General features: G+C 41.1%; 1 protein-coding gene across 1 annotated transcript; it reads left to right on the forward strand.

The window, feature by feature from the left end:
* Positions 1-17,509: 17,509 nt before the first annotated feature.
* ST8SIA4 (ST8 alpha-N-acetyl-neuraminide alpha-2,8-sialyltransferase 4) lies at positions 17,510-104,100 on the forward strand. Its single transcript, XM_030565818.1, has 5 exons — positions 17,510-17,959; positions 24,552-24,683; positions 39,986-40,243; positions 67,729-68,022; positions 99,121-104,100. The coding sequence occupies exons 1-5, from the start codon at positions 17,778-17,780 to the stop codon at positions 99,401-99,403; spliced, it is 1,149 nt and encodes a 382-aa protein (XP_030421678.1). The 5' UTR covers positions 17,510-17,777; the 3' UTR covers positions 99,404-104,100.
* The last annotated feature ends 40,079 nt before the right edge of the window (positions 104,101-144,179 follow it).

Consider the following 144,179-nt stretch of genomic DNA (forward strand, 5'->3'; position numbering starts at 1 on the left):
CTTACTTAACTATAATTTTAGGAACAAATAAACTAATACATAATATTTACAATAAAACGATAGGGTCCTGGTCCATGACTAGGTCTCCTAGGTGCTACATTAATCCAAATACAGCCCTCCTGCACTCTGCCTCAATGGTGTCCCCTTTAGGAGTATCTGCTAGGTCAGACAGCAGTGAGCTTTTTTCCTGATGAAATCGCAACAGAATGTCCATGACTCTACATGAGTGCCTTCCTGATCTTAAACTGTCAGGGTTAGGTTCAAATTCTTCAGATGGGAGTTTTGAAAAATCCGGCACATCCCTAAGTAAGTTGTTCCAACAGCTAATGACCCTCACTATTAAATATTTGGTTCTTATTTCTGTTCTGAATTCATCAAGCTTCAAGTTCCTGCTATTGAATTTTCTTACACCTTTATCTACTAAAGAACCCTGTACTGTTACTGTAGGCACTCAGATAGGTGTGCACATCTTCTTCAGGTCACAGGAGGTGCATGCATGCCTTTGGATTTGCAACTAGAAAGAAATGAATGTCACAGGTACGGTTGTCAAATAGGTAATATTTAAAAAACAGGCACTCCAACAGGAGTGCTGGAACCTCCCTTGCCCTTCCTCTTCCTCCCTCCCACCCCCCGGCTCTGCCCCATCCACTGTAACGATGCTGGTTCTGGTGGGACCTAACTGAGAGTACCAATCCAGGACAAACTGCTTAAAGCAGAACAGTTACAGCCCAAGGCTGGGGTTTCTATGCACACCAAGGCAAACTGAACCAGCCAAACAGAGAAGACTTTGGTTTTACCTCACTGGCAAACCATAAGTCACACAAACAATTCCCTTAGACACTCCCGTTTTCTAGTATCACCACCAGTGCCACTCATTATGGGGACAAATGGTTATGAAAACCAATACTCCAATAAAAGAAAAGAGGTTCTCTCGATCCCAAAGGACCAAGCCCCCAATCCAGGTCAATATACAAATCAGATCTTACCCACAAATCATGCTGTTGCCAATCCTTTAGCATCTAAAGGTTTATTCATAAAAGGAAAAGGATATAGATGAGAACTAGAACTGGTTAAATGGAATCGATTACATACAGTAATGGCAACGTTCTTGGTTCAGGCTTGTAGCAATGTTAGAGTAAACTGCAGGTTTAAATCAAATCTCTGGAGTACATCCACAGCTGGGATGGGTCATCAGTCCTTAGTATAGAGCTTCCATTTGCACCAAAATCCCTGCAGAGGTATGAAGCAGGATTGAAGACCAGATGGAGATGGGCCATCAGCCTTTTATAGTCTGATGGGTCTGTTCTTTTCCAGGTGTAAGAACACCTCCTTGTTCTTACTGTGGAAAATTACAGCAAAATGGAGTCTGGAGTCAGATGGGCAAGTCCTTGCATACTTTGCTGAGTCACAAGGTGTATCTGCCTTCTTTCAATGGATCAGTTGTATAGCTGATGGTCCTTAATGAGCCATCAAGCATGCTAGGAAGCAGGCTAGGCAGAGCTCACACCAGCTTGTCTGGGGTATCACCCAGAAGCAAAGCATAAGTTTGAAATACAGACAGTATAGAGTCAATATTCATAACTTCAACTTCAAAAATGATACTCATATATAAACAGCATAATCATAACCTCTCCATAAACCCCTTACACGACAACCTTTATACAATTTTTGCTGCAAATATGTACCAGTGGCCTATACAGTTACAGATTGTCAATAATGTCACACATTCCTCTTCTTTCCCCCCACCCCCGGCAATTGCTCACTGCTTTTGCCCTCCCAACTCCCTGCCTGGGTCAAGGGGGACTCTCCCATGGAGCCAGGCTGGGAGCTGCAGCTGTCCAGTGCAAGTAGGAGGCACCCCCAAAGGAATAGGGGTGGTGAAGGTGATGACCCAGTGCCTCCCCTCCTTGCAGTAACCGGACTTTAGGTGTCCAGTCAGTAGATCTGATGAGATACCGTCAGGTCCCCTTTTTGGGCAGACTCTGGTTGAAAACTTGGCACCTCGCCACCCTAGTCACAGGGCTGATGGAATGGCCCCATATGCAGTCTGTGGATGTGGGGACCTACAGTATGTGCATCCTACAGGGCAAACTCCTCAGAGGTAGATGGAATGTCCATGTACACAGTCCCAGAATACAGGATATTCTAGTACTTCAAGGAATGGTGTAACTCTACCTCTCCTCACATGATCTTGCATGAACTGTGTATGCAAAGTTACACAAGTGTGGGCAGAGCAGTGCAGTCCATTATCGTGTCCATATCTGGGTTTGTCCAGTATCAGATGGGGGTTTTGTCTAACTACCAGATGGGGGACAAACATTACAAAAGTAGGACTGTCCAATTTAAAACTGACCGAGTGGCCTGCCTATTGGTAGGCCACAGGTGGCCTCAGTAGTCTTAGGCAAGCTTTCAAAACAAAATATAGCCATTCTCCCTCATACACAAAGACCTAACTGACCCCTGTATGTTATGATCACCTCGCTATGCAGAGGGCCAACCTGAGGATTTGGAGAAGTGTTAGTAAGATTATTTGGGATGCATCCAGGACCGGTGCCAGGGTTTCTTGAGCCCTAGATGCACGGCCATTTTGCCGCCCCCCGCGCTGGTCCCGCGGCTCCGGTGGAGCTGCCGCAGTCATTCCTGCAGAGGGTCCATTGGTCCATGGCTCCGGTGGAGCTGCCGCAGTCGTGCCTGCGGGATGTCCACCGGAGCCGCTGCGCCAGCGGACCGTCCGGAGGCATGCCTGTGGCAGGTCAACTGGAGCCGCCTGCCACCCCCCCAGCAAAATGCCACCCTCCAATAATCCTGGCACCCTAGGCAATTGCTTAGGCTGCCTAAATGGTAGTGCTGGCGCTGGATGCTTCCCAAATTTTACTAATTCACTTATAAAAAGTGGAGGAAAATGTTTACTTCCTACTTCCCCAGGTGCAGATATGGAGGTCAGCTGCTTGTGCTGGGGCCTGTGTGTGGCATTTCAAGGAAAATTATCATGGATAATCTGGGCACGTGGAAGCCACTATGTCTGCAGCCTCTGGAGTCTTTTGTGTGGCATCCAGCCAAAATCTGGCTTGACACATGGCTCTCTACAAACAGCAACTGTTTAAGTTTCACAGACCTCTTGCTGTGTGGCAGGCAAGTATTAACTCCATTTTATAGCTTAGGGAACAAAAAGGTCAAATGTCTTGACCCAAACTTCAGAAGGAGTTAGTTTCAGAGAGAGGATTAGAGTATGGGAGTCCTTGTTTCCATTCTCATAATCTAGTCCCTGCTGCTGTTCTGTTTCAGGAGTGTTCCCTCTACACTGGCCCTAATGGGTTTAATGTAGGCCAGGTGGGCCAATTAACCTACTGGGCTGCAAGCTGGGGGATATTTAGACTGAGAAAATCCCTAATTAAGGGAAGCTAACCTGTACAGGAACAGGCAGGGTTTCTATAAAACCAGGAAGCTAGTAGCAGAAAGAGGGCTGCAGTCACTCTCACTGAGAGAAGTGAGTGAGAAAGAAATGTAGAGCCAAGCAAAAGGGTTTGGCTAGAAGGGTGGAGAATGCAAGCCTGGGATAGGCAAGATAGGGAGTAGTCCAGGGGAGTGGCAGAAAGGTTTATGATTGCCTGGACCTTTGCTACTGAAGATAAGGCCCTGGAGCAGATGCCCCAGAGTACAGGGTGGGCCTGAATTCACCTACTGGCCATTGTGTGGCTCAGTCCTGGCAGTGTACTTGAAGGCTGTCTGGGACCACGTGAGGGAGTGGCCCAGCCAGGGCAGTGGATTTAAAGACTGTTTAGGAAGCAAGGAAGACATTGATATTACTCTGGAAGGAGAGGACTCTTGTGGCTTGGCCAGAGGACAAAGCCACAAAGATGAGGCACTGCAACTCCTGAGGAGCAAGAGAGGGTGTGCAGAGTGAGATGACAGGCCAAGGAACTGCAGGAAGAGAGCATCAGGTTCAAAGAGCTAATCCCAGAGTGACCAGAAGCAGGCACTGCTGAGTAGTGAGTAGCTGACCCCATTAATCTCCTTGTGTCCAAAGGTGTATCAGCTGTCCCACAGATATGCTTGCTGACTCTGCTGCAAGGCCTCTGGTTGGGAGTGATCTTGTGGTGTCCTAACGCTGTTAGACAACTAGGTGATGCTGCTCCCCATAGTTGCAAACTAACTTTGGTCCCCACCAAATCTGAGATCTGATGCCACAGTTTTCATGGATCTCAAAGGCTAGCCCTGAGCACTTCTAGCATAGGCCTGGCCTAAGGAACTCCTTACCACTACTTAATCCAACTTCACACTAGGATGAGTGATCATGAAGAATTTCCCCCACCCCTCCCCAACTGAGTGAGATGAGCTATATTGGCAAAAGTGTAATTTTGCTAGTAGAGCTGGGTCTAAGGTAGATACTCTTGCTGGCACATCTATGTTGGTCAGCACTGTGATTGCTGACCAACATAGCTATGTGCCAAGAGTGTTTAATGTAGTTCTGGCCATATAAGGACACATCTGGATCAGGGAAACTTGCTCTAATCCAGAGGCTCCCAAATTCTTTATTTCTGTGTGTGTGGGGGGGCTCCCTTCAGAGATCTCATGTCCCTTGCATACTTGCCCCCTTCTAAGAAACAGTATTTCTGTGGCAGCCCAACCCAGCCAGGCCATTCAGCTGCTACTGACCTGCAAGTATCCTCTTACTCGGATGTACTCCAGACAGGCAGCCCCAGCAGGACACACATTGCACCCATTCTCCCCAGAATCACTGACAGGCCACAGGCTTCTCTGACCCTGACACAATCCCTAGCATGCATGCACAAGAGCATGGGAGGAACCACCAGTGTGGGGCCATGTGCATCAATCTCTGTAGAGGTTAGTGAGCTGGAATGAGGTGCCCCCCACCTCCTCTACAGAGAGGCCATTTCCTCTCATCCTTCCTATCTCCTTGTTCTTCCAGCCTGGCAGCGGTGGCTGGAACAAGTGACTTGGTGACTAGTGAAAGGAATTGTTATTTTATCGATAATAGTTTGAAGAAACAAGAGAATTCTTAACCACTCAGGTCCTTCTGTCCTCCTGGAATCTCATTGCTCTTCCCCCTGGGAAGTGCACCCCACAGTTTGAATATCAATGCTTTAGTGTTACTATACTGAGTTACACTGGTGCAGACTCCTAAAATAAATGCATTGCAACACCAGAGCAAGCTCTGTCTTAGGCTTGGTCTACACTACACTTTTAAACCGATTTTAGCAGCGTTAAACCGATTTAACGCTGTACCCGTCCACACTACGAGGCCCTTTATATCGATATAAAGGGCTCTTTAAACCGATTTCTGTACTCCTCCCCGACGAGAGGAGTAGCGCTAAAATCGGTATTACCATATCGGATTAGAGTTAGTGTGGCCGCAAATCGACGGTATTGGCCTCCAGGCGGTATCCCACAGTGCGCCACTGTGACCGCTCTGGACAGCAATCTCAGCTCGGATAAAGTGGCCAGGTAAACAGGAAAAGCCCCACGAAAGTTTGATTTTCATTTCCTGTTTGCCTAGCATGGAGCTCTGATCAGCACGGGTGGCAATGCAGTCCCAAATCCAAAAAGAACTCCAGTATGGACCGTACAGGAAATACTGGATCTGATCGCTGTATGGGGAAACAAATCTGTTCTATCAAAGCTCCGTTACAGAAGAAGAAATGCCAAAGCGTTTGAAAAAAAAATCTCCAGGCTACACAGTGCTGCATGACAAGCATAACGGGAAGCCAGAGACTCAAATGGACTCTCATGGAGGGAGGGAGCAGGTACTGAGGACTCCAGCTATCCCACAGTCCCCAGCAGTCTCCAAAAAGTATTTGCATTCTTGGCTGAACTCCCAATGCCTGTAGGTTCAAACACTTTGCCCGGCGTGGTTCAGGGAATAGATCATCAATTTACTCCCCCCCCTCACATGAAAGAAAAGGGAAAGAAATTATTTCTTGACTTCTTTCAATGTCACCCTAGGTCTACAGAATGCTGCTGGTAGACACGATGCTGCAGCAGTGAAGAGCAGTATCCACTCCTCTCTGCTGCCCGGTGGCAGATGGTGCAGTAGGACTGGTAACTGTCCTTATTATCAACCCGTGAGTGCTCCTGGCTGGCTACAGGTGAGGCTGGCCGGGGGCGCCTGGGTGAAAATAGGAATGATTTTCGGTCATTCCCAGTAGATGGTACAGGACAGCTGGTAACCATCCTCCTCATAGCAACTGGGGGCTGAGCTCCATCAGCCCCCTCCCTTTCCTGTGTAAAGAAAAGATTCTGTACTGCCTGGACTATCATAGCAGCGGCATGCTGGGCTCCTCTCCCCCGCATCACTTAATGTCCTGCCTGGACTGTCATAGCACATAGAGGCTGCCTCCCCCTCATTTTATCTCACTAACAAGTCATTGTTTCTTATTCTTGCATTCTTTATAACTTCATGACACAAATGGGGGGGACACTGCCATGGTAGCCCAGGAAGGTTGGGGGAGGAGGGAAGCGACGGGTGGGATTGTTGCAGGGGCACCCCCTGTGAATGGTATGTAGCTCATCATTTCTGCGGGATCTGACACGGAGCAGCTGTGCTCTCTGATACACTGGTTCTCAAGTACACTTACCCCATATTCTAGGCAGGACTGACTATTTTTAGAAACTATAAAGGGGGGATTGACTCGGGGAGTCATTCCCAGTTTTGCCTTTGCGCCCCCGGCCGATCTCAGCCAGGGGCACCCATGATAGCAGCAGACAACACAGAAGGACAGATAACCATCATCTCATTGCCAATTTACACCGGCAGCAGACGGTACAGAATGACTGATAACCATCTCTGCTATCATGCAAAAGCAAATGAATGCTGCTGTGTAGTGCTGGAGTATCGTCTCTGTCCTCGGCATCCAGTACACATACGGTGACTGTAAAAAAAAAAAAAAAAAAGCTGAACAGGCTCCATGGTTGCCGTGCTATGGCGTCTGTCAGGGCAATCCAGGGAAAAAGGGTGCAAAATGATTGTCTGCCATTGCTTTCCCGGAGGAAGGAATGACTGACGACATTTACCCAGAACCACCCGCGACAATGATTTTTGCCCCATCAGCCACTGGGCTCTCAACCCAGAATTCTAAGGGGCGAGGGAGACTGCGGGAACTATGGGATAGCTATGGAATAGCTACCCACAGTGCAACGCTCCGGAAATCGACGCTAGCCTCGGACCATGGACGCACACCACCGAATTAATGTGCTTAGTGTGGCCGCATGCACTCGACTTTATACAATCTGTTTTATAAAACCAGTTTATGTAAAATCGGAATAATCCCGTAGTGTAGACGTACCCTTATATTTCTACAGTGCAGCTACCACTTGACACAGGTGCTGAAACTGAGTGCTGCTGCACCCCATGGCTTGAAGTGGTTTCCATCATATACAGGGTTTACAGTTTTGGTTTAATGGCTCCTAGCACCCCCCCCACTATAAACATTTTAAAGCACCCCTGTAGCATGGGGGTGTCTGCGCTAGTATAGTTACGCCAGTGCAAAAGAAACACACAAGCAAAACACACTGGAATTTGACATCAACATTATGATTTACTACAGCATTTCTGGGTGATTGACGGGAGATTTCCACTACACAAGAAATTGCTGAGAAAGATTTGGTAATCCATGCAAGTTTATTACAATTCTGTGTTGATCCTGTGGCTGTTCTGTTAGGCTGTCACACATAAGTCATGGTAATTTAAGCACACAAAAAGAGGGGAAATACATGCTTTTTATGAATCTGAAAAGTAAAATTTAGCATGACCCACCCATACTTTATTCCATATGGTGGAATAAATATGATAAGAAGTTTATTAAAACTGCTTTAACCCTACTGCATATAGCAAAGCCATTCCTCTACACTGCTAATGTGCAATGTTTTGCTATTTGAAATGCTAGTAATTTTAAAAATACAGGTTTATGCTTCTGCTACAAGAATAAAAAGATTGCATATCAAAGAGCTCCTCTAGCATAAACATGTTGAAGGACAAGATTTAATGGAAAAAAACCACAGGGAGGTGTTAAAATTTGGGGTTAAGTGATGTTTTGTTCAGAGTATTAGTGTTTCCTGAACATCAACACTAAACAACTTAAAGTTAACACTGTTATTGTTTATCTTTACTTGAAAGCAGCAAAGAATCCTGTGGCACCTTATAGACTAACAGACGTTTAGCATGAGCTTTCGTGGGTGAATACCCACTTCGTCAGATGCATGTAGTGGAAATTTCCAGGGGCAGGTATATATATGCAAGCAAGCTAGAGATAATGAGGTTAGTTCAATCAGGGAGGATGATGCCCTGTTCTTGCAGTTGAGGTGTGAAAACCAAGGGAGGAGAAACTGGTTTTGTAGTTGGCAAGCCATTCACAGTCTTTGTTTAATCCTGAGCTGATGGTGTCAAATTTGCAGATGAACTGAAGCTCAGCAGTTTCTCTTTGAAGTCTGGTCCTGAAGTTTTTTTGCGGCAAGATGGTCACCTTAAGGTCTGCTGTAGTGTGACCAGGGAAGTTGAAGTGTTCTCCTACAGGTTTTTGTATATTGCCATTCCTAATATCTGATTTGTGTCCATTTATCCTTTTCCATAGAGACTGTCCAGTTTGGCCGATGTACATAGCGGAGGGGCATTGCTGGCATATGATGGCATATATTACATTGGTGGACGTGAATGAACTGGTGATGGTGTGGCTGATCTGCTTAGGTCCTGTGATGGTATCGCTGGTGTAGATATGTGGGCAGAGTTGGCATTGAGGTTTGTTGCATGGATTGGTTCCTGAGCTAGAGTTACTATGGTGCAGTGTGCAGTTACTGGTGAGACTATGTTTCAGGTTGGCAGGTTGTCTGTGGGCGAGGACTGGCCTGCCACCCAAGGCCTGTGGAAGTGTGGGATCATTGTTCAGGATGGGTTGTAGATCCCTGATGCGTTGGAGGGGTTTTAGCTGGGGACTGTATGTGATGGCCACTGGAGTCCTGTTGGTTTCTTTCTTGGTAAAGAAATTTCCACTACATGCATCTGATGAAGTGGGTATTCACCCACGAAAGCTCATGCTCCAAAATGTCTGTTAGTCTGTAAAGTGCCACAGGATTCTTTGCTGCTTTTACAGATCCAGACTAACACGGCTACCCTCTGATACTTTACTTGAAGTTATCAAAGGAAATGATACATATTGAATCATGCCTTTGTGGAAAAAATATCTAACCATGAGAAGTGCTTAAACTGCTCAAAGGATTAATCATTCATTATCTAAGATTTTTGTTACACAACAAAAATAGAATGGCTTGTAGTAGCAAATGTGGCGTGCAAAACTAAATCAATTCTAAAGTGTTGAGCATATATGAATACCTCCCTCCTCAAGAACAGACATCTACCAAACTCTTCCTTGCAGTAAATTTAGTTAGAAATACAGAGCTATAGCATTTTATTTTTTTAAGGTAGAACTACATGAATTTAAATGGAGATTCTTTTTTAAAAAGTGACTGTATGATAAAGCTCAGAGAACTACATTTTTACTTTGACTGCAGTGGATTTATATTAGTTTAAATGAGAGAAGAATTTGGCCACAAAAGTGTTTTTTTGTTTGTTTGTGTTTGGGCACAGATGCATAGAATGAAATGTATTTAGTGGGAAAAGACTTAATATGGTTTAACAATTGCAAATATTTCCAGTCGCTAAATTTATTCAGTACAAAGTTCAGGCTCTCTCATGAAGTCTGATGTTGGAACTAACTAGCACACAAAAATGTGAACGGCTTAAATGCATGATTTGTAGTATTCACAATTTTTTGCTTCTCCAATACCCCTCTATGAAAAATTTTCCTGTTAGCTGCCATGAAATACGATTTTCTGAGCATGTTTCTGGATTAGTTTGACTAAACTATTTAATTCATATTATAAACTATATTTGATATGAATTCTTTTTATGTAAATATCAGTTTTTATTAAAAAAACCAAGCCATATAATTTCAAGGCATAATTTAGATAGCTTGTTAGTGCTGTGAAGTACAGTTGATGGCCCATTAAAGAAAGGTAATTAAAAGAATTAGTGAAGTACTAGATAAGAATTTCAAAATTCTTTATACAGTAAACTCATTTTGTGTTGTAATAAACTGTCATTAGAAATAAAATGCACCACCTGGCTCAATTAACTATATGCCTCTGCTTATTACTTGACTACATCTGAGAGCTAGAATACAATCCTATACGAGAAGGGGAAACATGGGCAGAGCATCCAGACAGAGGATCTCCCCTCATACTCCCAGTGGGCCTGAGGTAGGGACTCAGAGGTAAGTTCTGAACAGACTGGCACAGAGGTGCTTTGGATAATGGACTGTGTCAAGTTGAGGAGGGGCCAATAGATCACATTTGAACTATTCTAGTGGCCAAGAAACCCCTGCATAGTGCACACAGATGGGTTGCAGTGTCCTAGCCTGGAATAGCAACCACAAAAAGGGGCCAAGGGGACAAATAGTGCATTCCTTATGCAACGAGAACACCCAATGAGGTAACCGGAAGAAAAGGAAAATTGACGGTAAGGAAAATAAATCAGAAGCTAGGAATTGTAGAATATTTGATATGGAAAGCAAAAGGCCACGAGAAATCTATGGCCAGCAGAGTTCAGGACAATAGGGAGTTTAATATTAAACAAGGAAACCTAACAATAGTATTTGTCTGTTACTAGATGGTGGTAATGCAGAAAAAGCTGAAGTGTTCAAGAAATATTTCTGTTCTGTATCTGGGGAGAACATTTTCCATTTTTCTATTATCTCTGGAGGATATTAAACAGAAGCTACTAACATCAGATATTTTTAGATCAGCAGGTCCAGATAACTTTCATCCAAGTGTTTTAAAAAGAGCTGGCTCAGGAGCTTGCTGGACATTAATGTTGTTGACTTTTTTCCAGTAAGTCTTGAAACACTGGGAAAGTTCCAGAAGGCTGGAAGAAAACTAATGCCCCAATTTTTAAAAAGGGGTAAATAGGATGACCTGGGTAACTTAGACCTCTCAACCTGACATCAAACCTGGGCAAGATAGTGGAGTGGCTGATATGGGACTTTTTAATAAAAAATTAATGTAAATCTATATGGGTTTATGGAAAATAGATCTTCCGTAACTTGATTTCTTTTCTTAAAGACATTACAAGTTTGGCTGATAAAGAAATAGTGCTGACATAACATACTTTTGTATGGTGTTTTGACATGGTATCACACAACATTTTGATTAAAGAAAAATAGAACAACATAATTAATATGGCACCCATTAAATGGATTACTAACTGCTAAGCCTGAAAATGTAATAGTAAAGAAGTAATAATCAAGTGTTACCCCTGTTAGGGTACTGCAAGTTCTAGGCCCTATGCTAGTTAACATTTCTTATCAAGGACCTGGAACAGAACAAAACAATCATTGATAGTTTGCAGATGACCTACACATTTGTAGAGTAGGGTTGTCAACTCTCCTGGTTTTGCCTGTGTCAAATTAGGCCTTATTTTTCAGAAGCTACTGAAGCCAAATGAGGAGATCTTAGGCTCTAAAAGTCTGGCAGCACTAAGGCAGGATTCCTGTTTACTCTGCCCCCGCTGCTGCTCCCAGAAGTGTCCTGGAAGTGTCCAGCACATCCTTGCGGCCTTTGGGGTGGGGGGATAGGGGTTCTCCAAATGCTACTCCTGCCCTGTTGGCTATGTCTACATTACGCAGCTTTTAGTGAGAAAGCTGTCTCATTACAGTATTGCTGCTAAAAGTTGTGCCGTGTAGCTGCTGTTTGTCTGCTCTCCTGTGAACGAAAAATCCCACGGCAAGCGGTGTTAGCGTCGTCGGCAGGCGAGTGGTACTGCCTACAAAGAGCTGTTCACACCGGCACTTGTCATTGGCAAAACTTTTCTTTTGGGTGGAGTTAACACCTCTAACAGACAAAAGTTTTGTTGTTCAGTTGCCATTGTAGACATAGCCTTAACCCCACTGCACCACCACCCAGAAGCTGCCTGAGGTAAGCATCTCCCAGCCAGAGCATGCACCCCTCACCCCCTATTGCACCCCAGCCCTGAGCCCCCTCCTATAACCTCCCTCCCAGAGCCCACACCCCAACCCCCGACCCCAGACTTGAGCCTCCGCCTGCACCCAAACTCGCTCCCAGAGCTTGCACCCCGCACCCATTCCTGCACCCTAACCCCTTGCCCTAGCGCCATGGAACTGAGTGAGGGTGGGGGAGCGCAAGTGACAGAAGGAGAGGAGATGGAGTGAGTGGGGCAGGACCTTGGCCTCGGAGAAGGGGCAGGGCAAAGTGTTTGGGTTTGTGTGATTAGACAGTTGGCAACCCTATTCTGGAGACGTAAATAAGGAAGAGGACAGGTCACTAACTCAGTGATCTGGATTGCCTGTGCACAATTTACAAGCAAACTGTGTATTTTAATACAGCTAAATGGAGAACAAAGAACGTAGACCCCTCTTACAGCATGGGGCATAGGCGCTGACTTCCTCACTTTCCCCTGGCTCAACACCCCCTTGCCCCTGGCTCTGCCCCTACTCCACCCCTTCCATGAAGCCCTGCCCCCATTCCAACTCCTTCCCCAAAGTCCCTGCCCCAACTCCACCCCCTCCCTGCCCCTATTCCAACTCCTTCCCAAAATCTCCCCCTCTCCCTTGAATGTGCCACATTCCCACTTCTCCCCCTGCCTCCCAGCACACTGCCAAAGAGCTGTTTGGCAGTGGCCGGGTGGGAAATGGTGGGAGGTGGGCGGAGGAGCAGGGACACAGTGTGCATGGGGGGGTGAGGAGGAGGAGATGGGACGGGGGGTGAGGGGAGTTTGGCTGCCAGTGGGTGCAAGGCATCCACTAATTTTTCCCCATGGGTGCTCCAGCCCTAGAGCACCCATGGAGTTGGCACCTAAGGCATGGGGGACTCTGTCCAGGAAACCAATGATTCTGAAAATGACATGGAGGTGATTGGTGCATAACATGAGCTGCCACTGTGGTGCTGAGGCTAACAATGCTAATGCAATCCTGTGACACATAAACCAGGGACTATTCAGTAGGGGTAAATGTTATTTAACTCCATATTTGGCACTGGTGTGACTGCTGCTGGGATACTTTCTCCAGTTCTGGTGCCCCAATTCAAGAAGTAGAAACATAAAGGAGGATAAATTGGCAAAGGTTCAGAGAAGAGCCAAGAGAATGATTAAAATATTAGAAGTCTGCCTTATAGTGACAGAGTAAGCTCTTTGAATCTATTAAACTTAACAAAGGAGGAGAGGGTGACTTGATTACAGTCAATATGTATCTACATGGGAAACAAATATTTTAATGGGCTCTTCAGTCTAGCAGAGAGGGTATAACACGCTTCAGTAGCTGAAAGTTGAAGCTAGATAAATTCAGGCTGGAAATAAGGTGTAAATTTTTAATTTCACATTGAAACGTGACAAGTCTGAGAAATGGAATTTGAACCAGCAGTCTGGTCAGTATTAGCAACAATTACATTGCCCCAAGGAAGACCTAATTGGTCAGGAGTGTATCCAATTATTAGGCCAGAGGAAGTCAATGAGCTAATTATCCCATCACAGGCCAGTGTTTAAAAAGAGGAGGGGGAAGGGGGAGAGAGAGAAGGTAAGCGAGAGCCTGGCCAGGGGAGTTGCCTGAGTCTAGTCACCCTCAAACCACTGCCTCACACATACAGTGCAAAGGGGTGGATGCATTGATATGTATTGGGGGAGAGAGTGAAACATTGTAAATAAAGGACACGCCAGTGTTTACAAGCAAGAAGGTCTCAGAGTGGTCTGTGTTCATGGGAGAGGCAGGAATATAGGAATTACACCCTTATCGCAAAATAATTTACTACCATTTGTGGTGGATTCCATCACTGACAACTTTTAAAGTAACATTTAATGTTATTCTAAATTATAGAATAATTATCTAGGAATTATTTTGTGGATGTTTATAACCATGTTATACACAGACTAGATGATCACAGTGGTTCTGACCTTGGAATCTATGAACACTTTATTTTAAGGTTGTAAATTTCTTGGAGCAGGAACCATGTGTTTCTCCATGTTTTGTATAACATGAAACTCACTATTACTCTGTAATATTACATGAGTTTTCAACCTTTTTCTTTCTGAGCCCCCACCCCTCCTATAAAAACTCAATGGCCCACCTGTGCCACAGCAGCTGTTTTTCTGCATATAAAAGGCAGGGTCAGTATTAGGGGTAGCAAGAAGGGCAATTGCCAGGGCCCCAAACCACATGGGGCCCTGTGAAGCTAAGTTTCTCAAGCTTCACCCATGGGTGGCAGGGCCTGGAACCCTAGCCTTCAGCCCCATGAGGTGCGGCTTCAGCTTTCTGCCCTGGGCCACAGCAAGTCTAATGCTGGCCCTGCTTGGCAGACCCCTGAAACCTGCTCGGGGCCCCTGGATCCTTGGTTGAGAACCGCAGTAATATTAGACTGCATATTGCCATCACTAAATTGCAGTTCAGAGCACTTAATTCAAAATCTGAGTATGTTCATGAAAAAATGAATATATTGTACATCCTGCCTGCCATTATGGTATACATTTTGACATGTACAAATTATATACACATATAACCAGAAATAGAAAATATCACCTATGTACAACATAGCTAACATGGCAAGTGGAACTGTAACTTTTGCATTTTCTTGTGATCTTAGCTATGCCACTTTAATATTATGTCCGTATAGATTTTTGTATTTCAAATATAATTTTTTTAAAAAAAGAGAAACTGCCTGCTCTTAATGGTAACATTTAAATGGTCCCAAGTAGCCTCTGAAGATCTCATCTCAAAGAGATAAAGTGGTTTCCTACCTCTGATACTTCTATTTATCTGGAGACCATTGTCTGAGTCTGGGTTATCAGAGCAAAGGTACGCCAGTTTTCTTTGCTGTTTGATTCAGTTCTCATTAATGTCACTAGTACAACTTCTGTTGACTTCAGTGGGTGCTGGTTCTGGACTGGGCCCATTCTCTGAATAACTATTAGCATTTGTAGGTTATTGTAGAATGTACCAAATCTTAGAAACCATGCAACAAGAGGGGCTTCAGTCACTCATGCAAATGTGTGGGAGAAGGTTCTGCTGCAGTGGGGGACACCTCAGATTCTCATGAAGGAACTTAGGAATGAAAATTGTAAAGCTGAGTTGAGGGTTGGAGAAGAGCAAATTAACATTTTAAAAGGTGTGATCTAGGGAATTACGGACCAACAAGCCTTACATCTGTACTTGGTCAATTGGTTGAAATGAAAAAACAAAAACAAAAACAAAAAACCTGCAAGATTGTGATGTGATAGGGTCTAATATGGTTTCTGCTAAGGAAAATTGTCACTAATCTCTGAAGTCTTTGAATGTATCAGAGTAATGGTTAAAAAATAACTGCTTGATGTAGGGTTTGTTTGTTTTTTCCCCCTCTCTCAAAGGGCTTTCAACAAGATTCCTCACAAAAGAAACTAAGCAGTTGTGGATGAGAGTCAAAGGTTTTATCAAGCGTAGGAATAAACAGTCAATTTGTATCATAGCTAAAAGTTAACAATGGGGTGCCTCAATATTCTGCACTATATTTGGAAAAGGGGGATGACTAGGGATGTAATAATTTGCAGATGCCAAAGATAAATAATTGTGTGCCAATTCAGAAACAACTGTGAGAAACTTTGAGGGAACCTAAACAATGTAGATGAATGGGAAATTTGACAAATGAAGAACATTGTTGATTAAATGCAAAGTAATGCACAGTAAAGGAGGAAAAATAAATTACTCCATATACATTATAGGCTTGTAAACCTCATGGATCATCAAGTTCAGGCCCCTGAATATAAATCTATTAAGCTCCATCTTAAACCTAGTTAGGTTGTTTGACCCCATAATTCCTAGGGGGAGGCTGTTTGCAGAACCTCACTCTACTGATCGTTTGAAATCTTCTTTTAAGTTCCAGCATAAATGTATTCACAGCCAGTTTATACCCATTTGTTCTTGTGCCAACATTAAGCTAAAAGACAAACAGCTATTCTGCTTGCCTGGGGTTGACGCCTCCCTCCCCACCCCCATGTATTTACCCAGTCAAACTCCAGGGATTCCACATGGCGTTGACATGTCAACTCTATTGGAAGAGAGCATAGCAGGGCCATAGGAGAGTAAATACAGCCCCAAGTGAGCCAGGTTTTGACTGTCAAGCTTTACAATTTTCTACTACCTATGTCTTTTTGTTTGGTCTCCCTCTGCTTCCCGAGTTTTGTTTCGTATTAAAGGGCCACTATTCATTTAATACCAATTGTCCCTGCAGTAGTCTGATAGTAACAGCCTATTGAGTGCCAAGCCAGCTAACAAGTATATACAATAATATTGAGCAGAGTTAGGATTTAACTATACCTTGCTAATATCTTAGCAACTGCTGTCCAGAGACTTATGCATATACTTAACTTTATGCATGCCAGTAGTCCTACTGACTGAAGGGACTACACATATGCATAAATCTTTGCAGGATCAGGGGATATGCACAGTCAGTTAATGTTGTTTTTATCCTCTAAACCAGGAGTCAGCAACCTTTCAGAAGTGGTGTGCCAAGTCTTCATTTATTCACTCTAATTAAAGGTTTCGCATGCCAGTCATACATTTTAACATGTTTAGAAGGTCTCTTTCTATAAGTCTATAATATATAACTAAACTATTGTTGTATGTAAAGTAAATAAGGTTTTTAAAATGTTTAAGAAGCTTCATTTAAAATTAAACTAAATTGCAGAGCCCCCAGGACTGGTGGCCAGGCCCCAGGCAGTGTGAGTGCCACTGAAAATCAGTTCACATGCCACCTTTGGCACAGGTGTCATGGGTTGCCTACCCCTGCTCTAAAACAACTGCAGCCTGCCAAGGTGCAAACGTGGGAGCAATTTGTGCTATCATCCCTCCCATCCCCTTTAAAAGAATCTCTTTAAAATAAAATGTATTTTCTTACTGTCCCAGTGCTGCAGGGTGGTTGAAGAGATTTTACTGAAAATTCCCTCTTCTTACCCCCCACAATCTTCAAGTCATACCATCCAGTGCCTGCTTGGGGACATTGGGTGTATTGGGGAGGGGGCAGTATTACAAAAGAAATTGTTTTGCAACCTTGTTCCAGCCGTAATAAACACATTTTTACCCACATCGAAGAAATTGCTAACTTACTGCAGAGTGGATGACTTAATTCATGCCGGGTTGTTAGTGCCAAGCGCTAGTATGACACGGAATTTGAGAGCAGCGCACTGACTCTAGCGGTACATGCACAATACGCAGCCGTCCCCTTGGGGCTGATGCCTCCAGTCTCAAACGAAAGAGGATCCCTGAGAAGTTTTCTACGGGGCGCGCCTTTCAGCGCGGGGAGATGCTACCGCCCCATCCCCACCTCTAGCGCCAGAAGCAGCATTAAAGAAGCTCGGGGCGCCGGGAAAGGCTTTTAAAGTTGGGGAGGCAGCCATCTCCGCCCCCTGGGCGCTTATTGGCTGGGCTGTGCTCATCATTTCCTTGCCAGGGAAAGGGCGGGGCCAGCGACGTAGAGGAGCCTGGCGCTGGTTGCTGCAGCCTATGCCTGTTCCGTACACTGGGAAGAAACGTGAGAGTGGCAGCTGAGCCAGAGAGAACCGCGGCGCGTCGGTGCGCACACAGGCTCCGGGCAGCGCCAGGGGAGAGGAGAAGGACTTATTCCCCCAGCCGAGGAGCAGCAGCCGCTGCCTCTGATTTCTGCTCATAACAGCAGTATCTCTGCCCTCTCTTTTTTTTTTATTTTTGCAAATTTGCGTAGAGTCTTTGTGTTTTATGTGTGTTTGGTTTTTTTTTTTGCACGCCCCTGCCAAACAAAGAGAAGGGGGGGCTCTGGGAGAAGACATGCGTTCCATCAGAAAGAGGTGGACTATCTGCACGATAAGTATCCTCCTGATCTTTTATAAGACAAAAGAAATAGCAAGAACTGAGGAGCACCAGGAAACGCAACTCACGGGGTAAATGCAAAGCCTTGACTTGTAAAGATTTGACAAAGGAAAGGTAGCATGTGAAATTTAAATGATCCAGGGTCTTTCTTACTGTCCTTCTCTCCTCCGCCCCACCCCATTTCCTTGGTTTTATGTTCTAGCATATTTCAACTTTGCGTTTATAAGCGTGTGGTATTGCTTTCATGTTCAGATGACAAAAGCAACCAGCGCTGCAGAATAGTCTCGTAATAAAGAGTTTGTCTTTACTTTTTCTCTTTAAATTTAAAATCAAAGTGTGATCTGAGGGTTGTTAAATACCCCTCGCCCCACAAATGGTTGTTTTTTGCGCGCAGAAAGAGGCTGAAGGAAGCCGGTTACTTTTAAATAGAAGAGGGTTCATCAGTGTCGTGTAGATTTGAAACGGGTGGCACGTTAGATTTGTTGTTTTTGTGATCTAGGCAATAACACATTTTTCTAAGAAGGTTAGAGGGGGGGGAAAAAAGCTTTTTACTGAGGACTTGGGACACCTTTCTGGTGCTTACGCTGGCCATAATAATAAAATCAAGTTCCGTTCGTTTCCTGGCTTGAGTAACGAGCTGTTTCTTTCTGCCTTTGTTGCTTTGAAGTTTGTATAGCAAATTGTCGTAACTTTGGTGATGGCTGTTGTTGCTGGTAGCCTGTTCCTCGGGGATCCGAGAATAGATTATAAAATCCCCTTCACTCTTCAGATGTTTCTTTTTTGCAAACCTTTTATTTCACAACCCACCGCCTGTTTCCTTCTTCTCCCGATCTGTGATTAAGACAAAAGACAAAAGCTGCTTGCTGTCTTCCTCTTGATTTATTGTCTTTGGTCACTCCATTTTTTTTTAAACTTGAAACTAACGTGAAGAAGCTGGTTTCTTAGCCAAGTCTTTGTTTCCGTCCACCAGAGATGATTGTCGAATTTTTATTCTTTCATGATTTCTTTTTAAAGATAGCCAAGGACTGCAGAAATGCGATAACGCAGCGGAATTTAATTCTTGGTTTTTATTTATGTCACCAGAAGCGTAAAATCGATTTTTTTGGAAGCATTCACGGCGGGTTTTTATTCATGAATGTTTGCACACGCCCAGCGCTCATTGGTTTGGAGGCGCAATATAAATGCAAAACAGTGTTACTTATTGTGAGGGTGCATTGGGAGTAGGGGGAGAGGAAGAATAGGAGATCCCCAGTGAATCATTAACAGGAAAGAGAGAGCTCCCTAAAGGGCTCGTGGCAAACCAGTGCCCCCGTACGCGTGCCCTCTACGAAGGTGCCATGTGTGAACGCGGTGGGGCTGTGGAGGTATTACCCAGAAAGGGCATGGCTCCGTATGTGTATTTCTATTCATGCATACAATATGGTTCCGTTACCCATGTGCGGCTGGCGTGGCTGGGAAGCAGGATGTGTGCATGTGCGCGCCCCGGAGGATGGAGGGCCAGCCGGTGGCTGGTGTACGTCCTTCTGTTCCTCCTTGCAAGTCTGCCAGTGCCTCGGAGAGGTTTGATCCAGCCGCTGACGGGCACAGCTGTGCTAGTGTGAAGGAGGCGAGTGCATCGCTTCCCCAAGCTCCTTTCTATGCTGGAGGGAGGCGAGTGCATCGACCCTTCCCCACCCTCATCTCTAGCATCCTGTTTCCAAGTTCCTTGACAGGTAGCTATGCTGGAAGGAAGCCAGTGCATCGCTTCCCCCTTCACCCCGACCAGGGTTCCTGACAAGCAGCTGTGCTGCTGGAAGGAGGGGTGGACATTGCACCGCTGGAGCGCTTCCCCTGCTCCCCCTATGCCTGGTTGCAGGGACCATGACAAGCAGCTGTGCTCAGCTGGCAGAAAGGTTGCTGCCGGCGGACTGGAGCAGATGCAGCAGCAGAGCAGCAGCTCCGGGCAGGCTTTGTGGTTGCCTCGTACGTAGCGTGTCGGAAAATTTGCATTGCGAGTGTTTCGCTGCAAGTCGACAGGAAAGCGCTGCCTGTCTCTTTCAACCGCTGAGCTGAGCTTAAGCCTCAAAAAGAGGCAAAAGAACGGAGCCTTTGTTAGCGCAGGCAGGTTGCCCCGGTCATCGAAAGGAGCAGGCACAGTTCAGATAGCAGGGCTCCTCCTCCTTCATTAACTCCACTAATTACAGAGCTGGGGGGCCAGGCAGATTGTTCCACTCCTGCCAGGCTGCAATGAGCTTGTTTCTTTCTTTCCCTGCTTTTTTTCATTCTTATTTCCCCCGAGCACAGAGTTAAGCCTGGGAGCCCCTTTGTATTTCATATGATTAATAATGTATTGTTTGGATCCCCTTTTATAAAGGGACAACTGACTGGGCTATATAACCTTTTCTGTCTTGCTGCAATTTGGTATATTAAAATCTAAGGTTTAGTATAGTTTCTTTACAAAAGTAGATATTATAGATACTCACTTCACTCTCAACTCCTTTTCCCATTTACACAGGATCGGGGTGCCCACAATTCCTCCCCACTCCTTTTGGACCATATCTTGGAGTTCGTTTCTCTTCAAACTTCTTTTGATGTCTTTGTATGTATTTGTATATATATAAAGTTAAAGGTTTAGGTGTGTTCCCAAGAAGACATTTAAAACTAGCTAGCCTTCTTTCTCACTAGCTTATTAAAGATAAACATGTCTCCTAATAAATATATATGTTTTTATATAAATATAAACATGTATCCTAATATACGTGGTTTTGGGGGCACATATAACTGAAAGTATTTAAAATCAGTTAGAAAGTAGTCCCTAACTGTTGTAATAATACATAAAACCGGTGTCTCAGAGTCCATGATTTTTAGTGTCTAGCAAAGTTATGAATTTAAGCTTCTAGGTTTGTCTTTTTGAAGATGATGTGTTGGTGTGTAGGTTTCTTTTGGGGATCAAGAACTGTTTTCACCCACATAGTTCTTATGGCATTTGATTCCCTGCATGAGGTATACCAACATCTTATGATAGGCATATGTAGGTCCTGTGGAACTCTGAAAAGTGTGTTGTTGGGATGTTGATAATCATGGCAATGGAGATCTGTGTTCCGGTTTTGCATCTGTTGTTCTGGCAGGATCTGGTGCTGCTTTGAATTGGTGTCCTGGTTTGTGGGAAGCTTGCTTCTGATGATTTTGGTGAGGTTGGGGGTTTGTTGGAAGTCCAGAAAACAGGGGTTATGAAAGATTTCTTTCCGGAATCATATTAGGCCATATTTTACCCAAGATTGATTGTTTGGTCCATTGATATAAATGGATATTGTATATCTCCAGAGAGTTTATATCTCCAAAGTCAAGAGAGTCAGCAGCAAGGTTGATGCTTTCAGTCCTAAATTGCTCTTTGTCTTCTGGTAGATTTCCCACTAACATCAGTTGTAGTTCCACACAAATCTGGAGGGTAGAATGCGACCCAAATTGTTTGTTATACTTGTCAGATGATTTACGCAAAGAAAAATTTCAGGGTGTTTTGTGACACGTTTAGCTTTGTGTAAATGTAGCTTTTTCTTTTGTGTATTTATGATATATAGGGGGTAAAGAAAAGGGATAAGGAGAGCATTTTTATGAGTAAGCAAATTTCTACTGCATTTGGAGTAGAGCTTTAATGCAGAACATTGGGACTTTCAGCTCCTGAAAACATGTTTTTTTTAAAGTTGTTTTATTGCATCATATTTGTAGTTTGTTGTAGCTGTAGAGTACATCTTGAAGACTCAAGTCAACCACATTTCAAATGGTGGAGTACTTTTTAGGTACAAGTTACTTAATTGCTAATTCTGTCATGTATGCCACCCTGTGAAAGTGCTTAATGGATTTCTCTTAGCTCAGCATAAACCAGAATCCTTTCCAATGTATTGTTATACAGTATACTTTCCTTGATTTATTTTGTTAATTTTCCTTTAGACGCATGTACTGTATCGTGTTGTAGGACAAATATATGCAGTAAATATATTCCCTGCTATTGTAAAGAAACTTTACTGCCTGTGGAGTCACAAGGAAGTGGTTAAATGAATTCTGATTGAGATCTTTCCCATAGAACATATGCAGATAACTTTCATTGACACTAATGGGATTATTCCAGGTGGACTTTTACAACATCCTCCTATCCACTTCAAGTTAAAATAAATCGAATAATTTGCACAAAGGTGCCAGACCTATAAAATTACTGAGTTGGCTTTTCAGTAGATGACATCTTACCTCTGAATTAGTACTACATCAGTGCCTCAGCATGATAGCAGTGGGGCACAGGGTTGCTAGTAGTGTCTTTTTGATGAGTTGTGAAACAGTGTTTGGCCACTTATTGGCTTTTTAGTGACTATGATTTTTTGAAATGCTACCCAGATCTTAGTTTAGGTAATTACATTAGCCTAACTAAAATTCTAATGCAGTTTAAATTCTGTTGGATTCATCACTGTAGACTAATCTGTTTTGTAATGTTTGTATACTGCCAAATATTATTTTTTTGTAGTGCTTAGGAGCCCTTTCCAGCCAGGATCACATTTGTTCTAGGTGCAGTGTAAACACGAAGACAGACTTGGACCCAAAGAGCTTACTGTCTAACAGCTGGCGTGTTCCATTTACTTGCTTTGAGATGTGTTGATGAAAAGGTCTATACTGGAGCCAAGTATTAATTTTATTATTTATGTATTATTTCAGAGGTGACTGTGTTTCCTTAATAGGCAAAGCGATTCCTATATGTAGTTGGTAAAGTCATTTGAAATGTTACTGGATGAAAGGCACTCTAACTCTAAAATATTATTATCCAGTAAGGATTAAAGCAGTGATTCTCAACTATTTGGAACTCGGGAACCATTTGTAAATCTTGATGGCCTGTCATGACCCAGCAAATAAATTTAGCACAACAATTAATCTGGTTTACTAACTATTTCTTACTCACTATATATAATATACACATTAATGTAATAAATATGACATATGTACACCAGGTGTACCATAGCAGCTGCTCCTGTCCTGTGGGGCTGGCTGTGTTTTGCTTCCTGCTCTGGGTTTTGTGGTCTCTGGAGTTTCAGTGCCACTCATGTTTGGCCCAGCCTTCCTGATTGGAGGGGTTGGGGGCATTTGGAAAGGGGTAATTTCTGTGAGTGGGATTGTGAAGTGGCATGTGGGGTCGCAGTGCCAATCAAATTTGGCTGAGTTGGCCCGTTGTCATCATGATGGAGGAGAGGTTAGGCCAGTCAAGAGTGGTGCTGCGATCCCATGCACCAGGACCAAATCTTCCCCCACCAGGCCTTGACACAACCTTTTGATACATTCTGGTGACCCAATTTTGGGTCATGACCCATAGGTTGAGAAACTCTGGCTCAGTGGTCCCCAATGTTTTTTGTCTGGCGGGCACCAGACAACGAGCCATAGAGGACCATGGCAGCGGATGAGCATCCGCCGAAATGCTGCCAAGTGGCATCATCCAGAGGTGTCGCCACCAAAATGCCACTGAATTTTGGCGGCATTTCAGCAGCAATGCCTCTGGATGACGCTGCTTGTCGGCAGCAAGCAGCATCATCCAGAGCCGTCACCGCTGAAATGCTGCCGAATTTTGGTGGATGCTCGTCCACCAGCCAGTACGCGGGCACATTTAGATGGCCCTGGCAGGCGCCATGGCACCCATGGGCATCGCATTGGGGATCCCGTCTCTGGATTAAAGAACCTCAAGTTTGAACTCAGGGCTCCAAATTTTGTCTCGTATCTCTGTGCTGGGGTCAATAGGATTACCTACAAGAGAGAGAAATTTGATTGTTGTTCTTGCTATTTTTATTTCTAACTTCTTAGGTGTCCTATTAGATTTGTGCGATTCTTTGGCCCTCAAGCTTCCCACACACCAATTCAATAATTACAATTATTATTGTCTGGTTTTTAATTATAATACCTCTGTACATGTTCATGATCATCAGCCACCACTTCCTCTAGTGCACAAGGTTTTTCCACCTAAAAAATGTCCACCTCTGACTCTGCTTAATATGTAACTATAATAGATTATTCTTTGACACTATATGGCTGTGTGAAACGTGTGTGTGCAAAAGTTCCTAAAAATCAAGCTTAAGTCACTGTGGGCATATTCTCCCCCTTGTTCCAAACTTGTACAGAAATTCCATGAGCATATCAAGGAAGAATATGCTCCAGTAGCTTGAAACTCCACATGTGGGGGACTTGTAGTATCATTGAGACAAAAGAATTGATGTGCCCAGCACATGCATAATAACTGAGAAATTGGGTGGGTACGTGGGGTTGTTTGAAAGCTAAAACATAATGCATAGCTTAATAGTTGATGGGACTATGTGATGTATCAGGAGTACAGGTTCTGGCCCACATCTGGTCAGTTTGGGCCCACATTCACAATAAAAGCTTCCTCTGTATTTAAGATATATGATTTTAAATAACTTAATGTAATTAAAGAGTTTGTATATTTTTCAGATTAAGCATTTCCTTGTATCTAAAATACCATTTTGTTAGGTGGAATTTATTTTCTTAAACATGTCAAATGAGTGGAGATGGGGGAGAAATTCTTGCTGCTTTGCCTCATGGATATAAATAAACCCCTACTAGTGTTTTGTGATGTGTAGAAAAAGCATCCCAGCAGCCCCAACCTTACCTTAATGATGTCTTTTCCGTATTGCATTTCAGAGATGTTGAGTTGAGTTTGAGTAGATCAATGCTCAATAGCTCTGATAAAACAATTCAAAAGAATGGCGCTTCAATCTTTCATCGTTCTGTAGAAGGCTGGAAAATCAATTCTTCTTTGGTACTGGAGATAAGGTGAGTGCCCTGAATAACACACAGTTAATTTCATATTACTATAGCCTATAATTCTCTAGGTCTAGCGAACTTATCTAGAACTCTTGATTTACAGTTTAAAGGTGGTTGTTGCTTAACAAAATACTGTGCTAGTTCTATTTAATGTTGCACGGTGAATGACCTGAAAGCCTGAAAAGAAGTAATACTTCCATCCTCATGTGTAAGAATGAATAAATGGGAGCTTTAAAGAACAATGATTGTGCTTTGTGAGGGAGTAAATAGTAGTAATAGGGACACTTTGTGCAGTTTCCTTTTTTCCGTTAAGTTACTTGAGGCCAGAATGTGCCTGACTGTGCAGTAAGAGGAAGCCACAACCTCTCACTCTAGATGGTTACAGCAAGGCTTCCTGGACCTTGGGCCCCAGCATGGGGGATAAAGAATGGGAGAGCACAGGGCTGTGGATATGGTACTTCCTCCCCCTGTCAAGCAAGCAGGGATCAGAAAGGGTAGGGAATGTGTGGGGCCTTGGCTAGCAGAATTGAACCAGTAGGGGTGGTAGAATAAGCTATATCCAGTGAAGGACTGTGGGAAATTGCCTCTTTCTGTGTTGGGGCAGCAGGGCAGTCTATGTACTGGCCCATATTTGGGGCACTGAGAAAAAAATCAATCTAGTCCTTTAAAGTGGGGCATCTGTGCCCTTCCTGTGTAACCATTTCCTTTTTTTAAGAGGCAAATCCTGAAGTCTTTAATCAGGTAAAACTTCTTATTTATGCAGGAGTAGTTTGCCTGAATAAACGTTTAGTAAGGACTGGTATATTGGGCCCAGTTATTTTATGTCTTGAATTCTAAAGCAAAGGGAAGATATTAATAGCTCAATGATGATTAGCATGTGCAAAGTTTTGTGGTAAAAGGAATCTGTGGGATACTTATGACTATGGAGATTTCGAAAAGCTTATTCTGTGAGTGACCTCAGTGCCTCACCGTCATAACAGTTACTGAACAGTGATTGTGATGACTTGCATTTCAGTGATTTCATTGCTTTTTAAGGAAATAATAATTCTAAATTTTAAATTAAACATATGATTCTTAGATTGGGCTACATCACATTAATTATATTGATTTCTGAAGAATTCCCAGTTATCACTCTGAGGTTTGACAGGTTCTTGTCCCAAGATCAGGCCTTGTATTAAAGTTACTATTTAGTTTGGAACCTCAATGTGCACAGTTACAACATTCATACTTCAGGAAATATTTGTAATTGTGACCTTGCTAAATGTATTCATAAAGCACTCTAACCCAGCAAGGCAGATAAAGATAGTACAGACTGTACATCTGAACATCCATGTACTCGCACTATCCCTTGCAGAACAACCCAAAATGTTTGCCATTATCTTGCTCATCACCATCTTCCTCATCACCAGTGGCCATCATCTTGGCACCTCCCAAGGGCTACATCTCTGCCTTCCCGATCACATAGGCTGGGATACAATTCTTATGTTACGCTGATGCCACTATCTCTAGTGCATATTCATTCGGGGTTTTTCCCCTCTTTCTTATTTGTATTTCCTCACTCTACTAATTTTGAGGTGCCCTTCTCATATAGGTTAGTATATGAATGATCTCAACTTACTATCATATACCTCAATTCATTGCCTGTGACGCTCTTGTGGTCAGACATCCGCAGATGTTCCCATCCTAAAATATCGAAAGCTGGTGTTAGCTCAAGTTCCCGTGGTTGGCTGGTGGTGTTATGGACAAACTTCACCCTTAAAAACACTCTATTCTGGGTTCCCCAAAACTTAAGGTTGACTTGTTAGGCCATTTATCTGCACCTAAGTTCATAGGCCTCAAGCCTTATGCTAATTGCTGAAGCCAGTGTCTTAGAGGATACAGACCTGTAGGTTCCTTGCATTACTGCTGAAAAAAATAAATGCTAAAGCTAGTTCTACCGGCTGCAGTGATCAGTAGATGAACTCTAAAGTGAGACCTTTTACCTTCTACAGATACTTGGTCCCATTCTTCTTTCAGTTACACCAGTGTAAATTTGGAGTAAGTCCAGTGATTTTACTTACTCCAATTTTATGTTGGTGTGACTGAGAGCAGAAGTAGCACCACATGTGCTTTCTCAATTTAGTCAGTATGTTTTCTTTACTAGTACTAAGTTGTACCTTGATGTGTGAGTGGTCCCACTGAACTCTAGTGGGGTAATGGGCAGAATAAAGTACTGCTTAGAAATAAGGGTGGCAAAATCTGTCTCTTAAGCTACTTTTTGCTTCTCTTAGTACTCTGAAGCCTATATGACTCATGCATAGTTGTTAATAGCTAAATTTTGCTCTAATTTACACCTAGTGTAAATCAATGTAATTCCTGTATCAATGGGATTATTTCAGATTTACATGGATGTAATTGATAGAACAATTTGAAGTGGGGGTGGTGAGTGAGCTCAAAAGAACACCTCTTGACTTTCAAATCCTAGGTTGTTGGTCTGGCAATTTAGCAAAATCATTGTTTTACTTGCAAACTGAGCATATTCGTTATGGAAGTAATTGAGAACATAATTATGAAACCCAGTAATACCCCTTTTTAGTCACTTTCCAAAATGTAACCATTTAAAACAAATCTATCTGGTTGTGCAGGGCAAACCATTAAGTGTGACCTTCAGTGCTGTAGTAAGTATTTGGCTTACAGGTTACAGAAGGAAACACAGCATGTCATACAGTTGACAAACTTAATTTTCCCCAGTTTCAAGAAAGCAAAATATAACATTAAGACAAGGAGAACAAATGTTGAAGAGAATGTCAGGTAAATACTCCAAAGTCTGTTTCTAGAGAGAGATCTCACACACTGTCTTCACACTTTTCAGAAGATCTTTGGTAGGTTAAAGAAAACCATTGTAGAAACAATTGAGACAATGCAGATAAAGCAGAAACAAAAATAACATATTACTAAGAACTTTTTAAAATACTTTGGGCTTGTCTTCACTGTGGAGCTAAATCGATGCAGCAGCAGCATTGACTTAGTGGGTTTGGTGAAAATGTGCTAAATCGATGGGGGAGCGTTCTCCCATCAGTTTATATACTTTGCGTTCCTGAGAAGAATAAGGTAGGTCAGTGGGAGAGTGTCTCTCATCAACACAGCATGGTGTAGATGCTGCAGTAAGTGAATCCAGCTATGTTGACTTCAGTTATGTTGTTTATGTAACTGGAGTAGTGTAGCTTAGATCAGTTTACTGTGGTAGTGTAGACCAGGCCTTTGTTATAGTAAGTTTTTAAAAATTACACAATGGCTTATTAAAATGATGATGTAGGCTATAGTGTCATCCCAGGAACACATGTGAAGAAGAGCACATGCTTTCTCTTAGTATAAGTAGGAAATATTCTACTACACCAGTGTGAAGACTTTCAATAGCTGCTGAACACTAAATGGCTCCTGTCTTTTTGAGCCGTAGTGGTAATGAGCATGAGCATCAAGTTGTGGAAGTAGAGGATCCAACAGAAGCTTTTAGCTGAATATGACTTAGGGCTGTATCTTGCCCTAGTCGTCAGTGCTAGGGGGATCAGGGATGCTGGCAGATGCATCTCCTTTCCGGGAATCCTTACTGCCAGGGTACAAGCTAGTCAACAATGGTGGACAAAGGTTGGGAACAACTTCTGCAGAGCTGACCATTGCTATATCTGGTCCCCTTTCTGACACTCTAAACACTAAGAAGAAATCTTACTCTTCTGCTTTCGCAACAGGCTCTCTGTGCAACCTGTCCGCCCCATGCATACCAGTAAATAGGATCTGTCCCTTAATATTTTGTATACTGTTGGAGTCATAGGGACTAATTTCAGAATGTCTCTAGCAAACTCCTAGAGTGTTTTCACTGCTAAAGTAATTATTTAGCTTTCCAAAGTACATTAAAAGCACTATGTAGATCATGAAGATGATTCATGCTCCTATTATTGCAACTGTTAGTGTGAATAAAATGTTTGTACTTGTGGTGTGAGGTATGCCATAGCAAATAACAGAGAAACACACAATAATAAAAAAAAAAAAGCTAGTACCTATTAAATAATGTATAAAAAGTTGTCAGTTCTTTGCAATGGAGAGATAATTTGTGAAACCCTTAATGTACAGTGTACGGGCATTTTATAAAACCCATGATGGCAGCCACTGCTGTGTATTACATCAGCTTGACACCCACCATAAAAAGTTCAAAATATGAAAAATTACTGAGTGGGATTTGCTTTTTATAAGGAAAGCATGTTTCATTGTGTGCCTGGACCTAACCACTAGGCAGTTGAAAGTCTGATTCATTTTGTACCATGTCTTGAGCACTCTCCATTACCATTTTTGACTTGCTCGAGTAAATGACAGCTTTCCACTATCCACAGAAGTCCTAACTTTTTTTTTTATTATGTATATTGAATCAGATTCTTGGTGTCAGATCCACACTGGTGGGAGGGTGAGTAGCTGCTAAGCTGTTCCATGATCAAGACTCTATGGGGAGGTTTATGTCTGAGTTCCTGACATATATCAACTGGCCCTTGTGGATCCTTAGCCCCTGTCTCTTAACCTGGGAATTAGCAGAAGCTAATATGGTAGCCTGTGAGAACATGCCTAGGGGGAGGCGGGGGAGCGCAGGTGTGGAAGGAGGCATAATTAGTTAGTAACTGGAGGTTGCAGCAAATGTGCTGCCTTCCCAGTTGTGACTGTGTGGTGTTTAGATGTTGCTTGTAATTATTAGAACTGAGAGCACTGGCTGTTGGAAGTCTGAAAGGACAGGAAACAGGAAGGAGGGGAGAGGAGTTGGGGAGGCAGAGTAAGTTACAGAGGGTGCAACAGCAGCTTGGTAAAGCGGTTTCTACTTTAAAAATAAAGTTCTGTTGAAGTTTGTTAGTACCTTGCCTGGTTGATATGACAATTTGGCGAAGAGGATGGATCTTCTGCCTCTGAACCCACCTGCACCCTTTCTGCAAAGCCCAGGTGAGCCTCCAATTGCTTTTACTGTCTGGATCCATATGTTTGAGACTTATCTGCTTGCAATCAGTGCTACAGAGATTTCTGAAGCAAGAAAGCGTGCTCTGCTAATCCACTGCCTTGGAGCAGAAGGACAGCGTATACTTTACACTTTTTCCCTTGCAGATGATAAATGTGAGACTGCATTAAAGAACTTCTTTGTGCCAAAAGTGAATGTAGTAGCTAATCACTACAGATTTCACCAACGTGAGCAGAAACGGAGGAGACTATAATGCAGTATATTGCTTCCCAGAGGAGTCTGATTGTAACTTGTGACTTTGGGAATATGGCAGATGAGATGATTAGGGTTCATTGAGAAAACAACCATGCTTCATGTAAGAGAACGCTTACTTCTAGAACCACAACTTACAGTAGAAAAAGCAATAACCATTGCTGCTCAGATTGAGTCAGCTACAGCTGAAGCCAAAATAATGAGCAAGGATACAGGAGGCACAATCCAGGCTGTGACTCCTTTGCAGAAAAGTTTACTATTGCTGCAGACAAGCTATAGCAGGAGGAAAACTAATGAAAAGCCACTGAATCAGAAAATTCACAATACAATAAAAGCATCCTTTTGCTGTGGATCCCCACAACACCTTGCAAGCTACACAGGATGTCCAGCAAAAATAGCTCAGTGCAATCATTGCAAAAAGATTGGGCATTTTGCTAAAGTATGTCGCAGTAGCCAGTTCAATCAACAAGTGCATGCAGTACAATACCAGATGTTACTGTGCTGCGCGTGGACAAAACCACTACTGCACATATTCCAGGAGAGAAGAGAATGCACTGCAATGTTTCCGCCATACCCTCAGGCACATCACTCTCTATTCAGCTAATGTTGGACACTAGCTCAGCAGTATCTATACTACCTGAGTCCATCTATTTGCATTACTTTAAAGATGTGCCTCTTACTGAACCCAAACTTTATTTGGTGTGCTGTTTGAAAACATGGCTGTCTGCCAGCAATAGTTACTTTTGGTGATTGCTGTGTAACTGCAGAGTTCAACATTGTCCACAAAGGCACTCCTGTCCTTAGCAGAGATTTATTAGCTGCTTTAAATCTCAGGGTGGTTAATGGACGAATTGATCTTCCTCAGCAAAGCACTCTTGCAGTACACACACCAGTTTCAGCTGTGACCCAACACCAGGTCGAGGAGAAACTTGGCTGTGCTTATGGGTTTCTGCATAATGTGATGCCTGTAAGGCAGAAATTACGGCACTTACCATTTTCAGTCAGGGAAGCTGTTTCAAAGGAACTTAGAAAACTTGTTCAAAAGGACATTATTGAAGAGTAACTCCTTGGAATAGGTTTCACGTATAGTAGTGATGCAGAAGAAGGGTGGAGGCATTTGCCTTTGTGTGGACTTAAGGGAGCCAAATAAAGCTATTGTGATTGACAGCCATCTTCTTCCTCACTTAAAAGAAGTATTTGCAGAGCTCTGTGGAGCAAAGATGTTTTCTACTCTTGATTTGCAGAGCACATACCACTAGGTTATGTTGCATGAAGATAGCAGAGACCTCACGGCATTTATTACACATGAGGGACTATTTTGTTTTAAACATGTTCCATACGGTCTCGCATCAGCCCCAAGTGCCTTCCAAAAAAGTCATTGATTCTGAAGAATCGGTGTAGAGTTCAGTGCTATTTGGATGATATTATCGTGTTTGGAAATACTACTGAGGAGCATGACAGTAACCTGCAGTCTGTACTAAAGTACATCAGCAAAGCAGGCCTCAAGCTCAATAGGTCCAAATGCAAATTTAGACAAACTGTATTCTCCTTTCTGGGGCATACAATTTCACAAGCTGGACTAAAACCTGATCCAGATCATATCCTGGCAATTTCAAATCCTCCTCCTCCAACAGATTTGCAAACCTTACGTTCCTTCTTGGGTATTACCTCCTGATATGCAAAATTCATTCCCAATTATGCTTCTGTCATTGAACAGTTATGAGAATTACTACAGAGAAGTTCAACCTTAGTGTGGACAGTGGATGCACAAGCTAGTTTCGAAACGGTGAAAGACTTGATTGTATATAGTCAAGTACTTGCACTATTTAGACCTGCATTGCCATAATTGTAACTACTGGTGCTTCTGATTATGGACTTGGGGCTGTCCTCGCACAACTTCGTGAAGATAGCACAAAGAGGATTGCTGCTTTTGCTCCAGGGACACTAAGTAATGCTGAGAGAATATTCTACAGTCCAAAAAAAGAAGCACTTGCTTGTGTCTAGGCTACTGAACAGTGGGGAAATTACCTGTTAGGCCGCACGCTAAAGTTGCACACAAACCACAGCCCTTTGACAATGTTGCTCACCATGAAAGGACTGGGAAGAGCAGGATATCGTATTGCTAGATGGTCTGCAAGACTATGAACTGGAATGTAACCCTGGAAACAAATGTGGTAGCTGACTCTTTCTCACCTGCCTTTGCCTTCACCAGATGGTCCACCAGAGGATGAGGATAGTAGTTGCGCTTGTAACTGCAGTAAGAGTGCTTGTAATAAGAAAACCATTTCAAGATGCTTGTTCAGCATGTCCAATTCAACAAAAACTATGGGAATTTCTGACAAAGATGGCCCAGTAACCCTAAAAACCTTGAACCGGTTTTGCTGCCTTTTTTTTAGAGTTTGGGATGAACTTTCTTTGCTCGATGGCTGTGTGCTATGAGGTACACACTGGCTACTTGTGCCTGAATTACAGTTAAAACTCACAGCTGGCACACGATACTCATCAAGGAATTGTCAGAACCAAACAACGACTACGGGATCTATATTGGTGGCCGGGGATGGACTCTCAAACTGAAGCATTCATAAAATCCTGTGTCGCTTGCCAAATGCATGATAAGACAGCAGTGACATGTACCCCTCAATTACAGCCTGTTCCTCTTCCTAAATCTGCATGGGGGAAAGAGTGGCGATTGTCATTGTAGGACCCTTTGATACTGCTTCAACTGACTGTCGTTATGCCATCACTTTAATAGACTATTTCAGTAGATGGCCTGAGGTAGCGTTTACATCGCAAACATCTTCTGCTACAGTAATTAAGTTCCTCTCTTCAGTTTTTAGCAGGGAAGATTACCATTATCTGAAACCTGTTCTTTGTGGTTGTCAATTTACTCCCCTGGAGTTTGAAACTTTTCTAGCAGAGAGGAACATCTTACACAGAAGGTCATCCCTATATTACCCTCAAGCCAATGGGGAAATCGAACAGTTTAACAGAAGTTTGAAAGAGTTTGCAAATGGCTAAACTGGAAGGGCAATTGTGGATACGCTTCACTACTGATATCTTGCAGGCATACTGAGCTACACGACATGCCACAACACAAAGATCACCTGCAGAATTACTGCATGGGAAATAGATGAATACTGAACTGAACATTGCTGGATTGTTAAAGGCGTGACCTGAGCCCCAACCGAGGATGATGTGAGGAAAAACAGTTGAACAGAACCAAGCAAAGTATAAGGCTTTCAGAGACAAGCAGCGGGTGCTAAGGAACCAAAGTTTGAGGGTGGTTCCTTCATTAAATACAAAAGCCTGGAATTTTACGCAAAGGGGATCATAAATTCACAGCTCCTCTTAAAATCATAGGTGTAATGTCCCTTCTTCTCTATTGACTTTCTGATGGGTGGGTAAGGAATACTTCTTATCTTGCACCTGCCTATGCACCAAGAGGAAATTATGCCAATGCCCAGTCTGCACTGGATGACTTCACCGTAGTATCAACACAGCAAGACATTGCATTGGAACCTGGGCTTGAGAGACGGTCTCTCAGACCCAGACGACCACCTGTCTGGACTAGAGAATGTTATGTAGTAGCTACAGTGTTTTGAGTGTAATATTTCTGCCAATAGTATAGTGATTTGTTTCCTATTTGTTCCTGTGGTTAGAACAATAATGTTTATTTTAGTTGAGAGAGTTTGAGAGGCGGGATTGTGGTGTTTAGCTGTTTAGATTATTGGAACTGGGAGCACTGGCTGTTGGGAGCCTGAAAGGACAGGAAACAGGAAGGAGGAGTTGAGGAGGCAGGGTGAGAGTTAGAGGATGCAGCAGCAGCTTGGTAAAGAGGTTTCCACTTTAAAAATAAAGTCCTGTTGATGTTTGTTAATACCTTGCCTGGTTGATTTGACATCTTAGATACAACCTCCTAGATGTTCAGAGTCCCACTCAGTGTGTGTGACCACCTTCTTCTTTCACCTCCCTTAAACTGTTGGGGGGGTTGAATCCACTGAGGGAAAGCAAGGAGAAAGTTACCCAAGTGTCTGGTGTGCTGTGTCAAGGAGCAATGAACGGAGTTTCCTGTTAAGTAAGAAGAGTGGAAGCCTGCAAAGTGCCCAGCTAGGATTTTAGTACAGGAAACGTCAGTAGCTGTTTTTTGTAAACGATCCTGCATCGATACTCACAACTAAAATGATTGCCCTCACCTTTGTCTTCATTCGTTTGTGAAGTCCATCAATTAGAGTATAAGTTCCTCAGAGGAGGGACCTATTTTGTATGTGCCTTCTGTGGTGGTGCGCCTAGCACACAGATGGGCACAGTTTAAAAAAAGAATGAATTGGATTGGATAAACTTGGCTTGCAGCAAAGCATATGAACCAAGCACAACAAATTACATGTGCCAAATGTACTGAATGATTCTGTAGCATCTTTCTAAAGGAGCAGTTAGTAATGTGTGAGACTTGCTAGTTGCTTTTATATATTTTGACATTTTGTTTATTCTATACAAAAATATGTACAAGGACCAAAATAGAACTAAAAAGCCCAAAGTTGGGCTCAAGTGAAAACACGTGCAAGATTTGCTATTTTTGTATTCTAATTAGAGAAATTAGTTTTAGCTACTGTCAAAATGATCCGTGTGATATTTAAAAATCAGACTTTGTTTACAGAGATGCTTTAAGGCAATTAAAAACACATGCAGATATTCTTAAGTGACCATTTGCCTTTAAGTAATCAGCAGCAGTTCCTTGGAGAAGTTAAACATGAATCTCTCTCTCTTTTTTTTTTAATAGCATGCAGAAAGCTCATTGCAATTACTAAATATATATACTCAAAAATGTACAGTATGTAAAACAATTGTTAGAAGTGCTAAGTTTCTTAGTGATCACTATGCATAGTAAGAGCATGAAAAGAAATACAGAAAAATAAAAATTGGTTAATCAAATTAAAGTATGCATTTTTCACTTTTTTCAAAAATATTAAAAATCAAATACTCTCTCATTTATCCAAATGGCCCAAGGGACGAAGGTGATGCTAGCCCACTGGGGGCCGTAAGCAGAAATGGTTTTGGCCCCTACCCCAGCACAAACTTAAAAAAGCAAATGGGGGCTCCCTTGAGCTGATCAGGACCCTAAGCAATTGCTTATTGCTGCTTATTCCTGGAGCCGACTCTGCTGGGCAATATCCAAAACTTTCAGATGACTAGGCATTTAGATAAATGGAAGTGTTGTTAACTAATTTAAGACTGCATGGGGGGCACTGTGTGGATTTGGATAAATAGTATTTTCAGATAACTGGAAGTATATTATACTACTTTCTGTTCGGATGCGCAGCTGAAGGCAAGCCCAGTTGTTCCCTGTGAAACAATAATGTTTTTGTTTCTCCCTCTTAATATAAACATTAAAAAAAATCTGTATTAACATAAGGCCACAGTCTGCTTTCAGAGACATGTGTAATTCCTATAGACTTCATTAGGAGTCAGTGGGGGAGGAGGGGGAGGGAAAATTTTGCACCAAAATGTTTATCTAAATCTGTATTCAGCCAGATAAAGAAATTGAGTTAATAATACCTTTTCAGGGAAAGCACCATTTAATTGACAACAAATCATTTTAACTAAATCTTCCATAACTAATTTTGAAATTAAGAACTTCCTCTGCATTCCGGATGGTGTATGCTTAATGAATGGTAAGAATTAGGCTAATGTCTTTGCCAGGGCAGGACCTCTCAATGTAGTTCCAACAACTCTAACACTACAGTGTTTCTGGGGTACTGGCTTCCTAGATATTTATGGTGCTCTTCGGCAAGTTCACCTCATGAGTTGTTTCTGCTAGAGACAACTGGAACATAAACCCTGATCCTTTCTGGAAACTAGGACTTCCAGTGCTAGCTGGCTTAGGTATGTGAATCTTCGTGGGAGATAGGTGAAAGCAGGATATATGGTCTCTGTGGATCTTTCTGGGACATTTGAAGTTGGGAGATTGTTCAAGAAAATGGACCAATCATTAGTGGGCTGCAAATTAATCCAAAGCCTTTAAGTTAAAGTCTACCCACCCAACTCTTCTTCAGTCTACACAATTCTCAGACAGAAATTGGAGAAGTTACCGTTGTTTATGGTACTATGGCATAGTACAAATATTGCATTTTGAGCTTTGTAACGATAAACTACATCTTAAGAGAAAAATGCCAGTTTATTAAAAGGAGTCTATAGTCTATCTCCCAGAAAGCTATAAATAAGTGTCATCGCTAATAATTGTATATTGCTTATTAAATAATCTGCAGTTATGCCCACAGTTTTGATAGAAACTGAAATCAGAAGCTCATATTAAGAGTGAACTCTCCAACAAATAATCATGTCAGCAACAGAGCTATCTTGTAAACTTCTCCTGTAAACAAATCTGTAAATTCTGAATGATCTCTTATTCAAATTATTTCATACATACGTATGAAAGACTTACATTAATTTTAACGGGAGCTGGATCAGGACCTTCATGCATTTAAAAATTAGATAACTAGTGAGTTTATGCTGTGAATTACCCACATTCAGATTAATAAATACACGTCACAGTTCAAGCCAGGGCTCTTTCTATCTAATTTATTTCGTGTTAATTGAGGATAGAAAGTTAGATTCATAGATTCTAGGGTCAGAAAGGACCAATGTGATCCTCTAGTCAGACCCCCTGCACAAAGCAGGCCACAGAACCCTACCCATCCACTTCTATAACAAACCCCTAACCTATGTCTGAGTTATTGAAGTCTTCAAATTGGTGGTTTGAAGACCTCAAGCTGCAGAGAATCCACCAGCAAGTGACCCATGCCCCACGCTGCGGGGGAAGGTGAAAAACCTCCAGGGCCTCTGGAGGAAAATTCCCTCCTGACCCCAAATATGGCAATCAGCTAAACCCTGAGCATGTGGGCAAGTTATTCCCCACTTGGATGCCTTAACATTTAAAAAGACACAGTAAAACAATACATGGGAAATCCTGTTTATGTGCAAATGTAGCTGCACTTTTGCTGACACATAATAGCCAGGTGCCTCTTAGATATTGAAAGTGTATATCGGGTATTGAAAAGTGAATCTTCCTAATCATCCCTCTTCCCTTATGATTCTTATTTCACTCAGGTCCCCGAGAGTTCTTTTGACATTTTCACCTATTCATTGAGGCTGTCCATTGTAGCCACTGTCCTTCTAGATGTAGTCACCATCTCCTTTAAAAAGCCCCAACTCTGAAGGCTGCATTCCTATGTAATGAATATTTTTATGAGGATTTTAATTCAATCTGCTCAAATGTTTTTCTTCGTTCATTCTTTTTCTAGTCATTTACATCTCTATTGCAGGTGCCCACAAAAGTAGGCACATCAAACCCACAGGACTTTTAAGTCTATTAAACTTATGGGCTGAAGAAAGTCTTTATCTTGCTTTACAAAAAACAAAACAAAAATCACTTGCCTTGCCATTTACATCATTTACCAAAAGCTTAAGGCATTTAAGGTTTTAATATCTCCCATTCTGCTTCATTAATCTCGGTCCCTCATACATGCTACATCATCAGATGTCCTTGCTCTGATGCTACTTCATACATTCACAAGAGCCCTAAAATATAATTTAAAGGTTTTCTCTTTATTTTAGTTAGGTTTAAGATACGTGAGATAACATTAGAAAAAAAATCTTACTGTGTTTCACTTTCCCTTAGGCTTTTAAGGTAAATTCCAGGGTTGCAAATGTCTTGTAACCAGTTTCATTATCAGACATTCTCTTGTATCTTGAGGCAGTGACAGGGTAGCTGACTGGCCTACATGATGATGATGTGTTTTTTGTCCCTTCACCTCTGGAGGTTATTTCCCCCCTTTCATTTCCAAGTAGGTACTTCTAAATAGCTTGTACAGCAGTTAAAACAGCAGGAGGGTTTTCCTGGTAAGTATTGATTCTGTTCTAAGGATTAGAAATGCAGAGTCCTCAAAGTGACTGTAAGAAAATGTTATTTTTTACTCTCAACAAAATGCTTGTTGTGCATCCAGAGTCTTATCTGCTGACTTGAATGGTAACAATGTCTCTTACAGCTTTTTTTTCTCCTGTTAGAATTGCAGAGCCAATGCTGAGGTAGGACACCTTTTTAGGGAAAGCACCATTTAATAACAAATCTGCTTTAACTAAATCTCCTTCCATAACCAATTTTAAAATTTAAGAGCCCTCTTCTGCCTTCCAGATGGCATATACATAATGAGCAGTCTCCAATAAGCTTTAGTAAGAGTTAAGCTAATGTTTTTGCCAGGTCAGGCCCTCTTGGTGTAGTTCTAACCCTGCTTCTCTGTTCCATTGAGCACCTGCTTAACTTTAGACATGTACTGTAGTCCCATTAACAAATGTAAGTACATAGCTGAGTAGAGATGGGCTTAAACATTTGCTTAAATGCTTTGCTGATTTGGGACTTGTAGCTGGTGGTATTTATACAATTGGGCTCTGACAGAGTGGACCAGAACTTTTCCAACTTCTTCATTATCAAGGAAATTGTTTACTCAGGCCCAGTCTACATGTACAGTAGCACTAGTGATTTTAAAAACTGACCTAGCGAAAATGGTACAGCTTTGGCTGTGGACAGTCTTAGATTGGTTTAAACCTGGCTTTTTGCCTTGCAGAGGTGCAAGCTCATAGATTCATAGAGTTTAAGGTCAGAAGGGACCATTATGATCATCTAGTCTGACCTCCTGCACAATGCAGGCCACAGAATCTCACCCAACCACTCCTGTATCAAACCCCTAAGCTATTGTGAAGGCCAAGATTATAACAGGGTTCAAAAAAGAACTAGATAAGTTCATGGAGGAAAGGTACATCAATGGCTATTAGCCAAGATGGACAGGGATGGTGTCCCTAGCTTCTGTTTGCCAGAAGCTGGAAATGGGCAACAGGGGATGAAACACTTGATGATTACCTGTTCTGTTCATTCCCTCTGGACACCTGGCATTGGCCACTGTCAGAAGACAGGATACTGGCCTAGATGGACCTTTGATCTGACCCAGTATGGCCGTTCTTATGTTCTTGTAACCCTTTTTTGTGTAATGAGGGGCTCTACAAACCCCACACCACAGCCTTTATTTTTCCAGATTTAAATCTTTGAGTGTCCGCACAAGGGTACTCTTAACTTGGTTTAATAGTGACTTATTTTGGTTCATCTTAAACCTGTTCCCAACTGACTTAAGGTCAACCAAAATAAGCTAATATTAAACCAAAATAAATGTGTACATTAGGGTTTGCACCAATACAACTGAACTTGTTTAATGAAACCACTGCAAGTTTGTGCAGAAGAGGCTTAAATTGAATTTAAACTGATTTTAAGTTACAAAACTGCAATTTCTCTGTGTAGACAGGTGCTAAGTTCTAATGAGTTATACATGTGCAAGCACGCTGAATAATAATACCAACTTGGTGCTTAAAACTGATGGAAATGGTGATGAGGAACTCTGTAAAGCTCTTAAGTGCTGTTCCAACGTGATAATGAATCTGTTTAAAAAAAAAAAAAAAAAAAAAGACTGTGACGAAGCCAGACTTATCTCCTGCTGATTTCCATGACAGAGATGCTCAGTTTAGAGGTTAAAGGGTTTTATCTAGCTGCTAGCTCTGACAACTCGACCAAGGCTGTGAGACCATGCTAATTCATTCCTTGATTTTTGACACACAAGGCTACATTGAAATCCTTGCAAATATTTTTTGATTTACCGGTTGTTAATGAAATAGAATGATGCATTTTATTCCGGAGTCTGTGCATTAACCCACATGCCAGATAGTTTTCTAAAATACTACTCGGAACCAGTTACCGCGCATGTGCACTGTCCAACTTTTAAAACTTGAATCTATAGTCACTTAATTCTTTAACATCTAGTGATTAGACTGTCTTTGAGTAATTGTCACATGACTTTTTTTTAATCAAGACCATAAGGGTTTTTAATGGAGCTCTAACATAACTTTATAGCACCTGAAACGTCATAGTCTGATACTGTGGGAATGAAAATCTGAAACCTCACACTTTTTTATGTTATGTTTTATACCATATTACTAGAAGATGAGCTGATTGTGAGGAATGAATACTGTCTGCCTGTTTCTTTCAAAATAGGAAGAATATTCTTCGATTTTTGGATGCTGAAAGAGATGTCTCAGTGGTCAAAAGCAGCTTCAAGCCAGGAGACGTAATTCACTATGTGCTAGACAGACGTCGCACCCTGAACATTTCTCAGGATTTGCACAGCCTCCTTCCTGAAGTTTCGCCAATGAAGAACCGTCGGTTTAAAACATGTGCAGTTGTGGGCAATTCTGGCATCCTCCTGGACAGTGAATGTGGAAAGGAGATTGACAACCATGACTTTGTAATAAGGTGAGCTTTCATCTGCTGCTGGGGATTATAACCTGCTATCTTTCACTTTTGGGGTTGGGAGAGGGAACAGGCAGAAATGCTTTAACCTGAGAGATCAATTTCAGGGATTATAATTATTTGGAATTACTGACTAATTTATCTGAAGTGATATTTTCACTGTGATATGCCTAAATTTAAATACATTTTTGGAATGAGAGGTGTGCATATTTGGAGGTAGAAGACAGATTCCAATTACTCATTGCCTGTGTTTGTTCATTTGTGTTATTCCAGTTAAATGCATTACTCTGATAGAAAAGTTGTTCGTGTGAATGGAAAATTTTTCTTTTTCCAAAATCTCTCTTCCTGTCTCTTGGCTAGTAGACATGGCCTAGCAGTAAATTACTGAATTACTTTATATACGGGGGGGGATGTCAAAATTTCATTGTGAGGCATTGAAATTTAGTCAGATGGCTTCTGGTATCATAATTGAAAGCCACACACCTCACTCACTTCATATTGCTCTGAAAATATATCCCCACAGCTGGTACAAAAAAATTTTTTTTTAGTGTAGACACTCAAACATGCTCAGCCTCAACAAAATTTTCTCTTCACGGATCAGTGGTAAATTAAGAGCAGTTACTGCCTCCATTTGACAAGCTGTCATTATATGAACATACACAGATAAATTTAGGCAAAGTCTCCATTGGTATGGAATAAGGAGGGTGAAATGGTGATGGTAGAAGATTACTATATATGTAGGGTTAGCTCACATCACTGCTTCTGTTCCTGTTTTTCCTTTTTCTATTTTATACAAAGCTGGTGGTCAAAAACTTGAAAAGGACGGGGTTTTTGAAAGGAAAAATTATAGTTCTTTTCTTTTCATAATGTTAAGGCTGGGATTTTCAAAAGCTTTCAGTGGAGGATGGACATCTAACTCCCTTAGGCAGCTTTGAAATAAATTCATCACCTTTTTCCTAGTAGTAACAATTGCAGGAATTATTGTGTAATATTTTCTTCAAAGGCACGATTTTAGGCTTGAATAGAGAAATACAGCAAGCTTTTTAACAGGACTTAAGAAAACCTCGTTAGTATATTGGGCAATGTGAAATACATTTCATCATTATGCACTTCATCTCAGCTAGTTATCTCATTTTATAATCACTTGTATTAATTTGCGAAAAGAGCACTTTTCCAAAGATGCTAATAAAAATGGATATGAATTCTTTGGACTCTTATGGGAAAATGCTGTATGTCATTTAGGGTTGCCAGAGACATGAGATGCTCCTGCACCTTGCTAACTGAAAGGCCTGACTTCTGTTTTTGATAGTGACGCTGCAGAAAGCTGGGAGGATAGAGACAAGAAAATTATCAAGAGTTGGAAGCGATATTACAATGTCTGTCTTCACACTCCACCTTTCATCTCTCTGTTCTGTCCTACAACGCGTGACCCAAACACTACACACACAGATATAGGAGCTATATTTTATTTTGGAGTTTTTCCAGTGACTGGCCAGAGACTGCCCTTTCCTTTTCCATGCATGTTCGACTTATACTGAGAACGCTTTGATTCTGCCAAGTTAGAACTCCTGCTTATAGCTGAGAGAGTTCATTATAAACAGTCCATTGCCTAACTGCATTTAGCCTGTAGCTCTTTTCTTGACATTATGCCCTCTTGCAGGTTTAATGTGTTTGACTTGACAAGCTGCATAATGATGCAGATACCATACTTTCTGCAGGAAGTTCTTCTATGTGAAGGTAAACTCATGATTGCTGAATCCAGGCCTTTTTGAGGGACAAAGTACCTAAGCACGTACAGTATTTAACTTTATCGTGTGCTTAATTCCTGTAGATGTCAAAGAACTCCTTGCTAAGACCACCTATGCCTATCCTCAAAACACGTCTTAGCTAGTAGTGAAACCGGAGGATGAGACCTAATATGCATTTTGAACTAACTAAGAATTTGAGCTCTGTGGAATAAAGGAAAGTAGGTTTGCAAAGGTTTAATCTACAGAAATTAGCCTGTGAATGAAAGGAAAATGATAAAGCTCAGTATAAACATCAGGAAGCAAAACCTGCAATTTATATTGGAGGCACATGCGTTACTTCAATGCAATCCCATTGCATCAGAGGGACTGCCATAATAATCAGTATCCTTAGTACTCCAGAATAGAGTCAGATTAGCCAAGAGTGAATCCTTCATATGAACAAGAGGCAAGGAAATGGGTGTGACACTTTGGAGTATATATGGTACAGAGATTTTTTTCACTGATCAGACCTTAAAACTCTTCAGAAGTGCACAGAATGTGTATGGCTAAACTGCATTCAGAGACTTTTCACTGCTTTAAAGTATGTAGTAAGGAAGTCCTTTAGGAATTATGGGAGAAGACTGAATATATCTCTTTGCTAGGAGGAGGAGAGAAAGGAACCTAATAAAAGTAAACAGCACTCTATGCTTCTTTCATGCTGGATAATTGTATTGCTGTAAGGGCTCAGGTATGAACTCCATGATCTGACTTTGCAGATTCCTTTGCTTTTGGTTGATCTCACTGAAAAGAAAATATATACGCATCTTATTCACCATGGTGGGTTTTTTTTTTTTGCTTTTTCTGTAAAAGCAGTTGTATAGGCTATATTGGGCTCACAGTTGACCGTACGGGCTCACAGTTGACCGTACAAGCTAAGGAAGAAAATTTTTGTAGACTCTAACAGTTTTGTGTAGTATGAACAAACCATTTTAGAGAGATTCTTATATTGTTTTGGTGAAACTAAATAATATTCTGTTAATTTTGGTAATACTGTGTTTTCCCCTTAAGAGATTTATGAAAGGAAATACATAACAAAAAGTGCGTGTGATTAATTAGAACAGGAGTATCTTGATCACACTACCCCAATATCAGTGGTCTTGTTAATTTGATGGGGGCAGTGATAGTGAAAATGAGACCAGTGTCTGAAGGTAAAGAAGGTACTTCAGACATTCTACAGTAACTTCAAAAATCTCACAAAACTAAGTGATTGGGCAACAAAATGGCAAATGAAATTTAATGTGGATAAATATAAAGTAATGCACATCGGAAAAAATAGCCCCAACTATACATACAATATGATGGGGGTGGGGGCTACTGTAGCTACAACAAATGAGGGAAAAGATCTTGGCATCATCGTGGATAGTTCTCTAAAGACGTCCACGCAGTGTGCAGCAGCAATCAAAAAAGCAAACAGGATGTTAGGAATCATTTAAAAAAAAAAAAAAAAAAGATAGAGAATAAGACCGAGAATATTTTATTGCCCTTATATAAATCCATGGTACGCCCATATCTCGAATACTGCATACAGATGTGGTCTCATCTCAAAAAATATATACTGGCATTAGAAAAGGTTCTGAGAAGGGCAACTAAAATGATTAGATGCTTGGAATGGGTCCCATATGAGGAGAGATTAAAGAGGCAAGTATTTTTTTAGCTTGGAAAAGAGGAGACTAAGGATGGATCTGATAGAAGTATATAAAATCATGAGTGGTGTGGAGAAAGTGATTAAGGAAAAGTTATTTACTTGTTCCCATAATGTAAGAACTAGGGGCCACCAAATGAAATGAATAGGCAGCAGGTTTAAAACAAATAAAAGGAAGTTCTTCTTCACACAGTCAACCTGTGGAACTTGTTGCCTGAGGAGGTTGTGAAGGCTAGGACTATAACAGGGTTTAAAAGAGAACTAGGTAAATTATGGAGGTTAAGTCCATAAATGACTATTAGCCAGGATGGGTAAGGAAGAGTGTCCCTGGCCTCTCTTTGTCAGAGGGTGGTGATGCACAGCAGGAGAGAGATCACTGGATCATTATCTGTTAAGTTCACTCCCTTTGGGGCACCTTCCATTGGCCAGTGTCAGTAGACAGGATACTGGGCGGGATGGATCCTTGGTCTGAACACTATGGCCATTCTTATGTTAGTGTTCGGATTGTGATACAGTAAATCCAGCAATCTTGAATTACAATATGATGGAATTGGATACTACATTAAAGATAACCTGAAAATATTAATAACCAATGAAATATGACTTGGACACCCTAAAAGCATTATCAAGGGGAGAAGGAAGCATTCACTATGTAGCTCATTTAAATTTTATAAAAAGAACAGGAGTACTTGTGGTGCTTTAGAGACTAACAAATTTATTTCAGCATAAGCTTGTTTATTTATTTATTAAATACATTTGTTAGTCTCTAAGGTGCCACAAGTACTCCTGTTCTTTTTGCGGATACAGACTAACGCGGCTGCGACTCTGAAATCTTAAATTCTATAGTGTCTTGTCTTATCTCTAGGGTAGTTATCCAAGGTCATTAATAACTGGTCTCCTTTCTCTGAGACATCAGTGTTCTGTATGCTGATGATATCTGACCTATCATAGTCAATTGGAGCCTACAGCTAGCTAAAGAAGAAAATAACTAGGTTGTGTTTAGAATATGTTTATTAAGCCATATTTTTAAAAATAGGTACCTAACAAAGAGAGAAGTGTATGCACACATGGGAACAAACAGGTAATTGTGCTAGTAAATTATACAGTTGCAAGAATGCAATTATCACTCCTCTTTACAGAGCGCTAAAAATGCATATGTAAACACACACTTTTTTTTGCAAATGTAGTTGTATGCTTTGTCAGAGTAACTGTCTGTTTCTACCATATTTAGGGCACATCTTAAGCAGCTATATTTGAGATAAAGTATAACTCTACACATACAGGACTTGATTCTCTTCATGCACCTGTGTAAATCAGGAGTAACTTCTTTAAAGTCAAGGGGCTAGATCTTCTGCTGGAGTAAAGTGGCTTAGCTCTGTCAAGTTCAGTAAAGCTACAACAGCTTAAGCATCAGAAGGTCTGACCCAGTTGAGTTAACTTGGTGAGAGAGGAGAATCAGGCTTCTGTTCTCTTAAAACGATACTGATTGCAAATTTTCTCTCTTCAGATTCTTTCCTCGTCACCTTTTAAAGCTAAGTGTATCCAAGTAAATGAGCACTGATCCCTGCATCCACAGTACTGATGTGATAAATCACAGCATGTAGTATTTCTGTATACCATGAAAAGGTTCCTTAAGAACACCTGTCACTCCATGAAAGGAATCAGTGCTGTAAAAAATAAGATAATGCACTGATTGCTCGCAGGTTGCTGAGAAATGGCCTGGCTCCACTTGCTGCTGTTCTTCAGTTCTCTAGCTGTTGAATCAGATGGCTATAAGATGGTGCTCCTGTCTAAGATTAAAACATGTCAGGCTTGTTCCTCCACTAAGGATGTTCTAAACAATATTTCTATTGCTGTTGCTGTCAGGTAAAAAAAAAATACACATGCAGTAATATTCACTAGATCTTTGCAGCTCTAAGGACTCATTTCTTTGGTTTCCTTTACCTTTTTGTCTTTCCTGTCCTTTGTCTGCATAGTCTGGTTGTGCTCTTTCTTTAGAGATAAGTTGCAAGTACTTAGAAAACCAACCAGACACTGGCCATAGGACAACATGTGCTGAATGCCCCCAAATAATGAGGGTGAAATAGGCATTCAGGGGACACATGATTTTTAACCTTAAGCATTTTTCTGTTTTAAGATGTCTCAATCATGGAGTACCAGCTCACACTGTCTGAGTTTTTCAAGCATGAACTCTGCTAATGATGTTATACCCACTAAAGAGTATAGAGCTAACCTTTGTAGAGTAAGCAAGTGGCAATTTTTTTGTTTATATGGTGGTTTTAAGACCTTTGTTTAAAAATATTAAATTATATTTTTAGTTATATTGTAAGATAATTATAATGTTTCCAAGTATCAAAAAGAAGAGCCACTTGTGTACCTACCAAAAAATGAGTTCAAGATTCTCTGATTTATTTATTTTTCTTCTCTATAACAGTTCATGATTTCATGAGCACACAAAAGAATTCAGTTTACTTTTAGGTTGAGAATTTTAAGAATACTGAGGATTTTAGAAAAACAGCTTCGTTTTTTCCACAGGACTTAAGGATTCTGATCACTCAAGAAACCTTTGATGTAGCTGCAGATAGTTTATAATGCCTGTGCAAAGGACTAGATTCTGCCAGGCTTACTGACACTAAGTAGCACCTTATTCCACAAGGAATCCAGACCTAAATATATTAGTGTGGGCTGGATGGTGCATTTAGATTTATCCTGGAGTAAGAGACAACACCTACTGCTCTGCTTAAGGAAATTGTGGCATGCCTGCTCCCCTCTTGTTTGGTGTGGGGAGTATGTTGTGAAGTGGCATCTGAGATAATGGCAACTACTGCATGTGTATTAAGCAAATTGTTGTTTCGCATAAACCTACCAAATATTAATTTTGATAGTAGATATTCCATGGAGAGACAGGCTGAGCAGAGAAGGATTTTTCATTGTATTCCATGACTTTGACTCTCTCACAGCTCCTCAGAACTGTCCACATAGTAAACATTTAATCAGGTGTGGGTTTCTGTTGCATCTTAAGTACATTTTATCAGAATACTGTATTTATGCATATATGATGCAGTCCTTACTTGTACAACTAGTTCCATTGGCTTTATATAGGAAAATGATGCATCTCTTTTAGGCTAGGTCTACACTGGGGGAGTCGACCTAAGATACACCAACTTCAGCTACGCTCTTCTCATAGCTGCAGTTGGGTATCTTAGGTCAATTTACCTGGCCGTGGGGATGGCGGCGAGTCAACCCCTGCCACTCCCCCATTGACTCAGCTTCTGCCTCTTGCTGCAGTGGAGTTCCAGAGTCGACGGCAGAGCAATCAGGGATTGATTTTAATCATGTCTACACTAGACGCCATGAATCGATCCCTGATAGATTGATCACTACCTGCCAATACGGCAGGTAGTGTAGACGTTCCCTCAGAGACCGACAGAAAGACACTTGCCCCGAGGTCTATTCATGTGAGTAAGGATTTGTAGGATCACTCTACATGTATGACAAAAAACAGCTCTCTCTTGTAGATTGCTATTGTGAGTCAGATCCAAGTAGATAATGGTTAAAACTCTACTGTTGCAAATTGATCGGAGTGGACAGCCCTGAGCCCTTTGACTTAAGGGTCTGCAGAAATCAGCTTGTAGGATCAGGGCCCAAATTTTGACCAGCTGATGACTGCTGGGCCTCTGAGATGAGTAAGTTTCAATATGTGTTTGAATGAATCAATCAATTTAAAAAAAATAAAGATGTGAACTACAGGAAGCACTGGGACATGCCTTCAGTGCCTTTCAGGTTGCAATATGAAGTGTGCAACCTCGGGGAAACATCAAAAACATGTATTTAAGTCATTACAAGGATCACTGCGTGCCAGTGATTTGAAATGAGTGAATCATTCACATTTCTGCCAGTTGAGAAAGGGGAGGGAGGAAGAAAGGTGGGAATGGGGCATCACTTTCAGCCTTTTGGTTGAGATCAAGTGTAGTACTAAGATGTGAAAAAAGTTATCTAAGTTATAACTGTGGTTATGAATGAGGGTGTTTGAGAGGTGAGGAGCAGAGAGCAGGGGGTTGAGTCCTTCCCATGTTGGGGGAAGGAATCTGGCTATCTTTTTAACCAGTCTTTTGAATGTCTTACTGAACTTATCTGAATCTGATTAATGTGTATGACAATCCCAAAACATACCATTTCCGCATTTGTATGGTTTAATTTGTTGCTGCGCATCAACAAAGTGAAATGGCCCCTGGTGTAAATTAAAGCAGTCCCTATCTGCTCAAAGTAATGGCAACCCATCCTGGGCTACCATGCTGCCTAGAATCCTCATAGTACCAGTATGGGCCCATCCCTGATTTCTCTCCGGTTGTGTCCCCAGCATGCCCTCTATGCCAGGGCTAATGCGGGAGAGGGGGAGCAGTATATACCAGGCCTATGTTGTGCCTGTACCAGGGGAATGTTCTCATGTACAACAGTTGTATGCCTCCAGAATGGTGGATGGAATCTGTCTTTCTCAATTTTCAGAGAAATTCTTTAAATTTAGAGAAAAGGGATACCTTAATAAAGTTACCTACTGTACATTTTCATATCTCCTTCTGATATTGTATTTACTAGCCAGGAGCTGTTTGTCTTGGCCCTTGTATTTTTTTTTGTTTTTTATAGCTTCACTGGGAGTGATTCCTAAAAGTTAGAGGAACCTACTCTTAATGGTTAAACCACTTACATCTCTCATAACAAAGACAGGTTATATTTCCCATATATCTTCTAATGAAAACCCTTTTAACCATAGTACTCTACAAAGACTAAAATTCAACACACAAGCCCACAAGCAAGCCAAATAAAAATAATGAGAAATCCAATTTCTCTGTAAATTTCATCTTCATGCAACAATTACTGCTTCTGTAATCCAGTAGGTTCCCCAGATTTGTACTTCTGCTTCTGAGGCTTCTGGTCAAGTGCAATAACATTTTTTTAAATACTGTTTCAATGAGAAGAACTTATTTCTCTTCTAAATCTCCAAACTACCCCTACCCCAATCTTTTATCTGACTTCCCCCCAAAAAAGGGAAACAGTCACAACACTTTATCCCATCTGTCTCCACTGAACTCCACATGCTACTAATATGCCATGTTATACAACTCTACTTAAGGTGTGGTGTTCTCTCAAAATTGTATATGTAAAAACAGCATTTTGTGGTTCCATGTTAATTGTCTCAGATTTTTAGTGCAAAAGTGCACCGTTTAGAAGTATAAAGATACTTCCTGACCTCTGCAATTGCTATTCTTGCTGTCCCTTCTTTCTAGGAAGCAGATGGATCTTTGTTGCATGCAGGGTGGATTTGATTTAAATCAAATTGATTTAAATCACTAGTCAGGAAGACTCGATTTAATCATGGATTTCTACATGAAAGTGCATTCTTGATGGTTGTTATAACCTTAATATGTATTCTTCACAGCTCAGAGGTAAATGTGGGTTTCATTTTCAGAGGTTACACACTATACATTTTTAAAGTGATTTATTCTGAAAACTTTTCAGATTAGTTTTACAGCTGTATCAGAAGATTGTTTGTTATTTCATTTACCAATCACTAAAGGTAAATGAAGCAGATATTTATGAAGTCATTGGACGGTGAACTATCTCCAATTCAACAAGTTAATCATTAATACTTGGAGGATTTTCTTGCCATGCTCTGTTAGAATCATAGAATATCAGGGTTGGAAGAGACCTCAAGAGGTCATCTAGTCCAACCTCCTGCTCAAAGCAGGTCCAGTTCCCAACTAAATCATCCCAGGCAGGGCTTTGTCAGGCCTGATCTTAAAAACCTCTAAGAAAGGAGATTCTACCACCTACCTAGGTAACCCATTCCAGTGCTTCACTACCCTCCTAGTGAAAAAGTTTTTTCCTAATATCCAACCTAAACCTCTCCCACTGTAATGTGAGACCATTACTCCTTGTTCTGTCATCTGCTACCAATGAGAACATTCTAGATCCATCCTCTTTGGAACCCCCTTTCAGGTAGTTAAAAGCAGCTATCAAATCCCACCTCATTCTTGGGGGAGGGATAGTTCAGTGGCTTGAGCATTGACTTGCTAAACCCAGGGTTGTGAGTTCAGCCCTTAAGGGGGCCACTTAGGCATCTGGGGCAGAAATCAGTACTTGGTCCTGCTAGTGAAGGCAGGGGGCTGGACTCAATGACCCTTCAGGGTCCCTTCCAGTTCTAGGAGATACAGGTATATCTCCATATATTCCACAGACTAAATGACCCCAGTTCCCTCAGCCTCTCCTCATTAGGGGGCAGGAGCACATGGCTTATCATTTTTGTTGCCCTCTACTGGACTCTTTTTCCAGTTTTTCCACATCCTTCTTTTAGCGTGGGGCCCAAAACTGGACACAGTACTCCAGATGAGGCCTCACCAATGACAAATAGAGGGGAATGATCACATCCCTCAATCTGCTGGCAATGCTCCTACATTAGGAGGAGGAGGAGATCAGCAGACAGACATCTAAATTGTGTTATTTAACTAAAACGATGTTAAGTATTCTGAATTTTTTTCTTAGACAGCGAACATAATATTTTAACAAAACAAGCATATCAATTTTTGAATTTAAACACAAGTTTTTTAAAATTGTTTTTGTTAAAATTGTTAACTAAAATAGTTAAACAAAATATTTAAAAAAATTAAATTGACTGTCAGCTGTTAATTGTGTTATCTCTGGAGAGACGCAGCCACAGTTTGGGAACTGCAAAACTAAGCATCTCTGATGGTATATTCTAGACTGAGCACTGAGTCCCATTGGGTAGATAGAAAGATTAACCTAAATCTATACAGAAACTCCTAATCCATGGATCCCTAATCCATGAACTATTGGAACTCATTTGCAAAACTCTTCTTAAACATTACATGAAAATATTGAATTTATGAGCCTTATTCCATGATGAGTTATCGTTGAGCTATAATGTATCTTTATCTTTAGATGGATTTTTTTTGATTAAATGCTTTTTGAGGAAAAAACCTGATTTTAAATTTAAAAAAATCAGATTTTATTCATTTAAAAAATCATTGATTTTTATCCACCCTGGTTGCACATCATCTTCAGTAAGAGAGATTTTGCCAGTCAAATTAGGCCCTCAGTTTTCCAATGTTCACTTGTCTTTAAATTATTCCCTTAGCCCTGGTCTATACTACAGCATTAGCTGGATGAAAGGCAGTTTATGTTGACCTAATTATGTCATTGTACATACTGCAGCCTTGCTCCTGCCATTGTAAGTGCCCTGCTGCACTGACATAGTAACTCCATGAGAGGCATAGGGCTTATATTGATGTAGTTAGGGTGATGCAGTATCTGCAGGGCACTGCATCACCCTATTACTTATATCTATTGGCTGTCATTCTTGTCAATTTCTCGCTCCGCAGTTGGGCTGCTGCCTGGTCTCTGCTCCAAGATGGGCTGTCACCCAGGCTCCCAATTCAAGATGCTGCTGGGCTCCCCTCTCCCTTTGGGGAACCCTACTGTGACCCCGGTCCCAACTTCCTGCTCTCAGCCAGGCTGATTTGGGCTGCTGTCCAGGCTCTCAGCTCCCTGCTTCCTTCTGGGCACACAGCAGCTGACCAGACTCTGGGTGCAGGTCTCCCAGCCAGGCTCCTGGTTTTGCACTAGGGTGACCAGATAGAAAGTGGGGGAAAATGGGGACAGTCTGGGGGTGGTGGTGGTTAATAGGCATCTGTATAAGAGACAGCTCCGAATATCATGACTGTCCCTATAAAATTTGGACATCTGCTCACCCTACTCCCCACTGGGAGCATGGCAGCTGACTAGATTTCAGGTGTGGATCTCCTTGCCGAGAACCTGACTGCCCTCCCAGGCTCTTGGCTGCCTGCTGGGAGCACGGCTACACCTGGAAGGGAGCTCTGTGTCCGGAGACTGGTCAGCTGCCCCATTCCCAGAAGTGAACGGGGAGCCGAGAAGCCTGGTGCAGCTGCCCCATTCCAGGCGGGGAACTGGGCTACTGGCAGGGAACTTTGTGTGGGGCTGTGAGTCCTGGCTCTCAGCCTCTGACACTGCCCCTCTTAAGTTGGTGGAAGCACTTCTGGTGAGGAGACACACTGCTGACAGAAGAAGGGCAGTGTGGACATGAACCACCACAATAATTACTGTGGTGGCTATAATTTGCCCTAACATAGGTCAACTTAAGTTTACAGTGTAGACATGCCCTTAGTGAAACCTGTGCATTCCCCTTGCCTTTAGTGAGGTTTTCACAGGTGTGGGTAATTGGAACTTGATAAACAACTTCTGTTGATTATTCACCAGAAGGAATAGAATCCAGCTCGGTTACTCTTAACTGTCTTGACTTTGTAGGAATAAGAGGTAGGAAAGCAGTAGAAACTTTTCTTTTCATTGCGAAAGTAAGCAGTTTCAAGAAGGAAAGCACACAGGCAGCAGATCTGTTGAGAAGTTGCCAATTTTACGAACTCACTCTTCAGAGCAGAACTGCACTTTAAGGTGTCATGTGACTGTGTGATAGACCATTTCAACAGAACCTTTAGAACTCTATTCCTCTTCATGTTCTACAAATGCTTCAGCCCATTGTCTGTCCTCTTTCTGCAAATTATTCTGTTGTGTAGTAAAATAGCTTTAATTACAATATGTGAGCACTGAGTGAGAATAATGTCGAGAGTAATATTGCTCACTTCACTCAGTGTTTACCTATGCATAGGTCCCAGCTTTCTCTTGTTTTTTCCCTCCTGTATCTTAGCAAAAATTTTAATGTAGACTTGTCAGCGCAAGATTTAGGGTGACACTTCACCCTTTTTTTTGTCTTTGGATAATACTATCTCAACTTACGTTGTGTCTTTTATTTTATTTAAAATATATTGCAAAGTATCATAAATATAGATGGCACTTCAAAGACAACTTTTCAGCTTCTGCTGACCCTTTCTCCATCATAGATTCTGATGCTTCTGTTGCTTCTCTTCCATACATGAGAATTACTACTTTGCCAGCTGATTTAATCTTTTTTCTATTGTGTTCCCAATTACTTTTGTCAGACAAAACAGTTGCATAAAAATAAGTCATATCTTCAGCTGTTGCTCTTCTTTATTTGGTGCCTCTGAGAAGTGAGGAGGGCAGAAGTGACTACTACCACTACTGTTTCCAGTCTTTGGGATGACTGAAAGCCCCTGGTATGAGTTGGAGCAGCTCTGAGATTATTCTTACTTTGTTGCAGCCGGAAAGTTTCCATTTGAAGTTCTGCTCCGGCCCAGGATTTCTCTAGCTAGGCCTTTTCCATGTCTTGGCGTGCCTGCTGTGCCATATGCCCCAGAGTAGGTGAGGTAAAACCAGCTTTAGAAACTTTTCATTACCTATGGGAATCATCAGTTCAGTGAGCACCTAACATGGCCGTTGACTTCATTTGATGTTGTCAGGATCTCAGCAGTTTTGAAAATCATGGCAGTTGTATAGGGATGTCAGGATTTAGAAGCCTAATTTAAGACACTCAGTTTCATAAATCTTGGTCTGTACGTGCAATTTGATGTAAGATCAGTCTAAATCAATAAAACAATAACCAATGAGTGATTTCAGCTGCCCACATGAAGGCTAGTCAAATATAACAGGATATTAGGGAGACAAGATGGGTGAGGTAATATCTTTTATTGGATCAACTTCTGTTGGGGTGAGAGAGAGAGTCTTCCCTCTTACCATCAGAAGCTGGTCCAATAAAATATATTACCTCACCCACTTTGTCTCCCTAATATCCTGGGACCACCATAGCTATAATACTGCATACAACAGATAGGATTTAGATAAATAGTTTATTGATATCAGAAATGACTGCTTTTTAGAACAGCTAGTTCTAGAGCATACAAGATCCAGTCTGGCTTTTTTAATGGTTTTCCTGCGAGAGACATCTAAGAAGAATAGTAAAATTTCCATTAATGGTTAAGATTCTCATGTTAGTCACTAGCAAAGAATGTTCTAATGCAGAACATTCATTAATATTTTTTCCTTCAGAAGTTACAAAACTCTAAATTTACCTTTTAAAAATCACCATTATTCAATTACACTGTAAAACTCTCCTAAACAAAAGTCTATAAAATAGTAATCTGAACTCAAAAACCACAAATTACCAGTTCTGTAATAAATCTGCTTCCCTAGCCCCCTTCTTCTTTTGGTAAGTTTTGTGGTTAAAAAAAAAACTAATCCTTCAGTTGGTGCAGCTCCACCAGCATAAAAAGTCCCCCTTTTTCCTTTTGAATATCTTAAGTGCTCCTTCTTGCTATTCACAACCACAAAGATCCTTTTTCTGTATGACTGGAAAAGAGAGTTCCCCTTAACCCTCACAGAAGTGTAAATAATTGTAATATTTAACCTCTCTTCCTTCAATGAGTGACATAATGGCTCTAAAATTACCTATATTAAAATAGTATGAAAAGGCTAGTGGTGTGAGATCTGCCCTCTAGACTAATCCTCTTATATAGAGTTAGTAAAACTACATGTATGCAAGAAGATAGAGACAGGGTGAAAACTACAACTTAGTTTTCTGGCTTTCCGTGATTAAGATCTCATTCTTGATATTTCACTTACTTAGTTTTTTGCATATACTATGCAGCAACATTCAGTGATATGAATTTATTTCTTTATAACCATGTCAGAAGAACTCTACTGGAAACAAGAGTAGCTACTCAGTAACTCATGGGTAGCGGTGCAGCAAGGTCTGCTGCCAAAGAAGTAAATAATGTCATCAGTTTTTCTAAGTATTTAATACCCTTTAAACCTTCCCTGTTACTTCATTCTGTGGCCTCACATCAGAAGAACCCATATCACAGTCACTATATTATTACAGGAACAAGGAACTTAGTGGTCATAAGTTTAAATTCCTGTTTCGTAAACAACTTAAAAATAAGGGTAGAAATGAGGAAACTTGTTGGCAACTCACTTTAAAGAAGGCAACATTTTTTTTAAATAAAACCTGAATTCTTGTAACAAGTCTTACAGAAGGGAATAATTAACAAATGATAACATCACCGTGATAGACCTTAAGGGGCAGACCGGGCCCCTGTACATCAGTGGCAGATAGGAGCTGGAATTGTGCTACCACAAAGGACCTTGGGAAAACTCCCCCAGCACAGGCACATCGTATTACTTCTATAAGAAGTTCTATGCTGGCTCCCGTGCATACCCAGCAGATGGGAGAAAGTCTTAGGAAGTGAGACCATCACTTTCAGGAATTCTGGGCTATGAAGACTGTGGAGTAGCCTAGAGATAGCTGCTAGGAGTTTAAATTGCCTTAAATTGGAGCAGCCGGTGCTCTAGTTTATGGCAGGAACCACACTGGCTCCCAGATCATCCTACAATTCTGAGGGCTCCAAACTATTTGCTTTTCAAATCACTGCTATTGCCAGATCTCTTCCGTTCTTTTAGGAAGAAATACAAATTCCTTTTTAAACTAAGGGCTGGGGGAAAGCCAACAGGTTTGGAGAGCGTACCGTTCTCATAGAGATGTCCTGTAGGGGAGTCTCTATTAAAGGGACGTCTCTGTATCCTTATAAAAAGGTAAGGATGGATGTTGATAAAATTCAGGTAGGAACAAATGAAAGAGTCCCATTCAGTTACATCACATAATTGCAGACAACTAAAAGTGACACATTTTATAAATGCTTGTGTAAAAAAGCTAGAAGTAAGATGATGATAATATTGATGTAACTGGCATTGCAGAAACCTGGTCGAATGATGATAATCAATGGGATATGGTAACACCAGGGTACAAAATACATAGGGATGACAGAGTAGGTCATGCTGGTGGGGGAGTGGCATTATCTGTGAAAGAGAGTCAAATATAGTAAAAAAATTTAAACAAATCAAACTGTACCATAGAATCTCTATAGATAGAAATTCCATGCTTAAATAATAAGACTATAGCAATAGGACTATACTACTGACTACCTGACCAGGATGGTGATGGCGATTGCGAAAAACTCAGAGCTTAGAGAGGATATAAGATGGGAATGGGGGCGGGAAACTCAGTTACAATCCCTCATTATTATCTTCATATTGCCACGGGATGAGATGCAGAGATAAAGTTTCTATACACCATAAATGACTGCTTCTTGGACCAGCTAGTCCTGGAACCCACAAGGGGATACTTACAGGATCTGGTCTGAGAGGTGAATACAGATGAATCACTCAATAATAGCAACCATAATATAATTAAATTTAACATCCTTGTAAGGGGGAAACATCAAAGAAGCCCACCACAGTAGCATTTAATTTCAGAAAGGGGAACTATACAAAAATGAGGAAGCTGGTTAAATGGAAATTAAAAGGTACAGTCTCAAAAGAGAAATGCCTGCAAGCTGTATGGAAACTTTTAAAAAAAACACCATAATAGAGGCTCAAATTTACTGTATACTCCAAATGGGGGTGGGGGAACCCCAGAGGACCAAAAAGTGCCACCATGGCTAAACAGCAAAGTAAAAGAAGTACTTAGAGCAGTAGTGCCCAAACTTTTCTTGTTATACCCCACCCCTTTACACAGTAATGGAATCTGTGTGCACCCCCTTCCGTTACCATACAGTTGGCTCAGCAGAGGAACAGGCAGAGCTGAAGGAAGAGCTGGGGTGGAGCTGGGGCTGGGGACAGAACAGGGGGTGGAGTAGAGCTGCTGCTGAGGCATAGCGGGGCTGGGTGGCACTCCATCCCAGCCCCCCAAATGTTCCTCTGAATCCCCCCCCCAAAACGTTCCTCTGCACAGTTTGGGGAATAGTGAGTTAGAGGCAAAAAGCCATTCTGTAAAAACTAGAAGTTAAATCCTATTGAGGAAAACAGAAAGGAGCATGACCTCTGGCAAGTGAAGTGTAAAAGTATCATTTCGCAGGCCAAAAATGAATTTTGAAGAGCAACTAATAAAAAATACAGCATTTTTTTCTAAGTATATCAGAAACAGGAAGCCTGCCAAACAGTCAGTAGGGCTACTGGATGATTGAGGTGCTAAAGGAGCAGTCAAAGAAGATAAGGCTATTCTGGAGAAGCTAAATTAAATCTTTGCGTCAGTCTTCACTGCAGAGGATTTTAGGTGTCAAATCTGAAGAACTGTCCTAGATTGCGGTGTCAACGGAGGAGGTTTTGGAACAAATTGATAAATTAAATATTAATAAGTGAGGCTCAGATGGTGTTCACCTAGGTGTTCTGCAGGAACTCAGATATGAAATTGCAGGATAGTCAATGTGGCACCAGCTTTTTTAAAAAAGCTCCAGAGGCCATCCTGGCAGTTTACTGGCCGTTAAGCCTAACTTCAGAAGCAGGCAAATTGGTTGATTTGAAAATGTACTAAAGAACAGATTGATTGGACATATGGTTGAACATGATTTTTTGGGGTAGAGTCAATGTAGTTTCTGTAAAGGGAAATCATACCTCACCAATCTGTTAGAATTCTTTGAGAGGGTCAACAAACATGTGGACAAGGGTGATCCAGTGAATACAGAGTACTTGAACTATTGACAAGATCCCACACTAAAGGACAGGTCACGAGCAATAAGCAAAAATTCATGGAAGCCTGCGTCCTATCCCTGACTTTTACTAAGAATACCCTGGGAAAAAGGGGGGACAAATAGAGCTCTGCCAAGGTTTGCAGCTGCTCCAACCCCAGGGTGGCTGACCCAACCCAAGCCGCTGCTCCGGTGGGCTGGAGACTGCATCTCTGGCAGCCCTAGGGCTGACTGCTGGTCAGTTGTCACTGCAGCCCTGGGGGAAGTTACCTACATGACAGAATCATAACCTTAGTCATGGGTTAATAAGGCAGGTCCTCTCATGGATCAGTAACTGGTTAAAGCACAGGAAACAAAGAAAAGGAATAAATGGTCAGTTTTCAGAATGGAGAGAGGTAAACAGTGGTGTTCCCCAGGGATTGGCACTGGGGCCAGCCCTAGTCAATATGTTAATAAATGGTCTGGAAAAGGGCTAAACAGTGAGATGGCAAAAATTGTAGATGATACAAAACTAGTCCAAAGCAGACTACGAAAAGTTCCAAAGGGATCTCACGAAACTGGGTGACTGGGCAACAAAATGGCAAATGAAATCTTCTTGCAAAATATTGCACATTAGTTGGGATGCAATTTTCCTTACGTACAAAATTATGGGATCTAAATTAGCTGTTACCACTCAAAAAAGGGATCTTGGCATCTTCGTGGATAGTTTTCTGAAAACATCTGTTCAATGTGCAGTGGCTGTTGAAAAAGCTAACAATATTAGGAACCATTACGAAAAGGATAGATAATATCATAATGTCACTGTATAAATCCATGGTACACCCACACCTTGAATACTGCATGAAGTTCTGGTCATCCCATCTCAAGAAAGAATTAAAAAAGGTACAGAGAAGGGCAACAAAAATTATTTAAGGGTGTGAAACGTATGAGGTGAGAGCAAAAAGACTAGGGCTTTTCAGCTTGGAAAAGAAACAGCTAAGGGGTAGAGATCACTGAGGTCTATAAAATCATGAATGGTATGGAGAAGATGAATAAGGAAGTGTTATTTATTCCTTCACATAACCAGGGATCACCCAATCAAATTAATAGGCAGCAGGTTTAAAACAGCACACAAAACTAGTTCTTCACGCAACGCGCTGTCAAGTATAATTCCCAGGTCTGGACCTTAGCGTCCAAAATATGGGTACTAGCATGAATTCCCCTAAGCTTATTTACCAGCTTAGATCTGATAGGCTGCCACCAATCAGGACTTAGAGTAGAGCGCCTGATAGACTCTGGTCTCCCCTGAAAACCTTCCCTGGGGGGTCCCAAGACCCAAATTCCTTGAGTCTCACGACAAAGGGAAATAAACCATTCCCTTCCCCCTCCAAGCTCCTTCCCGCCCTGGGAACACTAGGAGATCACCTGATTCAACTTCTTGAATCACCACACCGAGAGGAGGCTTACCTCCCCCCTCCCTTCTTCCCCTTCACCCAGAGGCCATACAGATTCAAGCTGCGTGAATGTACAAAGAGAAAAGTTATCCTTCCCTTCTCCCCACCAATTTCCTGGTGAGTACAGACACAATTCCCTTGAACCTTAACTACGAGAAAAAAATCAAACAGGTCTTAAAAAGCAAAACTTTTAATAAAAAAAGAAAGAAAAAGTAAAAGGTTTATCTCTGCACTTTAGATGGTAAAAAGTTACAGGGTCTTTCAACTTATAAACAATAGAAAGAAACTTTCTCCAGCAGAAACACAATTTAAGCTACTTCCAGCAAGTACACATATGCAAATAAGAAAGCAAATTAAAAGACTATAACTGCCTTTTTTCTTACTCACAATTCTGAATAGATAAGAGAGTGTAGCAGGGAGATTGGCAGAAACCTGGTTGCACCTCTAGGCCCATCCAGGACCCAGAGAAAACAAAGCCAAACCCAAAACCCACAAACAAAGGCTTCCCTCCACGAGATTTGAAAGTATCTTGTCTCCTGATTGGTCCTCTGGTCAGGTGTTTGCAGGTCACTGTTTGTTAACCCTTTATAGGTGAAAGAGACATTAACCCTTAGCTATCTGTTTATGACACGCGCAGTCAAGCTGTGGAACTCATTGCCAAGGGATGTTGTGAAGGCCAAAACTTATCAAAAAAGGATTTGATAAGTTCATGGAAGACAAGTCCATGAATGGCTATTGGACAAGATGATCATGGGTGCAACCCCATGCTCTGGGTGTCCGTAGCCTCTGACTGCCAGGAACTGGGAGTGGATGATGGGATGATCATTTGATGATTGCCTGTTCTGTTCATTCCCTCTGAAGCACCTGGCATTGGCCACTGTTGGAAGACAGGATATAAGGCTAGATGAACCATTGATCTGATCCAATATGGCCGTTCTTATGGTCTCTCCTTTTTTTTGCTTCATGCTATATGTAGTCCAAATGCAAGGCAGTGAAGCTGTTTTGTGTTAAGTATGCAGACGTCATAGTGATGTGCTTTCTGTAAATAGACAGATGAGCAGGTATTACTCTCTCTGGTAAGTTCTGTGCTATCCTTGCTTTTGTTTTTCGTGTTGTTGCAGTGCACATGAGCCTTGAAGTTCAGTTCCAGATTTAGATACATTCTAGAAGTTCAGGGGCATCTGGATTAAGGTTTCAAGTTTTGGTCCATTTTAGAGATCAGGACTGTATCTGTATTACCGAAGTTTTCAGGCTGTGAGGGGGAAGGCTTGGGGATTCTTGAAGCCAGTTTAGATGCATCTGTAGAGTTTAGGTGACATGAATACATATCGATTTTCCAACAACAGGTTAATCTTAATATTTTGGCTTCCAGAGTACACCTCGAGTTAATACCATATGATGGGCATATTATTCTTTGATCCACAAGGAATGGTTTGCTGAAAGAGGAAGCACTTTCACAGCAGTGTTCTGTGCAGGTTCTGCTTGATGCCAGCAACAGTTGCCAAACACTTCTGTTTCAACCAAGGAGCCTGTATTCTACAAATTGCACAGATCAGACAATGGATCAACACACTTAAAATGTATAGGGCCAAATCCTGAGGTCCTTGCTCAGTTTTTACCTGTTGCTTTACATTGGAATCTGTCTGAGCAAAGAATGCAGGATTTGGCCCATAAATACTAGAGTTGGATATGTACATTTGGGTCATCTAGCCGATTCCACTGCATCACTGTGGAATAATAAAATCTGTATTTGGCTGTGGCTTCCATGAATGTGATTGCAATACCTTCTTTATGAGGTTATTCAGTTCTGCAACTTCACTGTGCGACAGGCTTAATTGGGCCATAAAACTAGCATAATGAGCCCAGCCTGGATAATTTCTCTGTAAGAATATACAGCCTCTCATGATGTAGGTGACGGGGGCATGGCCAAAGAAAAAGAAGTACATGCAATGCTAATCTTTTGGCAGCATTTTTAACTCCTTTGGCCTCCTAGATTTTAAGTTTACTAAGAGTAGTCCTGAGGCTGTTCTGACATGGTTTAGGGGACTGTTCCTGGACAGTGCTGTTGGACGATCAAGGGTTTAAGCACTTTGTGTGCACGCGCATAACCTGTACTCTGTACATCTCAGGATGTGGTTCATTATATGGGTTCCCAAATGACATGCAGTGTACTTCAGTACTTTGTTTCCTTTTGTGGTGACAGCATCACATTGCATGCTCATGTTCAATTTATTCTTTCATGTCGCCCCCAATGGAGTATTGTTTCCTAATACTTTAGAATATTTTTTCTCCCCAAGTGAACCAACTCATAATTTATCTATTAAATCTTGTTATCTTAATTTCTGACTGTTACTCTACTTTTTTTTTTTTAAACAGGCTACTGAATTTACTTGTTAATTGTGCTAGTCCATCCATCATTTTGTCAGCCACTCTGATCACTGTCCTCTCTACTCCTTCCTCTAAGTCAATGGTTCTCAACCTTTCCAGATTACTGTACCCTTTCAGGGGTCTGATTTCAGCCCTGGGCGGTGGGGCCCAGGCTTTGGCTTGAGCCACAGGTGGTGGGGCTTGTGCTTCAACATATATCTTAGCTTCAAGGGCACATGCTTGCCACCACCTAATGTCAGTCCTGCACTTGCGACCCCCCCCCCCAGAACCCATCCTGTGACATCCCCCTTCTCCCCCAGGGGTTGCGACACCCAGATTGAGAAACACTGATATAGTATATAGAAAAGTATAAACAAGTCATGGTATGACATTTTAGTTTGTATCGACTTTGCTAGTGCTTTTTATGTAGCCTGTTATAAAACTAGGCAAATAGCTAGATGAGTTGATGTATCCCCTGGAAGACCTCTGCGTATCCCCAGGGATACACGTACTCCTAGTTGAGAATCACTGCTCTAGGTCACTTCTGAAGATACTAAGTAAAAATAGATACAACACTGACCCTTGTTGAATGCTTCAAGATACTGTTACACGTGGTCACTAATAATTACTCTCCTCCAGCCAAATCTGTATCCATCCTTCTACTTTTTGCATATTTTTACGAGTACTTTTAACCAAACTATATTTTTGCTTTCTAATTGAGACTCCACTTGGAACTGTTTTTAATATCTTTATATATTATGTCCACTATGTTTGTTACAAAAACACACGCAATTTAGTTTGACTTGAACCTGCTTACCTTAACTATCTTCTTGCTGTTTCTTATCCTCCTTACTAGGTTCTTGAATCCTTATTATTCACTCTAGTTAGGTTGGTTGATTTTTTTTTTTTAAATATATGATGCTGAGGTTAGATTTATTGGCCAGTAATTTCCTCGATATCCTTTTTATGGGATGGTGAACCAGCTGAGTTAGGATTTTGGATATTGTCTTAGTTCATCCAAGAGGAAGAGTAGTGAGCTGTGGAACCCAGATGTGTTGCCTTGTATTCAGTGGAGTGGATACTAGTGAACACATGTATTATGATCCTTCCCCACCTGTTTACTTTTTCCCACAGATAAAGACCATTATAGTTAAACTTTCTGCACCTTCAGACCAAGAAGAATCTTTCTAAGAACTGGAGGATAAAACTAGTCTGTGCAAGGGAAAAACAAGGAGCTAAAGCTGCTAAGCTGTTTTTTCCATATAAAAATATTTATTCTTTCAATCTCGAAGACCAGAACCATTTCCCAATGTGAAATTTAATGGATAAAAAACAAAGAACTAAATAAAACAACCTCTTTTTTTGGTAACATTCTTGTTACCAGGGCAATCCCTGTTTACATTGCAGTCCCTTTAAAAATAAGCTGCAGTAAGGAATTTGTGAATACTGTGCTGTAGCATTGCCAATTTTTGCAGGATGTGATGAGGTTTTGTCGATTGTTCATATGTAGAGCCACTCACCTGCTTCCTGAAGTCTGTCTTCAGTGTAGGATATAACTGATATTTCTGTCCTGTTTTCATGTTCCCAACTTCAGTACGTGACTTCAGGGATTTCCTATATTAAAGTCTGTCCTCCTGGGCATTGATGAGTTGGGCTTGCTTCCTTGCAGGTTGACTTAAGTAGTGGTGATACTGTTTTTGTTAAGATGGTCATGTGACTGTGAAGCTTAAAGAGAGTTGCTGAGATCTGGGAGAGAATTGTGTTTGAGAGTGGTATTTTAAAAGTAGTGCAATAAGAAGAAAACAATATTGGGGTAGATGGGCAGGAAATAGCCCTGAAAATACCACTATAGTATTTATTTTCCCTTGTTCAATCTGGCTGAGTGGTAGCAGGGACACTCCTGCAATAGCCTTTTATTAACAGGAGAAATTTAAGTTTAATTTGAACCATGTCATTTAATATCCAGTACGGGAAAATATTATAGTGAATCAGCTGGCTTATTACTGGGTATCCACCTTCTTCCCTGGCTGAACTGCAGTGAAAGGATCTAGTGAATGGAACATAATGTGTTATGCAGTTTAACGCTGGCCAGTAGAAAGCGCCGTATAAACATCTGTCAGGGATGGCCTAGGTAAACTTCATCCTGCCTCAGTGTGCGGGGTGCCCAAGATGATCCCTGGAGGTCCCGTCCAGCCCTACATTTCTATGGTTTTGTAATCCCTCCAGTACAGAAAAGGAAGAGAGTTCCTGAGTAGGGTGACCAGATGTCCTGATTTTATAGGAACAGTCCCAATAATTGTGGCTTTGTCTTATATAGGTGCCTGTTACCCCTCCAACCCCTGACCCGATTTTTCACACTTGCTATCTGGTCACCCTATTCTGAAAGCAGAGGAGAACAGGCTCAGGAGGGCATAAGAGGCTGTGCCTGTGTGTGACCAGGAGTAGTAGGCCAGAGTCAGCAGTTGAGGGCTTTGAGGTAAAGACTGGGTAGCAGGTGGCCTGAGAGCTGGGCAAGGAAGCAACATCTTTCCTGTGGCTGTCAAGAGATGCACAGGTAAGCAGCAGTAGCAAGATACATGATGATGGCCTGAAAGTATTTGACATGGGACTACAGTACATATGGTTGGGAGGATTATGATGTGAAGAGGTCTCAACAAGACATGGTTACTCTTTATACCCCTCTCTTAGGCTGCCCCAACGACTGGGTTAGGAATGTTTGGGTTGACCTTTTTGTGGCAGCCATATAATGTAATTGTTCCTAGATTATTCCTCTCCCTTTATTTCTGGGAGCCCTAGTGAAGTAATCTTCAGTTACTTACTCAGAATACTTGAGTGTTAATAGGGACTCACTGAGGGCTAAAACCTATTGATCCTTGTGCTTGGAGCACTTTCAGTGCTGATCTCTGTGCTCATATTACACAGAACATGTTCCCAGACCTATAAAGGAGTCTGCTGTATCACAGCAATACCCTGCAGTGGGGTTGGGTGCAATTCATTATGGTTAAATAAACAATAAGTGGAGTAAGATGCATACCTTTTTAGTGACTTGAACTGACAGCATGATAGAAATGAATTAATTGGGCAAAAAGCTGTGGTAGTTTGAAATATGGTTAAAAGTTGAATATGTGATTAAAATATGACACATTCTAATTCAGATACCATTCCTTTTTCCCATGCCATTCATCTGAGGTCCCGATTCAGGAAGGCAATCAAGTATTTTTTCCATGTATTTGTATTCTGGTATGCAGTAAACCTGTGCTTTTCTTTAAGCATCTGCTTAAGTACATTGACTTCAGTAAGATTTGAGTCCATGCTCAAAATTAAATACGTTTACTGCTTTCCTGAATCAGGATGCTGTCCTGAAACAGGTCTGCAGAACAGACAGTAGAAAACAATTGATGTCAACTAAGAAAACAGTTATGTTTATTTAAGTACGGTATTGCAAGCATGATACATCACAAAGGTGGTGCATTAGAGACTCCAAAAAGGGTTTGAAAACAGATATAGGAAGTTATCTACATATACTTAGATCTGTGTGCAAGGGCAGTGGCTGGTTTTATAAGGTTCATGTATGTGTGTCTGAAAACATGAAGTCCTAAATGGAAACTACAACAACTAAAAGCTTTAGAATCTGAGCCTTCCAAAAAGAATAAAAAATGACCTGATTGTGGATTCTTGAGGGTGGAAAAGTGGAAGTGTGCAATGCAGCTAGTTTATGATCTAGAAAAAGATATATTCTGCATGTCATTATATGTGAAGTCTAATACCAGATATAAATGTATTTAGACATAGATAGTTATCATTCAGAAAATGCAGTGCTGAATTCCAAGAAAAATCCCAGTTGCACAAAGAAAGAAGACCATTTTGCTGATAATGTAACAACTAAGTCTCTAAAATGCTAATAATTTTTTTAGAACCCAAAGCATAATGTATGCAAATGCTGAATATCTCTGTGGAAATCATTCACATCCAATTTTACAGAAAGGTACCTATTTTTAAGTATGCTACTCTGAAACTTTCAGAAAGGCGCATACAGACATCTTATGTAGTGTGCTCTCTCTCCCTCTCTCGGTGTGTGACCCCACCCCACATTACTGTAGTATGTGCATGTCCAAAGTATTTAAAAAAATTGATTCTGAAAGGCATTTTAACATAAGATTTCCAAGAGTCCTATGGAAATATAAGTTGATTAGTAGTGGCAATGTGGTGTCAAAAATACAGTTGAAGACTATTGTGAACATAGTCTCGGATGGGTCAGTTAAAATGGCAGAAACAATTGTACCATAAGCTGCTTTGTGAAGAATATGCTATTTTTAATTTACAGATTTTGCAAGATTTTGCATTGCCTCTAGACTGGAATATAAGCTATTAAGCTATTGAGAAAACATTAAGTACTGCTATCTTCTGTTCTGTAAGCCACAGTTTTGGAGAGAAAAAAATCTGTTAAATAGATGGAAAGTGAACAAAGTCTGATAATACTATTATAAAGCAATCAGCTGCTCCCAAGGTAGTGTTGTTCATTCTCCTAACACAATTCTATATTGCTGTAACAGCTAGTATTACACTGATATTCTACCAAAATAATATTAGTGTAGGCACTGCACTAGCATAGCAACATTGAGGTACTTCCATGAAATTAGAGTTTCACAGGACATTGTCTTACTTTCGCTATCACAAAAGTTTTTCAAACTGAGTATCTAAAATGATTCTCTTAAATTCATAATTATGTACCTAAAATAACTGACTAGATTCTTAGAGGACCAAGCACCAGTACTGAAGATACACGGCATGTCTAACAATAAAACCACTTATTTAAATTCCTCTATCCATATAATGAGGCACCAAGGTTTGAAAAAATTGCTTAAGGTGTTTAATAACAAAGCAGGGACACCTCCATTACCAAGGAGTGAATTTGGGCTGGCTTATTATCTTTTCTATCCCAGGGTTGAAAAATCTCATGATGCTGCCTGTTATAAAACATGTACCGCCAGATACATTAGATCAAGAAAGTACATCATTATAAAACATAACCTTTTGCGTTAGGTATGTTTCTCATGAATTGGTGATAACTCACAAGGTATTAGCCCTTATAATTATTTTTCAGGTTTATGGGGAAATTACATTTAGGTACCATTTTCTAATTGCAGAAAACCTTTGTAATTGAAGAGAGATGATGCTACCTAAACAGTACTGTAGTTGCCAGGTCAGAAGAGGTTTGTCTTAAAGACATATTGGCCAAATTTGTGTCAGTGCAATTTTACATTTAAAAAAAAAAATGTTCAGCACCATATCCTTCGCATCCATGTGATTCTAGCACTTGTATGTACAGGTAATAGAATTTGCATTGCAAATCTTGTTTCTTCTTAAATGAATTAACCTCTATTATAATAACTATTATTTATATTACAGTAGTGCCAAGGATCACATTCAGAATTAGCCATTGTGCTGGCACCTGTACAAACTAGTGATTTCATTTGAGTTACACAACAGATATGAAGTGGACCCAGTGTTTTTCCATTTCAACTCCTACTTCACACTTAACTTTCTTCATTTAAACTTACACTGTTTGAGAATTATTGAGAGGATGGCCGCTCGTGTGATTTTAAAGCACTAGACTGGGACGGCAGTGTTGTCAGGATAAATTCAGTGTTTTCCAGGGGCACATTTGTGATACTGATGAGCACCATAAAATAGTCACTACATGAAATTTTCTGACAATTTTTGCTAAAATTACATCTTATTTTTGTCACAAACAAAAAGATTACTCAATGGAAGAGTAGGAAGATTTTGTTGCAAGGCAACAACTGCAGAAACAAAGAAATGAGTAAGAAAAACCCTACCTATGTTGATACTTCTGTGTCCTGTACGTATATGTAGTAAATAGATTCTCATATTCTTCTGGAGATATATTTTAAAAGTTTTTTAAATGCAGTTTATTCTAGAACAGATTTTAAATATTATCAGGTGTATAATATGTGGATGTGTTACTAATGATGAGCTTAATGGCCAATATATTACAGTAAAACGTTAAGAGACTCATCTCTTTTTGCTTAGTTGGTGATTATTAAAAGTTACATGTTGGTGGAAAAGGCCTGAACAAGCTCAAAATTGGAGAAAGCAAGGGGTCACTGCCAACTGCAGCTGGTCTAAAAACGGGACATAATTTTCACAAAAAAGTCAGTCTTTTGGTCAAAACTTGAAACTTAGATGAAAAATGTCCTCCAAATTGTGATTGTCAGAATTTTTCAGCCAGCTTTACTGACAACTAAACAAACCCAAACCAGTTTGATTTTTCTGACAGTTATTTGTGATTGGTATGAAATGATGTGCTGTACAAACTACATAATGGATAACAAAAATACATGAATTTTACTTGATTGGCATGACTACCTTTAAAGAGCTTAAGCTGTCCCCAAGGAATTTAATCAAGATAGGTTAAACAACTGCACATTAGTGAAAATAACAATAGCTGCAAGAGACATGTTGTTGTTAAGCGCTTGTCTAAGTATTGACACATTCTGTTTGAACACTAATTATATGAACTTTAAATATACTGTACAGTATCTTCTTCACTGAGTTGGTTACACATAATACCTTTTTTAGAACACGCTGGGAACATCCAGGCTGTATACAGTGCTAAGTAATATCATGCAGATTACCATTGGTACTTTTTTGCTCACCTATTGTGAAACAGTTTTACATGTTCATTTTCAGCTTTTCCTTCATGCATACCCTTATCTAAGTTAATGGTTCATATCTATTTTCATTTGTCCACTAATTTTTTCCTCTTCAGGTGCAATCTAGCCCCTGTGGTGGAGTTTGCTGCAGATGTGGGAACTAAATCTGATTTTATTACCATGAATCCATCAGTTGTACAAAGAGCATTTGGAGGCTTTCGGAATGAGAGTGACAGAGAAAAATTTGTGCATAGACTATCCATGCTGAATGACAGTGTCCTTTGGATCCCTGCTTTCATGGTGAAAGGCGGAGAGAAGCATGTGGAGTGGGTTAATGCATTAATCCTTAAGAATAAATTGAAAGTGCGAACCGCTTATCCATCACTGAGACTTATTCATGCTGTCAGAGGGTAAGTGTCTGTAAAAGACTGGACTGTCCTTGGCACAATGGAACTCATAACTAAAATTTCCAGTAAATAGAAAAAAGCTCTAGTAAACCTCTAAAAGGGTTTATGGTATATCTATTATTTTCATAATGGATTGCATTTGTTGATAAAGCTATTTGTTTGGTAATAAATGTCTGCTCGTTGCGTCTGTTCAAAGGTAAACGTTTGGGGTATTTTAGTAACTTTTCTTTTCCGCCTTCATGAACACTTCTATTATCATACAGAAGAATTACTGAAAAATAAGGTGAATTCAAAGCATGGGTGGGAAGCTTCTGACACACAGAATACAATAAAAGTGCTTCATGTTCTCTATTGGGCCAGGCTGTGGAGGACAAAAATGATTGGTATTTCATGAGAAAGAGTTAGATTCCATCTCCAGAAATGGTATACTACAAAAGAGTCTGTCTGGCAGATGTAAAAACCTGAGCTCCTTTCAAAATGTTCCCTGTTTTGTCCTGAATTGAGAGCCTTTTGGGCCATCAAAAACAGCCAACTAGTCAGAATAACTGAAAGCTTAAAAGTAGTTGTTAAAAGCTAGGTATGTGTCCAGTGGAGCTAGGAGACTGTTTGTTTTCTTTTTTTTTTTTTTTCAACCAGATAAAATTGCATGTGCTTCTTGGATGTGGATGTTATAACTGTCATTCATGTCTGTCATTTTAAGATTAGATTACCATGATGCACATAGGGATATACCTTAAAACGACGAACTGGAGTTGATGCAATATTTCAGCTCATCTATTAAGTGCAATACCTTGCTGTGAACATATTCAGCCCATGTTCCATGAACTTCACTAGTGACTTGTAGGTTTTCAGGTGTTGTTTAAGGTGTCTGTTTTGATTATACAGCCCTAAACAGCTTAGAACCAGACCACTGCGGCTGAGATCAGATGAGATGTTTGAGCTGAAGTCTCACTAGTAGGCCTGAGAAGGAGCTGCTGTGGCGCAGTGCTTTCCTTGAAAATTGGTTTACAGTTCACTCACCTCCCAGTCCAAAGAGGTTAACTTGAACTACCTTCAGATGGCAAACCTTGTCTTTCTTCTTCTTCAGCCAGTTGAGAATAGGAGGACGATTGTTAGAGAGGGAGGTAAATTTGGCATTGAATTGCCTGGTTGCTGTTGGTGGGTTGTTTTGAATTGTACTGCTATACTTTAATTACATTTGGACACTGATTTTGTTGAATTTTCAGGTTGTCTCTAGTGTGCCTAGAACATATGGATAGGTGATCTTTATTTAAAGTGTATAAATCTGAATGAATAAATACATAACATAATAAATCCTTTAAAGTAAGTCCAGTTTCAGTTAACAAACAACTGTTGTAGTAGTAATAGCTTACATTCTCAAAAATGACTAGTTACTAGGGGTGCTTTCATTTTGGGTGGCCAACTTGAGGCACCTTGAAGGGGCCTAATTTTTTAAAAGCACTGTGCACTTACCCTCTGAAAATCAGGTCCCTTTATTGTATCTTAAATTGATAACCTATAACTCAGTCACCAAAAATCACTAGTCAGTTTTGAAAATTTAGGCCAACAATTTTAAATCTGTTAGATTACCCTATTTGAGACCCCATATTTAGAAAAGTATGGGATTTGAGCGCCTGTGATGCGTCAGGAAGTCTGTTAAATCTCTTTCAAATCATTACTCTGAAGTCAGTTTTGGGGATGGAGAGGATTAATAACCCTTTTCATTTGGACTTCTAGCTGCACCCTGCAGCAGGTGTGGAAGTTGTCATTATTCATTGTTCTCATTTACAGTATGAATAAAAATGAAAGTTCATCTAATGAAAACAGAAACTAAAAGTCCTGGGACTGATTCATCCCTGATCTAACTGCACTGACTTCCACAAAGTGACATGAGGAATTAATTTGGCTTCATGTGTCTGATTGACAGGTAGCATACAGATATCTATTGATTAAATTTAGAGTCAATATCCTTCTAGATTTCCTAATAGACAGGCTTTTCTGGCTTTTAAAAAATATAGCAATAAGATTTAGTACTAATACAATTTATGCCTCTGAAAAAAGTACCATCTCTTTTTCATGTTTAGAGAGAAATCTCAAAAGCTATCACCACAGTAGGTATCTGGTCTATGTATTTCAAGCAGAACAATTTGTATGTTATAGCAGTGGTAGAAGTTGATAGGCAAAGATTAATTTTGAAGATTGATTTTATAAAAATAAAATTTATGCCTAAATGTCAGTTCCACATTCCCCAGTGATAAACCTATAATGTGAAAACATGAAGTAAAATTTGTGTTCTCCCTCCTCCCCCTCCCACCCTCATGAACTCACACTAACCTTGTAAAATAGTTGGCTGTGAAAAGGTTTGTATAGTTACCTTATCTGACATCAGTAATAGCTTGAAACAAATATAGAACCACTGATTGCCACTTCATTTAGTAACTGTTATTTGCATATTATGGTATAGTAATTTTGAGGAACATTTAGTACATGACAATTCTATTTTTATTTTTGTTCCATTCATTTTTATTTCAAACCCTATGTGAATTGTGTGTGATGATCTGTGCTCTCCTGAGAAGACACATTCCAGAAGCAACACTCCTAAAATTCTCTTATGTGGAGGCTGAACTTGTCTTCTGTATAACAGTATTTTTTCCTATGCTTGAGCACAAGTCTCCATAAGTTACTGTCTAATAAATAAACTGTGATAATTAATGGAGTCCTCAGCTACTGCAGAAGTGAAAGAAATAGCATGAAAACATGTAGAAGATTGCTGCTAGCTCTGCGGTAAAAAGGAAACAGGATATGTACACCCAGATACTCTGCTTGTTTATTTTAAGAAAAAGGGTGGGGTGAGACTTGTGAAAAACCATCTAATTTATTGTATACACCAGCTAAATAATCTGTTAGACATGAAATATTTTACATCGGTGTTTGAAACAATCGGAGGAGATCAGGTTTTAACTTTTGATTAAAGAAAGATATGCAAGGCTGAACTCAATGGCTATTAGCCAGGATGGACAGGGATGGTGTCCCTAGCCTCTGTTTGCCAGAAGCTGGGAATAGGTGACAGGGGATGGATCGCTTGACGGTTACTTGTTCTGTTCATTCCCTCCAGGGCACCTGGCGTTGGCCACTGTCAAAAGATAGGATACTGGGATAGATGGACCTTTGGTCTGATCTAATATGGCCATTCTTGTATTCTAACTGTAAAAAGTGGTATTGTCTGGTCAGGTACTTTATTTTACAATATGGTGCTAATTGTATATCCATTACTTTTGTGACCCTTGTTTTGTTATAGTTTTCATATCCTTGCCCCTGAATATACTGTGGTGATTTTCATTAAGGACCACAAAAAGCTTGGAGTATACATATGTGAACGTGACGTTTAGAATCATTCTCCCAAATTAACATTTGCATTTTCTCCGAAGACATAGAAACTTCCTTTTAACTTTTAAACACATACAAGACTTCATTGTTTTACATTTTATTTTGCATTTAAATAATCATTTATATGAAAGTGGCTTTTTAAATTAGATTTCATGATAAGAGTATCAGTCTGCAAATCATTAAGGCTGTAATGTTGCTTCTTTTTTATGTTTTGAAATCCTTCCAAAGTTATATTAGGTGAAACATGGAGAGATTTGAATAAGACCATGCTAGAGACATACTAGGAAGATCTTCCAAAGTAGTATCTTGAACTTGAAATGATAATCTAATGGGGATAAATAAAATGTACAATTTGATGTTTAAATGACTCCATAAAGTTGTTTTGAAAGAAAGGAATTTTCATCTCTGATAGAGAAGAGGCCCTTTATGGCTTACATGTTCACTGGGTTTTTTTGTCTTTTGAGGGACAGAGCACTTTCATAGAGTACTGATGTGCAAACTGAGACTCTTTAGTGAGACTTTATTTTTTTTATTAGATTTGCAAGTACACTTCTACAAAGGCCTGCAAAGTAGAACAGTATATTATTTGTAAGATGGTAATGCTCAAATGCTCCGTCAGCCTTACGATATGTCTACATTGTAATGAGGTGGCTGGCTCAAGTCAACTGACTCAAGCCTGTGGGGCTCAGGCTGCAAAATTGCAGTCTATATATTTTGAGCTCAGGATGGAGCCTGGGCTAAGAGACCCTATTAGAGGAGAGAGTCTCAGAACTTGGGCTTCAGCCTTAGCTCAACTGTCTACACTGAAATGTTGTGGTTCTGCGGCCCGAGTCAGCTGACCTGGCCTCTGAGACTCAGTGCTGTAGTTTTCTTATGGCAATGTAGACATCCCAAATACAGTGGATCTCTGTGGGTGCTTTACAAACATGCATTAAGAGACAATCCCTACCCCAAGGAGCTTACAGTCAAATTGTAAAATACTCATTTTTTTGTAGAACAAGCAAAACTTTGTCTTGTGCAACTCTATATTTAATTCAATGTCAGGAGCCCTGTGGTCTGACTCACCTGAAATTTTCATTAAAATTTGATGCTCTAGGGAGACCTGTGGTCTAAAACAGGCTGGATGACTTTGATTCTTGTTTTCAACTTGATGTGTTGAGCAAGGGTTAAAGAAATTTCATGTTTCATTGTGTAGGCTGATGACTGCAGTGTTCAGGAAGGAATCACCCCTGCTCTCTGCCTATGAACAGCATTGCCAAGTCTTCCAGGGGCATTGTTTTTCCTTCATCTTTCTGTGAACATCAGGTTTAAGCAGTTTCCAGAGACAGGATATTAGACTTGATAGACTACTGAGGTGATCTAGTATGACCACATTATATCTTCATGTGTACTGGTGTATATAATAACCAGACAGTTTTGCAGTGATCACACATGGCACTAAACCTTTCTCTTCTTACTCATAGACTCTAGGACTGGAAGGGACCTCGAGAGGTCATCGAGTCCAGTCCCCTGCCCTCATGGCACGACCAAATACTGTCTAGACCATCCCCAATAGACATTTATCTAACCTACTCTTAAATATCTCCAGAGATGGAGATTCCACAACTTCCCTAGGCAATCTATTCCAGTGTTTAACTACCCTGACAGTTAGGAACTTTTTCCTAATGTCCAATCTAAATCTCCCTTGCTGCAGTTTAAGCCCATTGCTTCTTGTTCTATCATTGGAGGCTAAGGTGAACAAGTTTTCTCCCTCCTCCTGATGACTCCCTTTTAGATACCTGAAAACTGCTATCATGTCCCCTCTCAGTCTTCTCTTTTCCAAACTAAACAAACCCAATTCCTTCAGCCTTCCTTCATAGGTCATGTTCTCAAGACCTTTAATCATTCTTGTTGCTCTTCTCTGGACCCTCTCCAATTTCTCCACATCTTTCTTGAAATGCGGTGCCCAGAACTGGACACAATACTCCAGTTGAGGCCTAACCAGCGCAGAGTAAAGCGGAAGAATGACTTCTCGTGTTTAACTCTGTTGTCTTTATTAGAATTACTTTTAGCTGGATCTGGCCACTTTTCTTATTCAGAATGTATCCTAGTCTCCCTCCACGGTATGAGAGAATTTAAAGAAAACTTTTTTTATTCTGGTCACTTGTGGGCTGTTTGGTTCATAAAAAAGGTAACGTGGTGTTTGAAAAAGAAAGTTCTTTTTGCAGATTTCATGCTCTATTAAACTTCTGTGAATGATGGGTATTACTCAGAAATCTCATGATGATTTAAAGCGTTGTATGGACATATTATGTAAATACTAGGTCCAGTATGATAACTGCATTTTTAAGCCACTGCATATATTTAGTGACCTTTACATTCAGATTCTGACTTAAGCAGTTCTTGCCCAGGATGATCAAATAACTTTATGCTGTAATCCATTTCCTGTGGGCAAATATAAAGAAATTTTTCTTAAGCATTGTATTGCTTGCTCAGATATCATTTTATATCACTACTTTACAATTTGGGGCACAAAGAGTTTTTCTTTGTACAGTTGCATGACTTACTTACGCATTACATCTAATAGCTTTTACTGAACTTTTATGTAATTGTGCATGCATTATTGACAAAATAATTGAGGTAATCAATATCCCATGGTGTTCAAGATTAACGGCAGGAAGTAGAAGCTCTAAATTAAAGGTTTAATTGATTTAAATGATTCACTCTCTTTAGCCGCTGACCAGAAGGTTAATTATAGGGTAATTCCAGTAAGCAAACCACACAGCTTTTAAAAATAATTGAATTGAACAAAAAAATTCAGAAAGATGAAACGGGGGTTTATTTATGGACCTGAGACTTCATGCTGAGCTGTTTGTGTTTGTGTTTATTTGTGTTTGTTTTTAATTTTACACCATAAGACAGTTGAATAGGAAAGTAAGTGCAGTGTGTACATGTAGGGTCTTCTTCAAGTACCTTGTTGAGTCAAAACGTCCATGGAAGTCCAAATTAAACAGGAGACAAAGAGATGAATAGAACTTACTAGGACTGGCTAGCATTGTGGGCCAAATGCTGCTCTTCATTTCCACTAATGAAGGCAATTAAAACTAGCAGAGCAAGGGATGCTCTCTTCCGTGGCATGCTGCTCTGCAGACCACATGGATAACTGAGCAGCTGTTAACACTGCTCCAAAGATCATTAGGTTCCAGTGAATTCCCTCTGCTGTTACATGGCCACAGAGAGAAGCAAACAGTGGCACCAAAGCTCCTGTAAGAACTACACCATCAGGGAGAGAGGAACCAGCAGGCAACGTGGAGGGGCTGGATAGACGTGCACATAGCTCCAGGAACTGGAGAGCTGTGGCACAGAGATCCACAGATCCCTGGGTTCTGTGGGTCTGAAGGTCTCTTCCCTCTGATTCCTCCACAGTCTTCACTCCTCACTGATGAGAGTATGCAGTGAAACAAAAGAGAGTCAGTAAAACAATTTTACGGTCTTTTATACTACTCTTCTATGAAGTGAACCTGCCTTATCCAGCCCTGTTCCTCTCTGGGAGTCCAAAAACAATATTCTCATGTGCATCTTAATTTAAATGTAATGCATGATCCTGACTTTTTTTTTTTTTAGTTCCAACAGTTCATTCCCTTGAACTGTTTGCCATTCAGCATCCACATCACTGGAAATTTATTCATGCCTTCATAATCTTTTGTGTAGGGGAAATCACATAACCATTCTTCAGGCTTTCCCTTTATTAAGATTTTCATCTTGCCACCTCTTACGAAAGACAGTAATGAGCTTGATCTTGTACTCCCTACTGAGGCATAATTCCTAATGAAGTCTTTATGAATTTTGCCTGAGTAAACAGTACAGGGTTGTACCTATTCATGGTCATTTTTTCAGTGCAGAGCCCTTTTCCTTTATAAGTTGAGACAAACAGCTTATTTTGAAGGGAATGACCTTATATACATCTTCACTATCTCTCTGATGTCCTTCACAGCAGGCAGTACAGAAAAATAATACTTTATGAAACTCAAACATGCATAAGTCAAATTGTTCTCCTGTAGCTCTATGCTAAACAATTGCTGGGAGGGATCAATATTGCACTTTGTGGTTTGTTCTGTTAACATTCTTTCTCTATTTTTGCTGCCAAAGTAGCAATATATACATACACACACACACACACACACACATATATATTTTTGGAAAATAAAAAATTTAAGTTACACAATTAGTCTAAAAATCATATATTGTTTATGTTTAAATACAGTAAATGCCTTAACCTGTCTTTCTAAATATCTCACAATGAAAGATTTCTTTTAAAAATGTCCGTACTGCTTTTTTCTGGGTTTTTTTTTTTTTACATTTTGTTTCTAACTCAGGTTGCTAATGAAAATACGCTAGTCAGGGTAATTTGTTTTTTAATTGTCAGTTTCTCCACAAAAAGAACAAAGAGTACTTGTGGCACCTTAGAGAGTATCAAATTTATTTGGGCATAAGCTTTCATGGGCTAAAACCCACTTCCTTGGATGCATTCAGTGGAAAATATAGTAGGAAGAGATATATATATGAAAAAATGGGTGTTGCCATACTAACTCTAACAAGACTAATCAATTACGGTGGGCTGTTATCAGCAGGAGAAAAAAACTTTTGTAGTGATAATCAGGATGGCCCATTTCAAACAGTTGACAAGAAGGGGAAAAATTAACATGGGGAAGTAGTTTTTACTTTGTGTAATGACCCATCCATTCCCAGTCTTTATTCAAGCCTAATTTAATGGTGTCCAGTTTGCAAATTAATTCCAATTCTGCAGTTTTTTGTTGGAGTCTGGTGTGTGTTTGTTTTTTGGAGAATTACAACTTTTAGGTCTGTAATTGAGTGACCAGAGAGGTTGAAGGGTTCTCCAACTGGTTTTTGAATGTTACAGTTCTTGACATCTGATTTTTTTTTCATGTTTTCTGTGTATATATATCCTCCTACTGTAATTTCCACTGCATGCATCTGATGAAGTGGGTTTTAGCCCACAAAAGCTTATGCCCAAATAAATTTGTTAGTCTCTAAGGTGCCACAAGTATTCCTCGTTCTTTTTGCGGATACAGACTAACACGGCTATCACTCTGAAAGTTGAGTTTCTCCACAATTTCTCATTTGGGTTTTTATGCAGTAAGCCTCTATTGCAAAGTTTCAGTTACAGGGATTTAACTTTTTATTGGAAATATTTCTGTTGGGTTTTACAAATGCTAAATTTTAGTTGAAATGTGATTTGCCAAGGTATTTTTAATGCAGTAATGGCCTGATGATGTGAGGTGCAGGGCTGCAACTCACATGAAAGGTTGTGATTTCTGAGCATCTCTGAGCCCGCATGGATCTGACTCTGAATTTACTTACACCAATTTTACACTTGTGTGATTCAGGTTTAGTGGAGTTACTTATTACTGTAAACAATGTAGTAATCCTCAGTGCATTACAAGAATGCCACACTGGAAGAATAAAAAGGAAAATATCACTTTCCAATATAAAATAATGCTAATATAGATTGCATTATTATATTTCCTTTCAACCTTTACTTAGAATAGCATTAGAACTGGCTTTGCAGAGAGCCCTTAAATGGGATACCAGAGTACGTCTTCACTACCGGCCGTATTGGGGGGTAGCAGTCGATTTCTCAGGGATCGATATATCGCATCTCTTGTCGACTCCGGAACTCCACCAGCGCGAACAGCGGTAGCGGAGTCGACAGGGGGAGCCGCGAACATCGATCATGCGCCGTGAGGACTGTAGGTAACTCGATCTAAGATACTTCGACTTCAGCTGCGTTATTCACGTAATTGAAGTTGCGTATCTTAGATTGATCCCCTCCCCTCATGTAGACCAGCCCCCAGTTAGCACTGATTTTGTGAATTAACACATTAAGCCAAATTCTGTGGTCCTTACTTTGAGTCCATGCTCCCTCTGCTGACATGAGTAGAAAAGTGAGGTGAAATTGGGAATGAGAGCTTTGGAGGGTGAGAAGATGGAGGTGGATGTGCTGTTTCTTCCCCTTTTAAATAGTGGGAGAAACAAGTACAAATTAATGATCTCAGCTAACCATCATAGATGTCCATTCATTGCCATGGCACTTTTGTGGTCAGACATCTGCAGACGCTCCCATCCTAAAATAACAAAAGCTGATGTTAGCTCATGTTCCTGTGGTTGGCTGGTGTCATTGTGGTCAAAAATCCCTCTTAATCATTCTATTCCCAGTTCCCCAAAACTTAAGAGTGACCGTTAGGATATATATTTGTGACAAAGTTGATGGCCTCAGGCCTTAAACTAACTGCTTAAGCCAATGTGTTACAAGATACAGGCCTATAGGTTCCTTATGTCACTGCTAAGTAAAATAAATGCTGAAGCTAGCTCTATGGGATACCCACCCAAATTGGGGGATAATATTGGGGAGAAAGTGCACATGGCAATGGTGGGAGGTTTCTGCCCTTAAAGGTAATTTGCAGAGTATTTAAAAATAATTAGATTTACGTCATCTAGTGCTTCTACATCAGTGGTTTTCAAATTTTTTTGTGGGGACCCAGGTGAAGAAAATTATTGATGCCCGTGACCCAGCGGAGCTGAGGGTGAGGGGTGTGGGAGGGGTGAGGAGCTGGGGCAGAGGGTTGGTGTGGGGGAAAGAGGGCTTTTGGGTGGGGCTGGGAATAAGGGGTTCAAGGTGTGGGAGGGGGCTAAGGGCTAGGGCAGGGGGTTGGAGTGCAGGAGGGTCAGGGCTCTGGGCTGGGGGTGTGGGCTCTGGGGTGCGGGTGGGGATGAGGGATTTGGAGTGCAGGAAGGGGGTCTAGGTTTAGGGGGCACTCAGGGCTGGGGCAGAGGGTTGGGGCATGGACTTACCTCTGGCGGCTCCCAGTCAGTGGTGCAGTCGAGTTGCACCATGGACCACGCTGCTCCCTGGAAGCGGCCAGCAACAGGTCTGGCTCCATGAAACTCTTGCCCGCAGGCACCGCCCCCCCTAGTCCCCATTGGCCAGTTACCAACCAATGGGAGTGCAGAGCCAGTGCTTGGGGTGGTGGCAGCATCTGGAGCCCCATGCCCCCCTTGCCTAGAAGCTGGACCCGCTGCTTGTCACTTCCAGCGCACAGTACGGTGTCAGAAAAGGTAAGCACTAATCTGCCTTAGCTGGGCAGCACCGCCGACATTTTAACGTCCTGATCAGTGGTGCTGACCAGAGCAAAGAGACCCAGCACCTTACATGCCACAACCCAGTAGTGGGTTGCGACCCATGGTTTGAAAAACACTGTTCTACAGGACATATAAGAAAATGCTATAAGATTTGTTTGTGTTATTGTTTTAAAGTTGATTTTTACCGTAGATATTTCTGGAGTATTAGCTTACCTGGTATGCTCTTACCTGGTTAGTAGTAGGTCTTGGAAGATGTATATTGTTAGCTCTCACACATTATTTCAACTTGTAAAGTGACGGGATAGGGATTTTGAATATTTAACCAAGATTTTTTTCTCTAAATTGTTAGTTAATGAAGTGAAGTAGGAATAAAATAAATTGAGTTTTAGTCTGACTAAATATCCCTTTCTCTCTTACCATCTCAGTTTATTTTCTTTGGCTATTTTGTCATAATTTCACTAGTTCTCCAGTCACCATTGAGTTCTCCAGACAATATTAGATCTGAATTCCATACACATAACCACCTTCCATTTGAAAAAACAACTAAGTATACCACCACCACCACAATCATTTTCAGGTCTTTATTACAGAGGATGGAGAAATGAAACAACCACAACAAAAAACATAAAAGTCTGTGTTTTTTATTTCTAGTGTGAGTCACCTTTACACTACATTCCTGGGTTTCACCGTTTGACTTCAATGAGTTGGATCCAGCCGTTATATATATATTTCTGCATAGGTGATTATGAGGTATAGATGATGTCACCACAGATTCTGACTGGTACCTTTTACCTCACTACAATTCACAGCATTGCTTATTACTTTATATGGAATTTTAAAAATAGCCCAATCCTGTTGCCAGTAAATCAATGGGAATTTTGCCATTGGCTACAATGAGAACAGGACAGACCCCTAACGATTTTAAGCTAAAACAAATTGGTTTGGTTGTCCTACTATTGAAAATGCAGCAAAAATTCCAATCAAGAGGGCTTAAGTATGCCTTCAGTTATGACCCATAACAACTCCTGATTTCAGTAGGAGTAGCGGGGATATATTTGAAGGAAGGATTTGGCTCAGTCTTTTTTTTTTTCTTTTGATAGCTCTAACGTTGTAAGTCAAGTAATAAATAATCCATTATCCTTTGTGTAACACATTCTAAATCCACTGTTTTTAGTTTACATGTAGATTTTTAAGAATGGTCATTTGGGGATCTGTTTTTCATATAGCACGTATTAATTTGAAACAGTAAGAGGAGACTTTAAATGCAAGCTGTGGGCTTGGTGCCTAAAAACAGAGTTAACTGGTTATTTAAAAGTTATGACCATCACCCTTCTTAAAGTAAAAATGGAAGTCAGTCTCAATTTTCTGATAGAAATCACACTTGAAAATATACCCAAATTCACATGAGCACAGTATAGAGAATGGGAACAGGAGTCTTATCTCATGTAGTTTGCCCCCCATCAAAACACAAATGCACATCAATGACAATGCTGAGGCATAGAAGTTATTGCCAGCACTTTTTTACTTTTTAAATTCGGTTGCTGTTTGTGTGCTAGAGATGGAACTGGGGGATTTCCATTCAGAATTAGTAATCATTTTCTGCTGTACTGTTAAATACTACCTGTAGAAATAATCTGAGATAAGATGTCATTTTTAGCAAATGCAGTAACCGTTTTCCACAGTGTTTTGGAGGAGCATGACTTTGTGTATCTGTTTCAATCTAAATATGTGCACTGTTGCCAGAGAACTTTGCAAAGAGGAAGTTGTGGGTGTATCAGAGTTGTGCCAGAATGCAAAATGGGTACATTTTACACTCATATAAAAATCATGTCTTCAAGTAAAACTTATAACATCCACAAGGATCTTAAGATGTACATGTGTGATTTGAAGGTGGTATGACTTTTTATCAGAGCAGTATTCAGTTTCTCATTATGTTCCCACACATAAATCTACTTCAGCAAATCTTTGAAGCTCTTTGGAAGGAAGACTCATAATCACAGGTTTCTGATGCTTAGGCACAAAAATACTTCTCACAAGACATGGTCTCAGTTTTTGTTTCTTTCCGTCTTAGCAGAAATGTCAGTCACAAAAAGATCTGTTGTGGAGAAACTTGTAATGGTCTCCAATTTCATAGTGTGTCTAGGAGCTTCAGGCATGATGCACTGGTGAATGCGGGCCACCAGCTTCAGTGATAGAACTCATGGCCTGATTTAGCACACATTGAAGTCAATGAGGCCATGGCTACACTGGCGCTTTACAGCGCTGCAACTTTTGCTCTCAGGGGTATGAAAAAAACACCCCCCTGAGTGCTGCAAGATACAGCGCTGTAAAGCCTCAGTGTAAACAGTGCTGCAGCGCTGGGAGCGCGGCTCACAGTGCTGCAAGCTACACCCGTAGAGGATGTGGAGTACGTGCAGCGCTGGGAGAGCTCTCTCCCAGCGCTGGCGCTGCGACCACACTCGAAACTTTAAAGCGCTGCCGCGGCAGCGCTTTGAAGTGCAAGTGTAGCCATACCCTGAGTGTCTTTCCAATGAAGTCAGTGGGCATTGAATGGGGTCTTCACAAAGGAAGAAAGTCACTGCTTAAATTGATGTCTCCCTAAATCCCTTGGGTCATTTCACAGCATGACCCAAGGAGGAGGGAGACAATGGGTGGGAATCTGGGCCTGAATGACTTGTCTGAGGTCAAACAGGAAACCTGTGGTAGAGCCAGGAATTGAACTCCCTGAGTGCCTTAGCCAGGAGACCTCTGTAAACAGTTGTGGGTATTCTGGCAAAATATTTGCCTACTAATATAGTTAAGAAAGGGCAGATTAAAAAAGTATTACATCGATTTACGAGTGTTAGGCTTTTTCTGTTTTTGGTATTTTTCTTTTCAATTTTTGTAAACTTCTGGGCATGAAACATCTGGGAACTGTGCCAGTATGTACACACACTTAATTTCTATATCGTTGATGATGAAGTTGAGTAGTTTGAATTCAAACTAAAGATCTCACTTCAAATTAGTATTAATTATATGGTTGTTGGTAAATAAGTAGGGCCATTGGCAATATGCAATGACTTGCAGCTTATTTATTCAAGTAGACATTTTAGTATTTGCTTGAGGGGTATAAGCAACAAAATTAATAATATTTGCATTTTAAAAAATATTAAAATAGATTTGCACAGTTTCATTTTTAAGACTGTGGCTTTCATGCAGTTCATTGGAACTGGTTAGCTAGTTTACTGGAAATTAGTCATGACACTTTTATTGAGTTGATTTATAATAGTAATAACGGGCATCTTTCCACTTCGACATCTTTGTTTTATATTAAAAACTCATAAAACCTGCAATAAGAAAATAAAACAAATGATATAATAAACCATACCCTACACACACCCTTATATTTGCCTGACAAGAATTAATAGTTGTATAATAAAGCCCCTCAAGCATACTCCATTATCTCGATTTCCCAAACACCCAATAGAAAAGATGGGCTGATACAGAAAGCTATCGAATCTGGGTTTTGTCAGACTAATGACGGAGGCTAGTCATGGGATCCTCATCGAGAACATGTTGCCAGCCATCCCCTGCTGTGCATCACAGATTCTTTTGTGGTTAAGTGTTTGTTCAAGGAATTAATAACGGTATCTAGAGCCTTTTATCTATATGTCACAGGTTTCTCTCTGAGCTAGTCCAGCAGTGATTGGCAGTCATTGTCAACTGGTGGCTATGTGGCCTGTATGAAACAGGTTGGTGGTCTTGGCCTAGTTGCTGTTCACAATTGGTGCTAATTACACTTTTATGTTAGCAGAGAAGTCAGAGACTGAGTGGACATGGAAACTAGGAAGTAGACTGTGGCATTTTGGCTTGGCAGTTTGTGGAAGCTTGTGGTGCCTGTAGATGTGCTGTATGCGTTTTATGGGTGAATAGAGAACTTCATTTTGGCAGGCTGTCAGTCTGGCATCTTTCACAGCATTAACTTCCAGTAGGTTCTGATTCAGCAAACCATGCCTTTTTGAGGAAAGCAGTTAAGCATATGCTTAATTTTAAGCATATGTTTAAACTCCATTAACTTCTGTTCATAAGGACTCTGCTGAATCTGGGTCCTAAATTGTAACTTGTACCTCTTGGGTTATTTATTTAAGTACTTTCTTTGTATACGTATCCACCATGGCTAATGCTGTGGATCTTACAGGGAGGTCACGGATTCCGTGACTTTCCAGGAGCTCCGTGACTTTTGCAGTGACCAATGCAGCTGACCTCAGTGCCGTCTGAGCAGCTAGGGCAGCCCAGGGCTGGCTGCACTGGCCACTGTTCAGGCAGCCCCAGGGAGCTGGTCCCAGGTGCTGCCCGGAGCAGTGGTCCGGGAGCACCAGCAGGGCCCTGGGCTGCTGCTCCTCACCCGGAGCAGCAGTGGCAGGGTGGCCCTGCGCTGTCTCCGCCCCTTTCCTTTCCCCCCAAGCAACAGCATTGCAGGGCCCTGGGCTCCACTCCACCCCAGCAGTGGCAGGGCCCAGAGCACCCACCTTCCAGCGCAGCAGCACCTCACCCCCGTCCCCTAGCACTTAAGTTTTAGTTAGGTGTATTTTTAGTAAAAGTCAAGGACAGATCAGGGGTCATGACTTTTTGTTTATTGCCCATCACCTGTCCAGGACTTTTATTAAAAATACTCATGCCTTATCATAGCCTTAATCATGGTTCTTCTGATTGGCTAATAAAAATACACTGACAACTGGGATATATAACTGCAAAATCCGTAGTTTTATATCTGATTAATATGTCCTGGTTTATTGTATTTATCAAATCTAATTCTCTGTAATGAATATTTTATATGTAATAATCTCTAAAAAGGAGACCTTAAATTGTCTTGATTTAAAGAAAAAGTGGTCGGATTTCCAGCTGTGTGATTGTAGTTGTTCTAACAAACAACACCAAATAATAATAAGCATGTGTTTCACCATATGTATCTGGAACAGTCCGTTAATTTTAAACTGCATGATGTGTAGTTTTGACCTTCTCATCAGATCTCAAAAGTAAAGGGTGCTCACCACATCCTTAGTGTATTGAACATCCTGCAGTGTATTTTCATTTTTTTACATTTTTCCTTTTTATCTTAGTGTTGACAGTGTGTCCAAAAGGGAGATGCATTGGGATCTTTTCTATAGAGAAAACACGTTTCTTGGAAATTAGCCTAAGAGCTATTATCTGTGTTATTAGAGAAGACTAGAGCTAATGGTGGAAGATAGAATCAGTGCAAGTTGTTAACTTTAATTATCCCACTCCAGTGGTATGCTTTTGCAATTTAAAAAGAACAAAACACGGATAAAAGGTAATTTGTGATAATGCTTGAATAAAATAGTAAGATTTCCAAGTGTGGGTTGGGGTGGGTTTTTTTGTGTGTTTGTGGTTTTTTTAATGCATGTTTTAAAAAATTACAACTGAAGTATACTGTTTATTGCAAAGCACTTAGGGATCATCAGCTGATCAGACTTCTGCACTGGCAGAATATTCCTAACACTATAATTTTGCAGTTCGATTACATCATGCTGTTTTCCTAACGACTCTTACTGCTGGGTTATCATCTCTCGTCAGTCAAAAGTTGTCTCTGTTTTTCACTAGGGGAGTACAACTCTTCATTCTATATGGCTTTTCCAGAGTGAGTGGTGTATGGTTACATAGTCTTGTCCATTCAAACCAAATATTGTCTTGTTACAAACCGTGTGATATCCATGTCCCATTCTATTTTACACCTCCCTCTCTTGCAAATAGAGATCCCCGGGAAAAGTGAGAACTACAGCCTCTGTGCCAGAGAGCACATAAGTCATGATTAACTTTAAGCACTTACTTGCAATCTGTTGATTTCAGGGAGATTTGGCACTTGCTGAAAGTTGAGCACCAGTGCTTTTTTGAACCAGGACTTGTATTAGCTACAACATAATTTGTGTGCCCATCATTTAAAGGCCACCCCTTTTTGCAGCAAGCAGACCATTTTGTCTAACAGAAATCAATCTTTTAATAGATTCGGATGAATTTGTCAAAGAAACATTCATGTGATGGCATGGGACACACCAAAACTTCTGGGCCAGACTTTTGGCCTGGCTGTATCTCTTTCTGAAAGCTTAAGCCCCCATAAATCTGCCTTATAGAGATTGCTGGAGATTCCTCCTGATGGGGCGCAGTGGAGGGAGTGTGGAGACCGTGTCAGGAAGAGGTAAGAAGGTGGGATGGGTGCCTAATACTCTGCGTGATCCCTGTGTGGGGCAGCACTCCCAGAGGGACTGTTGCAGCCAGCACAATTAAGACTAACCCTTAATCTGCAATAAATTATGCTAGGTGTTGTTTCTTGTGAAGAAATTTAGTGCATACTAACTATGAATTACCAGGCTATGTCTGAACTCCAACTGGAGGTGTAACATGCAGCATGTGTAGTCATATCTGCTTTAAATCTATTTAATTTGCTAAAAACTGGGCTTCAGTGCGGGCTAGCAATGCCACTATGTACCCAGAGCACCGGAGTGGGTTTGCACAGTTTTGTAAACAGCATTAGTCTTTCATGCAATAAATGTTTGCTTGTCTTTTATGAATATGTTCCTATCATTTTGCTTTTAGAAATAGCTGGTATTACTGTACTTTAAAAAGTATCCTTTGTCCATTACTTCCTTTTTTACTCTTTCACTCACTCTTTTGCACATATCTTTCCATCTTCGTGTGTGTGTGTGTGTGTGTGTGTGTGTGTGTTTACACACAGCATAGCTCTTGTCATTCTTGAAAGATGAGGACCCATATCTGAATAGATGGAGAATTGTATTTGGCTGATAATTTCACACATTACTGTCGATAACTAACTAACCTCAATAAATTTAGTTTCTGGGTAGAACGTTTATCTATTTATCTGTTTGTGTCTAGATCTCTCTAGTTTCTTGCTTTTAGTTTGTTAACTTCAATAGACTAGGACCTCTTTATTTTATATGTAGTTAGGGGTTTTTTTGTCTTTTTTTTTTTTTTTTTTTAAGTTTTAGGGTCTTTTTATGCAGGATTACCAACCTAAGAATGAAGGCAAAGAATGAAATATAATTTTTTAAAGTTCAAATAAAATACCGCAATGGATTTTTTTGTTTGATTCGCATAGTATTACTGATTTAAATATTCTTGTCAAAGATCAAAGTAACAAATATTGCAATAGTATCAGATTAGCTACTATAGTCAGTCAATATTAATTTGACTAATTCCTCTACTTGTGTTACTTTTGTTTCCAAGTCACGGTTTTTATAGTCTTCATCTTTTCACAAACGTTTTGATGTCTGTCTCATTATCTCTTTGCTGTTCTCCCTTTTCCTCAGTCTTGTGCTGTTTTAATTCTCTTACAACTATGCTTACAGAATGAAAATGAAATATTTAAAGTATATCTAACAGAAGAATCTAGGGATGCTGACACTTACTCATGTGAGTAGTTCTGCTGACTCCAATGTGACTACCTAGCATGAAAAATGACTACTCAGTGGAGTATGTGTTTGTGGGACCAGGCCCATTGTTTCTCTTAATTTTAATCATAACACTACTGTTGCTGCCAAAGAGATTGGTTTTATGCTTGTGCTATCAGCATGCTTAACTGCTCCGATCTTGTGTTGAATTGTCATTCCGGTGGACTAAGCGGTGTAGTGGTTCACTAGCCTTTAACCTCTGGAGATTTTTATTAACAGTTGACTTAGCTCACCGGTGAAAATGAGTTTAGAGGTTTTGATACAGTCTCCAGTGTATGTTTAACCACATCAAAAGGAACTGTACAATTCAGCACCATTTAAAGTCTCTATTCTGAGGAAACAAGGGCCTGAAACAGCAGAGATGTGTCCTAATTGAGGTGCACTGGCAGAGCTACATGATCAGTGTAGCACAGCTCCTTGTTCACATTATACTTTTGCCCAAGCTATTCGTTAGTCAGTTTCATGAGCATCAGCATTAACTCACGTCTCCAGGAAGTATTGCTACCTTCTACTTGTGATTTACAGCAGGCTGTGGTAGCTACGTTTTATTAGTTACATAGTGCCATAAGAGTATGTGATTCGTAGAGTGCACTTGCTGTCAGACTATCCAAACTTTTTGAAGGTTCTGCATTTGTTAAAAATGACATTTTTGCCAGTTGATCAAGTTGCTTCAAATTCTGGTCTCTTTCACTAATTGTCAATTAAGATTTGGATAAAGCCCATAAGCTTTCGTGGGCTACAGCATCCGAAGAAGTGGTCTGTAGCCCATGAAAGCTTATGCTCAAATAAATTTGTTAGTCTCTAAGGTGCCACAAGTACTCCTGTTCTTTTAGCAGAAATTTGGGCACCATTGGATTTTAGGCACCTCTGAGGGTTAGGTGGCAGTTTAGTGGGGATTTTGAGGTTCTCAGTGGTGTCTACTTTCTGGATTTTAGGCACCTAGGTCCTTTTGTGAGTCTGGGCCTCAGTTGCTTCCTAGCTATTTTGTAATATAGGAAATATCCTCCTTTAAGCAATTGTAATGAAGCTTTCAGCTTCTAACCATACATCTAATTGTTGTTCTGCTGATATAAAATTGCATCACTAATAATATAAGTTCCTGAATTGGTTAATATTGAGATTTTTAAGGACATGCAAATGTTTTAGAGACTGGTTATGTTGGTAGACTAAGAAACAGGTATGTAAAATTAATCCAATATATAAAATGAATCTCCAATTTCACCCTGGAAGTAAACGATCTGTAATCAGAATAAATGCCACTATGAAAATTAAAATTAGAACACAAAACTAGAAATTAGTTTTGATTAACAGTATACATCCTATCTAAACGGTACATTGAAAATGAGAAGTGAGATGAACAGTCGAGAAATCTGAAAGAGAGCAATGAACTCCATCATATTAAAGTTTTTCATTTTGATAAAAGCAACAAAACTGACAAAACACTTAGGTGGAAAAGACATAACAGTGTTATCAGAAATCCTATCTAGTCAAGGCACAATAGTATAATCTTGCTGAAATAAGTGAAGAATTTGTAGAGTATATTTGAGTCCTGTATAGTTTAGAAAGGGAAGATTATTCACTTATGTTTTTTATAATGATGCACACCATTATTAGGATGCCTCCAAAATCTCATTAGTCCAGTCGTCTGCTTTTCCTTCCTCCTGAAGCAGTAGAAGGTTTTTTTTTAATGTATTTACTTTCTCTCTACTTACCTATCTCCTGCTTCTTTCTCTCTCTCCCTTTTTGCCTTCACCGCTTTTTCTTTCTTTTCCTTTTTTTGCGGTTCAGAATAGCAGTTGAGGGAATGATAATTGGAAGTGAATTTAACACTTTGTTCTGAGGGCAGAGAGATTTGTGGTCCTTCATTTCTGGGAATGAGTTTCAAAGCCTTGGTCTTGTTTCCAAATAAGACTTTTCAGCTACTCTCAGGAACTCCATCTTTGAGCTTCGCTGCTTCATAGTTCCTGGGGAAAGTCAAGGGAAATCTTTTTGTCTTGGAAAGCATCTGTGGTGCATTGGGCCAATTCCATGGAAGGCATTGAAGATCAGCACAGAGATACTAAATACTGTCTTTAGCTAATAAATTTGGGCCTGCTCCTGATCCTACTGCCATCAATAGTAAAACTCTCATTGACTCCATTTTGAGCAGGAGACAGATCCTTGATGATTGACTGCATTTATTTGACAGCTTCTTAAAAATACCTTCATGTTTCCATTTTAGTTGTGTTGTTTACTGTGGCACAGGGTAAGATTTTACACAAATTTTGGATAAGATTATATTTTCTTTCTAAAATAGCAAATGGTAATTTATCTTGTAGCACTACATTTAATGTAAAGGAAAACAAGCTCTGTTGCTATGGCTCCACAATTACAGAGGAAAGCCAGCATACATTTAACCATTCCTGAAAAATACATGTTATAGCATAATTTAAAAAAAAATCTATTTAAGAGTCTATATCTTAATAGTCATAACTACTCCCATAGCTTGCTATCCTTCTAATATTTTTATCTAGGAGAAAACAGTTTTGCAGCTTTTTGTATGTTATTGTTTAATTAAATTCTTCTAAACATCTGATTAGGTGGTTTTGTGATTCATCAGTGGAGTTCTTAGGTCCGGTAGATTGTGATCTAGTTTAAATGTTCACTTCCAGTATGAGTCATAACTGTTAATCACATGAATAGTTGCATATCAGTCAGTAGAACAACTCTCATGGGGGAGGATTGCTTTCATGAGTAGGAGCTGCAGATTGAGCCTTTTCTCAAGTCAGCAATTTGTATTGTTTTTACAATGTGTGCTGAGTGTATTTAGGTCTTTTCTGAGTTAAGTAACCCTAAGCTAAAATAGTTTTATGCATGTATGTTGATCATTATTTAGGAGACATTCTAAGCATGTTAGTATTTTGCTCCCAGATTATTTGCCTTTGGGTAGTTCTTAATAACATTAGTAACCAGAATAGTTAGATGGAAGTTTAAGGATAGACGTATTGCTCCTTCACCAAAAGCATGACATGACAATTTTGTATAACTTTTAACACAGTCATGCTGTTCTTATTTTGAGATGTTTATCATTTTGGAGGCTGAGTCAGTACTCTTTCCGCAGAAATATTGCAAAAGGAAAACGTATAGAGGCTCCTTGGATAGTATGTATAAGTTCATGTTGAGTTCATTTCACCTGTGCTTGAAAAGTAATATAGGATGGTATTTTGCCATTACATTTATAGTGTGACACCTGTGTGTTTGGTCTTCAAGAGAGATCAGTACATTAATTTTTCTTAAATTCATCTAAAACTTGTTCAGCAGTGAACTAGTTACTGTATCATGGGGGTCGGCTTGTCCATGTGGGATCTTGTCTTCTGAGCTTCTAACAATCAATTTTAATAATTCATACTTGACACTTCAGCAGCCATTATGGGATATCAGTCTATTCTGGTTGTGTTTTATTCAGTGATATATAGGCTTATATTGTGACTTTTATTTATTTATGTTTTATTTTTATTTTATTTGGTCATGTAAAGTTAGCCATTTGGAAAACTTCACAAACAGATTATTTTTTAAGAATCATTGATGCACCTACTCTTCGGTGGGCTTTTTAATGTTAGTGTGGATTTACAGCCTACTTGAATATACACAGTAAATTCTTGTGTGGCAGCATAGTGTACCTGATTGCGTAAATGTAAATTTTAGGCTTACAATTTAAAAAAAAAAACATGCCTTTGATGTTTTTGATAGTATACAATTTTAGCTTCTCTGGACATTCCTGAAAACACAGAGCTAAATTCTGCAGGTCTAAATATAGACAGAATTTGCTCCAGAAGGTTCAGAACCACCTTAAAAGGGAAAACATGTTTTCAGGTATTTCGTTTAACCTGGACAGACAAAGATAATGAGCAAGCTTCAGCTGATATAAAGTACAGGTAGAGGTAGGTACAAAGGTTGTTTAAAAGCTCACATTTGCAGTTTCCCAACCCTGATGCTGCTCTGCACAGGGCCATCTGGAAGTCAGTTCTAACGTATGCTAGGTTATTTATAAAGGCAAATTAAATGCAAGTCAAAGCACAGCCAGAGGCTGGTGTGGTTCAGATGCATAGTAGTCAGGTCCCCTGTCTTTTTGCCATGCCTACTTTTCCACAGTGCACTGATTGCAGGGAGGGGTGTGTGACATAAGTGCCCGTACATCGCATCTGTGTCACTGGAGTATCACCCTTGTACTAAGGTGGTCTTCTCTAGATGATTGGCTAAATTTGCTCTCAGCCCAGATTACGCCCCCAGAGTACTGTAAACCAGCTACACTATAGCAGAGAATTTGGCCATTATTTTTAAGATTGTACAAACTGAGCTTTAATATATTGTTAGCTGTTTTGTCACAGTCACTAAAACTAATATTTGAAATGTTTAAAGTTCTCCACAGTGGTGATTAAGATGAATACACAATCTTCTTAGCACTTTCATGCTTTTTCATAACAAGATATAGTGCCTCTTGTAACTTGGTTGTCTTTACAGCTTCAGTCACTGATTTTTTTTTCCTTCATTCTGCAGAAGAACAAAAACGCTATCATCAAAAACCCAGGCTAATGGTCTTTTCATTCACCATCTGCTTTATAAACGGGAACCTAAATTTGCCTGAAAATATTTAGCAGAAACCACTTGGCACCAAGTCAGGTCAAAGAAAGAGGAAAGGGGGCAATAACATTGACTAAGCTCATTAAAGAAAAACTAACAGTTTGAGCAAGTGCATCTCCCTTTAATAAAGTGCCTTACTACTTTTGATAAAAACAGTTTTGTCTTGTATACTAACTGCTTGAGAATGCCATATAATAAATATTGAAAATTAGCTCATAGGTAAGCACTCAACAGTGCTTCCTGTGCTCTTATTGTACAAATGTAATTGGCAACAGTTTAACCTCTCCTGGGCTCCGGTAACATGGAGGAGGAAGCTGCATGATTCAAATGAAGAAGAGAACAAAATCTGTAGAGGAGCATAGGCTGGGACCTGAAGTCCTATGGGAAAAAATAGTATGTGGTCATATCATAATGCCAAGTTTTTTAATTAGGGCCAAATTAAGTAGCACAGGCAACCTTAATTCTAGCATTTCATAACTTTTGAGTGCTTGACTTTGCAATCTTAATTACATTCTTTTAACATAGATTTCTTGTGTGTGTAATTATATGTATATTTATTAAACAATAGGGAACAAAGTTTGTCTGTCTTTATACTTATAAACATATTGTGCTATTTTTCATTAGCCTATAACAGCGTGGACTGTGCTTCAGTGGGGTTTCAGAATGCTACAGGACATGTGCCAAGATTGTTAATGAATAGTCTGATAGCCAACACCTGATGCTGTTACTTTTTTTTTTTTAAAGTTTACTCTTGGTTTTGTAGCTATGCTGTATTTTCCATCCACAACTGAATAAAATGGTGTAAAATATATTAAATAAAATCTACCCCCACCACCATTTCCATTTGATTTCACCCTTAATAATGTCAGTTCAGATTTTCAGCTGTTTAACTTCTCATGCAGGAATGTGTAATGATTAATATGGCACAATTTTTGCTAGTCACAGTATCTCAACATCTTTTATCTTACTGGGATGAAACCACTGTGCTGAAAGGCTGTCTCAAAACTTTGCCGTACTTGAACAATGCAAGATGGTGAGGACACGGCACCATTAAACAAATCCATCCTTACGTCACCTTTCCACCATGATAGGATTTCTCAAAGTCTATTGTCCATGAAAACTTTATTCTAAGTGTGTCTGCCAGTCACTCCTCTCCTAAAATCTTGTACCTGGGACTTCTGCATCAGAAGTTCAATAGAAATTATGCATTAAGCTTGTGAAGTAATAATCCTTAATGCTAAACACTGAAAATGTAAACAGGTCTCATTTATATGAATATTTTTGTTGTGTTCTTTCTGATACATAAATAATTTACCTCACAAATCTTTTTAAATCTTAATATTACAGAATGCAAGGCTTTAATGGCCAATTCAGCTTTCTATGTAGTATACACTCAGTATACTAATCTTTGTTTAATGCCATTAGCCAAACAAAAAGAACAGGAGTACTTGTGGTACTTAGATTGTCTCTAAGGTGCCACAAGTACTCCTGTTCTTTTTGCGGATACAGACTAACACAGCTGCTACTCTGAAATTAGCCAAACAGTATTTTGCTAATGACTTCTGTTTTAAGATGACTAATCAGGATATTTAAATTGGCAAATTGCTACTATGTACATCCATTTTAAGCAGATATGCAAATGCTTACTGTCATTGCTTTTTGAGAGGCATGAGGGAGTTTGGATGGAAGTAGTTGACTTTTTCACTGCCTGTTGCAACTTTAGGCCAAGAATGGGAAAATTCAAAGTGAGAGGGTATCCTGTCGTCAGGCCTATGCCTGCTGTATGCTTCCTAGGGCTCCAAGAGTCAATATTTGATGTGGATTACTTTCTCCAAGAAGGACTCTGATAATACTTCTCAGTGGGAGTAGCTGAAGTACTCAGTTAACAGGAGGATTCACAATCTGTGATAGTTTAATGGAACGTGATTTAGCAGCTGCTGTGGTGGAAGAAAGGTGGGATTTCTCTGTTTCTTCAATAGCCAGGACATAAGTTTGTATTCCTTGTACTGGGACATGTTGATATCTGTTTGTTTTTGGTCACTGATGCATTGTCTTCCTTTGTACTTTTTTTGGTCAGAGATAATCAGAAAACAATAGAAACCCTTGGGAACTTTGAGGAAGGAGCAAATGTTTCAATGCCAGAATATCAGCTGTTGTGGTTAATGATGACACTAACACTGAATGGTCATAATGACCTACTTGGTCTTCTTTTTTACGGCCTTTTGATGAATTGAAGTAATATGCAAGGATGTTTTGGAATTTGACTGAATCCAGGAACTTCTTGTTAATAGGGCTGCTCTGTCTTGCCAGGAGACTTGGGTGGATTCTGATCTTAGCCTGAAGGAGACGATAGTCTGTTCAGGACTGGTGGTGTTTCTTGTTTTTTCTATGTCCACAGCCAGTTTGAAAATCAGGTCTAGGACATCGATCGCTGTGAATGTAGGTCCAGAGATAACCTGTGAAAAACTAAAGATGCCAGTTGCATTTTCCAGATCCTGAGTACAGCTGCCTTTTCCTTTGCTGCTTGGAATTCTTAATCTTACAGAGAACCATACTTTCAAACCATATTCCTAAAAATAAATAAAAAGAAGCTGTCATTATAGCTTAGATTTAACTGAATGTGTTCACAGGCAGGAAAGGAAAGGTGCAAAATGGTTACTGATCAAACAATTACTTGCAACTTTAAGGAATTTCCAAAAATTAAGCCTTAATTGAGCTCATAGTGGGGCAGTTATTCTAGTAACTAACAATTTTAGTCATATAATCCAGGACTAAATGACAGAGGCCAGGTAGACAAAAAGGTCTATTTTAAAATCAGTTCAAACAGTGATTGGGATCTTGGCTTTGCAGAGGTGAGATGTGTTCATTCCTGATTAATTTCTAATCTGATTTCTAAAGAAGGCAGTAAGCTTCAAACTGCTCTAACCTTTTTATTCATTTCACATCTTGTGTTCTTTGGATCTGTATTTGAGCTGATCTCAAGCTGCAAAATTCAGCTACAGATTTAAACCCACCCCATATTTTGACTATGAAGTTTAGTTTGGGCACATGTCTCATTTGTATGAGTGGGCGAACAATTACATTTTTCTCAGTATGATTTGGATAAGAGTTTTGACAAGTAGAAGAAAGTTTCCTTGCAGGTTTTTAATTCCTAGTGTAAACTCTACTAGCGATAGACTTTGGTATGCTGGGGGTGTTTTTCATACTAGCTGTAATAGAATATTCATCTCTGTCTCTTGGAAATAACTTGTACTAATTCCTTGTGCCAAAAATATGGAACTGTCTCTATATATTGCAGATTTATTTAATGAACATTTAACTCTGACATTCTTACTATAGTCACTAGGCATCTGGTTTTTGATTGGAATGCCTGGTCAAAAAGGGACCGTGATGGCTCCGATCACCCCCCGCCCCCTGTGTCCCTACCCTATCCTGGAGCCCTCTTCTGCACCCTTAACTCCTCATTTTCTGGGACCACCACACAGCCAGCACCCCCCGCTGGAGCCCTCACCCCCTCGCACACCCCAGCCCCCTGCCCTAGCCCAGTGAAAGTGAATGAGGATTGGGGAGAGCAAGCGAGGAGGGAGAGGGGCTGGAGTGAATGGGTGGTGCGGCCTCAGAAAAAGAGTGGGGTGGAGGCAGGTCCTCTTGAAGGGGCAGGGCAAGGGTGTTGGTTTTGTGCAATTAGAAAGTTGGCAACCCTAGTTCTTATATGAGTGAAATTCACCCAGGGTAAGAGGAGGCCATGGAAGGTTCCCAACAAAAAAAATGGAAGTACCTGGTTGGGCTTCTGAGGGAAAGGCAGCAGTGTAGTAAGTAAGCAGCTTGATTCTGCAACCTCCTGCATGTGGTGAGCCTGCCACACCAATTCTACTAGCCCTGCAACACCTGTTTCTGCTGAAACTAGATCCCAGGGTTTCAGCTTCAGCCTATGTTGAGCAGATATCTTATCTGTGGCTTGAAGTTCTTGAACTAACTATTGCTCAGTCTGAAGTTGTTTTCAGCTCAGGGAGCCTAGCACTTGTTAAAACAAAATACCACAATAAAAATCTTACCAGTTGTAAAATGCTGGATCAACAGAGGGAACATCTCAGAGGTCTCTCCTGCCTAAAAATGCACGTTAATGAAAACATTCAGAATAACACATAGTACTGTGCAATTATCATAATCGCATACCATAATATTCGCTTTCTTAATTTGCTTTCATTCATATGTCTCTTAAACTAAAGAGATTCCTGAGTCTTTGCTGTCTTTAAAGTGGCTGTGGCTCATCCTGGAGCTGCTTTCAGCTCACAGAACCTGTCAGCTTTTTAAAACTGTGTGAGTGCAACAGGAATTATTGCGGGGAGGAGGGACTGGAAGAGGGAGAGACGGTTCTTTTTCCCTTTTAAACAAAGGCCATTTTTTTTTTGAGATGAAAGAACCACTGTCGAAGCCACATCCACTTCAGAGACTCAGACTGCAAGACACTAACTGAAACCGAAAAGGTCAATTTTAACAGAATTAATATTTTTAGGATTTTGGGGCTTCTGATGCTTTTAAGACACTTTTGATATTAAAGGCTAAATATTGCTACTCTTACTCATGTCTGTAAACATATATATTCACATGAAGTCCCAATGTTGCTCTAAATTAATATAATTTTGTGTGTCTTTAAAAAAACCCCAACCACACCACAACCATAAGTATGCACTCCAAACCAGCATTTCTCAAATGCGGCCACTAGGGGCTTTTCATGCAGTCACAAAAACCTCCTGGGTGGTGATGGGGGAGAGGGGCAATTATCAACCTTTCCCCCTCCCTCCCTGTTGCTCCTGTATGCACTGCCCTGCATCACCGCTGGAGGGCAGAGCATGGAGCACAATGCTGACTCCTGGTCCTGGCTGCGCAGCAGCAGGCTCTGACCCCAGACTTCAGCTATGCAGCCCCCAGCTCTGACCACACGGTACGTGCGCTGACCCCTGGCCTCGGCCATACAGGCTCACCCCCTTTGCCCTGGGCCCCGCTGCCTTCCCTGGCCCCATATTCATCGCCCCTGGCCCCGCTGCCACCTCCTGTGCCGCAGGCTTAATTTGTCCTGGGTCTTGCTGAGAAAAGTAATATTAACAAACATTCAAGTATCACTTTTCACAGCAGACTTACTAGCTAGCTGGGAGGCTGTGATAAGTGATACTTGTATGTTTGTTAGTCACTTATCACAGCCTCTGAGCTGGCTACTAAGTGTGCTGTGAAAAGTGATATTTAACGAACATGCAAGTATTATTTTTACTATTGAGTCTGCAAAAAAACTTACATAAATAAATTACAATGATTTGGATGTGTGTGTATAAGCATATTTATTTGTTTTTTTTCCTAAAGTTAATTAAGTGTTTTAGAGAAAAGTATCAGCATGGCAAGAGCTGGTGGCCACACTCTGAGACCACCAAAAAATGTGTTGTGAGAACCCCTGCTCCAAACAGTAATAATACTTAACACTTACAGAGCTTTACCTCTTCAAAGTGCTTAACAAAGCTTAGCTAAGTGTTTGAGCAAGCACGAGGCCAGTCCTTACCAAGCCACTAATACGCCAAAACCTTATTTAATGAATATGGCCATATTTTTCAGAACTAGGTGCCTAAAGATAGGAAGACGGTGAAGATTTTCAGTTAGATGCCTAACTCCCTTTGACTTTCCATGCAGTCCACCCAACTTCCATTTGTGTCTTTGAAAACATCCCCTGATTCCTAAATCCATATTTAGGCATCTATGTAAAAGTGATCTGATTTTCAGTGGAGCGAGCAAACGTAATCTCATTAACTTCAGTGGAATGTATGGCCACTTTTCTTTGTTTCACTTTTCAGACCACTTTTCTTTGTTTCAATTAATAATAAAACTTAGCTGTCATTTAGCACTTTTCATCCAGAGATCTCCACATGTTTTGCAGAGGGTAAATGTCATTATCCCAGTTTTACAGACAGGGAAACTTTTAAGTAAATATACATGAGCAAGACAAAATGTAACTCTTGATCTGCAGTTATGCGAGCTATGCAGTACTGTTATGTCTTGCACTTCTTATTTTCATTCACTGGTTTTTTAGGCAAGAATGATATGTGAAACAGCCTCTGTACTTGTCAAAGGTTCAGTGTGAGGCTGGTCTGCTTGGGTAGTAGCACGGCAAGCTAGTGTGGAAGTAAAGCATTATCATTAGAGAACAACATGCTGTCGTCTTTGTTCAATGGACGGAGCAGGTTATCTGCAATTATTTTCAGCACCTGCTTCCTTGAGAGCTTGTTAGAATTTGGAACTCAAACTCATGTGCCTGGCCTCTCTTTAACCTGGTGTTAATATAAAAATTAATATATTTTAAAAGAAAATAAGTTGACCTAATGAGTCATTGTCAGTGTAGCTGTAGCTCTATCTTAATGTTATGTGGATTAGTTCCATTGGCCCTAACAAAAGTGTTTCCTTTTTCATAAACCTGTGAAATGCTGGCACATCCATCTCTTAAAAACATACTTTGGAAAACCCGAATAGAACCAAGAAAATAAAATTCTGTCAAAACATGGTTCAACTCAGTGCCTCCTTTCAGAATACAGTTCCCTCAGTTTATTCAAAATGTACCAGAAAACAGATGTGAATGGTCTTCCAATGGAGTGTCATCAGTCACGATTTATTTTTTGTCACGCAAGAAAAAAAGCCTAAATTTATCAGATTCTTCACATTCTTGTGTTTCTTCCTCTGTCACTCTTTGCATCAACTTTTTGCAGTTGAGAGGCTCTATCTCATTGCCAACATATGCTTTAAAAAACCTTAGAAACCTGTGATTAATGACATCCAGAACTAAGCCTGCCAAGATGTACATTTGTCATTGTTGCATTTAGAAGGAGAGCTTGCTGAAAACCAAAGAAACAGTGTAACTACAACACTGCACAGTATTTCAGATTAGAAATTAGATACATCATCTTTTGGTAACATCTTGATTTCACGCACAGATTTGTCTATCAAGTCTGCAAAAGCATGTTCAGATTTATGAGGGTTTTGTTAGTACGTATAAAGAGATCAATCGAGAATAGAGAGAGTTCATTTTAATGGTGAATTTATAAAAAAGTTGCTATCCTTGTGATAGGGAAAAGAAATAGTCTCAAATTTGTAGTAAACATGCAAACAAGTTAAAGGGTCAGATTACTTTAATAAATATGTCCTTTATTATTCAGTAAAACAATGAATCAGATTTTACAAAAATACAATTTTGCCTTTGTGTGTTTTCTTAAGAGAAGCTATAGGGCATTACACAAAAATGTTTATCACTGCATCTACTTTTGCACAAGCAATTAATTTGCATATTTGTGTGTTTAAAATTGGCTAATTAGGTATTTATTTATTAAATTGGATCTTTCTAAGTACAAATGATCAGATATATGTCTACGTGGCCCATTTTCCCTATGCAGTTACCTGATAATTAGAACAGCATTATGCATATTTTTGAAGAATAGTCCAAAAGACTTTGGCCCAAAGATTTGAACTATTTCACAGTCAAAGTGAACTATTTAGACATTTGTTTGGCACAGATACTTCCTCCTATCTTAGTGTTTAAATATAGCAAATGATCCTGATTAGTAGGTGCTAACCTTGAATCCATGTTTCCCAAACTTTTCCATACCATGACCTCATCTCACAACAGAAAATAACTTAAGGCCCTGTCCCATTAAGAAAGAGGGTGTAGTTGTTACTCTCTGGACCTGTTAACAATGCCCCTGAGGGTGGCAGTCCCCATCACCTAGGTAAACTGGTATTCTAGTTCTTCCCTTCGTCTAATGTCTGTGAAATAATGTAAAAAGAGTGTCTTTTCAAAATGAATGAAATCTTCTTTTATATCTTTTGGAGCTGGTAGTTCCGGGGGGGAGGGATAGCTCAGTAGTTTGAGCATTGGCCTGCTAAACCCAGGGTTGTGAGTTCAATCCTTAAGAGGGCCACATAGGGATCTGGGGCAAAAATCAGTACTTGGTCCTGCTAGTGAAGGCAGGGGGCTGGACTCAATGACCTTTCAAGGTCCCTTCCAGTTCTAGGAGATTGGTATATCTCCTATTATTATTCATTTTGTTTTGGAATTCCTAACTCCTAGTATACAATCGAGCCAATGTAAAGCTTCAGTTCGGGAGCAATACCATGTGTTGGTCGCAGCTTCAGCCTCCTCTTCCAAAAAGAAAATTGGCCCCTTTAAAAACTTGTGAACTCCTTTCTCACACAAGTGAGCAGTTACCTACATAGGTCATACCACTGAAAATTAATGGAACTACTTTTGCAAGTAACTGCTCACCATCTTGCCCTAAAGGAGAAGAAACAAGCTAATCAGTATATATCCATTCCAAGGAAATGAATGAAGCCCATAAAAACATGCATGAAAGAAAAATAATGTATATAATGAAGATAAACTACGTGCATTTCACAAGTTTTGTTTATATGGAGTTGTATTTACGTTTCATGACTTGTCTTTTTCTTGTTTGCTTTGTAGTTACTGGCTGACAAACAAGGTCCACATCAAACGACCCAGCACCGGTCTCCTCATGTACACGCTCACTACCAGATTTTGTGATGAAATTCACCTGTATGGGTTCTGGCCATTCCCAAAGGATTTATATGGAAAACCAGTCAAATATCATTACTACGATGATCTAAAATATCGGTACTTTTCTAATGCCAGCCCTCATAGAATGCCATTAGAGTTTAAAACTTTACATATGTTACATAACCAAGGAGCACTGAAATTAACAACAGGGAAATGTGTACAGCAATAAAGCACATATAAAGTACAATATAGAGTACAGAATAGTCACTTCATCATAAAGATGTTGTGAAAGGCAATGGGATCGAACACAGGATATATTTCAATACCCACTAAGCCATTGGGAAAAGGAAGCTTACCTGAAGTCCATGACCAGCTGATATTATACCTGTGAAGTGCTATAAAACTAAGGTATCTTGACTGCAAGGGTTCAAGTAAGTGCCACTTTCACTAAGAACAAAGCTTGAATGTATAATCAGTAGTGTTTACAAGATCCAATGATGCATTCATCGTCAATTAAGGAAGAAGCAAATAGTCCATTTAATGCTGACTTGCCACCACAAAATTGAGCAGCTTGTAGAAGAAATACCCAGCAGATGGAATCTGTCCTTGGGGAAATAAAACAGCCTTTGTCATCAGAAATCATGGTGGAATTACTGGAGAAAGTGGTGTCTATACGATTAAATAGATCAAGTAAATGCCTTCAGTCAGGGGACTGTTTGACCTTGTATTATAACCTCATTGTTTTTGTTGGTGTTTTTTCTGATTGCTGTTTTATTCATTTGGGTATTGGAATCCTTAAAGGATTTTATGAGGACAATAGGAACAATTAAAAATAAAATCTTCAAAGAGTTGTATTTGAAGAAATAAGTTCTTATTGGAGGGAAATCAAATACTTAAAAAATATTTATGTTGTATCCTGCTGTTGCACAACTCTAAACCTCCAGATTGCTTTTTTTAACTGCTGTTGTCAGTACCAGCTAAACAGAACCACTATGAGATTGGTAATTTTGAGCCATTCTTAAGGAAAAGTTTCTGTTACTTGCCAACTGGGGAGGACGTACTTAATAAGAAGGTGCCCTTACATTTGGTACCAAAGATTACACTGATTTTTTTTTTGTATACAAATACCTTTGTTTTTCTTTTCATGCAGAAAACATACATTTAGTACTGTGTTGCTGTGCTGCTGAAGGAAAAATGTTTCTGGGTATTGTTGTCTACTGGAATATATGTTGCCTACTTTGTTTGAATGAAGAGCCTCAAACAAATTTCCTATGCTGACTTTGTCTCAAGTGATTTGTTCTGTAGAAATATCCAAATTCCATGCACTTAAACATATGGGTGTGATTTTTATTGCCATTGGAGCAAAATTTTCAGTTTTTAATTACAGTAATAAAAGAATTAATGACAAAGAATTAATGTAGCAAAATTTTGCACTATGTAATATCCCTGTCATTGGAATGGGTAAAAAAAACTGAATGGAAAATAAAGCATAAATTGAACAAAGTCCTTTTTAAATCTAAATTTCTCAGTGTTGGACAATATACTTGTCTTGTATCAGTTTAACATGCTGATAAGTAACTGATGAAAATAACACATTGCTGTATTATTCCCATATCAGTTATATTCTTCCAAACCTCCCTGACTCATTCATTTTCTTACTCAGAACAACTGCTCTTGTCCTGTACTTGTCCAAGAAAGAGATTTAGAAGTGGCAGAAGGAGTATCTTCAGGATCTAGTACAGAAGAGTCCATAGTACCGTTTCTTAGTCTGTTCATATCACAGACTTGGGTAATTAGAGTGATTGAATGCATTAGAGTTAAGCAAAACCAGGACTTTCTTTTTAGAATGTGTATATCAGGAAACTTAACACCTGACACATGAGCAAGGATGCACCTATTTAAGGAGGGGAAGAGCTAGTTTAAAGAACTTTACTCACACCTTGGTAGAGGAATGACTGCAGCCAAGTGAAGACCCCCCTGATCCCAACTGCTGGTCTTGGACGTGATGGTTCTAGTGGAATGAGCTCCATATCACACTTTCACTCTGATTACTCCCTAATGACAGTGGGGTCTGAAGCCTGATTATGTCTCCAGTCATGTGCCAGGCTCCAGAACTAGCACTTAAGAAAGTTCTAAGAGTATATCTTTGCCTTGTTGACTAACTCTTCCTTCCTCCCCCCTGCATCTATACAACACATGGTGGGTTTTAGCCCTAAAGCATAAATCTTGTTCCTAATTTGTGGGTCCAGGATTCATTACCCATGGCAAAGGAAAGTCTATAATCATGCAAGTCCACTAGCCAGACTCCCCTCAGAGGAAGCCACAGAACTTATTACTGTAGCCAACAGACTGTGGTTTGAAAGCACAGCTGTCCATCTCATAGACATAGTCAGTATTTCTCCCCCTCACCCCACCAAGCTTTCCTGCACAACACTTGTTTGCTTTGGCTTTGTGCTGGGGTCCAATATTTGGCCTACATGATCATGGATTAATACCTTTTTTGTTTTGTTTTTTTATTCCAGAAATCATAGGGGAATCACTTAAAGCTACTTGGCAGCACTGAATGGAACATATTTAAATTGGGTTTGAAAAACTGCAAAACTGTGTAGGGTAAACATTAAAGGTTTGTATTTTAAAACAAATATGGGTGATATCCTTGTTAACAGTAAATATGCATGGAGGTCGTCTTGTTCCACCCATTATTTTTTATGGAATGATTGACTGTCCACTGAGAGATGTACTGATATTCATGTCAGAGAAGCTCAGAGTAGTGCCTTTTTTAGCTTATTCACATGCCTTTATTACTACATACTTCGTGGTCTGTGAATTTGGGCTCCCTGTTGAGATGGCAGAGTCTACAGTCAAAAAAGGGCTTCCTCGGGGATTAAAACTGTTTTTTTTCTGCCCCATCTCAGGGAACTTTTTAATACTCCAATATGAGTTCAATGAAGATAAAATTCAAAGTAGATGGACATGCTTTATTTCCCATTGCACAAAAAAAGAAAAATAAATGGCTTTTTTAGTAGACTTAGGGAAACCAGTGAGACCTAGAAACAGAATGGTAGATGAGGTTTTTCCTGTTCAGATTTAAAATTCAGCAGATGAAGACTGGGGGAAGTAGGCAGAATATGAATAAGTATTTAGAAGATATGCATGAGCCTATTTTGCAGTGTTCACATCTAGTTCTGTTGATGAAACTGAACCCAGTGCAAAAACTACAAACAAACCCAGTAGCTCAATGTAATGCAGGGAGATTCTTTGGTAGACTGAAGAGGGGGATTCCCAGTCCTGCGTCCATTACTGCAGCCACCTTCCCCATGATCCTATATCTCCCTTTGTGAAGGTCAATGTCCAGTAAATCTTCTCCACATCAGCAGATCCATGGATGCCAGCCCATCCCTGGCCTGCCATGCCCTGCTCCTAAACACTGCTGCACAAGCATTACAGAGCTGGTGTCCATAATGTACAGGGCTGCCCCTGGACCTCCATTCAAATTCCCTAAATCCTCCCCTCAACAGGGAAATCACACTGCTTCCACTGTGTGACCCTCTTTTTCCGTTGGAGGTTGGTGAAGGATTGGCCTCATTGAACTTATATGGAGGTTTGAATATGGCACAGGGCCTATGCAAGGGAATGGATTTCACTGTGTGGTTCTTCAACTCACAGTACAACAATCTAGTTCAAATCTGCATACAGCTTTGGATGAGTTCTGTTGTTTTCATCTTCCCCATACTGCTTACAGAACTGCTAGTATAAACATCAGTTGTAATTATTGCCCAACACTTATCGCTGACTTATGTTAACTAGAGAAAATAAAATGGACAAGTTGTCTGCCTGCTATAATGATAACCCATTTGGTGGGGATATGAAACTGGGCATCAGATTAAGCTGATTATGAATGAGGAACAGTCTCAAATGACTGACTTCTTCCTGCACAAGATATAGCAATCACCAGTAATGATTCTAGCAAATATGTTTTAAAAAGAATAATAATTGAAAGCAAAATTCTGGAAACTGTCTGTTATGTTGCCAGAATCTTGAGGCTCAGCTACAGTGAGGCAAAGATAGCAGAGGAATTTGTTTTCATTCAAACGTGTTTGTTGTAAATGATTTATAAACTAGTATTTTTACATTTCTTTGTCAGGTACCCTCTCTCCTGTGGTTTAACGGAGAATATATTTGCTTGTTAAGTTTGCAGTTTTTTACCCAGTTCCCTAAATGATCCCCTCAAGGATTGAGCTCACAACACTGGGTTTAGTAAGTCAATGTGCAAAGCACTGAGCTATCCCTCCAGTTCTTCCTCTCCCCTTTTCTACCCCTCATCTAACATCTACTGAATGTTTCCAGCCTTGAAGGGATTTGGGCAATTTGATGTGTTTTGCAAACTGAACCACAATTAATAAATCCTACCATGAAATAAACTTCTCATTAAAAATAAAATCAACACGCTCACGAGGATGATGACTTGTTTGAATTGACTGCAATTTGCAGATAAATACCTGTGGGTTCAGTACTTTTTTTTCTTTTCTTTTTAGGGTCTGATCCTGTGAAGTGCTGAGCACTTGTTGCTCTCATTGAGTTCACTGAGAGTTGAAGTGCTCAGAACAAATAGGCGCCTAACCTTTTACAGGATTTAAGCTTTATATTGCACATTAAGTTTTATTGTTTTGAAGATATGTTACTTTGTGTAGGGAAAAGCACAATTGTTCTAAATGTATATAATAAAGGAAGAGAGTTTATGGAGTAGAGCATTTCTGCACAGTACTATTGCTACTGAGCATTCACAATACCATTTGTGTAGTTTACAGTATTAAGATGTATTCTATCGGGCTTGTCCTCTAATATTATTTTGTGTACAGCATTTGGGTATTACTGTTTTATTATTTGTATAACTGTCAAATAAATTAAACAATTTTTTTTCATTTTTTTCTGTTACTTCTTATACTGTGTTCCTCTATACTACAATCAACTTTGAGTTTTATTTTCACAGGTTTTCAAATTAGTCTTAATATTTGCAATAGAAAAATCCTTTAAAATATATCATATGTCAGGATTTAAGGGTTAGAAAAACTAATCAAACATGGCCAGAATTAATACTTAAAGAAAGTTTAGAGGAGGAGGAGATGGCTAAGGGTGGACACTGGCAGCTGGTTACTTCTAGCAGCGGGCAGTGCTCCACTCCTGCTGCGGACCCTCCTGCTGTGGTAATAGATAACCGTTGTGCTCTTCTTGATACAGGAGAGAAGGAATCACCCCCTATAGTTAAGGAGGGGAAGCCTCGTACCCCTAAGGCTGGGAGGTCTGCTGCCACCACTGATAATAAGAAACGTAGGGTAGTGGTGGTTGGAGACTCTCCGCTGAGGGGGACGGAGACACCCATCTGTCGCCCTGACCGTTCATCCCGGGAGGTATGCTGCCTGCCAGGGGCCCGTATCAGAGATGTTACAGAGGCATTGTCGAGGATTAGCCGGCCTTCTGACTACTTCCCCATGCTACTCATCCATGTGGGCACAAATGATACTGTGAGGTGTGACACTGAGCAGATCAAGAGTGACTACAGGGCTCTGGGAATACGGGTTAAGGAGTTTGGAGCGCAGGTGGTATTCTCTTCGATTCTTCCTGTCGAAGGTAGGGGCCCGGGCAGAGACAGATGCATCGTGGAGGTGAATGCCTGGCTGCGATGATGGTGTCGCCAGGAGGGCTTTGGCTTCCTCGACCACGGGATGTTATTTGAGGAAGGACTGCTAGGCAGAGATGGCGTTCACCTTTCGAGGAGGGGAAAGGCCTTATTTGCGCACAGACTGGCTAACCTAGTAAGGAGGGCTTTAAACTAGGTTCTACGGGGACAGGTGAGTAAACCCCACAAGTAAGTGGGGAACAAGAACTGAGAGATGGGTCGGAAACAGGAGGGAGCATGGGCTATAATGGCAGAGAGAAGGGAGGGTCAGGGCAAAGCTGGGAGGCAAGATCAAACCAGTATCTTAGATGCCTATATACAAATGCAAGAAGTATGGGTAAGAAGCAGGAAGAACTGGAAGTGCTAATAAATAAATACAACTATGACATTGTTGGCATTACTGAAACTTGGTGGGATAATACACACGACTGGAATGTTGGTGTGGATGGGTATAGTTTGCTCAGGAACAATAGGGGAAAAAGGGAGGAGGTGTTGCCTTATATATTAAAAATGTACACACTTGGACTGAGGTGGAGATGGACATAGGAGATGGAAGTGTTGAGAGTCTCTGGGTTAGGCTAAAAGGGGTAAAAAACACGGGTGATGTCATGCTGGGAGTCTACTACAGGCCACCTAATCAGGTGGAAGAGGTGGATGAGGCTTTTTTCAAACAACTAACAAAATCATCCAAAGCCCAAGATTTGGTGGTGATGGGGGACTTCAACTATCCAGATATATGTTGGGAAAATAACACCGCGGGGCGCAGACTATCCAACAAGTTCCTGGACTGCATTGAAGACAACTTTTTATTTCAGAAAGTTGAAAAAGCTGCTTAGGAGGGAAGCTGTTCTAGACTTGATTTTAACAAATAGGGAGGAACTCTTTGAGAATTTGAAAGTAGAAGGAAGCTTGGGTGAAAGTGATCATGAAATCGTAGAGTTTGCAATTCTAAGGCAGGGTAGAAGGGAGTACAGCAAAATAGAGACAATGGATTTCAGGAAGGCGGATTTTGGCAAGCTCAGAGAGCTGATAGGTAAGGTCCCATGGGAATCAAGACTGAGGGGAAAAACAACTGAGGAGAGTTGGCAGTTTTTCAAAGGGACACTATTAAGGGCCCAAAAGCAAGCTATTACGATGGTTAGGAAAGATAGAAAACGTGGCAAAAGACCACCTTGGCTTAACCACGAGATCTTGCGTGACCTACAAAATAAAAAGACGTCATATAAAAAATGGAAACTAGGTCAGATTACAAAGGACGAATATAGGCAAATAACACAGGAATGCAGAGGCAAGATTAGAAAGGCAAAGGCACAAAATGAGCTCAAACTAGCTATGGGAATAAAGGGAAACAAGAAGACTTTTTATCAATACATTAGAAGCAAGAGGAAGACCAAGGACAGGGTAGGCCCACTGCTCAGTGAGGAGGGGGAAACAGTAACGGGAGACTTGGAAATGGCAGAGATGCTTAATGACTTCTTTGTTTCGGTCTTCACTGAGAAGTCTGAAGGAATGTCTAATATAGTGAATGCTTACGGGAAGAGGGTAGGTTTAGAAGATAAAATTAAAAAAAGAGCAAGTAAAAAATCACTTAGAAAAGTTAGATGCCTGCAAGTCACCAGGGCCTGATGAAATGCATCCTAGAATATTCAAGGAGTTAATAGAGGAGGTATCTGAGCCTCTAGCTATTATCTTTGGGAAATCATGGGAGACGGGGGAGATTCCAGAAGACTGGAAAAGGGCAAATATAGTGCCCATCTATAAAAAGGGAAATAAAAACAACCCAGGAAACTACAGACCAGTTAGTTTAACTTCTGTGCCAGGGAAGATAATGGAGCAAGTAATTAAAGAAATCATCTGCAAACACTTGGAAGGTGGTAAGGTGATAGGGAATAGCCAGCATGTATTTGTAAAGAACAAATCGTGTCAAACTAATCTGATAGCATTCTTTGATAGGATAACGAGCCTTGTGGATAAGGGAGAAGCGGTGGATGTGATATACCTAGACTTTAGTAAGGCATTTGATACGGTCTCGCATGATATTCTTATAGATAAACTAAGAAAGTACAATTTAGATGGGGCTACTATAAGGTGGGTGCATAACTGGCTGGATAACCATACTCAGAGAGTAGTTATTAATGGCTCCCAATCCTGCTGGAAAGGTATAACAAGTGGGGTTCCGCAGGGGTCTGTTTTGGGACCGACTCTGTTCAATATCTTCATCAACGATTTAGATGTTGGCATAGAAAGTACGCTTATTAAGTGTGCAGACGATACCAAACTGGGAGAGATTGCAACTGCTTTGGAGGACAGGGTCAAAATTCAAAATGATCTGGACAAATTGGAGAAATGGTCTGAGGTAAACAGGATGAAGTTCAATAAAGATAAATGCAAAGTGCTCCACTTAGGAAGGAACAATCAGTTTCACACATACAGAATCTGAAGAAACTGTCTAGGAAGAAGTATGGCAGAAAGAGATCTAGGGGTCATAGTGGACCACAAGCTTAATATGAGTCAACAGTGTGATACTGTTGCAAAAAAAGCAAACGTGATTCTGGGATGCATTAACAGGTGTGTTGCAAACAAGACATGAGAAGTCATTCTTCCGCTTTACTCTGCGCTGGTTAGGCCTCAACTGGAGTATTGTATCCAGTTCTGGCCACCGCATTTCAAGAAAGATGTGGAGAAATTGGAGAGGGTCCAGAGAAGAGCAATGAGAATAATTAAAGGTCTTGAGAACATGACCTATGAAGGAAGGCTGAAGGAATTGGGTTTGTTTAGTTTGGAAAAGAGAAGACTGAGAGGGGACATGACAGCAGTTTTCAGGTATCAGGAGGAGGGAGAAAACTTGTTCACCTTAGCCTCCAATGATAGAACAAGAAGCAATGGGCTTAAACTGCAGCAAGGGAGATTTAGGTTGGACATTAGGAAAAAGTTCCTAACTGTCAGGGTAGTTAAACACTGGAATAGATTGCCTAGGGAAGTTGTAGAATCTCCATCTCTGGAGATATTTAAGAGTAGGTTAGATAAATGGCTATTAGGGATGGTCTAGACAGTATTTGGTCCTGCTATGAGGGCAGGGGACTGGACTCGATGACCTCTCGAGGTCTCTTCCAGTCCTAGAGTCTGAGTCTATGAGTCTAGAATATACTAGGGATGAAATCCATCGGGTTATGTAGGAATTAACCGAGTTCTATAAAAGTTACTGTAAAAACTCCTGGAGTTAATAGCAAATGTTATCATTTGCCATTGACTTGTAAGTTATACTGTAGAATCAAATAGAGAGTTTATATCCTTACTATGGAATTGTTTAGATTTAAAAAAAAATCTATAAAAAGTACTGTTCTGTAATAAATTTTATCACCTGTTTCCGTAATGGTAGATTCAACTTGCACACACTGCTGAAGCCTGGGCATATTTGAAAAAGCCATGAAAGTCAATATTTTGCAGAGCTCCACTGTTTTCCACTGCATAGAAGTCAGACATTCTATTTTTTACTGAATCCAGCCCATAGTACTATAATATGACTGAGATTATTTAAATAATGGTCAGTTTTTATAGGGTCAGTGGTATTGCTTTAATTACCTTCCACTGTGAAGATGTATGCATACCGGATTATACAACAGTACCATGATATATGCTTGCAGTATAATGAAGAGCTACTTATGCTCAGTATTCTGATCTGTTTTCTTGCACAGTTCTCAGCAATGACCTCATCTTTTTCTCTTCATTGTATTCCTTCTTGTCCTCTATTTTCTCATTCCAAAACCTATATGTATGTATATTTAACATTGTTTAATTGCTTCCTCAGAATCCTAAGAAACCCTGGTTAGCAAGGATATAAAAGACTATTTCTAAAAGAATAATTTTAGAACATAATTTTCACTTTGTCTTTTTTAATGGCACCCAGATACTATGATATTAGATAGATAGCAAAGTGGAGAAGGCTGTGGGCTGAGAGAGAATTTTTTTTTTCCTAGGGACTAAAATTTGCCTAAGGAAAAGTGTGATGAGGAACAAATAGAATGAAAAAGACACCCCCTTTGTTGATCCACTGTTTTTTGTTTGTTTGTTTGTTTGTTTGTTTTTTGACTCTGGATCATATGGAGGACCAATCTTATTCTCATTGAAGTAAACACTAATTTTCCCTGAGGATCAATGGTAGAATATGGTCTTACTGGCCAAATTCTGCTCACAGTTACATTAGAGTAAATCTGAAATAACTCCATTGATTCAAATTCATTGACTTATTCTATTGTTGAAACTCAGACCAGAATCTGATGCCATGTGGTTACTAAAATGAAGAAAGTGCCTATTATTTAAAAGTCCGCCTCTTCATGGAGAACTCATCATGTTCTAGTGTAGTGCATCGTCTAAAAATTATTGGGACTGCTGCTCACCTCCACTGGGTTTGTACCAGTAAAACTATACTAGAAACAATAGGAGTACTTGTGGCACCTTAGATACTAACAAATTTAAAGCTCATGCTGAAATAAATTTGTTAGTCTCTAAGGTGCCACAAGTACTCTTGTTCTTTTTGCAGATACAGACTAACACGGCTGCTACTCTGAAACTAGAAACAATGGAGTTGCTCCTGATTTATTTCAAACTCGCATTAATTTAAGAGATTATGTTGATCTTGAAAGAGATAGGGAAACAGAATGCAATAGCTTTGTGTTAGGGCTACATGTATATCAAAGACTCTCAAGAACAAATTCAGCCCTAGAACAGACCTGTTGACATTACATCTGATTAGACATATTTGGAATTTCTTTCTAATATTTTTTTCAATGAAAAATGTGGTTTCCACAAAGTTGATGTTTTCCATAGGTTTATTTATTTTACCTTCTCTACCTCCTCAATTGGGAAAAACTAAACAAAATATTTAGTTTCAGGTCGGTTTTAGCCAAATCAAAATATTTTCATTTGTCAAAGCAAATTGATACATTTCATTTCAAGTCAGTTTGACAAACTGTGTCCATCTGAGCTGCCACACTTCCTCATGGGAGTTGTAGTTTAGGTACCTCATGTCCCCATTCTTACCTATGGCCTTGGCCCCTTGGCCTGACACATTTCCTATGATGTAGCGTGGCCGCCTCTCTCACTGAACTGCCTTGATGCATCATGGGAATCCCATGATCTTGTTTTATCCTGGGAGATGTAGTCCAGCCAGAGAGCCCATTGAGGAGAAGGGGGACATGAGGTACCCAAACAATAGTTCCCATGAGGCATCACAGCAGCTCGAGCAGATGTAGTTCAATGAACCAATCCAATATAAAATATTTCAATTTGGGAAAGTTGAAGTGATTTACTTTGATCATAAATATGTATTCTATTTTTAAAACTACATATTTCAATATTTCCAAAGTGAAAAAATCAGAACTTTTCTTTCTGCAAAAAGGTTTGGTATTTTGACTTTTTCCATCCTGATTTAGGAAAAAACATGTCAAATTCTTGGATTTTTCCACATGATGGAATTTCCAATTTTCTATCAGCCCTACTGCACACCCCAAGGTTGGTTGATGCATTTAGAGAGTTCCTTCTGTGGGAGCAGCCTATTATAGTCCTGCTTTTGTGTGTCCCTACACTGAGTCATTCTTCTATGAATTAGAGCAATCTATAGGCCTTCACCATTACTGGAATTTTTAATTCCATCTATGCAGTGTTTCTCAAACTGGGGTCACCACTTGTGTAGGGAAAGCCCCTGGCCGGTTGGGCCGGTTTGTTTACCTGTCCCGTCCACATGTATGGCTGATCGCGACTCCCACTGTCCGCGGTTTGCTGCTCCAGGCCAATGGGGGCTGCTGGAAGCGGTGCAGGCGGACGGACACTGCCCAGTTCAAACTAGATGGAAGGATAAACAAACATATATCTGGGACTAGGGTTTTTTATTTCAAAAGAGCTAACTTTAAAGAATTAAGGAAATTAGATAGGGAAGTGGATTGGACTGAAGAACTTGTGGATCTAAAGGTGGAGGAGGCCTGGAATTACTTCAGGTCAAAGTTGCAGAAACTATCAGAAGCCTGCATCCCAAGAAAGGGGAAAAAATTCATAGGCAGGAGTTGTAGACCAAGTTGGATGAGCAAGCATCTCAGAGAGGTGATTAAGAAAAGGCAGAAAGCCTACAAGGAATGGAAGATGGGAGGGATTAGCAAGAAAAGAACCTTATTGAGGTCAGAACATGTAGGAATAAAGTGAGAAAGACCAAAAGCCATGTAGAGTTGGACCTTGCAAAGGGAATTAAAACCAATAGTAAAAGGCTCTATAGCCATATAAATAAGAAAACAAAGAAAGAAGTGGGACCGCTAAACACTGAGGATGGAGTGGAGGTTAAGGATAATCTATGCATGGCCCAATATCTAAACAAATACTTTGCCTCAGTCTTTAATGTGGCTAATGAGGAGCTTAGGGATAATGGTAGGATGACAAATGGTAATGAGGATATGTAGGTAGATATTACCACATCCATGGTAGAAGCCAAACTCGAACAGCTTAATGGGACTAAATCGGGGGGCCCAGATAATCTTCATCCAAGAATATTAAAGGAACTGGCACATAAAATTGCAAGCCGATTAGTATCAGTAAACTCAGGGGTTGTACCGTACGACTGGAGAATTGCTAACAGAGTTCCTATGCTTAAGAAAAAGAAAAAAAGTGATCCGAGTAACTATAGGACTGTTAGTTTGACATCTGTAGTATGCAAAGTCTTGGAAAAAATTTTGAAGGAGAAAGTTAAGTAGTTAAGAACATTGAGGTCAATGGTAATTGGGACAAAATACAACATGGTTTTACAAAAGGTAGATCGTGCCAAACCAACCTGATCTCCTTCTTTGAGAAAATAACAGATTTTTTAGACAAAGGAAACGCAGTGGATCTAATTTACATCGATTTCAGTAAGGCATTTGATATGATTCCACATTGGGAATTATTAGTTAAATTGGAAAAGATGGGGATCAATATGAAAATTGAAAGGTGGATAAGGAACTGGTTAAAGGGGAGACTACAATGGGTCATACTGAAAGGTGAACTGTCAGGCTGCAAGGAGGTTGCTAATGGAGTTCTTCAGGGATTGGTTTTGGGACCAATCTTATTTAATCTTTTTATTACTGACCTTGGCACAAAAAGTGGGAATGTACTAATAAAGTTTGCAGATGACACAAAGCTGGGAGATACTGCTAACACAGAGAAGGACCGGGATATCATACAGGAAGATCTGGATGACTTTGTAAACTGGAGTAATAGTAATAGGATGAAATTTAATAGTGAGAAGTGCAGGGTCATGCATTTAGGGATTAATAACAAGAATTTTGGTTATAAATTGGGGACACATCAGTTGGAAGTAACAGAGGAGGAGAAGGACCTCGGAGTATTGGTTGATCACAGGATGACTATGAGCCGCCAATGTGATATGGCCATTAAAAAAGCTAATGCAGTTTTAGGATGCATCAGGCGAGGTATTTCCAGCAAAGATAAGGAGGTGTTAGTACCGTTATATAAGGCACTGGTGAGACCTCATCTGGAATACTGTGTGCAGTTCTGGTCTCCCATGTTTAAGAAGGATGAATTCAAACTGGAACAGGTACAGAGAAGGGCTACTAGGATGATCCGAGGACTGGAAAACCTATCTTATGAAAGGAGACTCAAAGAGCTTGGCTTGTTTAGCCTAACCAAAAGAAGTCTGAGGGGGGATATGATTGCTCTTTATAAATATATCAGAGGGATAAATATCATGGAGGTAGGGGAATTATTTAAGCTTAGTACCATTGTGGGCATAAGAACAAATGGATATAAACTGGACACTAGGAAGTTTAGACTTGAAATTAGATGAAGGTTTCTAACCATTAGAGGAGTGAAGTTCTGGAACAGCCTTCCAAGGGGAGTAGTGGGGGCAAAAGACATATCTGGCTTCAAGACTAAGCTTGATAAGTTTATGGAGAGTATGGTATGATGGGATAGCCTAATTTTGGCAATTAACTGATCTTTGATTATTAGCGGGTAAATATGCCCAATGGTCTGTGGTGGGATGTTAGATGGGGTGGGATCTGAGTTACTATATAGAATTCTTTCCTGGGTGCTGGCTGATGAGACTTGCCCTCATGCTCAGGGTTTAACTGATCACCATATTTGGGATCGGGAAGGAATTTTCCTCCAGGGCAGGTTGGCAGAGGCCCTGGAGGTTTTTCGCCTTCCTCTGTAGCGTAGGGCATGGGTCATTTGCTGGAGGATTCTCTGCACCTGGAGGTCTTTAAACAACAATTTGAGGACTTCAATAACTCAGACATAGGTTAGGGGTTTGTTACAGGAGTGGGTGGGTGAGATTCTGTGGCCTGCATTGTGCAGGAGATCAGACTACATGATCATAATGGTCCATTCTGACCTTAAAATCTATGAGAATGAAAATAGGAAAGTGTTTGGGAAGCCAGTAAGAAGCAGTGGCAGATTGAGAGTGACTAGGATCTTCTACTCCTCAATCACCAATTCACTCCATTCACCCAGCGTTCCCCCAGCTCTCTCAGCCCATCCTCATGGTCTCCAATCACTCTCCTGCTGTTATCCACTGATTCAGGGTATGTCTATACTACGGGATTATTTTGATTTTACATAAACCGGTTTTGTAAAACAGATTGTAGTAAGTCAAGTGCACACGTCCATCTACTGAGGCTAGCGTCGATTTCCAGAGTGTTGCACTGTGGGTAGCTATCCCGTAGCTATCACATAGTTCCCATAGTCTCCCCCGCCCCTTGGAATTCTGGGTTGAGATCCCAGTGCCTGATGGGGCAAAAAACATTGTCACGGGTGGTTCTGGGTACAGCCTCACCCCTTCCTCCATGAAAGCAGCAGACAACCGTTTTGTGCCTTTTTTCCTGGGTGAACTGTGCAAACGCCATAGCACAGCAAGCATGGAACCTGCTCAGATCAAGATCGCAATTGTGGATGTTGTAAACACCTCGCACATTCTCGTGCAGTCTGTGCTGAACCAGGACCTGCAAAGCCAGGCGAGGAGGAGGTCGCTACGGCAGAGCGGCGACGAGAGTGATAAGGACATGGACACAGAATTCTTTCAAACCGCGGGCCCCTGCACTTTGGAGATCCTGCTGGTAATGGGGCAGGTTCTAGTCACAGAACGCCAATTTTGGGCCCAGGAAACAAGCACAGACTGGTGGGACCGCATAGTTTTGCAGGTTTGGGACGATTCCCCGTGGCTGCGAAACTTTTGCATGCATAAGGGCACTTTCATGGAACTTTGTGACTTGCTTTCCCCTGCCCTGAAACGCCATAATACCAAGATGAGAGCAGCCCTCACAGTTGAGAAGGAAGTGGCAATAGCCCTCTGGAAGCTTGCAACGCCAGACAGCTACCGGTCAGGCAGGAATCAATTTGGAGTGGGCAAACCTACTGTGGGGGCTGCTGTGATGCAAGTAGCCAAAGCAATCATTAAGCTGCTGTTACGAAAGGTTGTGACTCTGGGAAATGTGCAGGTCATAGTGGATGGCTTTGCTGCAATGGGATTCCCTAACTGTGTGGGGGCGATAGATGGAACCCATATCCCTATCTTGGCACTGGAGCACCAGGGCACCCAGTACATAAATCGCAAAGAGTACTTTTCAATGGTGCTGCAAGCACTGATGGATAACAAGGGACATTTCACCAACATCCACGTGGGATGGCCAGGAAGAGTTCATGATGCTCGCATCTTCAGGAACACTACTCTGTTTAAACGGCTGCAGCAAGGGAATTACTTCCCAGACCAGAAAACAACAGTTGGGGATGTTGAAATGCCTGTAGTTAACCTGGGTGACCCAGCCTACCCCTTGATGCCATGGCTCATGAAGCCATACACAGGCAGCCTTGACAGTAGTCTGGAGCTGTTCAACTACAGGCTGAGCAAGTGCAGAACGGTGGTAGAATGTGCGTTTGGCCGTTTAAAGGCGCACTGGCGCACATTACTGACTCGCTCAGACCTCAGCCAAACCAATGTCCCCATTGTTATTGCTGCTTGCTGTGTGCTCCACAATCTCTGTGAGAGTAAGGGGGAGACCTTTATGGCGGGGTGGGAGGCTGAGGCAAATCAGCTGGCCGCTGATTATGCGCAGACAGACACCAGGGCAATTAGAAGAGCACACCACGAAGTAGTGCGCATCAGAGAAGCTTTGAAAACGAGTTTCATCACTGGCCAGGATACGGTGTGACTGTTGTGTTTGTTTCCCCATGATGAACCCCTCCCTTGATTGACTCATTCCCTGTAAGCAACCCACCCTCCCCCTTTGATTGCAGCTTGCTTAAGGAAATAAAGTCACTATCATTTAAAAATCATGTATTCTTTATTAAAAAGTCATTATAAAAAGAGGGAAAGAACTGACAAGGTAGTCTGGGTGTGGTTTGGGAGGAGGACAGGAGGGAAGGAAAAGGCCACTAAAAGAGTTTCAAAGTAATGACAGCCTTTTGGTTGGGGTGTCCACGGGGGTGGAGTGGGTGGGTGCACGAAGCCTTCCCCCACGCATTCTTACACGGCTGGGTGAGGAAGACATGGAACATGGTGAGGGGTGAAGGTGGTTACACAGGGGCTGCAGCGGCACTCTGTGACCCTGCTGCTGTTCCTGAAGCTCCTCCAGACGTTGGAGGATGTCAGTTTGATCACGCAGCAGCCCCAGCGTTGCATCCCGCCACTGCTGATCTTCCTGCCGCACCTCTCATCTCAAGCGTCCGTCCTATCCTCACATTCGTCCCTCCTATCCTCATGTTGGTCCCTTGTGTCCTCACGTTCACTGGCATCTTTCCTGTAATTTGATACTACGTCCTTCCACTCATTCAGATGAGCACTTTCATTGCGGGTCACTTCCATGATTTCCGAGAACATTTCGTCATACGTCTTTTTTTCCTGCCGCCTTATCTGAGATAGCCTTCGGGATGGAGTAAGGAGGCTTGAAAAATTTGCAGCTGCAAGAGGGAGGGAAAAAAGGGAGAGAAGTATATTAAAGGTTACATTTTACAGGACAACGCTTATACTCTTTCACAGTGAACAACACTATTCACCTTACATAGCACATGTGATTTCATTACAAGGTCGCATTTTGCATCTTAATATTGAGTGCCTGCGGCTCTGGTGTTAGAGATCTCACAGACGCAGGTCCGGGCAGCAGAATTCGGCTTGCATGCATCCATGGTAAGCCATTGTCTTTCGGCTTCTGCAGCCTTCATATACACAGTGCCCTCCTTTCCCAAATACCAAGCAAATCCCTTTTAGTGCTGCTTCTTTCCTGTTAACAAGCAGCAGCAGAAACCACACCCCCATCCAATTCTCTGGGATGATCACTTTACCCCTCCTCCCACCGCGTGGCTGGTATCATGGAAGATCACTGATAATCACCCCCCTTACTCTCCCACCGCGTGGCTGGTAGCAGGGAAGATCCCTGCTAGCCAAACGCGAAAAAGCTCAGCGCCATTCCACCCCCCTCCCCTCCTCTCCTCCCGCTTGGCTACCTGCAAGGAAGGATTTCTTCTAAGCAACAGGCAAAGAGCCCAGAAGGAATGGCCATCTCTGTCCCCTTAATTAAATTCCTGAATTTCATCCAGGTTACCATTAACGATATCACTCTCCTGAGGATAACACAGCGAGATAAAGAAAGGATGTTGCTTGAATGCCAGCAATCACTGGGACCATACACAGCTAGGCTTTGTCATGCAATGGTACCAGACTACTTGCTACATGCATGGCTTGGTCAAGTGTCCTAGCATGGTGGACAGAATAAGGCTGCCTTGCCCAGAAACCTTCTAAAAAAGGCTTTTGGAGTACCTCCAGGAGAGCTTCATGGAGATGTCCCTGGAGGATTTTCGCTCCATCTCCAGACATGTTAATAAACTTTTCCAATAACTGTACTGGCCGTGAATGCGTCCCAAGTCCTCAAGGCAAATCAATCATTAAAAAACGCTTGCTTTTAAACCATGTTTTATATTTACAAAGGTACACTCACCAGAGGTCGCTTCCATGGCTTCTTTGTCTGGGCTAGAGGCTTGGGAGGGCTGGGAGGGTAATTCCGTCTGCATGAGAAAAAGCTTCTGGCTGTTGGGCAGAACGGAGTCCTGTGTGCTCTCTTCAGGCTTGTCCTCCTCTTCCTCCTCTGTCATAACTTTAGTCCCAGATTTGGACCTTAGCGTCCAAAATATGGGGGTTAGCATGAAAACCTCCAAGCTTAGTTACCAGCTTGGACCTGGTACTTGCTGCCACCACCCAAAAAATTAGAGTGTTTTGGGGCACTCTGGTCCCCCTGAAAATCCTTCCCTGGGGACCCCAAGACCCAAATCCCTTGAGTCTCACAACAAAGGGAAATAATCCTTTTTCCCTTCCCCCCTCCAGGTGCTCCTGGAGAGATACACAGACACAAGCTCTGTGAATCTAAACAGAGGGACTCCCCCCTCCCCGTTTTCCAGTCCTGGAGAACAGAATTACAGAGAGTTAATCTCTCTTTCCCCCCTCACCCAGAGGGAATGCAAAATCAGACGAATAAATCTAACACACACAGATCTCCCTCTGACTTCTTCCTCCCACCAATTCCCTGGTGAGTACAGACTCAATTTCCCCGAAGTTTCCCAGTAAAGAAAACTCCAACAGGTCTTAAAAGAAAGTTTTATATAAAAGAAAGAAAATTACATACAAATGATCTCTCTGTATTAAGGTGACAAATACAGGGTCGATTGCTTAAAAGAAATATGAATAAACAGCCTTATTCAAAAAGAATACAAATCAAAGCACTCCAGCACTATATTCATGTAAATACAAAAGAAACAAACTCTTTGGTACTCACAACTTGGAAACAGAAGATTAGAAAGCAGAAATACTTCTCCAAAGCTCAGAGAAAGCAGGCAGACAGAAAACAAAGACTCAGACACAAACTTCCCTCCACCCAGAGTTGAAAAAATCCGGTTTCCTGATTGGTCCTCTGGTCAGGTGCTTCAGATGAAAGAGACATTAACCCTTAGCTATCTGTTTATGACACCTCATATTCCCCATCCTCAGAATCCTCCGGCATGGCTGAGATTACCATCCCCACCTCGGAATCCACGGACAGGTGTGGGGTAGTGGTGGCGGACCCCCCTAGAATTGCATGCATAGAAGCGGCATGTTTTTGGCCCTGCCCTGGACCTTCCGTTTGCTTCTTTGGTTTTCTGGTAGGCTTGTCTGAGCTCCTTAACTTTCACTCTGCACTGCACTGAGTCCCTGTTGTGGCCTTTCTCCATCATGGCCTTGGAAATTTTTTCAAATGTTTTTTCATTTCGTCTTTTGGAACAGAGTTCTCTTAGCACAGAATCCTGTCCCCATATAGCGATCAGATCCAGTACTGCCCATGCGGTCTATGCTGGAGCTCTTTTCGATTCTCAGGAAACTGCATTGTTACCTGTGCTGATGAGCTCTGCGTGGTCACCTGTGCTGGTGAGCTCTCCACGCTGGGCAAACAGGAAATGAAATTCAAAAGCTCGCAGGGCTTTTCCTGTCTACCTGGCCAGTGCATCAGAGTTCAGATTGCTGTCCAGAGCGGTCACAGTGGTGCACTGTGGGATACCGCCCGGAGGCCAGTACTGTCGATTTGCGGCCACACTAACCCTAATCCAATATGGTAATACCGATTTCAACACTACTCCTCTCGTCGGAGAGGAGTACAGAAACTGGTTTAAAGAGCCCTTTATATCGATATAAAGGGCCTCGTTGTGTGGACGGGTGCAGCATTAAATCGGTTTAACGCTGCTAAAATCAGTATAAACGCGTAATGTAGACCAGGCCTCAGAAAGCTATGAGTGGAGAGAGGATGACACTTGGAGTGGGAAATAGTACTTGTTCTCATGGGTGGGAAATGTCACACATGGAGTTGCAACAATTCTAACTCTGTTAATGAAAGAATGATCCTTCTGGAGTAGAGGACAGAACTGTGCATCTAAGATAGGAAAGTGATGGCCTGAAAAGAGTCCCAGTTCATACATATTCTCTCAACCCCTGTAAAGTCTGCATTTATCTCTGGTTGGCTTCTGCATTTGTGGGAAAAGATAGATGAGCACCAGTTACCCACTTTCCTCTTCCTTTTCTCCTCTTTGATTTCATACACTGAGCTTATGATAAGGGGGGGAGAACAATGATGTATGATTCCTGATAGACTGATAACCTGTCAGTAAGAAATGAATACACCAATTACAATTCATCCCAGCAGGGGAATAAGTTTTGGCCCCTTGTAGATTACAAGATCATTTTCTGATTATGTAGTCTTTCATAAATGGCTCCAGTTTGAGCAGGTCTACAAACAAGTGACTTAATTTTGGCAAGGGACTGGAGGAAAGCCAATTAATTGCTTATTTTCAAGAAGAAGTGCTTAAGTCCATGTGACAATCAGATGAACACATACCAATTAGTCTGATCAAGGTTTTCAGAGCTAAATGCACAATTAAGGATTGAGAACTGGTTTTGGGTGCAGAGTATCAGTGTAAATGGGAATAGATCCTTTTGGAAGATGACGACGTTTGGGGTTCACGATTTTAAAAAAAGAGAATAAGCAGTATGATTTTGAAACTTGCAGATGACTCAAAAATAAGAGTGCTCATTCTATGGATAATACTGTTGATCTACAGAACAAAGCAACAGAATATATGCACATAACATTTTTGCAAGAAAACAATTTGTACAGAATATATTTCTTAGCCAATAACTTTGACTTCTCTACACAGGGTACAGCCAAAAGATGGCAACATACCAAGTGCTACAATTAAAAAGAAAAAAAAGTAAATGGGAGTTTGCTGAGTAAGGACTAGATAAAACTGAGTAAGAGCCTCAGAATTTGGTGCATTGACTGAGCTGTGAGTTTTACCTGAGTAAATCTGCAGGACATGAGTGGAAGAATTTGCCAAATGAAGTCTTTTTTTCTTCTTCTTTGTTTGATTTTTCAAACAGAAGTCAGAAAATAAAGGGAGCAGAAAGGTTTTAATCAGACACTTAGGCCTGGTCTATACTAGTCTGTTATTTCGGGATTAGCTGAATTAATTAATTAAAAGAAAAAAGATTCCATCCACATGACCAAACCGTTTTTTTCAATTTAAAAGGCTCTTTAATCCGATTTCTGTACTCCACCCGAGCAAGTGGAGTATCGCTTAAACTGAGATCTCAATCGCGGGTTAAAGGTATTGTGGACGCTATTTGATGTTATTGGCCTCCGGGAGCTATCCCAGAATGCTCCTTTGTGACTGCTCTGGACAACACTCTCAATTCCAATGCACTAGCCAGGTGGGGAGGAAAAGTCCCGGGAACTTTTGAATTTCATTTCCTGTTTGGTCACTATCAGCACAGGTGACCATCAGCACAGGTGACCATCATAGGCAACCATGCAGAGTCAACCATCACAGGAGATCACACCGTCCCGGATTCACAGATGAGCTCCAGCATGGTCCGAACAGGAGGTACTGGATCTCATTGCATGCTGGGAAGACAAATCTGTTATGGCAGAATTATGTTCCAAAAAAAGGAACGCAGATATGTACGCTAAAGTCTCCAGGACCATGACAGAAAGAGGCTACTCCAGGGACACAGAGCAGTGTCGTACAAATCACAAGGAGCTCAAGCAAGCATACCAAAAAGCCAGGGAGGTGAATTGGCATTCTGGGTCACAGCTCCATACATTCCGCTTCTACCATGAGCTGCATGCAATTATGTGGGGCTTCATCACCACTACCCCACCAATGTCCGTGGACACCTTCAAGGGGGGAGTTGCACGGAGCGAGGAGGAAAAGTCATTGGAAGATAAAGAGGAGGAGGAGGAGTGCAGTATCATGACCCTGGAGAAGGTACTTCTGGTGAGTGAGAGCCTGATCGGAGCTGCGCTGGTTAATTAAATCACCCAGTGTTTTAATATCATGTGCTGCAAAGAGCCACAGGAGAGACATTGAAGAGCCACTTGCAGCTCATGCCTCAGTCTGAATCTCACTGATCTAGATCAGTGTGTCCCAAACTTGGGACACTGCTTGTGCAGAGAAAGCCCCTGGCAGGCCGGGGTGGTTTGTTTACCTGCCCCATCCACAGGTCCGGCTGATCGCAGCTCCCACTGGCCGCAGTTCACTGCTCCAGGCCAATGGGAGCTGCTGGAAGCAGCGGCCAGCACATCCCTCACCTGGAGCAGCGATCGGCCAGACCTGCAGACGGGGCAGGAAAACAAACCAGCCCGGCCTGCCAGGGGCTTTCCCTGCACAAGTGGCATCCCCAGTTTGGGAAACACTGCTCTAGATAATACTTAGTCCTGCTTCAGTGCAGGGGACTGGTGTAGATGGCCTGTCGAGGTCCCTTCTAGTCCTACATTTTTACGATTCTATGATTTAAACCACTATGTCCATATTTATGATGTAAATTACAATGTATAGAAACAAAGCAAACAAAATTATGTTTTAAAACCCAGTGCATTTAAAGCCATAAAGCTGATCAATAATTTTTTAATGAATTCCTAATTTGCACAAGCTATTTGTAAGCAGTATTTTTACCTACAGAATTCACTGTAAAGCAAGAAAAGGACATGATAAATGTGACTTCCAACTGAGCTCATCAATAATTTTGTTTCAGAACTGTAAGATTTGCTGTGTCTTGTTTGTACGTGAGCACAATACCTGATGCCAGAGGTGGAAGTGAGCCAGTACGGGCCAGTACTCCGTACTGGTAAGAACCTGCACCAGCCCATACCCAGCCCTTCCCTGCCCCTTTTGCCTCCCCTGTTGGAGGCCCTGCCAGTACGGTCCATACCAGCAGGGCCGTCGATGGTGGTTGGAGGTGGAGGTAGCAGAAAGGAGCAGCAACTTTAAAGCGCTGCCGCGGATGGTCCTTTGCCGCTGCAGCACTTTAATGTTGCTGCACCCCTCCCTCATTGGCGGGGCCACCGAAGGGGGCAGGGGCACAGCCACCTTAAAGTGCTGCTGTAGCAAAGGACCCTGCAGCACTTTAACGTCCCTGCCCCTTTTGCCCCCCTCCTTCCCTGGCCACTGACGGGCAGAGGGGACAAAGTGAACAGCTGCCCTGAGGCCAGCAATTTCAAAGGGCCTGGGGCTCCAGACGCCACTGCAGCATCTGAAGCTCCAGGCCCTTTAAATCAACACAGGAGCCCCGAGTGGTGCAGGCCAAGGACTGGCTGGGGGATGCTAACTCCCCTTCTGCTCGAAGCCATGCCCCTTCTGGGTGCCAGAGCCTCCCCCCGTACTTGTAAGTGTCCTCAGTTACTTTCACCCCTGCCTGATGCAACTGCTAGAGGTGATGCTGAGCATCTGCTGCTGCTGCCAGTGAATGCATCTGAATCCCATTCCCACTTCCCTTCTTACTATGAAAAAGCGAGAGCCTAAAGTAGAAAGAACAGCTGAAGGTCGCAGAAGTACAAATTAACTTTATATGAGCTTGGATTAGAGAGAGAACCAAAACATCACTTCACAGATGAACTGGTGTAATCATATTAATTATTATTTAATATTTAAATAGTGCCAGCATTGTGTTATGCCTTTTACAGGTTTTCTACAGGGCTAGGTAAGAAATTCCTTGCCTCAAAGAGGTTAAAATCCGGAGGCAATATCACATCACGGCTATGGGATATGGGAAAGGAGTGTGAGAAGAGAAGTGTGACTGAGAAGAGATGTTTGGCACATGTTGCATAATTTTTGTGTGGATTTCTTATTTTAAGGAGTGGAAATGTTCATGCTTTGACAGCACTTGACTCAGGACAGGCTTTTTGGAAGAAGGATTGAAACCACTGAGGTAGCACTGGTGTAAATGAAAGGAGGATTTATGCCAGGAGACGTACTAGTACTAATGATGCGCTGGCCAAATGCCCACCATATGAAGTGTGACTGAAACACTGCCTCCCAATTTAATGTTTGATGTTGGATGAGTGTATCTGTCTAGGGAGTTGATTTCAGTTGAGTTATTCCATATTTACACTGGTTTAACTTAGGGCATGTGTACATTAGAAACTTAAGTCAACCTATGCTAGGACAACTTACAACCACCGCAGTAATTACTCTAGTGGTTCATGTTCACACCACCCTCCTTCTGTCAATGGTGTGCATCCTCACCAGGAGCACTTCCACTCACTTAAGAGGCACAATGTTGGAGGCTGACAGCTCAGGCTCTCAGCTCCACATGCAGCTCCCTCTGGCCTGGGAGCAGGGAACCAGGACTCATGGGGCAGCCCAGCTCCCAGGGGGAGAGTGCAGCCTGGCTAGAAGTGGAAAGTCTGAGAGGCAGCTGGGCTCTAGCTGGAGACCCCCACCCTCTCTGGATAACAGTCCAGTTTTCTTGTCAATGTCATGGCTCCATTGATGAGTGACAGCCAACGGTGGATGTAAGTAACTGCATTGTCTATATGGACACAGCATCACCCTAACTACACCAACATGCCTCTCTCTATAGCAGACCAGGCCTAAGAACAGAAGTAGTCTCTCAAAGGGACATGGTAAGAGGCCACCCTAATTTGTCCTTCCAGAAAAAAATGTAGAGTGTCTATGAAGAGCTGTTAAGAATAAGTCTACTCATGGTTGTAGATTTCAGTCACATAATCATTGGGGCAGTTTTTTTAAAGTGGTTGTTTCATAAGGAGAAGCACTTTGAACAAGAGTGAACATCTGGTGTGAATGACTCACTGAAGTAGCAGCACATTGGAGTCATTCACATTGTTGAATAAATTGGGTGCTGCTGCTCCTGAATGTGTGAATTTTGCAATAATGAGTTTAGAAGCATAATTCATATGACCTGATGGGTTAAAGAGGCAGCTTAAAAATGAAGAATTAGGGCATGTCTACACTTGCAAAGTTACAGCGCCACTCAGAGAGTGCTGAAGGGAAACCACTGTTCTGTGTTCACACTGACAGCTGCCTGCGAAATAGCATGTTCACATTTGCGACACTTTCAGCAGTATTCAGAGCAGTGCACTCTGGGCAGATATCCCACAGAGCATCTCTTTCTCTTCTACTGCTAAGAGTTGTGGGAAGACAGAGGGGGTAGTGGGGCATTCTGGATCCTGTCCCAATGCCCCATGATGCATTGCTTTGTATCCCAGAAACCCGTGTGTTTCCATCCACATTTGGTGCCATCTTTCAACGCTTTGTGTACTGCACGCTCTGCCTCTTTGGGCTGCAGGAATGGATCGTGAACTGCAGACCCGTATGCTGCTCGCTCTGACCAACATGTCACCAGCAGCAGTGGAGTTATTCCTTAAGCTACAAAGGCAAGAGGAGTGCAGCATTGATCTTGCCATGCATAGTAGCTACGACACGAGATTGCTTGTGGCATTCACGGAGGTGCTGACCACAGTGGAATGCCACTTTTGGGCTCAGGAAACAAGCACTGAGTGGTGGGATCGAATCGTGATGCACATCTGGGATGACTCGCAGTGGCTGCAGAATTTTGCATGAGGAAAGCCACATTCATGGGACTCTGTGATGAGCTTGCCCCAACCGTGCAACACAAAAACATGAGAATGAGAGCTGCCCTGTCACTGGAGAGGTGCATGGCGATAGCACTGTGGAAGCTGGCTACTCCAGACTGCTACCAATCGGTCACTAACCAGTTCGGAGTGGGAAAGTTGACCATTGGAGTCATGTTGCTGGAAGTGTGCAGGGCCATTAATCGCATCCTGCTCTGAAAGACCATGACAGTGGGAAACGTGCATGACATTTTGGATGGCTTTGCACAGATGGGCTTCCCTAACTGCGGAAGGGCGATAGATGGCATGTACATTCCAATTCTGGCACCAGACTACCTAGCTACCAAGTACATTCATTGCAAGGGGTATTTCTCAATGGTTCTCCAGGCGCTTGTGGCTCACCGTGGGCATTTTACAGACATTAACAGAGGCTGGTCAGGAAAGGTGCATGACAGAACACTGGCCTGTTCAAGAAGCTACAAGCAGGGACTTTCTTCTCAGACTTTCTTCTCAGATCACCATAGGGGAAGTTGAAATGTCCACTGTGATTCTGGGAGACCCCATCTACCCCTTAATGCCATGGCTCGTGAAGCCTTACATGGGACAACTTGATAACAGCGAGGAGTGGTTCAACAACAGGCTGAGCAAATGCAGAATGACTGTGGAGTGTGCATTTGGCTGTTTAAAAGCCTGCTGGTGCTGTCTCTATGGGAAGCTGGACATGGCGATGACAATATTCCTATGCTTGTAGCTGCGTGCTGTATGCTCCATAATATTTGTAAAGGGAAGGGGGAAAGCTTCACTCAGGGCTGGACTGCAGAGGCTCAGTGCCTGGAGGCTGAGTTTGAACAGTCAGAGACCAGGGCTATTAGAGGGGCATAGTGCAGGGCCATAAGGATCTGGAATGCCTTGAGGCTGCAATTTGAAGCTCAAAACCACTGAATTTTGTTGCTATGCTTGGGATTGCAGTACTTGTAATGCTAGGAGGTGATTGGTGCACATGATGCAAGAAGGGGCTTTAACATTATTGTATGTTGCTTTGTAGTGCTCTTTTTGCTTTCACTTAATAGAATAAAGATTGCTTCCAAACAAACACAATTCTTTTATTAAAAGACAACAAGCAGAGGAGAGAGTCAAATGAAAAAAATCATCAGCAGGAAGGGGGAGTGGCTATGGGGGAAGGGAAGTTCTCAAGAGGAGGAGGGGTCCTGGGACAGCTACAGATTTGTGTATATCCAGGGATCATACCCAACCTTCTGCTTTGGAGTACAATGTGCCCGGTGCAGTACTTCAGCAGGGCCAAACTGCTGAGGGATGGATGTTGAGTGCAGTGGGTAGTGGGAGTGCACACTGTTGGACTGTGAGGAGGGAGGTGTGGAATGCTGAGGGTAGACAGTGGAGCCAGGACGTTGATCAGTATGTTGGCGGTGGGGCGCATAGGAAAGAGCTTTGTGACAGAGGCTGCAGGGAAGGCCGGGCACAGAGCTGCTCGGTTTGAAGAACTAGTATTTGCCTGGAGCATGTCCTCTTGGCACTCCATAACTGTTAGGAGCCTCTCCATGGCTTCTTTCTGGTGTGCCACATTCTCCTTTCAGTCCTTCCTCTCACTGTCCTGCCACTCCTTCAATTCCTGTTTCTCGGTGCCCGAGTGCATCATAACCTCATGCAGAAAGTCCTCCTTAGTTCTTCTTGGCCGCTTTCTAATTCTGCGCAGCTGTTCTGATGTAAATAAGGGAGGCTGGTCTCCCAAGGTCATCTCTGTGAAGTTTAAATGCAATATTTTAAAGAAGCGGTATTGTTTACAACACAGACAACAGTGATTCAGTGTTTTAAAACACAGCCAGTACTCACACACCTGTCACTAACTAGCTGACCCCAGGCAAGCACACATGAGCCACACGACCCCCAAAATGATAAGTAGCCGCAGGGGCAGGGTAAAACACTCTTCCCAGATCCTGTTGTACACTTGGGATGTGGCTCTTGGGGAGAGCCAGCACTATAGAGTGGGCCTGATAATAATTTCTGTCCCCACACTTTCCACAGGAGGTGAACATTATGGAAGATATCTCACTGCTGAGGGTGAACAGGGAATCAAGGGAGGGTCTTCTCCAAGTCTGCAGCTTCTGCCTTGGCTCCCATGCAGCTAGCCTGTGTGCAGCAATGGTTATTTCTCCCCTCTCCCCCGCCCCTCCAGTCATGGCAAAGTGGCAAGAAACAAAGCAGTTCTGCCAAGGATTGCCCAGTATCTCCACAAGAGTTTCCTGGAGATCTCTGAGGGAGATTCCCATGAAGTGAGGGAGTCAATCAACAGCCTCTTCCTCTGCTCAAACTAGTCATGCGGTGGGAGACAAGCCTGTTTCCTGCAACTCTCCTGCCCCCGACAACTCACCTCAACAATTCCCAAAATCCACTTACCAGGGGGTTTCTTGTCTTGTTTGCGCTTCGCCAAGCTCTGACTCCTGTGACTGGCTAGGCTCCCCTGGGGTAGAAAAGAGCTCCTGACTGCATGCATCTCTTGCCTCCGAGTCATTCTGGATTCTGGGTCCTCCTCCCCCTCTTCATCTAAGATTTCCTCCTCCTGGCTTGGTCCATTCTCAACTAGAACATGAGCCAATGAAGTATTCACAGGGGCCTTCGCAGTGGAGGTGTGATCACCACTGAGTATTGCCCTTTGTAGAACCAGCCCTTTGTAGAACCAGCAACTCACGGACATAGCATGAGAGGGTGGTTTGTGGTAGGCGTTCTGCAGCTCCTTCACTTTTACCTATGCTGCAGTCTATTCTGGTCATGGCCCTTTTTTATCATGCATCATGATATCTGTCCGTAGGTATCATAATTTCTACAGCTGGAGAGCAGCTGGGACTGCACTGCCTCATTTCCCCAAATGCTGATGAAGTCCAGCAGCTCAGCATTGCTCTAAGCGGGGCATCGCCTGGTGCGTGGAGCAGGCATAGCCACTGGAAAGATGAATTGAGACCACTGCATGCATCACTGAGCAAACAGGAAGGGGACTTTCAAATTTGCAAAGGAATGTACGAGGTGGGTCACCTAAGAGCAGTAAAGTTCAAACATATGACCAGGAAGATGAGAACAGGCATTGTGAGATGCCTCCTGGAGGCCAGTCGCAGTGCTGTAATTGCCATGGTGTCTACACTAGCACTACAGAGCTGTAGCCCCGGTGCAAAAAGCTGTATACCTCTTGTTGAGGTGGTTTTCTTATAGCCCTGCAACTACACAGTTTCTGCGCACTAAGTGGCTTGGCAGTGTGTACGCCTCGAGAGTTACAGCGCTCAAAGCTGCTTTAGTGCATAGATATTTGCCAGTGTAGATGGGGCCTTAGAGAAGTAAAGACTCAGTACTCTTGAGCTTGGGTGCCTAAATGAGGCAGCTAAATCCAGATCTAGGTACCCAATTCAACTTTCAGGGGTGCTGCACTCCACCAGCTTCCACTGACTTGCATTGGAGTTGTGGATGCTCAGCCCCTCTAAATCACAAGCTATTTAAATTCAGTTAATACAGAAAGCAGTTTTATGAGCATTTTACCTTTTTGTTCATAGTCCATTTCAGTTTCTGGCCCTTGGGCACTAGCACCAGTTCAGGTTGCTAATGCTATAGAGGAAAGCTGAAGTGAAAAAAAAAACACGGGAAAAAACCCTCTCTTCTTAGAAATAATAGCTTTTAACAAATCATAACTATGTGTCTTTCATACAATAATAGCGTTTGTCAATCACCCACTTCTAGTCTATTCTTTTAACAAAATCCACATTTTGGGCTTAAACAGCAGTTGCGAATTGGAGCCACTGCTATATTGCAGCCTGGCACCACCATCTTATCACCAGTAAGGACTGTCACTGGAGCCTATTCCTATCACAGCCTCCCACAGCCAGATGGGACCCATCAGGGGTCAGGGCTGGAAGAGCTCTATTTAAAAAACAAAACAAAACAATGGACTACTGGTGCTGAGGGGATTTAGCTGAGGAGAGGCGGTGTGGTATGGCTGAGGTGTGTGATAGTTGTTTTCTCCTTCTGGCATAAGAGCCCAGCAAGGGGAAGAAGCCCTCAGGATGAGAGTCCCTTTGTGAGTATGGGTAACTATGTAGCACTCTCTGTGGCAGGGAGGCTGGTATATAGGCAATGATGGAATTAGAAGTGGCATGAGAACCCAGGGGATGCTATAGTAGCGAATGTAGCCTCCTCTCGTTTTTTGAGAGTGGGTGCAAGAGTTTATACCATGGATGTGGGAGGTCTCAGAGGCCAGGAAAGAAGGCAAATCTTGGATTCTTGTCTCTACCACTTCCAGGGCTGTGGGACTAGTAGGAGAGACCTTTGTAGTTGGTTGATCCACACAGGTGCTAGACTGTGGAAGAAGAAAAGACATGATGGCCATAGAAAGGGGAAGAATATTTGTTTTGTGCGGAAGAGGGAGTCTGGCACCTTAAAGTATGAAAGGCCCTGAGGTAGAGACAGAGGGTTAGCATGAAGTGTTTGTGGGTGGATTGGAAAGGGTTTATGTTTTAATAATACCTTTTGTAGCTAGCCAGGGGAGGAGGGAGGTGCATTTTGGGGTATCCAGATGCAGAAGCTGTATTCCTTTGTTGGTCACTTTCAAGTGAAAGATTGGCTGAAATATTGCCAAGTTCTGGGAGGGGACTGTCCATAAGGACAGGGCCCTGTGGTCATTGTGGTTTTGGGCAGTGGGAGGCAAGACCATAAAAATGATTTTTTTTAAAAAAGACCTCAAACCAGAATGGAGATGTTTAGTCTCAGTCCTGGTGGTTTCACCTACTGTTTTCAGGTGGCTGAGTTCTTGGGAGACAAGGTGCCTGGCTTTTTTCTAATGCTGTTGAATGCCAGGTTGCTGCTAAATAAAACATCAATTATCCATGATTTAATGGCTTGTTTTTGAGGATAATCCCAAAACCTTGTTGGATCATTTTGCTAGAATGGTCACTTTCTGGACATGCTGCAAAAGAAATTTTGGAGAAGATTAAGGGGATCTTCCTGATACTCGTTAAAGAGGACTGATTTGTTGATGTGATGTGATGTGACTGACTAAATTAATTTATTATGTGTATATGAGTATTTAATGCTGCTGAGTAGCTATCATGCTATCATAAAGCTAATTAATTTGTAGGATACCTACAGCTTTTTTGTGTATGTGTATATTGTTATATAAATCTACATAAATACACTATTGGACAATGTCCCTTAAAATATAAAACTATTGGTAATTATTAATATAGAAAAAACTTGATTTAATTTTTTAGATTTCCTGGAATCATGAAATAACAGTAATTGTTCAGATAGCGCATAGAATTATTGTATCTATGAGATGAATACTGTTAATTGTATCTTCTTCTTAAAAGGAATGGGCTTTTTTTTAAAAAAAAAATGTAAAGAAAAATAATATATGTATAAATGCCCAGTTTCTATATTCCTATATTATAACTTTGTTAAACTAATTGGAGAGAAAAAAAGGATTTATTTTGTAGACATGGAGTGTCACTGTTAAGGCTGACAAGCTCCATATTCAATCTACTTTAAAAATTCCAGGGCTGGTTGTCATTTATATTAATGCCTCTTTACATCAACCTGAGAGTGTAACGGGGCTTTAATGTGGGAATATGCTATATTTACATTTCTTTCAAGGGCATTTTGCAAAGCTAGAGAAGTGTAATATGACATTAGTATAAATGAGAATCAAGTCTTACCGGTTATGAAATATACAGAGCTAAAACTGCTTTTGCCACACAATGCAACAGAAAAATCTGTGTGCTGACAGAGATGGTCTTTAACTATAAAGTAAAGCAACTTGTACTAGGGGTCTTCAAACTTCGGGGGTATTCTTTAAATGGCTGTTTGAGAGAAGGTTGTCTAATAATGATTTTTTTAGAGTGCATTTTACTGTGCATCACTTCTAAAACAAAGAATAATGTGAACCCTCCAACTTTTCAGGTAGGTGACTTTCCAACATCTAGCACAGGCATGAAATTACTCTCTGAATACAGGTAGATGCATGCATTCCTTACCATCTTGATTGTCTGCCTTCCTTGTTCTTATAGGCCCGTTTTGAAGAAGAATCCTTGTTTATTTCAGTGGTCAGAAGGCTCACAGGAATGGAGCAGACAAGTAGGTTGAGGGATGGTGCAAACAAAACAAAGCTGATAGAATATATTCTGTGCATGAATAGAAGGTATGTTGTAGATGTAATTTTAGATTTACCAGCACTAAGAAGATCCCTTTCAGCATTGATTAAATGTACCCTGACAGCCAGTATAGAAAACATCGCACACCATAGATTCAGTTTTCAGTAAATAAAGAATAGGGGAAATCTCCCATTGCGGTTTTAAGTGTTGACTACTGATGGATCTTTCTGTGAAAATTCTTAGCCTTAGGTGGTGTGCAAAAGTACCATCTCATTGTTCGTAATCTCTTTCTCTAAGTATCAGAGGGGTAGCTATGTTAGTCTGGATCTGTAAAAAGCAACAGAGTCCTGTGGCACCACAAACGCTTATGCTCCAATACATCTGTTAGTCTTTAAGGTGCCACAGGACTTTTTCTTGCTTTCTCTAAGAGCATTTTTACTAGTAGCTGCATTATTTCAACTCCAACTTAACTGAGAAATCATTGATGTCTAAAATGTTACTGGAAACCACGGAAAAGCAGGCTTCACTTGCTCCAGGGTAAGTCTGAAGTAACACCATTGGATTCCATAGGTTCTCCCAATTGAGGCAGAGATCAGAATTTGGCCCATTTACTGATGGCAATAGTTACTGCTAATATAAGACCAAAACTACTTCTCCTGCATTAAAACTCAGTGGGGGGCTCCCTGCTTCCTCTTCCACCCACGCCATCCCTTTGAGAGCATGAGGGAAAAACCCACCAAGCCTCCCTCTAAGCCAGACAGATTCTCAGTTATCTAAGGCCACATTCACATTAGTGATTGTCCATGTGTGTATCTGTGACATAAGCTTGTCCACAGTTAAACCCCAGAAGCATATCTGAAGGTGACTAGAGGTGAGTAAGGTAGCACACCTGAGGGGTATCAGTACATAAATACCTCAGACCAGTGTGCAATGTAGATGTGGGTAAGGGGCACATACTAAGTCTCAAGTTTAAATACCCTCCCTTCCTCCATTCCCCTAATGCACTGAAAGCTTTTCTGCCTGAATCTTACCCAATCTGTAAAAGTCCCTGTTCCCCTATTTTTACCAACAGTAGCAAGCTGCACTGCTCACATTGGAACATCTTTCCAGAGTGTTCTTTTGATCAGTACAGGTAAACCAAGAATCCTACTCCAAGCGCAGGCAACTGGACCACCAACCACACCCAGGGGTGCCAGAACAGGAGAGTCAGGGGGCCATGGACCTCCCACATTTTACTGGCTGTAAGGGACAGGGACAGGGAGCAGAGAGGCATGAGCAGGGGGCAGGGTCTTGGGAGGAAGAGGTGACATGGGAGAGGGGCCTTGGGAAAAGGAGCAGAGGCTTGGGGAGAAGGAGTGGCATGAGAGAGGGACATCAGGGGAGTGAGTGACGAGGGTGAGGACTTCTGGTCTGATGTGCCATTGCAATTCCTTTGTTCCTACCTGGGGGAAAGAATGGGTTTGAGGGATAAGTAGATGAAGGTACAGGATTATTCTTATTTTAACTGAACCATTTATCTATCTCAAGTACACATGGAAGCTGGATATTTTAATATTAGATGACTGTATCCCCCCAAAGAAAGAAGATTATATGGTACAGCAGTAGCTATAAAAGTAGTTTCAGTCATGCAAATCTATGTAGATAATCATAGAATCTTAGGGTTGAAAGGGACCTCAAGAGATCATCTAGTCCAACCCCCTGCTCAAAGCAGGACCAATCCCAAAATGTCCCCCTTAAGGATTGAACTCGCAACCCTGGGTTTAGCAGGCCAAATGATCTCTCCTCTATAATTATTTCCATTGATTAAGAAAATGTAGAGCATTCCATCAAAGGCAGAAAAAAAGCCACTGAAATGTTCATCACTCTTGGTATTTTCCAAGTATTGGTCAAATGTAGTTTTTATTTTTCAAGTTCCTTTTGGTAATATGAAATAACATTTCTTTACACAAAAGACTTGCTTGGTAAAAGAACAATATGTTAAACCATCCATTCTGATGACAAATGCATATGTAGTATGAAATGACAGTCACTCTCAGCTATTTCTTAATTTTGCCAAATTAAGGAATTTGTATAATCTTTTTTCTGCACATTCTCCAAAAATATATGATTCAATCATGTTTTTCCCATACTTAGTGTTTATTACATAAATTCTCTCTTGTAGCTGGCTAGTTTGTAGAGAAAAATTACAAAGCCATCCATCACTTACTGAGATGGAGATAACTGTATCTATTGTGAAGCCTATTTATCTTCATTCAGGTATAAAATTATAATCAGTTTAACATTAATTCATTCCTAGATTTTCTTTTTTCTTGAGTGTTATCAATTCAAAAATATATTGCTGAAGCATAGCTACTGGTAAATCTTATTTAATTTGAAAAATACATGTCTGTCATCGCACTACCTCCAAACCTTTTGGAAAAATGTCCTGACTATCTCTGTGCCATTTTATTCACCGAATGGGAAGGCAATATTTGTGCTAGATGATATTTAGTGATGAGTGAACATTAACAATTTTGAACTTTAGATAAGCATTTAAAAGTTTTATTTTCAAAAATATTCAATGGACAAGATTTTCAAAACTGACCAGTGATTTTTTGAGTGCCTTGATTTTTATTTACCCAACTTGAGACAAGGATCCTGACTTACAAAAAATGGTTGCTTGGGCTCAGCAGCCAGCAAGGACCAATGAGAGGTTCTGTGAAGATCCTGAGCAGCAACAATAGCACAGGGAAAGAAGGCAAGCGATCATCAGGAGATGTTCCACAGGAGAGCAATATAGATGAGGGATAAGGCAGGAGGCTTTAGATTAAGGGGGCTATGCTATGCCATATAGAACTTTGAGGGTTCTGGAAGGTCCTTTAGTGTTTATGATACTCCTACATCTCATTATTCTCAATAAAGAGAAGTAACATCTGCCTGTGAAGTGGAAGCCTTGGACTCAGGGGAGCTATTTTAATTGCTTGTGATGGGGTGTTTTCACAGCATATGCATAAAAAAATCAAATAAGGTCCTATTCTAACTGATGGCTGGCTGCTAATTGGCAATTGCATCATAGGCAGGATCATGGTGCTGTTGGCAACAGTGACAGAGATAGGAAGGATTTGGAAGGAAAGAAAAAAAGAGTTCAGTTTGGTCCCTCTTTAAATTGTGGGTGAGATATCCAGAAGATGTCAGAGACACCAGCTTAGATGTGGTTTGGATGGAGGGGGATAGATCTGAAGTGTAGAGATGGATTTGTGGGTCATTAACATAGAGATGGAAGGTGAACCAGTTTGAGTGGATGTGGTCACTAGAACAAGGGTGTTATGCATGAAAAAGAGTGGACCAGTAATGAAGCTCTATGGGACACCCATGGAAAGTGGAAGAGGGAACACCAAAAGAGACATTGAGAGTGACCTGAGAAATAGGAATAGAATTAAGAGAGGCTGGAGTCACAAAAGCTAAAGGAGAATGAGATTTCAAGAAGGAGGATGTTATCAATGTGTCCAAAGCAGCAAAGGGGTCATGGAGGATAGAATAGAAACCCTGAGATATGGTCATCAAAAGGCAGTTGGTGTAGTATCATCAGCATGAAGGGGGTGGGAGAGAGGGAATAGGTTGTGTGATAGACCCAGGACAGTTGGGTACAGCAGAATAGCAGAAGGCAGACATACTGGCCACTGGATTAACAGTTTTCTGTTCCCTGACTGACCAGAGCAGGGGCTGCTCCAGGCTAATGAGAACACCTGACTCTAATTAACCTGCAAAGAGTCAGGTGAGGCCATTAAGCTAATGTGACCACCTGACTCTAATTAAGGCCTTGCTGATATTATAAAAAGGGTTCCCTCCAGTCAAGCAGAGGAGAGCAAGTGCGGCTGAAGGGCTGGTTAAGGAAGACACCCCCAAACCATCGGTAAGGGAGAAGCAGGATTGCTGTGGGGATGTGGCCCAGAGAAATGTAGCAACTCTGCCAGTGAAAGGTTGGCTGCCAACGGCTGCTACCATTAGGGTCCCTGGGCTGGAACCCGGAGTAGAGAGTGGGCCTGGGTTCCCCCCAACCCACCGCTACAGGAACATCTCCTGGGAGGGGAAGTCAGGCCCCTGTCAGGGCAGGAGGCTAAACTGTTCTGAAATAAGCCCCCAGGGACAACAGAGACTGTGGGAGTTCTCTCACCAGCCTTCTTGCTGGCTTATGATGAAAAGGGCTCAGTAGACTGTAACCCTGGCCCTAAAGAGAGAAGGGCTACATGGAGGGTCACAGTGAGCCACTGAGGCTAGCATAAACCACCTAGAAGTGCAGGACCTATGGGGGCAAGGTCAGAGCTCTGCCACAGTTGCAATGGATTATGAATAGTGCTTGGAGGAGAGAAATTTGAGGCAAAAGCTATATATGAACATTAATTGGTTTAGAGATGAGGACTGGGTAGACCATAACATTTTGTATTCTGAGAGGGAAAGGACCTGACAGAATGAGATGTTATGTAGAAAACTGATGGAGTGAGTGAATTATAGGCCCTACAACAGCAAAACCCAGACAGGATTGTTATAATATTCACTTCAGTTCCAGAAAATTAGCAAAAATTGATTGTGTTGAAGTTGTGCTTTTATTCTGCAGTTTAAGAGAGCGTAAATTTAAAAAGTTTTTTTTTAAATTACCATTTAAAATAAATAGATTTAAATTATACAGAGTATCAAAATATTCATCATCTTGAATTTTATCACTATCTTTGTGAAATTAAATCAAGTATAAGATCAGTTACACTGCAAGGGATGCAGCAAAGGAGTGTACAGTAACTTCTCACTTAAAGTCATCCTGGTTAACATTGTTTTGTTGTTATGTTGCTGATCAATTAGGGAACATGCTCATTTAAAGTTGTGCCATGCTCCCTTCTAACATGGTTTGGCAGCCGCCTGCTTTGTCTACTGCTTGCAGGAAGAGCAGCCCGTTGCAGCTAGCTGGTGGGGGAGCTTGAAATTAAGGCAGCCCCCCCATCAGCTCCACCTATCAGCTCCCCACTCCCCTAAGTTCCCTGTGCTTCAGCCACCAAGCAGGCTAGCAATTGCAGCTCTCCTTCACCCCTACTGCCATGTGCTGCTCCTGCCCTATGCTTTGGAGCTGCTCCCCGAGACTCCTGCTTGCTGTGTGTGGGAGAGGGAAGGAAGAGGAGGCTAATGTCAGGGTGTCCCTCTCCCCTGCTGTTCCTGCACCCCACTTTCCCCATCTTCCATAGAGCAGGGGGAACACACCAGGGCTCAGGACAGAGGGAACTTGCAGTAGCTGGTCTCAGCTAGCTGATATAATTAACAAGGCAGCATACTTAAAGGGAGAAAATGCACATCTCTCTCACACACACACCCCCTCCCTCCATTCCTGCTGCCTTGCAGGGTGAGATACTTAACCTTTGAGAGCTCAGCCAATTGCTAGTTCATCAGCAGTAAGGGAAATATCCCACCCTCTGACTCCTCCACCTCAACCAAGCTTCACAATCATCATCACTGTGTACCAGTATTAAATTGTTTAAAATGTATACTCTGTGTGTGTGTGTGTGTGTATATATAGTCTTTGTCTGGTGAAAAAAAATTCCCTGGAATCTAACTCCCTCATTTACATTAATTCTTATGGGAAAATTGTATTCACTTAACATCATTTTGCTTAAAGTTGCATTTTTCAGGAACATAACTACAATGTTAAGTGAGGAATTATTATATATTCACTTGAGAAAAGAGGCATCTGGAAGATCTCTTATATTACTCAAACTTCCTTTAAATTTTGTTGTACATAAACTAAAATTACATTTTCTGTCTTATTTTGTAATATATAAGGAAATCTATTTGTTTCTGTGTGTCATGCACTGTAATTTCAGATTGTTTCTACATTTATTATTCCAGTTGGCAAAGCTGAAAAGCTATTACATTTTGTATTGTTAAAACACCACTCATCTAAGACACAGGGGCAAAAACTTAATTCTTTCAACCAACTTCATAGAATTATGCAGAAGTAGAGCCAGGCCTGATTTGAACCAAAGCACTTTTTAGTCATTTGCAATGTACATTTTATTGTGGAATTATCTGTTTAAATGGCAACAGGAGCATAAAATATTGCCACAATTTAAGTCCAGAATATAATACCCAGTCTTGCAATCCTTTCACTGATCAAACTTTGGAGTTCTAACAACATTTTTTAACCACTCATGTAAAAGATTTTCTGCTGGAATAAATGGGGAAAACTCCACTGGCTTCAATGGAATTGCATCTATTTAGACCATCTGAAGGTCTGGCCCTATATATCCATATGAAAAATAGCAGGGGTGTCTTACTTCGAGCACCAATAATCTAAAGAGCACAACAGTTTCTTGCCTCTTATCTCCATTAATTAGATACGTGATCAGAACACACTACATTTACTGGTTCATGCTTGAGATTGTTTATTGCCCAGAATTGTTAGCAATAAACCGTTAGCCAGTGGCTCAGCTCATTCCCATGGTCAATTCTTGTCAGTTATTGATTTATGTGAATTTTGATCTAGTTAGACAGCAAGAAAACTTAATAACTAATAAATGTGATAACTAGTACTGCACATTTCAGTTTATCTGTGTAGATTTAAACCTTATTTTAAAATGCCCATGCAAAAAGCTTTAGGAATCTTAACAGTTAAGCAGACTTACAGGATCATTCAAATTCATTAAGTACTCATAAATAGGAACCATTAACTCAGGCAGCCAGTAAATTAAAGAAACATAAAAGCATAATACCTCTTTTTTAAACACACAAATAGTCAGTTTCAGTATATCTTTGGAATGCTGTGTCTCCAGACACACTTAAGGACCTTTTAAAAAGGTTTGAGGGATGCAGGTCCTCAAAGGGTATTTAGGAGCCTAACTTCCAAGAATTTCAATGGGAATTAGGCTCCTAAATATCTTTAAGGATCTGGGCCTACACACCTAAAGTTGCAGATAGGTGAAAGAGCATGTAGGCCTCTTACACTCATGGGACAGAAGGAACTAGGCACCTATTTGCATTTTTAGGCACCTAAATACCTTTGAAATTCTGGCCCTAAGTCTTTGAGCATTTAATTGTAAATCCCTTATTTTTGTTATAATAATCTGCTCCTGGGCCAGTTCAGCTATATGCTTACTCAGGACTAGGCTGTAAATGTATATTCTAACCATGTATAATCAAACATTGTTGTAACAACCAGTGTATACATTCTATATACAGTTTTGAAAATATGTGTGATATATTTCACTTTTAAACTTCTCATTCTTTAAAAAAAAAAACAAGACTTGTAAAAATCAAACTCCATTATAAGAGATTTACATTTTTTTCATTTATTTTTTAAAATAAAATCTGGCTTTAAGACCCTATAGAAATATTATGGCATAGGCCTAGAGTGCATCTTAAATGTTACAAGAACAAAAACTGCAGAGCAGCGCTCATTTTCCCTAGTCTGTATTACATATACAATCAATACACATGTTTATCCCTCATTAAAAATACAGGTGCAAAACTTAACCAGCGTGGGATTCCTACCCCTCGCTCCGTGAAGAAAAAAATAACCCATATACCAAGAAATACAAGTTGTAACATTTATAATTGGGGAAACTAACTTCTTGTATTGAAGACATAAAAAGAAAAAGCTAGTTAGTGTTTCTCTTATCTTAAATGAGATGTCTGGTTTGTAGATGTTTTGCCCTTGAATAAAAGGCAATCTATATATCAGTAAGCGTAAATTCTTAACTCATTGCCTCAGGTCATTATGTAATGGTATCATAATTGGTGTACGTTCATTTTTTCCCGCAAAAACTGTTCAACTACTTCATACCTCTTTTTCTTAAATGGAACTTGTTAGTTTTGTTATAAAAACAAAACATTTAATGAAAAGTATATTTCAATAAACAGATGTCAACGTATATAAAGTGCACTAACTTTCCAATCTATGTAAATATTATGGGCCAGACTCTCAGCTGTGGCCAATGAGTGCTCAGTGCACTTGAGGAGTGAAGGGAGAAGCCTTGAGCTGCTCTGTACCAAGGTCTAGCTCATGACAAGTTAGAGCAGCTCTTGAGCTGCTCTGAGGCTATGGCTACACAGCAAAAGCTGTGCTTGGGCAAGTTTGAATCCAGCTAGTTCAGATAACAATAGCAGTAGGGTGCAAGTCCAGCATAGACCCTGGGTATGTACTCAGCTGACAAGCCCACATTGCTTTGTCTTTGCTGCTATTGCTAGCTGGATTCACATAGGCTAGTTCATGCACAGGTTTTGCTGTGTAGATATACCCTAAGTTAAATGTACTGTGTATGGCCCCAACAGACCATTATGTCAGTGTGCTATCGCCAAGGCATGGATCCTCTGAGCATGCTGGCAATTCTGACTGCAGGAAGTAATGTAGGAGCCACTATCACAAGTCACTACCCCTCACTCCGTGAAGAAAAAAATAACCCATAGCACCTGAAGGGATCTCCTTCTACAGGTGAGATCTTCCTAGGGGATAGTAAGCTAGCTTTAGGGCACTTTTCCACAGGTGGCCTGGGTCACAACTGCACTTATGCAGGGGAGGATCTGGCCCTGTTTGTTTAGTTTTGGGTGCCTAATATCTATTATATTTTGCAAGATCGGATCCTTACTAGCTTTAAACATTCCCTTCTGGTGCAGTATGGGACAGACTGCGGGTAAGTATTGTATACAATAGAGGCACTTATGTATTTTAAAACAATAAATATGTTTGTATCTTCTGGTAAGATTTACATACCGTGCCTCTTAATGCTTGAGTCAATATTTGCCCCCATTTGCTAGCAATTTATTGAAAAATTCTCCGCTCCCCCCCTCCCCCCCGAATAGAAGTTTGGCTCAAATAGCACAAAAAATGGAGGTCCAGAACCTTGGACCTTATATGGTCCCTTTGCACCTTTAACATGGCTGGATCAGGTGACTGAAGATTTCCTCCAGCATGGAGGAATGCTGAGGTAGTGGAAAACTAGCATAGCTAGCTCACAGCCTATCCTCTACTCTGCCAGAGACATAAGTGTGACAGAGTGTGAATAGCCTAAGGCTGACTCAGCACTGTGTGCACTTTGGAAGCATCCCCATATGGGAGATAATAGTTTAAGTACTAAGTGACTAACTAATTAGTTGGGTGATTCAGTTCCTCAGCTGGAAACAGTTAAAAGACAGGCAGGAAGAGACAGTAGAGAGAGGGAAGTGTAGACAGACTGATCAAGGAAGCTGAAGATCTCAGAGAGGTTAGGCCCCCCATGTTTTGGTGGTAGATAAATATTGTGGAAAAGCCTTATGCTTTGGGGAACTAACATTAATAAAGCACTTGGTGTTGAATTTGTCCTGGTCCATGTGAGCACAGTGCAGTAAGAATCGAGGGTGAGGGAACCATGCCCCATGACAGGCAATCAGAACAGTGCTACATGATTAATCCTTAGCCATCTTAGTGTCTTTACTACTGGAGCAAGTTAGAACAGCCCTGAGGCTACTGGCTGCTTTGCAGAATGGAGTGGTGCAAGTATGGCATACAACCGTATTTGCCCTTCACCTTTATGAAAGTATTTCATTGACTAAATACAGGGATGGAAGGAACCTTGAGAGGCCATCTAGTCCAGCCTATGTGCTGAGGCAGGACCAAGTAAACCTAGACCTGACCTGATAGGTGTTTGTTCAACCTGTTCTGAAAACCTCCAGTAACAAGGATTCCCCAGCCTCCCTTGGTAACCTATTCCAGTGTTTCAACATCATAGATAAAAAAGTTTTCCTAATATCTAACTTAAACCTCCCTTGCTACTGATTAAGTCAATTACTACTTATCCTACCTGCAGTGGACATGGAGAACAATTAGTCTCTATATAACAGCCATTAATATATTTGAAGACTCATGTCCCACCTCAGTCTTCTTTTCTTAAGACTAAATATGTATTTAAAAAAAAAAACTTTCCAAATAGGTTGGGTTTTCTAAAAACTTTTAATCATTTTTGTTGCTCTTAACTCTCTCCAATTTGTCAATATCTTTCTTGAAGTGTGGGGCTCAGAACTGGGCACAAATACCCCAGCTGAGGTTCACCAGTGCTGAGGCAAGCAGGACAATTATTGCCAGTGTCTTTCATGCAGCATGTCTGTTAATACACCCCTGAATCATATTAGCCTTCTTTGCAACTGCATCACATGGTTGGCTCTTCAATTTGTGATTCACTATAATCCCCAGATCCTTTTCAGCAGTAGTTATTCCCTATTTCGTTGTTAGGAAGGAAAAAAAAAATCAAATGACAAGTGAAGTACTTTGCACTTGTCTGTTGAATCACTGAACATCTTATTGATGTCAGACCAATTCTTCAATTTGTCATGTCATTTTGAATTCCAATCCTGACATCCAGAGTGCTTGCAATCCCTCCCAGTTTGTCATCCACAAATTTTAAAAGTATGCTTTTCGCTCCATTATCCCTGTTATTAATGAAAGCATTGAATAATACCAGATCCAGTACAGACCCTTCAAGACCCCACTAGATACACCCTCCCAGTTTGATAGCAAACATTGATTACTCTGAGTATGATCTTTACACCAGTTGTGCACTACCTTATAGTTATTTCCTCTAGACCATATTTCCCTACTTTGCTTATCAGAATGTTATTTTTATATATATTGTAAATTTTTAAGATTATAAGGAAACTCTGGAGAAACAATCCACAACTCATGTTAATGAAAATTCTTTTACATACTTGCAATTTTGAGGCCTCCTTGTTCATTTTCTTTCCTAATGGCAGCTTAACACTTTCTTCTCAGTGACTAAGTTTGTTACTCCCTTGTGACTAGGTTTTGGTTTTGGTAGAGTAGATTTGTCAAGTTGTTTTGGGAGAATCTTAATTCCATTTTGATCCACATTTTACAGACCTTCATTCATATTATTCTACGTTGTCTGCTGCAAGGCTTCATCAGGAATGAATTTGTTCAGCTTAGACTCCTTATTAGTATTCCAGAATGTTTTCTGTGATTAACCAAATCAAAACTTTTCAAAGGCAGAAACTATATTCTAGCTAAAGTGTTACAGCTGATGCCTTCCTAGTAAAATGTTATCCTCTTTTTAATTAGTGGCTAGAAGACATGATTTCATTTCTTGCACATGGTGGATAATTGAACTGTCTGCTGCAAGCTGAGTCTTGGGGTGCTGTGAACAGGCCAGAACTTTATTTGGCAAGTTGTTTCTCTGCTCCAGCTCAAGTTATAATAAAAGTGCTGATTCATAGACTCATTGACTCATAGACTCTAGGACTGGAAGGGACCTCGAGAGGTCATCGAGTCCAGTCCCCTGCCCTCATGGCAGGACCAAATACCGTCTAGACCATCCCTGATAGACATTTATCTAACCTACTCTTAAATATCTCCAGTGATGGAGATTCCACAACTTCCCTAGGCAATCTATTCCAGTGTTTAACTACCCTGACAGTTAGGAACTTTTTCCTAATGTCCAACCTAAATCTCCCTTGCTGCAGTTTAAGCCCATTGCTTCTTGTTCTATCATTGGAGGCTAAGGTGAACAAGGTTTCTCCCTCCTCCTGATGACACCCTTTTAGATACCTGAAAACTGCTATCATGTCCCCTCTCAGTCTTCTCTTTTCCAAACTAAACAAACCCAATTCCTTCAGCCTTCCTTCATAGGTCATGTTCTCAAGACCTTTAATCATTCTTGTTGCTCTTCTCTGGACCCTCTCCAATTTCTCCACATCTTTCTTGAAATGCGGTGCCCAGAACTGGACACAATACTCCAGTTGAGGCCTAACCAGTGCAGAGTAAAGCGGAAGAATGACTTCTCATGTCTTGTTTACAACACACCTGTTAATGCATCCCAGAATCACGTTTGCTTTTTTTGCAACAGTATCACACTGTTGACTCATATTAAGCTTGTGGTCCACTATGACCCCTAGATCTCTTTCTGCCATACTCCTTCCTAGACAGTCTCTTCCCATTCTGTATGTGTGAAACTGATTGTTCCTTCCTAAGTGGAGCACTTTGCATTTATCTTTATTGAACTTCATCCTGTTTACCTCAGACCATTTCTCCAATTTGTCCAGATCAATTTGAATTTTGACCCTGTCCTCCAGAGCAGTTGCAATCCCTCCCAGTTTGGTATCGTCCGCAAACTTAATAAGCGTACTTTCTATGCCAACATCTAAATCGTTGATGAAAATATTGAACAAAACCGGTCCCAAAACAGACCCCTGCGGAACCCCACTTGTTATACCTTTCCAGCAGGATTGGGAGCCATTAACAACTACTCTCTGAGTACGGTTATCCAGCCAGTTATGCACCCACCTTACAGTAGCCCCATCTAAATTGTACTTTCCTAGCTTATCTATAAGAATATCATGCGAAACTGTATCAAATGCCTTACTAAAGTCTAGGTATATCACATCCACCGCGTCTCCCTTATCCACAAGGCTCGTTATCCTGTCAAAGAACGCTATCAGATTAGTTTGACATGATTTGTTCTTTACAAATCCATGCTGGCTATTCCCTATCACCTTACCACCTTCCAAGTGTTTGCAGATGATTTCTTTGATTACCTGCTCCATTATCTTCCCTGGCACAGAAGTTAAACTAACTGGTCTGTAGTTTCCTGGGTTGTTTTTATTTCCCTTTTTATAGATGGGCACTATATTTGCCCCCTTCCAGTCTTCTGGAATCTCCCCCGTCTCCCATGATTTCCCAAAGATAATAGCTAGAGGCTCAGATATCTCTTCCACTAACTCCTTGAGTATTCTAGGATGCATTTCATCAGGCCCTGGTGACTTGCAGGCATCTAACTTTTCTAAGTGATTTTTTACTTGCTCTTTCCTTATTTTCTCTTCTAAACCTACCCTCTTCCCGTAAGCATTCACTATACTAGACATTCCTTCAGACTTCTCAGTGAAGACCGAAACAAAGAAGTCATTAAGCATCTCTGCCATTTCCAAGTCTCCCGTTACTGTTACCCCCTCCTCATTGAGCAGTGGGCCTACCCTGTCCTTAGTCTTCCTCTTGCTTCTAATGTATTGATAAAAAGTCTTCTTGTTTCCCTTTATTCCCATAGCTAGTTTGAGTTCATTTTGTGCCTTTGCTTTCCTAATCTTGCCTCTGCATTCCTGTGTTATTTGCCTATATTCATCCTTTGTGATCTGACCTAGTTTCCATTTTTTATATGAGCCTTTTTATTTTGTAGGTCACGCAAGATCTCAAGGGTAAGCCAAGGTGGTCTTTTGCCACATTTTCTATCTTTCCTAACCATCGGAATAACTTGCTTTTGGGCCCTTAATAGCGTCCCTTTGAAAAACTGCCAACTTTCCTCAGTTGTTTTTCCCCTCAGTCTTAATTCCCATGGGACCTTGCCTATCAGCTCTCTGAGCTTACCAAAATCCGCCTTCCTGAAATCCATTGTCTCTACTCTGCTGTACTCCCTTCTACCTTTCCTTAGAATTGCAAATTCTATGATTTCATGATCACTTTCACCCAAGCTTCCTTCTACTTTCAAATTCTCAACAAGTTCCTCCCTATTGGTTAAAATCAAGTCTAGAACAGCTTCCCCCCTAGTAGCTTTTTCAACTTTCTGAAATAAAAAGTTGTCTGCAATGCAGTCCAGGAACTTATTGGATAGTCTGTGCCCCGCGGTGTTATTTTCCCAACATATATCTGGATAGTTGAAGTCCCCCATCACCACCAAATCTTGGGCTTTGGATGATTTTGTTAGTTGTTTGAAAAAAGCCTCATCCACCTCTTCCGCCTGATTAGGTGGCCTGTAGTAGACTCCCAGC

The sequence above is a fragment of the Gopherus evgoodei genome, chromosome 6 (genome assembly GCF_007399415.2).
Source record: "Gopherus evgoodei ecotype Sinaloan lineage chromosome 6, rGopEvg1_v1.p, whole genome shotgun sequence".
NCBI classification, from domain to species: Eukaryota; Metazoa; Chordata; order Testudines; family Testudinidae; genus Gopherus; species Gopherus evgoodei.

Coding starts and splice junctions, on each gene's coding strand:
- ST8SIA4 (XM_030565818.1), top strand. CDS start 17,778: ATGTGTGTTTGGTTTTTTTTTTTGCACGCCCCTGCCAAACAAAGAGAA. Junction 40,244..67,728: donor AACCATGACTTTGTAATAAG/GTGAGCTTTCAT, acceptor TTTCCTCTTCAG/GTGCAATCTAGCCCCTGTGG. Junction 68,023..99,120: donor CTTATTCATGCTGTCAGAGG/GTAAGTGTCTGT, acceptor TTTGCTTTGTAG/TTACTGGCTGACAAACAAGG.